Genomic DNA, 144,179 nt, shown 5'->3' with positions numbered 1-144,179 from the left:
ATTTTAAATTCTAGGCATCCTAAATAAAGGTTAAATACCAGCCAGAAAACTGAATTAGGTATTTACAAAACATGTAACTGCAGAATATAATATCCACTGTATATCAAGGATCCCTACAAATCAATGAGGTAAGATTTCAATAGAAAAAAATGGTTAAAGATTCTGACACAATATTCACAAAAGATGATAAAAAGGAATAGTGGGTTGTTATGGAAATATAATTTAAAACAGCAAGGTACAATTTAACAACTATAAGGCCGATCGTTGCCAGTTTGAAAATATAAAACCGTGGCAGGAACTCATATACTGATAAGAGGAATTTAAATCTGTCACTTTGGAAAGTAATTTGACAATATATGGTAACATTGAAAAAAAGTATATATATTATATATTGTTATATATATATATTTGTGTGTGTGTGTGTGTGTGTGTTTTTTTTTTGTCTGTATATATATATATATATATATATATATATATATATATTTACAAACAGAAATTCCACCAGGTAAATCTTCTTCCTAGAGAAATCTCCCTAGAGAAATCCATACACATGTACAAGTACTTGAGTACTGACCAAAATCCACAATGCTAGCCCTATCCCAGGACCCCCTTTTCAAACAAAGCTGTTAGGTAGATGGTTAGAAAAGTGACACTTTGTATGGCCCCTGGGACATGCTGGCATCAGTACAGCACTGTATGTCACGAATGACCATAACCCACCTTAGAAAGATTGTAAACACTGAGAGGCTGGAATGCTCCCTTCCCTAAAACTGATCACTATAAATACTTGTTAACTAAACAAAGGAATGTCGTTTCTATTATCATCATATAAATAAAGGAAAGTTATTTCTATCATCAAGTCGCAAATACTTTAACAGAGGGGAGAAAAGACCATTTTTAAAACAATCTCAAATTTTCCTCCAGATTCATCTTGCATTTTGTATGTCTAACTGCTGTATAACACCAGCTTGTTTTATTCACCGTTGGTACCATAACCCATTTAGAAATACGAAATGTCTTTATGACCACATGAGTAATTAACCAAATAAAAGGCAATATATGAGCCAATTATTCCAGGGCATAACCTTATCCTTGGAAGGAAATTTGATAATAAAAGGGTTTGAATTACTTTTTTTTTTCTATTTTAAGAGTATCAAACTGATTCCCAAATAAAATCTAATGCACTAAGATAATATGGTTCCATAAAAGCAACAGCAGCCTTATACCCTTTCTAATGAAGAAAATTAATTTCCTAGCCTATTTGAAATGTCAGAATTCACACTTAAGATTTCCATGAACTAAAATAAATAAACTAATAAGAAACAGTTAAGGGAAAAAACTGAAATAGTAGTGCTATCAAATGGGTTATATGATAACGATTTCCATTTAATAAAGATTTTTGTATATTTTCCTAAATATAAAGTCTTCAAGGAAAACAGAATGTTCTGTTAACACAGGAGAAACACTCAAATGGAATAAATGATTTTCCTTTCCTCTTTTGAATAAAATAAATGTCAATTACTTGGCCCATGACACACCAAGTTAGATTGACAGAAAAAAAGAATGTGGTTGAATAGCTTCTCATTTGGTGCACTGTTTATGTATTTGGTCTTGATGATAACGCGCTGAAACACAATCAATCACTGATTTTAATTTCCTTTATTGTGTTACAGACAGATGAGAAGGCAAGAGAATTGAATGAAGGAGTTGTTTAGCCAGGCTGTGCACCGTCTCTAGATCCGGATGGCACACATATCCTGCGTTCTTTGCAACCTGACTAAGCATGGCTAAGAACCTCCTCACGCAGTCCGTGCAGCTCACAAAGCACTTCCCTAAGAGACGGAGTTCAAAAAAGACTCACCACCTTCCTCTTTTTGTATGTGAGGGGATCATAAAACAAAGAACCTAATTTTCGTGAATCACAGAATAAAGACGTCTTATATTCTGTATGTATTATATGTTCTGAAAACAACAAGATTAGTAATAGTTGCCTTTGACACTACCAGGCACTCAATAATCAAGCGTGTAAAATAGCTAGTGGGAAGCAACCACATAGCACAGGGAGAGCAGCTCGGTGCTTTGTGACCACCTAGAGGGGTGGGATAGGGAGGGTGGGAGGGAGACGCAAGAGGGAGGAGATATGGGGATATATGTATACGTATAGCTGATTCACTTTGTTATAAAGCAGAAACTAACACACCATTGTAAAGCAATTATACTCTAATAAAGATGTAAAAAAAAAAGAGTGTATTTACTAATACTTTTCATTATAATATGTTGGCAATTCCTGGTTCTTTCTACCTCTTTCTCTTTTTAACCGGACAGACATTAATAAGAATTTATAATATAAAGTGAATGAAATTATTGTGTAGAGATGAGGATAATAATTTTTTCTTCATTAAGTTGAATATTTTCTATAGGAGTAGAGTCAAACCTAAAGAAATGGCCTATAATTAAAGACTTGAAATGTCTTAAGCTTTACGTCCAACAAGAATACAATTGACCCTTGAACAACATGAGGGTTAGGGACCCCGCGACCCTCCACAGAGTCAAAAATCCGAGTATAACTTATAATCAGCCGTCCACATCCTGAGGCTCCTCCTATCTCGAGGTTCCTCTATATCCTGGAATCCACATCTGTGGATTCAAACAACACGGGATCTTGTACTGCTGTAGTATTTACTACTGAAAAGTATCGCATGTTACTGGATCCATGCAGTTCAAACCCACGTTGTTCACAGGTCAACTGTACAGGATTTTTTAAGCCTTTTATTCAGCACTCAGGTTTACCACCCAAGCACCATCCGTTCTGAAATCCTTTAGTTTGAGAAATTGTTTCTTCAAGAAACTTCTTCAAAATGCTTGACTTTTCCTGGAAAGCCATACATATAGCCTCTTATCTTGGACATCTGTCAATATACATCATTACAATTGGTTAAAAAAAGTAACATATTTGGTGACTAGATAAGCATCCCTTCTTCCAGACAATCTTCTGTGATGCTCAAGGGGATGCAAACCCTCCCTTCTTGTCTCCCCTCCCCCAAGTTCTCCACCTCTCATGGGGCACCAAATACACAAAAGGCATTTATTTGTTTCTCTGTAACTTGTCCAGTTGACTGTGTGCTCCTTGAGAAACAGAGTCACAACTTCTCCATCCCTGTATTTCCCAGGGCCAAGGACAGTGCCTGGTATCTGAGTTTAATAAAGTGAAAAGGATAGTTGAAGAATCTTTCTATTAAAATAAAATCCACTTCTATGTCCCTTGCCACTGAATCTCTGGATATTTCTGAATAGCCGAGAGCACATTTAAAACATTCCATACTGTTCTGTGTTTTATTTTGTTTTTTCATGTAATGGCCAGTCAGGTGCAGCCACAAGAGGAAACACAGGAGAGATTTGGGAAAACAAGGTTTATTATACTCACAGGTCCCAGCACACGACGCAGGCCCACGTGGGGAAGCCTCGGGTGATGAGTAGGCAGAAAGCAGGAGTGAGGGGAAAGCCTGGGCTAGACCTTTCCGGGGGCTTCCTGGCAAAGGCAAGGCAGGTTAAGGTGAACAGTTAAGGACTGGCTAGTGTGAATACATTCAGCAGAGCCTAGCTATGGGATGGTCCCGAGTTGCCTGGTACCTGGCCCTGGGATAACTGAGGCAGGGACTCATTGCCTCTTGGGGTGCAGGGGCCCACAGAGGAGGGCAGGCTCTGAGTCGAACAAACTTCCTGCAGCTCATACTTCAAGGACAAATGGTGGGAAAACAAACAGCCAAGTCCAAGGTCGCAGGTACCTTCTCCACCCTCGCATGGACCCTGAATACCAGGATTAGAATGGGACTGAAACCTATTGCAATCAATAATAATAATCATAAAAGGTGCGTCCCTATAACTCCATGGATCTACTTTCCATAAATTTTCACTTAATGGAATTGAACTGAAAGTGCTTCCAAGGCATTTACAGCATTCTTATTGTCATGTGGGGACACAGTGCAAGAAGCCCCCTTAAATATCAGACCTCAAGGTCAGGGAGAGGAGAAAGACCGCCTTTGTGTTTCCTCCAGTCCTGAAACATGGCAGTGTGCTAAGTGGCCACACTGATGGAAGACAAGAAACAAAAATATAAAACAGCAGACATTGTGGCCAGGAAAAGCAGACAGAACATTCAATAGAACAAATAACAAATGTATCTAAAGGAAAAAAAGTTCTTTCCACTTGCTATAAATAAATAGAATAAAGTAGCCAGGAAAAGAAAAGTGTACACACAGTGGAAGACACTCTATAATGTGTAACATTATTCATGTATTTTCATCAGTGATACACTTCTCTTTGACTCCGTATGTCAGACAATTGTTACCCAATTAAAAATAAGAGAGTATATAAAAAGAAAGGTGAAAACAAATATTAGAAGAATGATCACACTGCTTTGGTGGAAGTAGAAGGGCCCCAATGATTGCTTTAAATCACCGTCTCAGACCTTATGAGAGATTAAGCCTTGAAGCTCCCATTTCCTTTTCTACCTCATAAACTGATTTGAGGAATAATGAACTACTGTTTGTGAAGCACTTCTATCTTCAAATAATGACTGTAATAAGAAGGCAGATGAGGGTCGAAGGAGGAAATATTCTTTTCAGAGTGGAACAGGTTTTATCCAGTGACATCATCTCTGAGACTTTGGCTGCTTAGGCTGGGATGCTATTCTGATACCTGGACCCCATCTCTTGAGAAGCAGCGAAGAGTTGTCCACCGTAACTGTCAGACACTGTGTACTTGATCTCTCTATCAGATCAAAGCCACCACTCAGGTCTCCTCTGGGAGACAAAGTCAAGGGTCATTTGTGCAGCCTCACACCAAAAATTGAACATGAGGTAACTCCATCACTCCACCTGGAAGAAGAAAACGCATGGGATTTAATTTGTAGCCATGGGATAGGATGTTGAAGAAATAACACCTATCTGGCTCCTTGGTTATCAGAAAGAAAAAACAGACAAAGTGCAACTCACTGATACAGGAGTGTCAGAGGTCTCAAAACCGCCAGGGTGTTTATATTTTCTTCAATGCTCTTAACGTTAAATTAGAAAAGATACTAAAGAGCATTGGAACTGATTGATAGAGTATAGAAAGTGATATCAACAAAACTGCTCAGAAATAGAAGGAAGTCTTAGCTTTAAACGTCAAGTCCAAATTGATCTGTAGACAGAGAAAGACTCCCTCCTGGAAAAAAAAATTGCAGCCAATGCTCATCAACAGAGACAAAAGATGAGCCTGGCAAAGTCATCACAGTGCCAGTGAGGCTGATAAACCACAGGCCAGAGACTGTTAAAAGCGCGGTCTGAGGCTCTCTACTCAACCTGCCAACTGCAGCTAACGTGAACATCTCTTAACAAGAAATGTGCAGGGGGTGGAAAAATGAAGGAGTGATTCACTGAATGAGACAGAAAGCTCCAGATCATTAAAGGCATTGCCTGAAACACCTGGAGCTGGTTATATGCCAAAGCCCAATGATGCAGCAAAAAACTCTGCAATCAACTGCTCAGAAGAGATCAACATTCAGCAGACCTAAAACTTAGCTAACTATTTATTTAAAATCCTACACATCTGGGGCAGGGCGAGAGTGACTGGGCTGAGGCAAATGTCATTCATGAGAGAGATAATGAGCGCTGAACAGATCAACCATCTCTTCCTGCCACACACGAAACGCCCTTGCAGATGAAGCCTCGTTCAGAGGATTTGGCATTTTGCAGGGGATCTAGATGTGTTGGCTTAACACGCTTAGCTCTGACTGAGTCCAAGTCTGCTGGTCTGGACAAATTTACTCCAAGCTCGAGAGAATCTGGGCCAGAAATCATATACGCCCGAAGATCCAACACAGGACAGTGCCGCTTGAGGAGAAAAACGTTTGTGAGAACCGTGGAGATGCTTCGCTAATACCTCTCATCAAGAGAACTTTCTGTGGAAGACTCACAGCCCCCAGCTGCTGCTTCCGAGTGCTCTCAGGTGCCCATGCTGAGGCCCCGCTTCCCCCTGCTGCCTCCCATCAATGACTGAGGATGGCGGGGCAGCTTGGGCTGAGTCTACATGTGCCAGACGTGGGGCTCCTCGCACAAGCCACCCTGGCTTGGGGACTTCCTGTCAGCTTGGTGAGCCCATCCCAGAACCACACAGTGGTCTGAGGCTCCTTTTTCTCAGTCCTTCCATTCCCCTCTGCTGTCACAGGAGCCACCACCCCTGCAGGACAGTCTAAGTCTAAAGACTCCTTTCTCCTACTCCTATCCCCTCCCTCTTTATCCTTCAGGGCACTTCCTCAGTAAATTGCCTGTGTGTCTAACCCTGCCTGGTCTGCATAGATTCCACTCATGGTAGAGACGAGAGTGATTTATCAAGATGTTTGTTTAGCATTAGAAAAGCACAGCATGGATTTCGTACAAGTCGTGTGAGATTTAAATGATTTTCTTTCTCAGTAGGGTTACTAGAGTGACACATGGTGGGAAGTACAGAAGACATTTGTATTTTCACAAGGCATCTGGCGATGGCTCACTTATGACTACATTTGGTCTATGAACGCCGTGCTATGACTGACCTCGACTGCACTCGTCCAGGACACTTCAGAGGGAAGGCCAGAGGGAAGGCTGTAAAAGGGGAGAGGTGCACTCAGGGAAGATGGAGAAGACCAGGCAAAGACCCAGCAGGCTAACAGCTGCCATGCACTGGGATACTTCCAGAACATTTACAGTGCATTTATACACATTTACAGTGTATAAAACAAAATGCATACTATGTATACAAACACATAAAACCCAAATGTCATCCTTTTGATGAGCCCACGAAAGAGATGATTTCCTCTTGTTAAGGATGAAGAGCACGGGAAGCTGGTTTAACTTGACAAAGAATGCACCATTGGTTAAGAAACAGGAATTAAACCTGGACTGTCACCCTCAAGCCCTGTGCTAACCACAACCCCTGCCTCCTGTCTCTGGGGAAGGATTTCAAGTTCAGTGTGGCCAGACTTTGATATGCACTGTGATAAACACTATGGTGGGAGAGAAGGGTCCCCTCTAAACAATGCAAAGTCACAGTTTGCAAAGAAAAAAACAAAAAACCTTCCAGGCCTTTTTTAACATGAAACGAGCATCGTCTGCAGGGCAGTAGGTGAAAGCGCAGGAGAGTGTGCTCTGGGTCTCTGGCTGCTCTCCAGGTACACATACAGATGCCTCTTTGATGGGGTGGAATCTGGGCAGAGTGGCCAACAGGACAAGGTTGGGCTTGGGGAGGGTGTGGGTTAGGTCAGGCGATGAGATTACTCCTTCGGAATGCCACATCGCAGCACACGTGTCACATGTTCCCTTCCCAGCAACTTGGCCCACTCCTGAATTGACTTTTAATTGTGGTGGACAGTTCCACTGAGGCTCAGCCTGCTTCTGTGCTGCCAGCACCCCGAAGAATCCAACACCTGCGTCTTTTGCCATTTATCTTGTGAGATCTTATCCGACTTAGCAGGCTCTCGTTTCAGCCTATGCTTGTACGCAGCCTAGAGATACAGAAAGTTAGCAGCTCCATTAGGGAAAGGGAGCCATTGGCTAATTCTGGGAGCATTCTCTCTGCTCTGAGCAGTCATGGCACAATTGAGCTACTGTTGATTACAGGAGCATCCTGGATAATGCATGCTTATATTGGCTTTTCACCTCTCCTTGTCTCAATAACCCTGCTTCCTCATTCCCCTATGATCACCTCTCAAAACATAGAGGTGCTCTAATCCTTGCCACAGGCTGTCCTGTCAGGGGAACTTAAGCCAAGACAGTTGGTATAAGAAGTGATTCTAGAAAGAACTCAGAATGAGATCCTGGAGCCGGATCTGTCACAGACCATCAGCCCACTTCTGACGATTAGAGGAGGGGGCAATCATCCCTGGCGTGTTTAGCAGCACAGTTACTGAGCCATCTGTGAGGTGACTGGGATGACGGAGAGGAGAGAAAGGTAAGCCAGCAATGGGTCCTCCAGTCGCTCTAGCAAAGGAACAGCACGGGGCAATGGTAAATATGGTGGTGATGGAGTGGGCTGGCTCTCCCTACCTGCCCGAGAAGGCTTGAGCAAAAAAGAGAATCGGGCTCAGCTTAGTCAGCTATCAACCCAGTGCAGGCAGCTGGCGACAGCCAAAAGGTCTCATGGCAACACTTAGATACCTCCTCCAGACATATAGTAAAATGTGCTAAACATGCAGCCCAGAATTAGCTTAAAAGGGTGAGAACTCAATGGAAACTGAATGTATCATCTGAAGAGGTATCCTCTGCTAAAATAAGGGCCTCATTGGAAATAACGGCATCTTGAGGCCTGGGTTGGGGACTGTTCTATGTCTGCATCAAACCAAGGTACAAGTGGAATTGCCTCACCCCCCATCACCTCCAGCAACACTCCTGCAGGATGTGTGCTGTACAAGTCGTATATCCCACAGAATTAGCAGTCCAGGGGAAAAAGAAACAGAAAACATTCCACCAACGGACAGTAAGGGACAGTTTACCCTGAAACTTATTGGGCATTTTAGACTCCTAGTTTCAGCACAGGAAGGCTTGTAGTTTTTAGCGTAATCCACTCTGCCATCAGGAGCTAAAGGGGGAATATGGCTGCGACCTGGGGACCCCCGGGGGTTCTCTGGCACTTCTATGCCTGATGCTTACTGAACAGACAATTGTAACAAACCCTGCCACAAAAGGCAAGGCAATCAAGAATGCAGACCCCTCTGGGATGAAGGTCTGCGGCTCTGTACCAGGTGAGCAACGTAGTTCTATCAGAGTGCCGGATGCGGGTGAGGGATACCTAGAAGGCATGGATGCAGAGGGAAATGATAGATTCCAACTGTCGTCTGGATACCACTTGCAGCAGGGAGGACCGTAGCTTGTTCTACTAAACCTGCCTGTATAAAACTTTTTGATAGAAATGGTAGCCAGTCCCCACCTTGAAAATGTGGTGGCAGAGCGGACTTAGTGAGGGACATGACACAATCTGAAGAGTGCAGCAGGCTGGACTGTAACACATGCCACGTGGCTCATCTCAGTTTTAGCCTCGCCTGCAGTGTGGCACCTGAGCTCTGACTCACCTGGCTGTACCTCAGATACGCACAGCCTGGATCAGTGCATCATATTCCAGGGCTTTCTGAGATGCCAACAGAGCTCTCCTGACCAGCCACAGGCACAGCCTGAAGCCAGTACCCTTGGCGGTGACCTTAAACCAATGGGTGATGAGTGTCAGTGGATAAGGACTGCAGCCTCCCGACTTTCGCAAGGACATTTCTGAAAATGTTCTGTTCATTTCCCAGAGGTTCTGAACGAATCGCCCAATCGCCTTTAGCAGTGGCAACAATAAGGCACGCTTATATTGGCTTTCCTCCTTCTGTGTCTTTCTGTCTCCCTCCCTTCCTTTCCTCTGCTTCTTGAGTTCATCTGTCAGACAAATTACCTGTCCTAAAACCCCCTTTCAAGCTCTACTTTTAGAGGAAACCAAACTAAAACACACAAACTGTCTCCAAAATCGTCACGTTTTCTGCTTTATGACAAATGTGTTCACTCCGGCTGGAGGTGTAGCTGCACTGAATATTGGACAAGGAGTATTTATTATTTAGAGCCCAACAGCAGTATGAGTCTGGGGTATGTGCCAGATTTCAGATTTCTACTGCTTTGCAGAATCTTCACCTTAAAACTTGGAGATGCTGAAAACTCACAGTCCAGCCAGATGAGTTATTGCTACTGGAAGTTTTAAGTTGCTCAGATAACATATTTTTAGAGAAAATCTACCGCAGAGCAAAATTGGAAGCATTGGAGGGAATATACGTTACAAGCCCATCAGTTTTCACCTTTCAGATTCCCTTATGCACCCAGTTCAAGCTATCATTGATATTGCTTTGGGTCATTCCAAGTCGTCCCCAGCGAGCAGTCAGCTACTAGCTCCAACCACTCTCTAAGAAACATGTAGTTCAAGCATAGTCTAAGAGCTTAGATCAATGAGTCATGAAGAAGCTAAACGGGGTGGCTCACCTTCAAGCTCCCAGACCCCGAGTGCAACACTGAGCAACGCTGATGCATACTCTCCAAGGCACAGCAGTTAAAATAATACTTAGCATTTAGTGGCTTCCAGTCACAAATTATTTACTGAAATCTGGGATATTCCATCGCCATGCCTTTGAAATATGTGATATTACCCTCCTTATTCTAAACAGAGGAAAATAGGTTAAAAGTGACTTATTTAATAGTATAGTGGGCAAAAATGCAAAAATTGTAATTCAGTAGTTCCTAAATTCAGAATTATCTCCTTTGGTTGTATAAGCTTGAAGAATTCAAACCAGACTGATACTCCATTTTTTTTTTCTATGTGCTATTTCCTACTGTGTTCCAGAAGCAAGTGATGTCAATAGCTCTTTGAATGGGAAGCTTAGGCTTCAAGCTCTTGAGAGTGAAGGATGTTTTGTTGCACTCAACAGGCCATGGAGGTTCCGGAGAATTCAAAAACCATTGTTGAAGACAGTGAAAGAATATTTACTAATCCTTACTTATCTCAAATAGACGAAAGCGGAGGTGTGGAGTAGAAGGTGCGGATCGATACGACTTGTTGTTTGCCCACGAGTATTCCAAAACTAGGGCGCCATTCCTTTACTCTGCTGAGTTGACTAGCTTTCCATTTAGAGTGCTCATTGCAGAATGTGAGCAAAAGGAATTCATTCGTTCTATATTACAAAATTGCCTTTGCAAGATGACTAAAATTGTATGGTTGTTAGCATACGTGACACCGTCTTGGGCCCACAGAGTTCTTCCTGTCCTTACGCTGACCCTGCCCAGGACTGTACTGAATGGCAAATCACTTCTCTGTCTTCAGGGGCTTTGTAATTAATGGATATTGTTTAATAATCATTAGGACCACATGGCCTCTGTGCTCTGTTAGTCCCCAAACAATGAAGAGGACCGTAGTCCCAGTGCCCACAAGACTAGGTTCCCATTCATAAATCTTGACTTAGGAATGCACACCCTGTTTCCAAGCACGCACCCCCATACCGTAGGTTAACTCTAAAATTTATCCCAATGGCCCCTCAGCAGTGCAGCTGTGAATGCTTCTGAATGGTTGTCCACCAGATCCGATCCCACCCTATGAGTAACTTACCCTATAATAAACTGATCCACTGATTATACGCAGCTGCCCGCCTCAGTTTTCAGTCTCAAGATAACTAACTTCTCAGTTTGGTGGGTACTTTTTGTTGCCTCCATCCTCCAACAAAAATGAATACATTAATTAAATTATTTTAATTTATCTTTTCACATAATTTCTGAAATTCTGGGCATAGCTACATCCCAGGAAAAGTAACCGTTTTTTCAACGTAGATAAATCTAGTGAGAACTGAAGAGTTTAGAAGGAAAGAATTACACTAATATAAATTATCATAATGTTCACAACTAAACACTGACATCTACATGCCATTTTCTTAAAAGTCTCTGGGATGCTTATTAAAAAGGCAGATTTCTGGACCTCATCCAGGACCACCAAATCAGAGTGTTCTAGGGTAGAGTTCAGGTACGTAAACTTCCAAACAAACTCCACTCCCACCTTCCCCTGCACCACACATGACTGAGTCCTAGGAAGTTTGGAGAAGCAGAAACCTGCACACTGTACTCTGGATCTCCATGTTTGGAAAGCAGCAAGTTACATGAAGTCTGATTTATAAAAGCATACTCACGTTGGGATTTTTCTCACATACCAACAAGTCCGCACATAGGTGCCTGCTGGCTTCATTCTAACAGTGCCGTGATGCCAGGGCCAGTGTCTGCAGACCCTCTGGGCCCCTTCCTCATAACTGTCCCCCAACACCAGGAACTACTGCTCAGCTCACATTTAAACCCGTGTTGTGGTTCCTCAGAGGCTGCAGCCTAGGGCACGCACACAGTCATCTGGGGATGACAGCTATCATCAGGGTCCTCTTTGGATGTCTCTATCTCTAATAAATCTGTTAAGCTGTCTGCCTCTCATTGTATCATCTGTAGCTTTTAGGCTGCGCTAATAGCTGACTAATCGCTCTATTGTTTTCAATAACGAACTGGAGCATAAATTTCTCCAAGGTCTGATATCCTTTGCAGGGATATTTCTTGAAGTCAGTATCTGAGTTTTGTTCTGACCTCAGGAGGACTTTTTTTCTTTCTCTGGTAGTGTAGCCGGCCTTCAAGTTAGCCTGCTGTTTTCATGGAGCTACCCATCTCCTCTTAACAGCTTTCCATAAAAATCTCCATTGGTGTTGAAAGCAATCTCAGGCTTGAACACACCCACATTCAGTTCTAAGTAAAGCCAGTGTGTGGGGCGAGGCGCCTCGGAGCTCTGACCCGCCTCTCTCTCTGAGCAAACTCTCCGAGCCACTCTTCTCCAGCTGGAGGTGGGGCAGTGACCCCCTTCTTTCTGAGTGACACTCCTGATTTATGACCAGGATGCTTGGCTGGGGGTGTCTCTCTCAGCTTTGAACCCCCAGGAATGAGTGATCCAGGGGGAAGGTGATTAGGACCTGCCATGCCTACAGTAGAGGTTCTGCCCTGTAAGTGGGGGCCAGGGGAGGAAGAGCCCAAACATCTTAGGCTCACTTGGAATTTAGCCTGTGCAACATGGAGCTGGGAGATAATTAGAAATCCTGGCAGCCTATGCCTCCCAGAAAGATACCACAGCCCTGGACTAGGGGCTGTGAGGAAAGGGAGCTCTATTTTCTTACCACATCCTTCTGGGGAGTGGAGCTTCCTTCCTGCAGAGTTGAGTGGGGAGGGAGGGAGCAGGTCATGGTCAAGTGATGCCAACTCTGTTCTAACCAACATTTAGTAGACTTTTTTTATAAAAAAATATTTCTTCATTTTTTTGGTATAACCTTAGCACAGTTTCCAGAGACTTTACCTCTTTTTAAAATTAATATTTGCCAGTTATGGTTGTGTTGCTGGGGAACCAGTCTGTGGAGTTTCTTACATTACTGTTCTGGAAGTCATTTCTTTTCTTGATTTCTTTAGACCTGTTAACACATTACAGAATTGACGTCTCTAACTGTGATATTAGTTGCAAGTATTTTATCCCAGTTTGTCATTTGCCTTTTTACATCACTTGGGGGTATACACACACACACACACACACACACACACACGATGGAATATTACCCAGCCATTAAAAAGAATGAAATAATGCCATTTGCAGCAACATGGATGGACCTAGAGATTATCGTACTAACGAAGTAAATTGGAAAGAGAAAGACAAACACCATCTGATATCACTTATATGTGGAATCTAAAATACAACACAAATGAACATATTTATGAAACAGACTCACAGACATAGAGAATAGACTTGTGGTTGCCAAAGGGGAGAGGGAGTTGGCGAGGGAGGTATTGGGAGTTTAGGGTTAGCAAATGCAAACTATTACATATAGGAAGGATAAAAAACAAGTTCCTACTATAGAGCACAGGAAACTTTATTCAACTTTATTCAATAACCTGTGATAAACTGTAATGGAAAAGAATATGAAAAAGTATATAAAAAGTATATATATATATATACTTCTAGTTTAATATAACATGATCGGAAAATATTATTTACATTATTCTTTTAAAATATTTATCCTATTTTTATATGTTGGAGCCTATGTATCTTTACCCTGTTAATTTTTCATTCCAATTACTTGTCTTAGCTTGCCAATATTTTGTTCAAATCTCTTATTACTGGTGGGATACTGTTTTTTAAGTTTATTTCATATAGTTTTATAAAAGTAATTTCTAAGTTATTTTTTCATTTCTATTCATAAATGCTTTATATATTCACTGCAAAATTATGGCCTTATTTATTATAAGCTACCATTATGCAACATTTCATACAATCTGAAACTACAGAGAAGAGTATAATTAACCCTCACATACCTATCACCTAAGTTTAATACTTCTCCAGTCAAGACCAGTTTTATCTGTATTTCTAACCACCCCCTTGCTTCCCTGCATTATTTTGAAGCAAATCATAAAATGAAATTGGAAAACTTCCTTTTTCTTTCTATGCTCTCAAATAGTTTAAGTAGCATTCAGATTATCAAATCTTTCAAAGTTTGTCAAAATTCCTCCTCAGAATCATCTGGATCAGGTGCTACTTTTGTAATCTACATCTTCTATCAGTATTTCTACTTTGGTAATTGTCCTGACCTCTACTGAGGTCGATTTTAGTGAACTGCATTTTTCCTAGAAGATCATGCATTTCATCTAGTATTTCAAAGGTATTCAGACAGCTTTATAAAACATTGTTTCATGTGATTTCAAAAGCTTTCTCTATTTTATAGTTAATTCCCTTTTTAGTATCTCAATATTATAAAGTTCTGCCCTTTAAAAAGCACTACTAAGAGATTCAAAACGCAAGCTTCAGACTAGGAGAAACATTTGTAAGTAACATATATGACAAGGGAACTTTTTCCAAATATAAAATGTCAAAATAATAAGAAAACAAGCAGTCCAGTAAAGGGGGAAAAAAAAAAAGGACAGTAATTTTGGACAGGTCCACAAAGAAGATACGTGAATGGCAAATAAGCACATGAAAAGAGGCTCAACATCAATTAGTCATCAAGAATTGCAAATTTAAATCACAGTGAGATACCACTTTACAGATACTAGAATAGACAGACAAAAAAAAAAACAAAACAAAAATTAAAAACTCTGGTAAGGACTTGAAGCAAGCTAAACTCAAATATTGCTCATAAATGCAAAATGTCACAGTCACTTTGTAAAGTAAACCATCACTTACTATATGACCCAGAATCTCACTCCCAGGTGAGATTCACACAAAACCTGTACACAGGGCTTCCCTGGTGGTGCAGTGGTTGAGAGTCCACCTGCCGATGCAAGGGACACGGGTTCGTGCCCCGGTCCAGGAAGATCCCACACGCCACAGAGCGGCTGGGCCCATGAGCCACGGCCGCTGATCCTGCGTGTCCAGAGCCTGTGCTCCGCAACGGGAGAGGCCCACAACAGTGAGAGGCCCGCGTACCGCAAAAAAAAAAAAAACAAAAAACACCTGTACATAAAAGTTTATAGCCACTTATTCATAACCATCCCAAACTAGAACTACCCCTCATGTCCTTCAACAAGTGAGTGGATTTTATAAAAGGTAGTACATTAATACAATAAAATACTTCTCAGCAATTCAAAACAAATGAACTATTGAGACACACAACAACATGGATGAATCCCAAAAAGACTTTGGTAAGCAAAAGAAGCCAGACTTAAAAGGTTATATACTATACGATTCCATTTGTATGATACTCTGGGAGAGATAAAACTATAAGAAAGGAGAGTGTTTCATTGGTGGCCAGGTTAGGAGACTGGAGAAGGGTTGACTGCATAGAGCTGAGTGAGGGTTCCTGGGGGGGGGGGCGGTGATGGAATGGCTTGTATCTTGATTGTGATAGGAGTTGCACAAGTCTATGTAAGCACTTGTCAAGACTCATAACACCACACACCAAAAAGTGTATTCATTGTATGTAAATATAAAAAATAAAAATAAAGTGGGTAGGAAGCAGGAAGGAGTAAAGGTAAAAACAAGCACAAGGAAAAGAAAATAAACATGTTGGATGTCTTCTGTTTTTGCAACCAAATCATTCTAACACCTTCTTCAAGGTTCTCTGTGTGCCAGCAGGCTGACCTTTTTAGGCTACACCAACATGTCCCCTCACCATCAGTGTTTTGGTGGGTGTGGCCACATGGAGCCCCCATCATGGGATCAGAGGCAGGAGGAAGGTGATGCTAGGGTATAGATACATCGATTCTCCTGGCTCCTTCCCTGTGGGATCCTCCACCAATCCTCAGGACTCCTCTAGTCATCCTGTCAACGTGAATCTCCCCTTGCACTTTCCAGCATTTACTTTTTCCTCTGATCCCTTTTTATCTAGAAATAATAAGAATTCCCACTCATACTAGCTCTAGGGAATCATGCTATCTTTGGTGGTTTCCATCCCTCTTGTGCATAGTTTTGTTAGTATTCCTATATTAAAGTCTCTCAAGTCATCCAGTGTTACTTTGCCATCCATTTCATGCAGAGACCCTAACGCAGTGACTAAAGACTCAGGAGAATGAGTCCAGCATGTACTTGGACAGTGAGCAGGGCAGCTGGACTGGAATAAGAAGCCTGAATAAGTGAGAAATAAGATAGAAAACGTAGAGTGAGGCCATGATCAGCAAGGTCACAATATCTAAAACTAGGTTAATCTTAATTATATCGGGAAAAATGAAACCATTGGAAACTTTTGAACAGAAACTGATATTATTAAAATATTACATAATAAAGATTGACTGTAGTATGCTAGATGGATTGTATCCGGAAATGGACTTTTGATGAACAATTAAAAGAATGATATATGACACACAAGGTGAGCTACACAATAATCATGCAGTGGAAATGACAAGCATAGAAAAATAGATCTTGGAAATGTAGTAGATACAAGACAGGAAAGAATAAGATGAGTCAAAGATGACTTTGAAATTTGGAGTCTAGGTGACTGGAAGAAGGATGATGTTATTAAAATGTGACATTTGGGGGAAGGGCAGAGTGATCTGTAAACAAAGATGGTGTTTGAAAGATAAGGAACTCACACCCTCACATTACCATTTCAGGAATTAGCTCTGGGGTGGGTATGATTTCAGCTTTAAAAAATAATTTTTCTCCCTATGTTAAAGCCAAGTCTAAAGTTAAAAATCCACATTAAAACCAGCAGATGGTTCAATGTGCCGTATTCAAGGAGTCTGATTCCAGGGATCATTGAGAACAGAAGCTACAATCCCAGGAACAAGATAAAATAATAATTTCTGTGACTCGACTCAGTGTAACAGGTCAGACAGATTGGTTGTTGAAGGTCAGGGGAATGTTACTTGCACTGGATATGGAAAATAGAGAAACCATCCAAACTGAAAGAAATATGGACAATGAGAGCTTTTCTAGCAGAAGCTGTACCACAAAGTGGTAAGGGCAAGGGGAATCATTATACAAGACAATTAATTTACTCAGTAGTTTACAGAACAGACTAAGGCTAATCACAGAGTGAAATTAGTTAGCCTGGGAAGGGGATGGCATCTAGATTCAAAGACCACAGAAGTGTGTGGTGTCACTGCTCCAATTCTTGCCTCTACTTAGTAGTGATCTATATTTGGTGTAGTGTGTGGGAACCCAGCCATTGTGGGCAGACTACTGAATCTGACCTTTGGGGTACATGGTTTAATAGTAAGCTTAGGTTACTTTTGTAGTTATTAATATTCTTGCTGCAAATGTGTAATTTGGCTTGAGATTGGGGCAGAAGAGAAGATGCAGAGGGAGGAGTTTTTTGAACTCAGGTGACTGAAAGGAAGCTGCAGAGGGAATATACCCCAAACTCAGACATGTGAGGATTCCTTGGTTTTTTCCTCTTTTTTGGTCTCATACAGACCCTACCACAATATTGGATTTAGAGAAGATGCTCACTAAATAAATGTTGAATTGAACAGGTACTAACCCAGAATAAAGGCAGTCCTACATCAAAAGGAGAATACTATTGCTTGAAAAAGGCAAAAAGTTGTAAGACTCAGGGACCCCAGAAAGATGTTTAAGTTCTAAAAAATCTGATACGCTTTAGGAAGCATGAAGTGGGATCCTCAAATATGTAAGGGCAAATAAGTGTCTTTTAGATAAGCGGAGCTGATACGACAAGAAGCGGAGCTGATACGACAAGACAATATATATATAGCTCAATAACCACTGAAGGAATAAGAAAGGGTAGGCAAACTGAAGTTACTTCCCTGCAGTTTTCAAAGAAATCCCAGTGGCAATGAAGATTAGAGTTAGAAAATACATAGCAGAGAAGGCTCAGCAAATCAGTGACTGCTTTAAGTTGAAACCGAAACAAGTACAGTGCAGTAGATCTGTTCATACACACACCTCGTAAGTTTCCTTTATCATAAAATATTAAGAGTAGATATTAAAGGGAGCATTTTAATGACTGACTTAAATTCCACCATCCACAATCACTTGTTAGTTTATTAGCAAATATATATACCTGTGATGCTGGATTTTTCAATTATAAAAGATATCACAGTTGTGATGTTGTGTCCTTAGGTTTTCTTCATTGTCTTTGTCCTGGAGGACTTAAGTAATAGTACATAGGGCAGTTTATTGGGGGTAACCCCTCCCCAAAAATTAATAAAATAATACTCTACTCTTTAAAATATATTTATTAATATATCACAAATGAATGCATAAGTATTCCTAACAATAGGTTTTATTATTGATGTTTTAACTGTGGTGGAAAAAATGAATTTGTCCAGAATACATGTTGTATACATGTTATTTGTTCTTAATTTTACTGATATAAAAACTGATGCCTAAGCCACTATGGAGGTTCCTTAAAAAACTCAAAATAGAGTTACCATATGACCCAGGAATTCCACTCTTGGGTATATATCCAGAAAAGAGAAAAACCCTAATTAGAAAAGATACATGCACCTCAATGTTCATAGCAGCACTATTTACAATAGCCAAGATATGGAAGCAACCTAGATGACCATTGACAGATGAATGGATAAAGAAGATGTGATATAGCTACACAATGGAATATTACTCAGCCATAAAAAGAATGAAATTCTGCCATTTGCAGCAACATGGATGGACCTAGATATTATCATACAAAGTGAAGGAAGTCAGACAAAGACAAATATCACTTATATGTGGAAACTAAAAAAATGGTACAAGTGAACTGATTTACAAAATAAAAATAGATTCTGATTTACAAAATAGAAATAGATTTACAAAGACATTCCCCTTTGATAAACTTATAGTTACCAAAGGGGAAAGGGGAGGAGGGATAAATTAGGAGTTTAAGATTAACAGATCAGACTACTATATATAAATAAAACTGAATCACTTTGCTATACACCTTAAACTAACACAACATTGTAAATTAACTATACTTCAATTAGAAAAAAATAAAAAAACCGATGCCTAGCTATAAAAAGAAGCTCCCAAGGTCACAGAACAAGGTAGTTTCCATACTACTGCAGGCAATAAACTCACCCAACAGTCAAATACTCAAACTCATTTTTGACAAAATATAGATCAAGAAATAATAGATTTTATTTTTATCCCATCAATAATAGTAAACAATTTAGCTATATTAATGTATTTATAAGCTAACTATAAAATGTAATGGAGCAACACCTCTCAGTATCAATATATTATAGCAGATAATAAGAGAAATTTTAAGTGGATGCATAGACAGATATATATTCAGTTCTCTATATTTCACTAAATTATCTGTCACAAAAGCTTTAATAAGTGCTTCCCCCCAGAGATGGAATAAACAAGGAAACCTAACTGAAGGGGTATTTCATTTAAAATATAATATACATTATATTATTTGAAGTTTATTGATAAAAATCTGAATTGGTTCTTTTCTTTAGCCTTAGAGTAGAAATTCCCTTGGGAAATTTTCTCAGCTTTCCTCAGGGCTGGAAAACTTGGTTTTATATAGATTAATAACCTTAGAATCTTATCCTCAAAGAAATGTTTAATAGCCTGATGGATTGTGGTATAGCGCAAGTGATTTCTATGAAGTATTATCTTTTACTTGTTTTCAGCACAGCAAAAAGGGACTTCAGATAATTGTAGTCTCCCTTCCTCAATGCAGCTTCCATTACTCTCTGAGTTTATCATGAAGAATAATGATGTTTTGATTAAAAAAGGAGTATCACTGCTGCTGCAGTCAGACCTCACCAAGGACAGGACTGCACATCTTCCTCTTCTTCTTTTCCCCATAAACATGACAGAGCAATGGTACAATACATCAGATTATGACCATTGTGCAAGGACTGCTATATGTCTTCAATTCCTCATGAAATATTCACAAAACGTTTCTAACCATTGCAATGCGTATACTCATTAATCTTCAGTTTCTCTCCTTTGTAAAAAGGTAGAAATATGCTAAAAGAGGCAAAGTCTATCAGCCTTTAGCCCATCGGCCCAGAGTTATTAACCCATTAGCATGACTCTAATACGTAAGTAGAAAAGGCAACATAAAAATTTATTATATTCTATATTTCCTTCTCATACTTCTCCATCCTCACTATAACTCTGGTTCACTTTCTTATGCCTACGCGGACTGATGTGCAATGGTCTTCCAGCCGATTTGCCTGCTTCTCATGTCTTGCATTTCAATCTATTCTCCACGTGCTCCAGGTAGCGCTTCAGGTCTGCAATCTGCTTTCTCATTGCCCAGGGTTCCAAGTCTTTTCGGTTGCTGACCGTCTCTACCCCACCATAGGGAATATCCTCTGCCCCCCATTCTGCTTTCAGTCCCCTTAGATTTTCAGGCCATCTGGGTTTGGCTTCTTTTGCCTTTCCCACTATTCTGGGCTTTATGTTGTTTATTGTCCAAATTATGTGATTGTGATTTGATGAGAGCCTTTCACTGATAAAACTTGATGAGTTTCCACTGGGTTCAAGCGAATTCATCTTGCAGAAATATTTATATGAATCTGTTTAAAAATACTGGGATTTCTCATCTCTCTTTCTTTAGTCTTTAATGGTATTTCTTTCACAGTATTCCAATGAGACAATTTCTGGTACTTTTAAAGGCTAGCATTTTATATATCTTTAATCACTTTAAGCATATAAAAGGCAATTTAACTATTCATAACATATTGCCAGAGTATTGTTGGGACACTGGAAACATTTCTGGGCAAAGTAAAGCCCATCGTTCCCTAAATTGATATTCATCTTCCTTTTAAGGTTATTAGTAATGTAAAGGGTTGTGAATATCTTCCATATGTGGGGTTCTACATACAACCACCACAAGTTATGTAAGTGCTGACTTAGTCATACAGTCCTGTTGTTGAGTATCTACATTTGTAAATCGTCCATATGTGATGGATCAGTCCTGCCCTTTGTGGAGAAAACAATGTGGTAATATAAATCCAATGATATAATTTTGGTTCTGACTTTACATAAACTAAGGGTACAAACCAAGTCTGAGCAGAAACTGGCTGTTCTACTCCCTTAACCCTTGTTTCTCATCAAGCATAATTTTGAAAGCCACATAGGCACATTCATCCAACAATGCAGAATCTGCTGTTGAAAGCTACTCTGTCCCAGAGTATATACCATGCTAGATGGTATCTGTACACAGCCGTTTTATTCAGACTCTTAGGACTAGATATGCTTCTGAATGAAGAATTTTTCAAGTTTTAGGAAAGTGAAACAGTTCATGCATCTTCTGTTACAAAATACTCCCAGAGGAACCCTAAATAGTATCCTATAATCAAACACATTAATGTGTCAGCAGTGCAAATCACGACTATTCACTTAGGAATAATGAAGTTTATAAAAGGTCTCACATCAAGGCAGACAAGGTTCTGCAGCCAGATGAGTTATAGAGACAATTTTTATCTTTTAGAGCTTTTTCGGATTTTAGAGTTGTAAAGGCTTGCGGACCTGTGGTGTTTAATGAAAACTAGAACATAGTTTCTGCCCTCAAGGAAGCCAACAAATGTTAATATTTAGCTAGTTCGTACTGGTAGGCTTATGCTGAAATTAAAATGTTGAAAAGTTTTTTCTAGTTATTAAGTGGCCATTGTCCCAAGCCATTCAAGGACTCTTCCCTCCAACCCATCCATCTCCTGGACCTGGTACCTTCCTTGCACCTACCACAACCCGATAACTGAAGGAGTAACCCCACAGCCAGCCTCGGTGGTTGGTAGGTGGAGTAACAACCCCACAGCCAGCCTCGGTGGTTGGTAGGTGGAGTAACAACCCCACAGCCAGCCTCGGTGGTTGGTAGGTGCCTGAGCCACACCTCTTGCTCACAATTTTGAATACCATTCCTGAAATCACAGGATAGTGAATTTCTTCCAGGATTTTGGCAGAATGAGGAGAGGTTGGGAGAACTACGGAGTTCCACTTCCTTTCATTTTTAACTTTAATAGATCAGAGTTTAGGTAAGCAGAAAGCCAATGAAATTATCTGTGACCCTAAGTCTCTACTGCTCCAAGAAAGATAACAGTCCACAAGAGGACAGCCAGGGAAGAGCGACCCTGGGAAAGAGTGTCCACCATGACCCCTTATCAGTGGCTTTTGTAGTTATATTCAATAGATTTACCTCAGATGTAGGAAATTCCATACACAATTTTTTTTTCAACAGTTGTTAATTTTCAACATGGCGTAATTGAAAGAGAACATGACTTGATGAAAGACCTGTTGTTGAGAACTTTTCCTTTTTAGAAATAATATCCCTGAGCAAATTCCAACCTCACTAGCTTGTATTTTTCACCTTAAAAACAAGTGTCATAATTCCTACTTGATGCCAGCCTGTGAAAACTGAGATGTCATATACTGCAAAACTAACACAAGACGTTATCATTTGTTTTTTGTAAGATTAAAAATGGCTCTTAGAGATTCCTTTTGTTATATATTTTCCACTGAATTTGATCAGCACTGACGGCTGGTACTTATAAATGAAATGCACTGATCTGTCACCACCCTGTCCAGCTGGCCAGAGGCCAGTGACTTGAGTGGATACTAATTGGGACTTTCATTAAAAAATTGCTCCCTATTCTAATTTAGTATGACAGGCAGTAAAACATAGTAGTTAAGGGAGTGGGTTCCGGCATATGACTGCCTCATTTTAAATCCCAGCTCTGACACTTACTAGCTGGAGCAAGTTTACTTAACCTCTTTATTCTTCAATTTCCTCACTGATAAAATAAGGATAGTAATTGTACCTATCTCATAATACTGTTATAATTATTAAAAGATTTAATGAATTCATAAGGCCTAGTACACTTCCTAGCAGAGATTAAGCTTCTCCAAGTGTTGACCATTACTGGAAGGATGCTTGCCAACAGGGAGGGCCCTTGTCCCAAGCTGCTACTTCTCCGTTTCTGCCATGGTCTTAACTGTGCTACTCAGTCTGCTGCCTTAGAAGCTGATATGCATTCGGTTTCTCCAGGGCCCTGCAATTAAGGCAGCTCAGCTTGTTATCAGGGCTTCCTTTTTGTTGTCACTGCCATTGCTGCTACCGCAGCTGTTCTTCTCTTTCTGCTTCTCCTTCCCTTTTTCCTCCTTCTCTTCCCCATTGTCCTACCCTCCTCCTCCTGAAATTCTTCTGAATGCATATCTGTTAGTACAAAAACATATGTAATCTGTTATTTTGTGCTCTTCCAACTCTAAATTCTCATGCCTATATTCTCCCAGTTTGTCTTGGTAATACGGAAATAGCTTATCGCACAAGAAAGGTAGGTCTCCATTCTCTTGTTATCACCTCTTCAGATTTTGACTTCTTCTCCTTTTCAGACATTTCTGTTCTTATCCCATCACGTGTCTTATACTGTGACTATTATACATCTTACTATAATTTCCACTACAATCTGAGCTACACTCCACCAAACAAATGTCTCCCTTCCCCCATTTCCCTACCTCCCACAAATTTAGTCACGTTTCTTAGTCTATGTCCCAGCTTGCCGACAAGCAGTCTTCAATTTGCTTTCCTATTTTCTAATGCCTATTTCGATATATACCATTTTGAAGAAATATTGTTAAGGCCACAATATTTAAATGGCCAAGCATGAACAATCTAAGTTTATGGAGTAAAGATACTGGTACTGTAATTTTTCATGTTAGAAAAGGTTAAGCTGGTAGGACATTCCCTACAGCGGTTTCTCCTATATCTATGTTTTAAGTCAAAACCTTAGATAATTAGCTGAATTTTAGGATAACACAAAATCAACAGCAATGTCAACTACCTTGCTAACTTGACTTTGCCTTAGAAACCTCGGCCTTTTTAACACCACTTCTTTGACGACCTGAAATTTGAGAGAAGAAGAATGATGAAACATACAAAGAAGAATAACTCAAGGTTTTTGTTTTCTTCTTCTTTTCTTATTTGTCCTGTAGCTTTCAAGTAACAGTGGTTGCTTTTTCTTAGGCTGCCCAGCAAAGAGAGATCAGGATAAAAGCATACAAATATATGCTAACATTGGACTGACTTCGCAATCATAAGGCAATGTGATGATGGTGGCAGAAACGAGTGTAAATCATCCAGGAGCCAAGAGATGCCACAGCTTTTGGAAGCTGGTAGAAGCGAGGAAGTGATTCTCCCCTAGAGCCTGCAGAAGGCACTATCTCCAACGATTCCTTGAGTTTAGCCCAGCGAAACTGATTTGATCCTCTGACTTCCACAAATGCAAAAGAATAAATATGTGCTAAGCCATTAAGTTTGTGGTAATTTGTTATGGCAGCAATAGGAAACTAATACATATTTTGGTACCAGAAGTGGGGTGCTGCTATAACAAATACTTAAAACGTCATAAACTGGGGCTTCCCTGGTGGCGCAGTGGTTGAGAGTCCGCCTGCCGATGCAAGGCACACGGGTTCGTGCCCCGGTCCGGGAAGATCCCACATGCCGCGGAGCGGCTGGACCCGTGAGCCATGGCCGCTGAGCCTATGCGTCCGGAGCCTGTGCTCCGCAACGGGAGAGGCCACAACAGTGAGAGGCCCGCGTACCGCAAAAAAAAAAAAACCAAAAAAAAAATCATAAACAGATTTTTGAGCATGGGTGAAAGGAATATACTTGAAAAGAAGAGTGAAACCCTCCTCATTAGAGATTGATGATTCTATAACTCATCTGTAGAGATGCTTAAACATAATACAGAGTAAGGCTTGGTGTCACTCTCCTTTAAGGTGGACAGCTGAACCAGCAAAAAGGATATTGAAAAGTGCTAAAAATATGTGATATTCAGAAGATAAATGAGGCAAATGGTATTTGTGCTAGTCCAAAAACCAGACAAAATTTCAATATTCCTTTTATCCTACCTTTTTCACCGTCATTATCTAAAAATTTTCTATTTCTCCCTTCTGCCCCCTAAACTATGTATATGACCCTTTATCTCTACTTTTCTCAATCTCTATATATGTTGCACGATAACGACTTAAAAAAAATTTTTTTTTGGTTTTTTTTTTTGCGGTACGCGGGCCTCTCACTGTTGTGGCCTCTCCCGTTGCGAAGCACAGGCTCCAGACACGCAGGCTCAGCGGCCATGGCTCACGGGCCTAGCTGCCCCGCGGCATGTCAGATCCTCCCGGACCGGGGCACGAACCCGTATCCCCTGCATCGGCAGGCGGACTCTCAACCACCGCGCCGCCAGGGAAGCCCCTTAAAATGTTTTGATAAATATTGATTGGAAAATATTTATTGAGTACCTACATTGTGCTCAACAGGCCTTACATCTCTTCTTAAAATGACTGAAATTGGGAACTTTCTCTAATTCACTCTTGAGTCCATCAAAGGGTCTGAACCAGGGTGTTTTACTCATGCAGATGATAGGCAGATGTTTGCTGAATTAAAAATAAGTGAAGTTATTTTAATGTTAGCTTGCTCACGCTTGTATTTATTAATTGACAGAGATAACAGCTAAAAGTACTAAGCTTTTCTCATGAATTATATCACTTAATCTTCATGCAAATGCGTGATGTATATACCGTTATTTTTATTTTACTGTTGAAAAAACCTTAGCTTTAAAAAAGTTAAATAATTTACTCAAAGTTACACAAATAAGAACTCGGATCCATACTCAGCCAACTCCAGTAGCTTATTTTTTAACCACCATCTTCTCCAATCCATAAACTATGCTGCTTGTTCACATAAACTCTTGACCTTCCACCATCAGAACCTATCAGAAATGCCAAGGTCAAACATTAAACAAAAACACCTAGAGGACAAGCAAAAAAAGCAAGGTCTCCACCTAGGAATACCCAAATTGTGTAATCACAGATAACACAGTGGTATTATGATTTTTAAAAAACCTCCTGAAAAGACAGTCTCTGTTGGTGATGCCCCCTTTTGTTCTTGGGACACCAACGCGCACAGGAACTTAGGCTCAACCTGTCATCATCTGCTCAGGCACAGCGTGTCTGCTGAGATCAGCTTGCGATGCCTGTCTGTGTACATAGCCTATCACCCATAAAGCCTGACCACAATTTGTCTGACTTCTTGTCATGGTTCATCTTTTGCTTTCAATTTTGGCCACGGTGCTTATACTACTCAAAAGTGTCCTGAAGGGCTTTGCCAACACTATTTGATGACGATCACCCAGCTTACTGAAGCAAAAGCATTTCGTGGAGTTGGGGACACTTGATTGAAAATCTCCTCTCCATCCCTGAGAAGTAATATTTTCAGTCTATTTTACTCAGACAACACTTTTTCAAATTCAGAGTGAAAGTCTGTTTCCATAGCACAGGTAATTTATTCCAGTTACTTAAGATTGAACTCTGAATCCATGTGCCATTGGTAATTTAGGATGGATATAAGGAAGAATTTCCTGAGAGTCTTATGGGTTATTAAACACTGACATGTGCTACAGAAGAAAAGTGAAGGACCCTCTTCCTTCAAAGGGCTTTAACAATGGAATCAATGAACATTATCCAGTGTGGGCTAGGGTGGACCCATACGAAAGCAAGGCTATGGAATAGACGGCTTCTCAAGGTAATTTACAGGGCTGGCATTCTATGATTCATGCTTTAAAATAAATGATCTGTGTTGAAGAAAATTATATCTTATCAGTATGTAAAGAAAGCAAACATACAATATTCTAGAGGGAATGATAAGCATTTATAGTGCACTAAACCAATACTGTTGCCTTACAAGATATTTACCAAGTCTGACTGATTGCAAACGTGGCAGTGATACTATAATCTTGGGAGGGAAACCTACAGTTTTTAATGTTGCACTTAAAACTCATGCAGTGAGAATGGAGAAACTCTTTCAAAAATACATTTATTTCCTGTCTACATTCAATAAATAGGAGAGAGGTTAGAAACCTTCCAAAATGCTGTCCCTGCATTCATATTATAAAAGAAACTAAAGAAATAAATGGCTCTCAAAGATTGTACCATGCTATTTTTTTTGTTACTCTTTTTTAAAAATAATTAATTTTTTGGCTGCATTGGGTCTTCATTGCTGTGTGCGGGCCTTCTCTACTTACGGTGAGCAGGGGCTACTCTTCGTTGTGGTGCACAGACTTCTCATTGCGGTGGCTTCTCTTGTTGCAGAGCAAAGGCTCTAGGTGCGTGGGCTTCAGTAGCTGTGGCTCGTGGGCTTTAGAGTGCAGGCTCACTAGTTGTGGCGCATGGGCTTAGTTGCTCCGCGGCATGTGGGATTTTCCCAGACCAAGGCTCAAACCCATGGCCCCTGCATTGGCAGGCTGATTCTTAACCACTGTGACACCAGGGAAATCCCTGTACCATGCTATTTTTAAATGGCATATAACCTATTTATTTTTCTATACTCATAGATTATTTAGGCAGTTCTCCATTTAGCTTGGCTGTGCTGCAAATTTTCATGCTTTGAGAAATGAGAAGGCATTTTACTTTTTTTCTTTTTTTAAACATCTTTATTGGAGTATAATTGCTTTACAATGATGTGCTAGTTTCTGCTTTATAACAAAGTTCATTTGCAAATATTTTCTCCCATTCTGAGGGTTGTCTTTACGTCTTGTTTATGGTTTCCTTTGCTGTGCAAAAGCCTTTAAGTTTCATTAGGTCCCATTTGTTTATTTTTGTTCTTAGTTCCATTCCTGTAGGAGGTGAGTCAAAAGGACCTTGCTGTGATGTATGTCATAGAGTGTTCTGCCTATGTTTTCCTCTAAGAGTTTGATAATGTCCGACCTTACATTTAGGTCTTTAATCCATTTTGAGTTTATTTTTGTGTATGGTGTTAGAGTGTGTTCTAATTTCATATTTTTACATGTACCTGTTCAGTTTTCCCAGCCACACATATTGAAGAGACTTTCTTTTCTCCACTGTATATTCTTGCCTCCTTTATCAAAGATAAGGTGACCATTTGTCTTGGATCGATCCCTTGATCATTATATAGTGTCCTTCTCTGTCTCTTGAGAATGCATTTTTCTTGATCAACAACATTGATTTATTTATTTGCCTGTTTAGCTTCCAGATGATATTTAGCCCAATGAATAATGGTAATGTTGCTTTAATCTTAATAAAAAATGAATGAATGGGAAATAGATGCTTTGCATTCCATTTAATCATCTTGAATATTTGAACTGAAGGAGGTAGAAGGACATTTATGTAGAAATACTGCAAGGAATTTCTGAGCGTTTTCAGAGGCTTTGGTACTTGGTATGACACTGAGTACCATTTGTAATTTCATTAACATTTTTTATTTTTTTTTAATTTCCTGTGGATAAGTATATCATTATTACTAATTTTTCATTTCACTTTGATGGTATTCCTATTTCCATTTATTTATTAAGCAAATATGTATCAGGCACTGTGCTGGTTACTGGCATATAACAGCGATAGAAAAGATGAGGTTCTGTCTTCATGCGTTTTACAATTCACTAGAAGAGATATAGTGACAAGAAAAAGGAAGCCTAGTTACTTAGTATCAGAAAGTTTGGCAACACTTAAGAGCTGCAGGAATGCAGAAGATAAGCGATGTAGCTAAGTAATGAACTAATTGATTTAGCTAAGGGGATTTCCAGGCAGAATGCTGAAACGCTGACTATCCTCACTATGATAAAATAGTCTAGTATATTGTAAAACATAAAAAGAGAAGTGGAAGTTGTTCAGTTTTTAATCAGAATTTAGAGAACATATAGAGTACCCAGGACAGTCTTTCTAGCCAGGAAAAGATTCTCAAAGTAAGAAATGGCCATAGGGCAAAAGTCAAATCCCAGACGGAAAGACTAGGTCTCTGAGAAAGACTGAAGTCAGGATGAGGCTGAAAGACTCCTTTCTTAATACTTCATAAAGATATAAGGGTGTGCCTTACAGATCCTCTTTGTTAAGAAATAGCATTTTTAAAAATTTTAAGAATTAAAAAATTTTTTTCCAAAACCTCACAGATTGCTGAAGGTGGTAAGTGGCTTTTGTCTAATGATGTGAAATATAAATCTGATGTATTAGACAACTACAAAACTTTAGGAGATATGTACTGGCTGAAAGACTGTTAATTAAAACATACACAGACAGTACAAAATGAAAAAGAAGAAAACTTTGGTATTTGGTCTCCTAACAATTTATAGACAGGAAGTTGGCTGAGAGGACTACACAGCTGCAAACCTGGTACGTTTTTATGGAAAAGGAACAGTGACTCAAATCCATGAAGGGTGCATCCAAATACCACTGAGAATGTGTTCCAGGAATTAGGACAGAGTCCTACCCAAGAAACCAGCAACATGTACCCGTCCCGTTGCAGAATTGTTATGAATCAGTTATGTGCCTAGAATTTTCCCACGTTTTGAAGACAGGTGTCTATTGTGGTTGCTCTAACCCTGTCTCGTATTGTATATTGAGTGTGTTGGTGTGCAGATTGCTTGTCTCTTTAGTTCACAGACCTTCAGATCAAAAGGAACCATATTCAAGGAACCGCTCTTGAGGAGCCTCAGCCAAGGCTGGTCCTGATATAAATTATAAGGTTCTGGACTTTGAGATGATGTTATAATGGGATGAGACTTTGGGCATCTTGCAAGAAGTGGATCTAGTTTGCATTTTGGAGAACCACAAATAAGGTTTTAGTTTGGGCTGTAGGAGAGATGGTAGCAGAGTCTTTGGCTTTTATCTCTTTGAGAGGTTGGATCTGTTTCCCTTCCCACTGAATCTACACTGGACTGAGATTCCCTTGAGCATTATGGCATGAAGGAGTGGAATGACACTATGCCTGTCCCAGGCCTACTGAGGACTGTAAGCTTCTGCTTTGATCTCTTAAAGTTCTGAGCTGCCATTCAAAAGTGATTTCTCAGGTAGAGATACCACATGGAGAAGACCTAAGGCTACATGGGCAAGGTGAGGAGCCCAGCTGAGGTCAGCTTTCCAGACATCCTCCTTCAACTGGCACAGGCATGTGAATGAAGCTATACGGACCTTCCAGAACATTTCAGCTGAATATCACTGTGGGATGCCACTCAATGTCAAATAGAGAAGAACTACCCAGCCAAGTCTGCCCAATCTCTGATCCATGAAACCATTAGTTACTATGAAATGTTTTTTGTTTCAAGCTACTGTATTCTGAAGTAGTTTTGCAGTACAACCCCCAAGAAACTGAGTTAGGAAGAACTGAGAAGTCTGAGTGGAGGGTATACATTTACAACAGTGGAAGCAGCAACTGAATTAAAGATAGAAGCTTTGGGAACTGAGAATAAGGATAGACCTTTGGTGAGAGGGCTCAATGACCCCAAGGCAACAAGGAATATTTATAGATTTATAATCCACATAAACAAATGGATGATGACTTAGGTCTCAAGTGGGCCATATGAGTAATGAATATTGTTGCATATAAATTATGAGTGTATCCATCCTTTTAAGAACTTTGAAGTGGCCATGTTCCTGGATGAATTTGAGGGTTGGACTAGGTGGGTCTTCGGAAGCTCAGATCCTAAAGGGTGACCTTTACCCTGAGATTCAGACTTCTCTCAGAGGTTTTCTGACACTTGCTAAAAGTTCTTACTTAATTAATTATACCCATTCATTCAGCAATATTTGTTATACTACCTTCCTGTGCAAGTTCAGTGCAAGGTTCTGTTAGGGATACAAAGAAGGAGGTTCTGTCCTTGTGCTTGAGGCACTAAGAATAGGGTAAAAAGGATCAGACAAGGATTGAAATAACTCTAATGCAGCAAAGAAAATAATGATTGCTAGCATAAGATAGGGTTGACTGACCAGAGAATTTGGGAACCTAGTCAAGGAGCTCCCTAAGTTTAAGAGGCAATATCTCAGTTCCTGAATAGACTAGGGTATTCTTGGATATTCAAGGGGACTAAATAATTCCAGCACTATTTCTGGAGCTGAAGGTGAGCCTCTAATCTAAGAATCTAGAGTATATAATCTTAATATGAATCTCTGGACTCCAGGTAAACCTGGAGCCCTGGCAGACACCTGACCTTTTAAATTAGCATTAGCGTGTGGACAAGGTATGCTGGACTCAAGGGCTACAAGTATGAGTGCATGGCGCTCAACCCTGTGCGACCAGTGGAAAGGAAAAGAGAACCCTATGTTCTGGAAAAAATCACATCTCAGCTAGGTTTTAGGTCTTAACTGTGCTGAAGCACTGCTGGGCTGGGAAAAAGTGGGGCAGGGAAAAATGTCCAGGTCAGACCTAGACTTGCAGGTGAGACGATAGATAGATGGAGGTAGATTTGAGGAGCCAGAGAAGCGAAGAAGTGCCTGTATAAAATGTCTTTTTGTTCTGCTTTTGGCTTCTATCCTAGCTTCCTCTTTCCTTGTTGTATACTAGGGAATTTGTTGCCTGATGCAATTATAGCCATCTCTGTCTGAAATTTAAAAATTTTCTCCATTCACGTTTCTTTGAACTCATTAAAAAGATGCTCTGCCTCTTTTCTCTGGTGGCACTACTGGTAAGTTCCTGAAGAGGTTGGTCATGGAGCATCTCTCAATCCAGTGAGGACTATGCAGAGTGCTGTGGGAAATGGGGGTAAATTCTATAAGACAAGGTCCCTCAAGGAGCTTAAATAGAGTCAAGTAGATGAAACATTGGCATGTGTAACTCTAGTACAAAGCAGAATGTAAAAACATTCCACAAAAACAAAAACATTTTAATTTCCCTTGAAAAAAGACTGGTTGCTCTTTGGCCATAGTAACAAGTAACTCTCAGACCTGGTATTAAAAAATCCCAATTGATCAAAGACAACTTTGAATCAGTAATCACACTTCTGGATGCCAGGCATTTTGGGACAGTCCCATACTCCTGAAAGTATCAGCAATAGCTACGCTCCAAGAACCAACTCTTCACATCTAGAGATTAATGCATCCCTAAAAGATTTTGCTTCTGTACATCATCACTCCTGAACCCCATGCTTCTCCAAATCCTATGTGAGATCAGCAATTGCTTTATTCAGAGAGATTGCATCTTGCAAGCACAATTTTTCTTTGTCTAATAAACAACAAATTCACCTTTCTGTTTTAGATTTTGAGTGATGATTTTCTTCTTTGACATCCCTGGTAAAACTCAATCATTATCTTTGGTTGGTGTGTTTTCCCTGGAGTCACAGGCTATCAGAAATTGAGCATCCCATGGAAACAACCTTCCCAGGCTAGACTCACTAATCATAAGTCTTTGATAATGCCATTACCAAGTATGGTGCTCTGATCTTGGGGAATAATTATGCCAGTCATCAGGATATAGATGGTACCATGGACAGAACTTTCTTTGTAAAAGCAAGATCACAGACAATTTTGGCAGGAGGGCTGTTAAGTGATAGGGCATGCCGTCTCTCACTACGGAATGTCAGAGTCAAAATGGGGAAAGTATAAAATGTTTACCTGAGCCTGTGAGGTGGGTGATAATCTGCCACACTCCCACCTGCCTGCCATTAATTAGAATCAGGATAGCTAGACCTCTTATCTCTACTATATATCTTTTTCCTGTACAGCCAGAGAAGAAAGAGTCAAAATTCCTAAAGAATGGGGATTCATGTTTTTAAAATCTAGGCATCTAAGGAACGAAGAATATTAAAGAGGAAAGTTAAAAGATATGAACTATTGTAATTACACTGTTAACCACTGGGAAGTATAGTCCGGGAATCTTTCTAGTATAAAAATAACGGGAATTCCCTGGCAATCCAGTGGTTAGAACTCCGTGCTTAAGATCCCACATGCGAAGCAGCATGGCCAAAAACACTCAACCAACCAACCAACCAACCAACAACAACAACGACAAAACCTATCCGTGCTCTAGAGATATCTGGAAAGAGAGAGTAGGGCTGGCCAAAAAGTTCGTTTGCGTTTTTCCGTAACATCTTATAGCAAAATCTGAACGAACTTTTTGGCCAGCCCAGCATGTAACTGTGACTTGACAGACATCACCACGCACTGGATACGGCCGGCCTAATACAGATTAAGATGTATCATGTTTAACCAATTCCCTAATCAGTTTAATTCGATCTCATGAGAACAAAACATTTTAATTTCCCTGGAAAAAGACTGATTGTTTTCTGGCCATAGTAACAAGTAACTCTCAGATCTGGTCTTAAGTTTCAGATCTGGAAAAGTCCTCCAGTTTCTAGATTCTATTTTATGTGGAGGTTCACGGCAAACTGAGAAGTCAGCTGAGAAGAATGACCATATACAGCTCTCACATTTGGGGAATGTGGATAATGAACAATGCAGGTAACTGTAAGGACCTATAGTGCTGCAGGAGAGGGGGTTTGGAGGGGCAGTTACACTGTGAGGGAGAGTGGAAAATACCACCCTGTAATGAGGAAGGAGGCTGGGTGGAATTGACTGAAGGAAAAGTGTTCCCTTAGAGCGGGACCCAGAGTCAGATGATAAAATGGTCAGTTATCCATGCTAGGTCACTTAGACCTGTGTCCTGCAAGCTTTCCACTTAGCTTTGCAAAGACAGAAAAGTCTTGTAAGAAAATAGTTCTTTCTAAAGTCACAAGCATATCTATTAAGAAGTATATTTTTCTTTTAAGACAGCTGAGGGTTAAAGTAAAAGATGAGGCAAGAATTCTTCTTGCTCTGAAATATCAAAGTCATGCTGACTGTGGGGGGGATACTTTTTGTCTGTTAGGTGATCCCACGAAGAAGAAACTGTCTTCATTCCGAAATTACATAAGGAAAATTCTTGGCCCTAGCCAACCTCTCCCTAATTGGCATATAGCAGTGTCAGAGAAATCCCCCAAATCTCATGAACACTTAGTGTTTGATGAAACTAACCCAGAAGGGAGGCACTTTCCTGGAATAGAACGATCAGCTGACTTCTCTCTTCTGTTAAACCTGTTGCACAACTTGTTGTATGACTCGTGATTGCACAAGCAAAGGCCATGGATTTTTATTACATATTTTGCTACAAAAAGGACTGCAAAGAGTCAAAAATCCATTGAAGACTGAATGAAGGAATAAAAGTGTTCAAACTAGGGTGGGAATTATTTAAATACCTGCTGCTAATATATTTTCTTTTTTTTAGCTCGCGTCCCCTGCATCGGCAGGCGGACTCTCAACCACTGCGCCACCAGGGAAGCCCTTTTTTTAGCTTTTTAAAAAAATTTTATTAGCGTTTAGTTGATTTATAATGTTGTGTTAGTTTCTGCCGTACAGCAAAGTGAATCAGTTATACATATACGTATATCCACTCTTTTTTAGAAAAGAATCTAAAAAAGAGTATTGAGTAGAGTTTCCCGTGCTATACAGTAGGTCCTTTTTAGTTATCTATTTTGTATTTTCTACTAGTCAAATTAAGAAAAGCTAAAAATAAATTTAGCAAAAATAAATATATGAAAGAAATTAAAGACAATAATAAAAATAAACAAGGTAAGAGAAATTTTAAAAATTCAGAAGAACCTAAAACTTGCTAAAATACACAATAAATAAAGTATAAAAAAACGAGAAACAAACCAAGACAATTTCAAGTGAGTAACTGAAAATATACATTAGAAGATTTAACAAAAGTGCTGTTTAAAAGAAGACAACAATATAATTAGATAAAAATAATGCAAAAGTAATATTATTCAAAAGACTAAAGAAGAAAAATAAATGGAACAAAAAAAGTTAAATGATGCAATAATAATATTCTAAGATTTAATACCATGACACAGCGGCATATGTCCTTATAACAGAAAGCCAGTTAACACAGCACAAAATACTTTACCTTTATATATGTGCAAAAAGCCTTTATTTTCTTATTTTTTTAATTAAGAGTTTCCATTTTTGGAAAGTGAAAACGATCCGATATAGAAATACAATTTTATTTAATTAAAATATTCATCACATTTATAATAAGAAAATAACAGAAACACTTAAGTAAAGGTTTAAGTTGCCTCCAATATAGTCACAATGGCCAGCTCCTCCCACTGGATGGGTCCTACCTTCTACTGCTCATGCAAGGGTTTCTCTCCTACATTTTTCCTTCTGTATCTTGAATCGATAAATAATTCCTATCAATATTCAAACACACTTTAACATTTTTCATATCTTAAAATAGCCTTCAACCAGTAAAGCACTCATATCCAGACTGTGGAAACAATACCTACAGATCAATGAGGAAAAGGGAGCTAACCAAAGAGAAAAAAAATGTGCAAAACTGTGTGAACTTCTGTGATACAGAGTGAAGTCAGTCGGAAAGAGAAAAACAAATACCGTATGCTAACGCATATATATGGAATCTAAGAAAAAAAAAAAGTTCATGAAGAACCTAGGGGCAAGATGGGAATAAAGACACAGATCTACTAGAGAATGGACTTGAGGATATGGGGAGGGGGAAGGGTAAGCTGTGACCAAGTGAGAGAGTGGCATGGATATACATACACTGCCAAATGTAAGGTAGATAGCTAGTGGGAAGCAGCCGCATAGCACAGGGAGATCAGCTCGGTGATTTGTGACCACCTAGAGGGGTGGGATAGGGAGTGTGGAAAGGAGGGAGATGCAAGAGGGAAGGGATGTGTGGACATATGTATATGTATAACTGATTCACTTTGTTATAAAGCAGAAACTAACACACCGTTGTAAAGCAATTATACTCCAGTAAAGATGTTGAAAAAAGAAAAGAATCAGCAGCCTCAGAAAGAGGGAGGGGATGTCTGCTTTGTTCTTAGCCCTTCACCTCCAAGCTCCATCTGTGAGGAGGCATCATTTTCTGTACACGAAAAGGCATCCTACCTATCTAGGCCTGAAAAGATGCCCTGGAGAAAACAAAACATTGATGTGGAATTTAAAGGGCAGTGGAAACAATAAAAAACATAAAAGGTCAACGGATCCACAGTCTAGCAGCCAGAGCTTGCTGACCCCTCCTCGTTGGCAGGGCGAGGAGACCCTTACAAAGCACACTGGGTCAGGGCACTGGCAGGAAAACGGTCCTTCTTCCTTGAGCACAATGATTTGTCTCAACCAAAGACCCTCACTTACGAAAAGCTTTCCTGCGCTCTGCACAGTGTCTTCACTTTTTTATCAAATCATTCTGCAGGTAAAAGCTGGCACATGGAGAATGTTTGATTCCATTGGTTCTTTGAAGAAAGAATAGTTTCTTGAAGCACATGCTGTTAGTGGATACAAATGTCTTTAAGATTCACAGGCACCATTTTACACTGGCTAAAACCAAAAGACAGTTGCTACTTTCCTGGCACAGAGGAGCTAAATGAATGAAAGTGATACGCACACACACACATACAGACACACACGAACCTTTTTTTTTTTCTTTCTGCAGAGTGGAGGTTCTTTTCATGGAATGCAATTTATCTGTTTATATTTTCTTAGAGACCACTTCTACTTGTACAGCCCATGAAGCCCTAGCTAATATTTGCCGACCTTCTCTTTTGAGCTCTAACCACATCTTCATTCCCTTCCTTGCTCTACTTTGGATTACCTACATGAGGTGAAATAATTCACTAATTCTATGTAAAATCACATTGCATCTATGTCTGCACTTGTGTGTGAGACCAGTTGTGTTTAAGGTGCATCTATACTCAGTAAGTTAAACATAAAAAACTAGAACCTTAAAAATGTCAAAATGATGTTAAAGTCCGTTAAAACTAACTTTAAAGTGGATGCTATTAATTTCCCATCTTTGTGATTGCAACTGTTTGATTTTCAATGTTACTCTGGGTCTGTGGCAAATTGTTGCTTTTGTCAAAGTACCTGTAATTCCACAGGGGAGAAAAAGAAAAGGAGAAAGAAATCGGGAGAGTTAGGGAAATGTACATAACAATGGTATATTTAGGAAAAGATGATGTAGATTGCTAACGGTTATGCACGTGCTTGTAAGATTTACTTTTGAAACACCTGTTAGATTTTGATTGTAATATTGGCATTGGAAACATTAGAAGCATACTTTTATTTCCTTAATTGTTTAGTTTGTAGGGAATATCTCTTATTTAGTTTATTATATTTATTGTTGAAGAAGTGTGAGTGAGTAATCTAACAATACATCATGGAAATTCAGAAGACATAACAAAAATCTAAATATCTTGGGTATCTATAATATCTGACATGGCTCATGATAGCATAGAAAACAGGACTATTCTTAGCCTGACCTCTAGTGTTAAGAGCAAATAAGTGTGGATTCCGACAATATTAAACAAAAGAATTTGTTTCAAAAGAAACACATACCCATAGTTTTTTTCATTATAAAATAGTTCATCCTTAGTGAGTAAATATCGAGCACAGAAGCATCAGTCCAGAAGAAGCTCAGAGATTAACACCTTCATTTGATAGAAGAGAAACCCGAGCCTGACAATTTTTTGGGTCACAGAATTAGTCTAAATCAGTTTATGCAGTTGCATTTCAATCTTTGCACCCACTCCACTGGCCATAAATCTATTTTACAACCATGGAAAAACAATCATTGGCTTTAATCCCTGTCTTCCCTACTTCCTGAGCCCTGCCATGGCTAAGATGCAGGTACACTCACTCCTTGCCTGACTGGAAGTTGGTAGGCAAGTTCAAGTTAGTCCAAGGGCACAGCAGGAAGGGTCAGAGAAAGAATTAATTCTTTATTAATCCAGTTCTGAGTTTAGAGTTGTATGACTTTTCTCCAGGCAACAGAGACAATCTTAGTAATTATCCACTTATTTACAAGACATTCCCAAATACAGCTCCTTAATTCACCCAATTCCCTCTTTTCTCTGGTAGGAAGAAATCTCTTCTTACAACAGAAGCCCTCTGAAGTTTTCATCCATGACTTCAGGTGATCATGTTCTTGGCAGATAAAGAAGAGGAGAATTGTGAATTGTGAAAATTGCTTATTTTCCTTAAGATCTGAACATCCAGCTCTTCTGATCTCCTTTGTGCTTTTATATACTGTATATACCCCCAAATCTGCATTTTAAAAAATTTATTAATTTTCCACTTCTTTGGATCCTGAATTCAGTCAAATTATAAAAGTTTCCCAATGATGACTGGTTAGCTTTCAATGTTGGATAAGTCAACTTTGTTTCCTATATCCAAACTAATGAAGACATTTGCTTCCTAAACCAGGAGATTGTCACCAGGGTATTCTAAGATACTTTTGACAAGATGTAACCTATCAAGTTAATTTTTCAGCACAAGTCTGAGCAGCTAATGTTCTAGTTAACACTCCATTTCCTACCCTGGGAATATTTATAAGATGATTAAAGAAAGTCATGCTTAGAGGTTGCTTAATTATTATTGGTCTTAAAATGACACAATTCTCATTGTCTAAACTGTTAATTCTCGTCTCTTAGGGTACTGATGGAAACATTTGAATAAAAAAAGCATTTTTGGAGATATTATTAAAATAAACTTGCAATAAAACTTTGCAAAATTTTTGATGGAGCAGTTGCCAATGATGAGTGCTGTGTATACATTTGAATGTTTGCAGTGTTTAGAAAGTCTGCCAAGATTAAAGAAGAAACGTACATGATAAAGATAATATTTGAGTGAATACTAACTCTCCGATGTAAACAATGGTGATTAGAATCCCCCTGTCCCTGAATCAGCTTAACTGCTATCCCTTTACCCACCCCTCCAGAGCTCCGTGATTCCTGTCTGATTTCCAAATATGGGGCCCAGCATCCTAACCATTCTATGAGCTCCTCCACTAGCATTCTGATAAATCTCCTTTGATTTCCAACATTGGTTTCTGTTGCTTGTATTCAAAATTAATCCAGGTTAGCAACATTACAGGTTAACAAGCAAAAGCTGAATTTAGTTCCAGGCAAAATAAGGCTGGTAGCAATGACAATTCCTATCCATAAACCCAGAGAGGAATGTAGCACTCTATGGAACGAAGTGGCTAGATTAGTTAATTGCATTGCCACTGTGCTCATCCAAACTCAAATTCATATGAATATATATATACGTATACATAAAATACCTCTGCTCATCCAGGATCTAATTCCTATCTATATTATAGCAAGACTACTTTGGGAGATTTGCACTGCTTCTGCCATGAAAAATAAGAGATATTGTAGACCCTACGGTCACAAATGCCAGGCCATAGCACTCTCTGAGGCAAACATGTTTATCATAAGCAGCAGCAGGACTGGTAAAATAAACCCATTCGATTCACAATGTTACCAAGGTCAACTGAACATGAATTTCCTGGAAGAAAATCAAAAATCAAAATAAAAATTGAGTTCTGGGACAAAAGTCTGTCTTGAGCCACTGTAATAAATAGAGCTGGTCCTCTCTTGATTCCCAGGCCTGAAAGAGTTCACAGACAACATGCATGAAAGAAGGCAGGAGGGACATGGGGCTTCCCTGGTGGCGCAGTGGTTGAGAGTCCGCCTGCCGATGCAGGGGACGCGGGTTCGTGCCCCGGTCTGGGAAGATCCCACATGCCGCGGAGCAGCTGGGCCCATGAGCCATGGCCGCTGAGCCTGCGCGTCTGGAGCCTGTGCTCCGCAACAGGAGAGGCTACAACAGTGAGAGGCCTGCATACCGCAAAAAAATAAATAAATAAATAAAAGAAGGCAGGAGGGACTTCAAAATGAACCTTGCAATGTATCCTTTATGTATACCCTGTGAAACTGGTCCTAACCATAATCAAAGGGTCCTAAAGCGACTTACCAGGGTAATTCTTTAATGGAATGGAAATACCGAATCTTTCAAGGCTTATCATGCACTGTCTCAGAGCTAATTCCTGGGAACTCAAAACACTGCTGATCTATTTTCAGTGTAGCTTTATTTTAAGGTGTAGACTTTCAGAGTTCTCGGCACTTGCCAGGCACCTTTATGGATCTTGAATTTCAACTTTTGTCCCAAGCAGTCTGTGAAATGACTGAAGAATTTTTTTCAACCTCTTAGGCTTTCAGGATCTAGGAGGAAATTGTTCCCTCCTAAAAGCCAGAATTACCTCTTGGGAGTATTTTTGTTTTCTTAGATATCACTCCCTTAGTTCTCCATAGACTTGATAGCTCTTAAATATCATTCAAAGGATTGAAAAAACTTTTGTTCATCTTCTATAGTTTCCTCTCATGTGTGTGTTGTCCGAAAGACTCTTCTGCTTTAATGTAAAACAAAACTTCTCAGGTACTATGTTGGAGTGAAAATCTTCAAGGATTTTGAGAAAAGACGGAGAAGAGGTATTTTTTTCTCAACTTTGTTTGTAAAATATGAAGAATATGAAGCAAGGTGACTATGAAGAGAAATATTTAAGGAAACTGGAGTTTATCGGGTCCTTTCTTAACTTCAGTTTAACATTTCTCATTCTTAATTTCCTGTGAAATTTTTAAGTGAATATAGTAAGTTTGTTTTCCCCTAAACTATTATTTTTGTCCTATTTGCTATGAGATAATTTATATTTCCACACACACAAACTGGCTGTACTTCAGAAAGAAAATACAGCCTCTATTATAATTAAATAATTTTAATGTAAATAATGTGAAGAAAGCCCCACATCATTCAGAGACCTGACCGATTCATCTGCAGGAGAATGAAATAGCAAATGGTGTTGTAAGGAACTGGTAAGAAAAAGTTGGATAGTAACACTGGAATCTCATTGCCCTGAACTTTGAAATGATTTAGCTTTTAATATTTTTCTCTTGTCCGGGATAGATCAGATGCCTCCAGGAACTTCTGATTATTTATGTAGTTTTAATTTTCAGTGTGATGACCCTGTGCTACCCATGTCTTCTAAGCATTGGATTAGGAGTCAGATTTCTCTGTAATTACTGTGATGCCACTGAAAATATGTTGATCTTTTGGACCAAGAAACTCAGTATTTGAATGACAGTGATTTTCATGGGGTAAGCAGTGTTTTCCTGAGCTGTTAAAAAATCAATGCTTGAAAAAAATAAAAAATAAAACAAACAAAACAATGTTTGATATGTCACACTGTACTTTCTTTTGAAACAGGATAAAAGAATTTGGATGACAGATCCCAAAGAAACATTAATTCCATCAGTATTTGAAATATTAATCAGGATATCTCTATAGATTAAAAGATGTGTTCAGAATGCAAAGAAAATATTGGCAGTTGATACATAAGTTGTTTACATTTAATTTAGCTTTCCTCCCCTACTTAAACTTACAGAGAATTGAGAATATAAAGGCAAAAGAAGCAGAACACCGAAAAGTGGACTTTTATCATTCCTAACTGACCAGCTAAATATTTATATGAAGTTATCAAACAACTGATTCAGAATAGCAATTTCTAAAAACAGCTTTTCTAGAAACTGAGATTCTTTACAGCAAATTAATAATACAGAAAAACTACTTTAATACTACAGGTTTAGAATGTAATAATCTGGTGAGTCAGATATCTTTTATTGATTTTTATATGGCTATCTCGACTTTTAACTGCTTAAAAATCACTCAGAAGGTCCAGGGGACATAGTAATATCAGAAACTGGTATATCCATGCTTTTAATCATCTATAAAGGTAAACTGGATTGAATCTGCATGCTACTGTCTCTCGAAAGTTGTGTATTTGGGGATAAAATTCAACCTAAATAGTACCTTTTGTTTTGTATTGGAGAAAAATGAAAAATCACAGGTCACTAATGTAATAAACATAACTTATTTCCTCTAATTCATAATTCTCTTCCAAACTATACTCAGTTTACATTCTATGTTTGAATTCTGCCAGCAAAGAAAGACCAGTAAAAATTATAGCATTTTAAGCAATATATCCTATCACAGAAAACATGGAATTTCTGCCAAAAGGGAACCGCAAGGAATTGTGAACTTCAGCAATGCAGGTGCCTTGATGCCTCAGGCACGTAACACAGCAGTCTGGGCTTCATGTGCATCACTTTAAACATACAGATTAGTGTCCAATGTCACCCTGAGAAAAATCCTTCATAAGCCAAGTTCAAAACCTACTGTCTAGGGCCTTCCCTGGCGGCGCAGCGGTTGAGAGTCCGCCTGCCGATGCAGGGGACGCGGGTTCGTGCCCCGGTCCGGGAAGATCCCACATGCCGCGGAGCGGCTGGGCCCGTGAGCCATGGCCGCTGAGCCTGCGCGTCCAGAGCCTGTGCTCCGCAACGGGAGAGGCCACAACGGTGAGAGGCCCGTGTACCACAGAAAAAACAAAAACAAAACAAAACAAAAAAACCCTACTGTCTAATGCAGGGGTCCCCAACCCCCGGACCATGGACCACTACCAATCTGCGGCCTGTTAGGAACAGGGCCTCACAGCAGGAGGTGAGTGGCGGGCGAGCGAGACAAGCTTCGAGACAAGCTTCACCTGCCGCTCCCCATGGCTCCCATTACTGCCTGACCATCCCCTCCACCTCGCTCGCGTCTGTGGAAAAATTGTCTTCCATGAAACTGGTCCCTGGTGCCAAAAAGTTGGGACCGCTGGTCTAAAGAGATGCAATCTGTACTGCAGGAGTGCTGACTCTCACTGCTAGGGAGATTGAAAGAGAGAATTCAGAAGACTTTCTTCAAGTACAGCTCCATTTCACATTCCTTAGTCAGCCGTTAAGTCCCCCCAAATAACACCTTAACCACATGTTAATGTTGTTCATGTAAGACTGTTAAGTATTAAAGTATTTTGTGAAAAAATGCTTGAAATATGGATAAATTCTATATTCTAAGTCTCAAAACACTATTGATTTAAAAGTTTTAGTTCATGAGATAAATAATCTGCATATTTTCTGGTCTAAAACTATGTTTAAAATGATTAAAGCCATAATAATTTAGAAGCCAACAGAAACCTAAAAAAAAAGATTAAGAATTAAGATATCTGAGTTATAATTCTGACTTGTCCATTAACTTTTAGCAAGACATTATCCAAGATACTTAATCCTTTTCAGTCTCAATTTTCTCATTTGTAGAATGAAAAGGGTTGAACTTGAATATTTTTTAGGTCCCTTACACCTCTATTAATGAATTTAAGCGAGAGACCATTGAAGGAATTCCCCATAGTCTGGAGAATTAAGGCAGTATTGAGTAGTGTCACAGTATCTGGAGTGGACCAGGGCACTGGGTCATGCCTACTTATACCTTTGTCATCAGAAGTAAAAACTGGGCTTACTTGTTTGGTGGTAGGTGTCTTCAAAAGTCTCAGTTTCATCAAGGAGGGTGCAACCAAAGCACACATGCTCCAAGAGCATTTCCTTCTCCCCCAGCTGGAATCGAGTGGCACGCTGGGACTAACAGCATGATACCCCTAGAGCTTTTACACTCTTATCAGGGGTGAAGAGAGAGCCCCAGGACCACTCCTCTCCATTGCCCACACTCAGCGCTTCCACCACCACCTACTTTGAAACAACAGAAACTAACTTCGTTCTGCTTGATTCTTCTGTCTTCAGTCACCGTAAGAAGTTCCAGACCGAGGACATCAGTCACTCTCCAGTCTCTGATGGCCTCTTTTCTCTCCCCTTTTTTCCACCTCTAACTTCTGAAAAACTTCCTGTGCCCTCTGTACCTCACCTTCGATCATCAGCACATCTCCCTGCATTCTTAACCTCTTCTCTAAATGCTCCTTTCATGTTTTGTTTTTTTAAGGAATTTATTAAATTTATTTATTTTTGGCTGCATTGGGTCTTTGTTGCTGTGCACGAGCTTTCTCTAGTTGTGGCGAGTGGGGGCTACCCTTGGTTGTGGTGCGCGGCCTTCTCATTGCCGTGGCTTCTCTTGTTGCGGAGCACAGGCTCTAGGCACGTGGGCTTCAGCAGGGCTTCAGCAGTTGTGGCATGTGGGCTCTAGAGCGCAGGCTCAGTAAATGTGGTGCACGGGCTTAGTTGCTCCGCGGCATGTGGCATCTTCCCGGACCAGGGCTCGAACCTGTGTCCCCTGCATTGGCAGGCGGATTCTTAACCACGGCGCCACCAGGGAAGTCTGTCCTTTCATGTTCTTGATATAACAAAACCTGACTCTCTCCTGAGAACCTTATCTCCTCTCAACCCTCTCAAATGGTGGCTGTACTTCCTTCTACCTTGTATGTTGTGCTAGAGGGTGGGGCAGGAAGTTGAATTGCTCTTCTTACTTGTTATTTTCAAACTATTCTCCTTCCCTTCCTTCTAAAGACCTCTCAAGCTTTGAATTTCATAAATCAGATAAATATTTTTATAACTTTTTTGGTTTTTATTTATTTATTCATTTGGTTGTACCAGGTCTTAGTTGCAACAGGCGTGCTCCTTAGCTGTGGCTCACCAGCTCCTTAGTTGCGGCATGCATGTGGGATCTAGTTCCCCAACCAGGGAATGAACCCAGGCCCCCTGCATTGGGAGCGCTGAGTTTCACCCACTGTACCACCAGAGACGTCCCGGTTTGCTTTCTTATTTCCATTCACTTCTATTGATTCTAGACCCTAGCTCCCATCATGGACTTTCTCCTGTTTTAATTCTTGGCAATTTGGGGATACATGTATTAATCCTTCCCACACTCTGGCCTCTCAGTTTCTTGATCTCCTTTCCACAATGACTTTATGTGTCTACTCTTCTCAGGCACTCTCATGGTCACACCCAAGATCTCATCATTACCAATAACAATACAACAAAATGGCAACCTCTGTTCAGATCCTAATCTGTGACACTAAATAAAAGGACAATCAGGTGCCCTGCTCAACAACAGACAGGGCTAATTGTCCTGAGACACTGAGGATTCAGACTGGCCCAAACTCCTCCCCCTGCTGAAACATAAAACACGGAGCTACTGGGCATCTCTTGTTCTTGATAGAGGGAACCAAACAAAGATGTGTATTAAGACTATTTGTACGATTTACACCTGTGCTGTTTTAACACTAAACTATAAAAGCCATAAATGTTCTAATACAATCTGCAAGCACTGAAAAAAAAAAAAAAAAAGAAAAGAGAAAAAGGGTGACGGAAGGAGTAGAAGACTCCTATGTCACTAAAAATTTTTTTAAAAATAAATAAAGCACACAAAATAATAGCTCTAAGTTAAATCCACTCATGGAAATAGTGATTTGAATTTACCCTTTGAAAGCAACTTAAATGAGATTGACCAGGTTAGTGTGTTCAGATTAGGGCTATGATTATCTAGGTTGTTCAAATTCAAATTTCAAATGCAAGTTATTGTCAAAATGCAAGGGATTTAGTTTACCCTAGCAAAACAGTTCTATTTTCTAATTACAGGCTTAATGTTAAATTAGGTCCTATTTCTCTGTAGCAGCAAAGTAATCAGAGGAGAATCCCATGCCTCTATTAAACATTTACATTAGAACTGCCTAATTACACCAGGATTTGTTTGGGTAGCAGTGGCAGATGTTCTGAAAGGCTGAGGAAAACATAGTCACTGTTTCATAGGAGTTGGGCATCAACTTATGACCATCTTGACATCAGAGCAGGATATGTGAGTGTATGAAATCAAGAAATGTACTGGATGCTTCTCAATATAACTCATTACAATAGATCATCTGAGCACCTGTAATGAAGGTATTTGTTGTCATCTGCCTCAGGAAAATATTGCAGTAATTCACAAAAACAAGCCCAGAAAACTTGAAGCATTTCAAAATTCAGTGTTGTAGAAACAGAAAGCTATTTAAATTATTGTAATCAGAATTTTAATGTTGAAAAAAAATCCACATAGGCTACTTTTGTGCCAACTGGCCACACATTTCCTAAGCCCTTTTTATCTTCACTTATACATGATATTTGTAATGCTATGAGATTTTACTGGTATAAGCCCTGGTGGTTCACAGTTGAATAGAAGGCACTAAGTCAGTCACTGCCCTCAAGAAGTGCAGCTGGCTCCATTTCCTCTATTTCATCTCATGATACAATGCTCGAAGGGCTAATCGTGGGTCAGAGAAGCCAAAGAGGAAAGAATCAGGACTGTGCAGGTGACATGGTTCATGCACAAAGAAATAAGCTCTGGATCCAGGTTTACTCCATGTCTTCTCCTGCCCCCCTGCTTGAGGCCCAAGATTCCTCTATAATAAGCTCCCTTCTCAGGTTGGGGACATTCCCTCAGGCTCTCTGAACTTCCTCTGCTCAGAATATGCTTGTTCTCATCCATTTTCCTAAGAGTTTGCTCAAACCTGGGTCTTCCCTCTCTGTCTAACTCTCTCTGACAAATTGGTTGGATGGTCTGCCTGATTTTCATTTGAAATTCTTCCCCATGAACCTACTCCCCATGAACCCCAGGTTCCACACAGTGCAGCTCACGGACCACTGACCCCCTCGACATGCCCCCACTTCCCATTGAATCTGGCCACATTCCTGGGACACACAGCGCACAGGGCCCTGCATTCTCAGGAAGGGGGTTCAGATAATATTTATTTGTAGAAATATTTTAATGTGGGACATGTGGAGGCAAAAAGTTGGTCGTCAATAAGTCGTTAGTTGGACTAACAGTACGCAGCATTGCTTTGAGCAGAAAGTTCCTTTTCTTCTCTAAGCCCCATTAGGGTCTTTCCTACAATCTGCAGAATTCATTCTTAGCCTTTCCACCTGAAAGTACTCAGAGAGGACATCAAGGAAAATCCTTACCATTGATTTTTGTTGTTGTTGTCCTAATTTATCATCCTATGAACGGCCTCCTGTGTTCGCTTGGTTCTGTCATCATCTTTATAATCAGAGAGCTCTTTGAGAGCTCCAAATGTTTTTCTGGATGGTATTTTTCTGCTCCCACTAATTTTCTAGATGGTGTGGAATTAACAACCACTTCAAGTTCTTTTTAGCAAGAAGAACAGTTTTCTGTTTGGGATCTAAGTCCCAGAGTCACCACAATCAACTCCCTCAGGGCAGCTGTAGCTGCAGTGGATTCCTGCCTGGTCCATTTCACAACTGTCTCATCTACAGATGCACACTGAGCTGTGACACCTGTGGCCACTCATTCCTTCCACCTGCCCTTCTCTGGTCATCTGCATTCCCTCTGAGCCATGGGTTCTCTCCTGAATGTTCAATCATAAAAGGAGATTTTAATGCAAGTTCTGACACCGCCCCCCCCCTCCCCGCCTCACATTTTCACGTGACCTCAGTGACTGACTGTTTCTCTACTAAAGGCTGAGATGCTTTCCTGGAGAAAATGAATGTGGCAACGATCTAACTGTCAAGAAACCACCCCTCCATGCCACTGACAGAGGAGAGACATGGAAGGGATGTGGCTTAATTTCCACTATGCACACGTATATCAGGCACTCTTAATTTTGTATTAATTTCCCATCCTTTTACCAATATATGCAATGATTCTCAGAAAGAAGCCAACAGACATATTCAGTAAAGATGGCTTAAATATAAACATTATATTTTCCTGACTCTGGAATTCAGTTGTATTCTATGAAGACAGTATTTCTTATCAAGTTCTAAACAAGGGTCATGACTATAGATTAAACTGAGTTTTAGGAAGTATGGAAGAGAAAAATAAGAGAAGCAAGTTTCTCTCTGTTACGAGTTGAATGATGTCCCATAAAAAATATGTTGACATCCTAACTCTCTTTACTTCGGCATGTGACCTTATTTGGAAATAGGATGATTGCAGATGTAATTAGGTAAGTTAACATGCAGTCATGCGGGAGCAGGGTGGGGCCCTAATCCCATATGACTGATGTTCTTATAGGAAGATGGCCATGTGAAGACAGAGACACAGGGAGAATGCCTTGTGATGATGAAGGAAGAGATTAGAGGGATGCAGCTGCAAGCCAAGGAATGCCAAAGTTGACAGCAAACCACTAGATGCCAGGAAGAGGCAAGGAAGGATTCCCCTGTAGGTTTCAGAAAACAATTTGATGTCAGGCTTCTAGCCTCCAGAACTGTGACACAATTTCCCTTGTTTTAAATGAACCAGTTTGAAGTACTTGTTATGGCAGTGCTGGGGAACTAATACACTTTCCTTCTCCCTAATCCCAAAGCTGGGCCACAGCAAATGCTGTAGCAATCTGTGGTCACTGATGCAGCCTCCCTGGACTGATCTCAGGGAGGCAGCGTTGGGGGACAGAGCACCACAGAAACTGCAGGAAATAGTCAGGAGTGTGACTGCCGCAAACACTGGAGCTCCTATCCAAGTGTGGTGTTCAGGATTCGCTGAGAACCCAATGTCAGGGGAGAATAAAAGAGCAGCATTTTAGAGGCAGACAGATCTGGGTTCTAATCTGAGCTCTGCTGACTTCTGACTTCGGATTTTGGAAATGCTCCCTAATCATTTTGGTCTTTTGTGTCTTAAAGTTTGAAATGTAGTTAATAACGTCTGCCTTAAAAGGTTTCTATATGGTTTGGGAAATAAATATATATAAATTACCCAGAAATTGCTATTATAATGACCATAGAGAGTTCAAAATATTTATAATGCACAAAAGAAAATGTATCAATTAACGCTGATCGACAGCTTTGTTGAAATGATTTTCTCTAGGCCTCTACGCAGGGGACCTGGTTTCGTGGCCAGGGAGATTAGTCTCTGCTCTGTGCTAAAGCCACATACGAGGGTTGTGATTAACTCTGGAAGACTGAGAACCATTCCAGCCCTTTCTGGATTTCCCTATTTATAAAAGACTAGTGAGAGTAACTATTGCCGCTGGGTGCAGACTATGTGTCAGGCATTAGCGTAAGTTTTAAGTTCATATCCTCTTTTGTTCTCATAAGAAGCTCATGAAATATCATTATCCCAATGTTTAGATGACTGATTTGAAGCTGAGTTAGATTAGGTTGCTCACGTACAGTCCAGTCGAAAGTGGTAGAGCCATGATTCTAATCCAGTTCACTCTAGCTTTTAATTACTACATTTGTTGCTCTGAAATGTTTTTTAGCCAGAACATCCCTTTTTATCAAAATACTATCCATGCTCTTTTTATCAAAATGTTTCCCAATTTCATTTCTCATAATATTACCTAGATCCCTAATAAATAGAACAGACAAATCTAGCTGGTGTGGTTCAAGCCCAGAACTCTAGGGCCTACAGAAAATGAAAAGCACTCACTTTAGTGCAAGCTGCTTCTCAGAAACTTCTTTGAGAAGTATAAACTACTTGAGAAATATAAACAGGCTACATACATGTGACATTTAACGTAAGGGAAACGGCAGTACTGCCCTGTCAGGGTGCCCAGTAGCCCGGACACTTTTCCCACTCTTGAGTTTAGACAGTTTAGACAAGATAATGGTGCCATTTCCAATGACAGCAGGCACCCTCTTCTCCCAGCTTCCACAGAAAAAGGCAACGGGGATCACTCATTATCCAACTTGATGGGCTAACAGCAAAGAGACTGGAAGAAGCAGAATGCAGAGGAGAGTTTTCAAAGCCTTCTTTAAAAATGTTAGGCTCTGTTCTCTTAATCACATCACTACACCCACATGCACTGAGAATTCCACAAATAATTTCAGGCAATGCAGACATTGCCCAGAAGGAGTTCCCCACCCAGGGCACCAATCAACAGATGGATCACTGCAGATTTCCAGTTGTCTGTACTAATGCACCCTAGGCAGCAAAGTCCTTAGACTGATGTTACTTAGCATGACCTACTTCGGTATTTCTCACTTTTTGTCCAGTTTTTCTCCTCACTGTGTTGTTTCTTAGAAATCTATTTCATTTTCATTTCACTTGATTTTCATTTTTCACTCGATTTCATTTCATTTCACTTGATTTTCATTTTCACTTCTTTTACTCAACTTCAGCTTTGCTAACATTTGATGAAACGGCCTTTTATTCAACGTGGAATTTACTGATTATCCTTTGAGGATTGGAAGCAGCTACATTCAAGGCATCCAGTCCTCTGATTCTTGGTGAAGGCCAAGATGATCCAGTACTGTTCCTTCGGTGATTACATAAAGAGGTCCTTCTTTGACATCTGATAATTATAGCTGTTTCGGTGATTACTTTCTAGAACTGTGTTGGTACTTGTAGTCAAAACTCTGAACTTCCATCCTGAATGTCACTCTTTGGCAGAGAATGTTAAATGATGTGAACAATTCACATGCAGATTCACTTCATCTTTTTCTCTGTAATTGGTTTAATTTAAAGTGATATAACTAGACCAGAGGTTAAAAAAAAACGTGCAAACGTGGCTGAGAATGTAACTAAGAAATGAGTCAAAATTATAATCCATATGAGACACAGCTTGGAACCCCTTCCTGGGATTCAGCTGTCCAAACATTGCTGATGGTGGTAACAGCCACATGAAGCACAGTTAAGATGTGTTAAAGCTGGAAGAAACAGAGGGCAATATCTGCCAACTGTGCATAGCGAAAACGTCTATGTTTTAACAGCTTTAGAGCTGCAGAGTTACTTGATTAATTTTAAACTTTTAACCTAAATCTCTTAGGAAATATCAGGAGTTGCTTAAATATCATTTTCATGTACCTTGAGTGGGAATTATTCCAAAATGTTCTGCTCTACTTATTTATAATCCACATCTGCTCTGTAAACAATCATGGCTGCTTTCTTGAAAAATAAGCACCAACATGGATTCTAAAGTAACTAAATGATTTTTTTTATGAGAAAATCTTACAACATGATGCAAAATGGCAAGGATGGTTTAAGTGTTCTTAGGCCTTTTTATAATTATTCTTTTACTCATGTGGAAATTTTTTTTAACTCAGAAGGTTATTTTAATGAAATTTAAATATACTTGCTTTTTATGAAAAAAGAATTATTAAACCCAAATTCCCAATGATTAATTCAGAAAGAATTATTAATATGTGAAAGTATAACAGCTTTACTTAAGGTTTATACTATATTTTATATAGCTTTTTATGATATAAAAAATACTTCTAGGTTATAAAAATTAAAGATCCACATTATTTTTCATGACTATACCTATTGTTTAAGCCATCTGTATTCAATATTGAAAATGAGACACGGTATTTATATCATTTTATTTGTATTTACAACTATATTTCTGTTATTGAATATTAGCATTCTCATACGATTCACCCTCACAGAATGGCCATCAGAATGACAATAATAATCAGGAAAATTGCAGTATCAGGACGCCAAAATTCCCCATGATGTAGGTCTTCTGTGGTGGATACACACCGATGTTTTAGATTTATGTTAGTCTAAATATATTTCTGCATATATTATGCAGAAAACAATCTATCTGCTTTGGAAGCAGGTCAACTGACATCGTTCTCTACTCCCTTAACACCTCGAGCTTTTAATTTAACTTAAAAAATATGTTTCTTTTCTTCCAAGAAAACCTTTGATTCCAAAACATTTGCCAGTAAAGGAGTTTCTTAACAGCACCCAAATGGAAGTATTTGTTAATTAGTCATTTTAAATTTGCTACTTGATAACATTTATGCCTACATATGTTCTCTTATTGTTATGACCCTGAGATTATTTAAACCCTCTGTCAACCTTTTCTCCACGCACAAGTAGAGTCCACTGAGCAAACAGTAAGTGAGATATTCAATTATAAATGGATTGCTTTCTGCCTTTACACCTTGGCATGCATTGGGCTTCAAAGTTTGATTCCTGTGATAATACAGTTGTCCCTTGGAGACTGGTTCCAGGCCCAAAGTCAGGGGATGCTCAAGTCCCTTATATAAAATGGCATAGTATCTGCATATAACCTACACACACCCTTCCATATATTTTAAATCATCTCTAGATTACTTATAATACCTAATACAATGTAAGTGCTATTTAAATAGTTGCTGGAGCATGGCAAATACGAGTTTTGCTTTTTGGAACTTTCTGAAAAAATTTTTCTCTGAATATTTTCAATCCTCAGTTGGTTGAATTCACAGATGAGGAAACTGTGGGTTCAGAGGGCTGACTGTATCTCAAATTATTTTCTTGGCTGTGTTATTAAATGTTTAAATAGCACTCTGAGGACACTTCTCCAACCACTAGGAATATAAACAACTATACGATTATTATTATTATTTTTTTTTTTTTTGCAGTACACGGGCCTCTCACTGTCGTGGCCTCTCCCGTTGCGGAGGACAGGCTCCGGACACGCAGGCTCAGCGGCCATGGCTCACGGACCCAGCCGCTCCGCGGCATGTGGGATCCTGGACCGGGGCATGAACCTGCGTCCCCTGCATCGGCAGGCGAACTCTCAACCACTGCGCCACCAGGGAAGCCCTATACGATTATTTTTAAAATATTTCCAGAGACTAGATATTTTGAGTGCATTTTAAGTATTCTTCCTTTTTGTTGGACACACAAAATTGTTCTCACTGGCTTTAGTTGAAATCTATGATTTTTTAAAGTACACAAATGAAAAGAAGTACTTTAAATTTAAACAGGCCTCTAGACAAGCTAATAAATGGCTGTAATTACTTCCATTTCCCAATGGGAAAGCAGGGTCCAGAAAACATACTGAGCAGGGAAATGTGGAACCTCTCATTCTGAACCCCAGTGCTTTCCTTCCTAACTTCTGCTTTCCCCAAGTATGTTCTATGCCTGGTAGCCTAGTCGATTCTTTTGGGAGGAGAGGTTGATTTTTGCTTTGGTTGCTTGTGCTGCTGGTGTCATATCCAAAAAATTGTAGCCAAACCTATGTCAAGGAGCTTTTTCCTTACGTTTTCTTCTGGGAATTTTATGGTTTCAGGTCTTATGTTTAAGTCTTTAATTTATCTTGAATTAATTTTTGTAACTGGCCTAAGATAGGGATTGAATTTCATTCTTTTACATATGATTATCTAGTTTTCCCAACACCATTTATTGAAGAGACTTGCCTTTCCCCAGAGTATTCTTGGCTCCCTTGTCATGTATTAATTCATTGTGTATGTGAAGGTTTATTTTTAGACTTTCAGTTCTGTTCCATTGGACTATATGTCTGTTTTCATGCCACTAAAATACTGTTTTGATTACTATAGCTTTGTAATATAATTTGATATAAAAAGGTGTGATATCTCCAGCTTTGTTCTTCTTTCTCAGAATTGCTTTGGCTATCTGGGGTCATCTGTGGTTCCACACAAATTTTAAGGTAGCTTTTCTATTTCTGTGAAAAGTGCTGTTATAATTTTGACAGGGATTGCATTGAGCCTATAGATAGCTTTGTGTAGTATGGACATTTTCAAAGTTTAAGTTCTTCCAATCTTTGCACATGATCGTTTCATATATTTGTGTCTTCTTCAGTTTCTTTCATCAAAGTCTTATAGTTTTAATGTAGAGATCTTTCACCTCCTTGGTTAAATTTATTGCTAAGTATTTTATTGCTTTTTCTCCCAATTTTATTGAGGTATAATTGACATAATAGTATTTCATTGTTTTCGATGCTATTGTAAATGGGATTTTTAAATTTCTTTTTCAGATCTTTTGTTATTAGCGTATAGAAACACACTGATTTCTGTATGCAGGTATTATATCCTGCAACTTTACTGAATTTGTTTACTAGTTCTAATTTGTTTTCTAGTTTTTTTTGTGGAGTTTTTGGAGTTTTCCCTATATATAAAATCATATCATATGCAAAAAGACAATTTTACTTCTATCTTTCCAATCTGGGTGCATTTTATTGCCTTTTTATTGCCTAACTGCTCCAGTAATTGTGTTCAGTATCTAGTATTGCTTTCAATAATATATTGTATAGGAGAAGTGAGAGTGGGTACCCTTGTCTCATTCCCAATCTTAGGGGAAAAACTTTCAACCTTTCACTGTTTAGTATGATGTTAGCTGTGGGCTTGTCATAATTGGCCTTTATTACATTGAGTTACATTCCTTTTATATAGCATTTGTTGAGAGTTTTTATCATGAAAGTACATTTAATTTTGTCAAACGCTTTTTTGCACCTATTGAGATGATTATGATTTTTATCTTTCATCCTATTACTGTGGTGTATCACTTTGATTGATTTGTGTATGTTGGACCATCCTTGCATCCCATGGATAAATCCCACTTGATTGTGGTGCATGATCCTTTCAAAGGGCTTTGAATTTTATTTGTTAATGTCTTGTTGAGAAATTTTTCCTTTCTATTCATCAGGGATGCTAGCTTGTAGTTTTCTTGCAGTGTCCTTATCTGGCTTTGGTATCAGGGTAATGCTGGAGTCATAAAATGGTGTCATTTTCAAATGACAAAATGAAATAAAAATAATATGAATATATTTACACAGATGATAAATTGAAATCATGATCAAACCATACTCACAATGATAACCCCAGGCTCAGATACTTTTGTCAGTGAATTCTATCAAATATTTAAGAAAGAAATAACCCAAACTGTGCTTAAAATTTATAAAGAAATGAAAATAACCTAAAATATTCTAAATAAATTTTTCTTTAGAAACAAAAATTGTGGGGGACCTACACTCTCAGATCTCAAGCCGACTATAAAAACAAAATAAAGATAAAGTAAAAATACCAGAATACCAGAATAAAGATAAAGAATAAAGAATAGATCAATGAAACATAATAGAGTTCTCAGAAATACACCCACACCTATACAGCTTGCCAATTTTCTATGACACCAAAACAATCTCATGAAGAAAGGAAAGAATTTTCAAAACAGGCTTTTTGAACAACTGGATGTACATTCAGAAAAGCAAATTATAAAATATTTTTTATTGAAAATGGAAACATAACACTTCAAAATTTATGAGATGCAACTAAATAAGCACTTACAGAGGGAAATGTCACAGTAAAGTTTATATTAGAAAAAACTAGAACATTAAGTCAATGATCTAAACTTTCATTTCAAATATCCTCATGAAAACCACCTGTGCAATCTTTTGGTCAAGAAGTTGAGGCCAGTCATTCAGTTGGCGTGGAAGGCAGTGTCCCAGTGACCCAAGGTCCTCAGTGAGGGAGACGGCACCTGTCCACGTGGCCAAGAATGGGGGCTCCAGAGACAGACTGATCTGGGTCTGCATCCTGGCTCTGCTGCATCAGCCCTGTCACCCTGGGCACATGAGCTCACCTCTCTAAGCTCCAAGTCTCTCGTCTATGCAATGGGGCAGCAATATAACCAAAATCCTAATGTGTATGTGAGGATTAAATACAATAAAATATGTGTTGATTTGCAATCTTGGGAGCTTCCCCAGGTGAAATTCAAAACTGGTCACTGTACACGGAGGGCAAGGAGAAACAGAAGAAAGAGACAGAGAACTCCAGATTTGTAGGAGGCAGTTATAATAAGTAAGGGAACTTACATACGAGGCTTGTCTACGACAGGTGGCCGCAAGGTTAGTAATCTCCATCCTTACCCCGCAGAATCTTGAGTTTATAGAGAGGCCTTAATGGGTCAGTCACATACACTGTCCACATGATCTCACAAAGCATTGCTATCTCAAGGCTGTATCTGCTGGGATACTGAGGATGCCTGGAATTCCAGGTGAGCCTGAGCCAGTGAGGGCTGCTTTCTGAACTCAACTGAAAATGTTTTTTGTGAAGAAAAACTAAATTGCTCTACTTAAGGTTTCTGTTGCGTAGGTAAGTAGATAGTGGAAACAATTTCTTTTATAAAAATGAAAATCACTTTTCAAAAATATTCCCAAAGGCTACACTGTTCATCATTGGTATATTTAACTCATGCATCCTATTATTTAACAGAGAAAATTATAACCTGTTAGCACAGAATTCTGAAATGTTAATTAGTTTTCCCTACGTATTTTCCAAGAACTATGTAGAGTTTTTGTACTGGCTTAGTTCTAGAAAAAAAAATGTGATGTCTATTTGCTACAACAATTTTTCCAAATGGAATGCTAAAATTTTTTCCTATGAGTTACTTTGGAACATTGAAAGTGACTTTTCAGAATAATACTTTTTATCTTTGATATATAGAAGCTGTAACTTTTTAAACCTTCATACTATCTCCATCTTTAATAGTTGGAGATTTCCTTTGGAACCAAGGTTTATTTCATGATTTGGACATTTTATTTTCTTTTTCCAAGCAAATTTTTGTTCTTAAGACTTCTTCCCTGGCTATTCAAGTCCTAATGAATATGGTAAATGATCACAAACAAGCCAAACTAGAAGACCAATTTTTTTCCCCCATATTTAACATATTATTATTTTATTCAGTCCCAACATCTTGGGATTGGAGTTCTCTTTAAAGATTTTTTGATGTGGACCATTGAAGAAGACTAATTTTTATTCACACCTAATCAGCTGCTCTTATCAAACCCTCAATCTATATATTGGTCATAAAATGTTACTCTAAGTACTTTAGACTTTATTATGAATAACTTTCAAACAACTGCTACAGTTAAGTTGCCCTAACTTAAAATTAAGAACCCAGGACTCAGTGAACTTAAATAAATTTCTCAGTTTCTCAGTTATGTAGTCTCTGAATTGGGATTCAACCCAGTTCTGTCTGTACCTGAAGTACATAAGCTTTATCTGCCATATGACTATACTGGACTTAACATGGCCCAGTCACTTACTAGCAAAGAACTCTGTGGCCAAGTGAGAAGCCAGCTTCTCAGTTTTACTAACAGGCCACAGAAATTCCCTAAACCCACAAAGTATATGGCTCTTTGATAAAGCCAGAAAAAAGGCTTCCGTAGACCTTCTAAGACAAGCATGAAGTGAACTGATCCACTTAGATGCTGGTGGAAAAGCTGTGGCATGGCTGACCTGTCCTCTGAGAGGGTCCCAGCTGGGGGAAGGGGGCTTTCTCCCTGGAGAGTGTAAACACAAAGTCACGGAACCTGAAGCCAGTTGGGGCCACAGGGAAACAAAACCACACTGTCACGACATGCCATGACATGACCGCCTTCATGCCTTAACTCCACTCATCAGAGAAACATGGCCCAGAGAATGCTTGATGCTCACAACTCTTAACAGTAAGTGTAAGATTGAACTGTCCTGTGAGAACGCATAAGAATAGAAAATAAAGATGGAAGTTTCCTCTATCTGAAACTAACTTTTGTCAGTTGGGTAGAAAATGAGAAAAGCAAGGCAATGGTTTCCCTACCCTTTCCAAGTTTACTCTCAAACAGCATCTTAATTTGGATAACCTCTGCCATACGCGTGAGAAATCACACATTATTCACTTTAGGATACAGGAAGGGCTCAATGTTGCTGAAAAAGTAACCCATCCCTTGACTTAATATTTCATGAATAAACATTTTTATTAAGAGGTAAATTAGAAATGCCTTTCTATATCTGCATTCCTTGAATGGACACAGGGATGCATAACAGAAGAAAATTATTCAATGTCTTTGCTCTTCCAAAGAGCAAAATACCTTGTTTATTAAGTTGTTTCCTGATACCATTTCATAACTGCATGGAATCCAATTAAGTTTTCAGGCCCGTTGGGGATCACTTAAAGCAACACAAAAGTGCACTATCTTGGAGAATTAATGTTATTTTTCAAATGCTTTTTCTATGAATAAAATGGATATTCAGTTCCATCTAAGAACAGCAATTGCCTTTATAACCCCTGTAGGGATAAACACCTAGGAGCAATAGTTATCTGCCCAGTTCCATATACCTTTTGCTTTTGGGAGCAGACAAGGAGAATCATTGCTGCCACCTCTAGGAAAGGCATTGAGAGCCCTGGCATCGTGATACTTTCCTGGAAAGTTATGGGGAGGCCATTTAGATGGATGTTCTTTACACTCTGACTGTTAAAGGTATATTAGCTGAAGATATTAGTGGACAAAGGGATCGTTCATTTACATAGTTCTTATGAAAGGAGTTAAATGAAATCACTAACTTGGTGATAGAAATAGGGATATAATCCAGGCTGTGAAATAAGAATCACAGAGAGAAGGTAAAATTAAGATGATACCTGGAATTGGAGAATAGGTGAAAATGAGAACAAAGAAATAAGCATAGGAAGAAGGAACTTCAATGTGAAGAAAATTTATTTGAACATAATGAAGGAGGAAGAAGAAACATTGACCATGGAGTAAAAGCAAAAGTTATGAAATCCTTTGGATAAGAAAGAAAAATACATGTGAAAGTAGGATTTCTAAAGAGACATGGAAAAATAATTTATAAAAAGAAAGAAACTACTAACTTTGAGGTGCAATTCCCCAACTTTAGTTCCCCTTTTCCCTTTATAAATGAAATTAAAAAAAATACAACAGGAGGGCTTCGCTGGTGGCACAGTGGTTGAGAGTCCGCCTGCTGATGCAGGGGACACGGGTTCATGCCCCGGTCCAGGAAGATCCCACATGCCGCGGAGCGGCTGGGTCCGTGAGCCATGGCTGCTGAGCCTGCGCGTCCGGAGCCTGTGCTCCGCAACGGGAGAGGCCACGGCAGTGAGAGGCCCGTGTACCGCCAAAAAAAAAAACAAAAAACAGGAATACTATTAAGGATCTAACATTTTACTACCAAATTAGAAAGAGCATCTAAAATTTTGAGATGTCACTACCTATGTGCATTTATATATATATAATGTTTATTCATGAAATATTAAGTCAATGTTTATTATATATATATAATGTTTATTCATGAAATATTAAGTCAAGGGATGGGTTACTTTATATATATATATAAATATATATATATATTTATTTTTTATGTTTTATTTTTGCTGCGACTATTTTATAGTCGCAGCAAAAGTTTTTTTATAAGCTATTAAAATCCTGACCTTATCATATGTTCAAGTTGAATCCTTGGAGAATGATATTTATATTTCCACATTCATTTGACAATGGAAGAACAGTTTGCATAAGAGCTTCATTAATGCAAAACAAACTTCTTAGTTTCACATTATTTTAATATTAATAATGATATGCCTTGAAGTGTCCATATTTCAGTAAATTTTAGTAAAATTGATAGGTGGAAGAAGATGTGAATGTATATTGTTCATGTACAAACAAATCATTCATGTTTTTACAGAAGCTAATCTTTGGGGAACCACAGGTATCCGTATGATAAAAATGACTGAAAAGGATACATATGCAAGGGGAAAAATGACAGTAAGCTTGATTTTGGAAGTACCAAATGTTGCCAGCTGAAGTGATGACATAATTAATTTTCAATATGAGATTTCACAGACAATTTGAAAAATTGCCCACTAGTCAGATTTAACAGCCAAATGATTTGCAGGGAAAAAAAAAAAAAAAGACAATTTTTCCCACGCTATTTTTTATGCAACAAAAAAATATTTTGCATCTACTCTGTGTCCACCTCTGTGCTAGATACAGAGACTGCAAAGGTAAGTAAGATTCAGTTTCTGATTACAAAGAAATTACAGTTACAGGAACTCATGGACTAAGTTTAAACCACTTTCTAAAACATGCACAAATAATTTTTCCTAAATTTTGGTCTACAAATTAAAAATAAGAATAAAATCATGTATAAATATTTTTGTGAAGGTGGTCATCCCTGATTGCACATTCCCCCCAAAATTCACATTGGGCCCTGAAATATTTTTCATAGACATCCAAATTACTGTTTAGCTTTGTGTTTTCTAAACAATCACAATGATCCTTCTGCTTCATGTGCCTAGAGCAACAGCACCTTACCCACAGTAGGACGTGTATCAATACTGTTAAACAAACGAAATACTTCATGACTACCGAATGTTGATATTTTAACATATTCCTCCTGAGACCTTGGGAAGTGATACAAAATAATTTCATTATGTAAATGTAAGGCAAATTAAAATTATCTCATATAAAAAGTAATTACTGAGAGCCCTGGCTGGTATGAATGGTCTGATTAAATCTGACCACTTTTCTTTCTGTGAAACATAATTTAGCAGATCTGCATAAGAATAGAAGAGGAAAATTAAATCAATTTATTTAAAATGGAAAATTCTGGAAGAGTTCACAACTGAAATAATCTCACTAGTCAAAAAACATGTCTTTTGTAATTTGTGAAATATTTAATATATTGCAGGAGAGGATGTCATTTGAACCAGGATTTGACTGGCACTGTGCCATTCTGTCATTCACCTGGCGTGAGTCCTGAGTGTTGGATTATAAACATTCTCAGGAACATTCACCACCAACTCTCCTATGTACCCAAATTCTGATCTTGGTGCTTATGCAAATGTAGTTTAGTTGAGGCCTTGATAAACTCAGGTCCTGTGCTCTGATTACTGTGTAATATGATACTATTATCTACTATTTTAAAAACCCTTCTAGGGCTTCTAAAAAAAAAAAAAAAAAAACCCTTCTATAGCCCTCCAGTGCCCCATGATAAAGTCCACACTCACAATGTCTATATGGCCCTTGTGATCTGCCTTCCTATCCTCCAGCCTCAGCTCTGCTTCCTCCGTGCCTGTCTCCAGAACAGCCATGCAGCTCCCCTTTCAGTTCCTTCACAGGCTCAGCCCCCCTCTTAGCTCTGCGCCTCAGTGTTTCATAGTCCATTTACAAGGAAAGCTCTTCTCATTCTCCACCTGGATAACACATTCCTGCTCTTTTCTTTTTGTTGTTAGAACAACTCAGCAAAATGAAATTCTGGTTTATTGTTGGACAAGATTGTTTCACACATACATCAAACAGGACAAATAAATAAATAAACAGCAACTTCATAGACAAAAAAAGAAAAAAGAAGAAACGTTTTATCTTTGGCCTTTTTAACCATCTCATACAAACCAACTGCTTTATCGTACAGCTAAGTACATACACAAAAAAAGTTACTGGAATGCTCAGAGTAAGATTGCTTTTTGGTTGTTTTTGCTTTTTTTACAAGTTTTTTTTCATCCTTTGAGATTATAATGAACATGGTCACACCACAAGTCAAGTCAGATGTAGGACTGAGAACGTTCCGAAGGCTGGTTTGGTCATCCGAGATCATTAAAAATGCCTGACCCCCTAACAATATGTGCAAAAATATAAAATGCAAATTAAAAATACAAACAAAATTTCCTCTTTAAAGTACTTTAAGAAAAAGAAGCAGGGCCTTGGAAGTTGTGGTTCTCTTTTCCCCCCCTGTTGCAAGTTTGCGTTGTGGTTCTGGCTGGGTGGCAGGGACCGCGTGTCACCTGCGGGTGGCGGTGCCCGCATGGGCGGGCGGGCAGGCGGGACCCTCCTCGGAGGGGGCCACGTTTAGATCCTGAGATGGGAAGTGGAGGGTGACTAGGTCACGGTGGCCTCTAAGTTTAACTTTTCCTTTTTGCTGTCCAGTCCTCCTCATCGGTCTCCTGCTTCTTGGTGTCAACATCGTCATCCGCCTCATCGTCACGTCCATCCTCCTCCGCACCGTCACCCTCCCCCTGCCATCTACCTCGTCGTCGGCCTCCTGCTCCCCATGTCCCTCACTAGCATTCCTACGAGCAGGTGCCTCTCCCCACTCTCCGCCTCCTCCACAACTTCCTTCTTAAGTCTTTAGTGGTGATTTCGGAGCCGGTGTCTGCGGCTGCATCTGACATGATGGGGCAGGCCGGTGATCCGACGCAGCGGGTTAAGAAGAAAGCAGGAGTGAAGTAAGTCAGAAAGAGAAAAACAAATGCCGTATGCTAACACATATATGTGGAATCTACAAAAAAAAAGGTCATGAAGAACCTAGGGGCAGGATGGGAATGAAGACACAGACCTACTAGAGCATGGACTTGAGGATATGGGGAGGGGAGAGGGTAAGCTGTGACAAAGCGAGAGAGAGGCATGGACACATATACACTACCAAACGTAAGGTAGATAGCTAGTGGGAAGCAGCCGCATAGCACAGGGAGATCAGCTCGGTGCTTTGTGACCACCTAGAGGGGTGGGATAGGGAGGGTGGGAGGGAGACGCAAGAGGGAGGAGATATGGGAACATATGTATATGTGTAACTGAGTCACTTTGCTATAAAGCAGAAACTAACACACCACTGTAAAGCAATTATACTCCAATAAAGATGTTAAAAAAAAAAAAGAGAGAAAGCAGGAGTTCGACGACGCTGGCGGTAAAGCTGCTGGCGTTCGGCGGAGGTGACTGCGGCATGCGGGTAGCCAGACGCGGGAACAATGCAAAGATGGCTCTTCAGAGCAGCCAGTCCATTCCTGACCTTGGAGTGGCATCTTACACTTTACTTCCCTCAGGAGAAAATGACCTTATCCTAAGATTAGAGAATACATACTGTTTCTACCTTGTTGAATCCACAGCATTAAGCAAATTCCTAGCCTTTAGATTTCATTCATCCTTTCAATCATTCACTCATTATTCGATGAATATTTACTGATCATATGATACATGGCAGGCATTGTTCTAGACATGAGGGATGCAGTAGCAATGTAGGACCAAGCAACCGAGGACCAAGTCCCTTCTTCCTGAGGCTCAGGTTCTTGTCATTAATATAGACAACTGAGACATGAAAACAGAAGAACATTTCAGAAAATCATAAGTACTACGAGGAAAATCAATCATGGGTCAGGGATAGGGTCTCTTGCAGAAAGTTTCATTTGAGCGGGGTCTTAAATTTTAAAAAAGAAAAGCCACATCAAACTCAGGAAAAAGAACATTCTAGTCAGAGGAAATGTAAGTGCAGAGCCCTGAGAGGGGATGAGCTTGGCATATTTGTGGGGAATGGGAAGAGCAGTGCCTGGAATGAGTGGAAAATGAAGCATCACGGGTAACAAGCACCTTAGACAGCCTCCAAGTCCTGTGGCACACCGCAGGTCCTGGTGTGCAGATTGGACTTGATTTTAAATCATAAAGGAAGCCACTGGAGGCTGTGGAGCAGAGGAGGGCCATGTTCTCACAGGCTTTAGAAAAATTACACTGCTACTAATGAAATGTAGGAGGAACAAGAATGGAAGCAGAAGTGATGATGGCTTGACCTCAGGTTTAGAGGAATAATTGGCAAGATTCAGGATCTAATTTGGGAAATAGAGTTTTGAAGCACCTGATAATTTAAACGCCGAAGGTAGAAGAAAGAGAGAAATCAGTTAAATACTTATTGAAATTAATCCTCTTATTTCATTTTAAGAATAATGCAGAAAGAAGAGTTTTAGAGCACATCATGTTTTTTCAACCTCAGCACTACTGATATTTTGACCTGGATAATTCTTTGCTGTGGGGAACTTTCCAGCACTTTGTAGGATGTTTAGCAACATCCCAGAAGACAGTAGCAACCCTTGATTTTGATAACCAACAAAGTCTCCAGACATTGCCAGCATGATGTGTGCATCTCTTCCCAACTCTGTGTTCAGTGGCACCACATTTGAGGATCGATATTGGGCATGGTGGGAATATTTACACCTAGGAAACTGACCATGACGACAGATAATTTTTTTTGAGAATCAGTTATTTACCAGCCCAGTACTAATTCCATGTCACTGTTTCTGTAGTCAACATTACTGTAAAAGGATCAAACAGTACATCTGTCCACTATGATCCCAATACTTTATCTTGTCTTGTTCCATTTTCCTTGCCAGACTCCACTGCCCTTCACCAGCCTCAGGTAAATTAGGATATGTCCATACATTTCAAGTCACATTTTCAAGTCCTCCATGATTTATGAGCTACCCAGTGTTAATACCGGTTAAAGTGCAAATTTAAGTGCACTTATATTCATATTTAATATAATTAAACTCTGATTTAATTAAACCATTTCCTCAACTACTCTAAATATCCATCTTGTTGCCTTGCGCATATGGTAATCTCCACCTTCAAACCATTGTTCTTACATGCTCTTCCTTAGGAGAACCCTTCACCCTCTCCTTTGTACCAAACACAGTTTTGCTCATGTTGAAGGCTCATTTCAAGTGTTTCCACTGAAGACTTCCTATTTTTATAATTCACAGTAATTCCTCTAGTCTAACAAATGAAGCATTAATAATTTATAGCACTATACAAGATGTCACTTGACTGAAAATTATGATGTACTAATTACTAATTGTTTTTACTTTGTAAGCCTCATTTCCTCAATAAGATTGTGAGATCTTCAATCAATGGAGCCTGCTAGAGTATAACTAAAGAAAGTTTATCTTAATTATCACAGATGATAAAGAAAATGCCTTTTTGCTGTCTTTTTTAGGAAAGATATAGTTATCCTTACTCTGTCCCTTAGTGCCTAAGACTTGAATGGGTACATACAAGGTATCCAATAAATACTTGTTGATTTGATATGGCAAATATGTAAATAACTTCATTACTTATATTTTTATAACATAAAAGAATGATACCCTTCACTAAAGATTGCATTCGCCTGTAATATATAAAATGTGTATGTTATGTGAGTTCTTAGGAAGAAGAGCTCTGTATAACTTTTTTAAAAAACGTAACATTGAATTGATGCTAAATATTTTCCCCCCAATCTAGGAAATAAAGATATAAGTTGCTCAAGGCCGAGTTTAAGCAGTGGTTCTCAAACTTTAGCAGAACCAGCATCTCCTAGAGAGGATGTTAAACACGAAACAAGCTGCTGAGCCTCAGGGTCCCACACTTTCCCATTGACAATCCTCAATTTCACATGAAAAACTTGACGAGACTGTGAATCCATTCTATGTTGTAGTTCTGCAAACTTCACAACTAAAGCCTTTGTTGGTATTTCAGAAAATTTTTTCCGATGGCTTCATAAGTAAGAGGTTCTTCTAGGGCCACTATAGAAGCTTTTGGTTCTCTGATCATGACTTGACCTGAGAGTTTACAGAAATGAGTTTGTAAGTGTTTTTGTAAGAACCCCAGTGCAGTCAGAAAAATCCATCCCATGCCAACACATGCTGGAAATGGCTTATATCAGCTAGCATGATGTGTGCATCTCTTCCCAGCTCTGTGTTCAGTGGCACCACATTTGAGGATCGATATTGGTCATGGTGGGAATATTTACACCTAGGAAACTGACCATGACTACAGATAATTTTTTTTTTGAATCAGTTATTAAACATTTACCAGCCCAGTACTAATTCCATGTCACTGTTGCTGTAGTCAACATTACTGTAAAATTCAGTGCAGAAACCTCATGGCCCCCAAGACAATTTCTTGAGAAGGCACTTCATCAAAATCAACCAAAGGTGATTACTCATAATTCTGCAGTATCCTAGGACTAATTAGCATGTCATTTCCCATTGGCAAGGAGCCTGGGATTGTGTTCAAGCTCCGAGACATAAGCCAGCCAACTCCCAAATCCCGACTTTCAGGTACTATTTCCTGGTACGACTCCTGATAAAAACTTCTATGTCAGTCTATTGCCTACTCAGGAGACAAATTGCGGTAGTTATTTTAACAGAGAATTTAATACGAAGAATTGTTAACTTGTATAGAATTGTAAACTAGGTAACAACAAAAAAAAAAATCCACATTAAGGTATCATGGCAATATATTTTATATTAGGTATATTGTATACCTAAACCTATATATATAGAGGAAATATCTACAATATTATCATGGGGAAAGGTAAGCTGGGGGAGAAGTTGAGATTATTAACATTCAGAAGCTTGGAAAATGAGCTCCATCAAGCTGAAACGCAGACCCCAGAGAAGGGATTTGATTCTCTTTGGCTAGTTCTGGTGTTTTTGAGCTTGGAGGAGGGAACCTGTGTTCTGGGACTCTAATGACCGAGGAGAGGATCATGTGGGCTGAAGCTGGTGTCCATGTCAGGATGTCTCAGGAGAACAGAAAAACAGGTAACACAACAATGGCATTGCAAACACATAGATAACTATGCCTGGGAGTTGATTCTAGGGTACTAGTCAAAGGAGAATACAATATAACATGGGGTCAGACCAAAATGATTGATGTGGGTGCACTTACTAGAACTTTCGGATTTTCTGTGTTAGTGAGTGAATTTGAAAGCTTAGGTGATTATATGACTAAAACTTGGACTCAAGCATGGTCTACCTCTAAAGATGTTGAGATTCAAAACTTTCCTAGCATAATAGAGAGAAAGAAATGCAAAGGTTTAGACAATAGGAATATTAGAAACAATAAACCTGTTTCTCCAAATGTTGGAAAAACTGAACACCGTAATCAAAGAACAGGCTTTGTATATGAGTAGAATTGAATCTTTAATATTGGCAGATTGAATTCTTACACAGTGAATAATTAGAAAAGTGTCATCAACTCCCAGTGTGAATCTCAATTTATAATTGGGTCCAAAGCTATGACTTCTATTTCCTAAATGAGTGTTTTTCTATAAAAGTGTAATTTTAATAGCCAAGTTCCAGAATTTTACTTAATTTTGTCAAAATGAGTATTTTGTAACATTGCTCTGCTTTTCCCTGTAGAATGGGTATAATACCCGACTTTCAATTATCATATGCTGTATTCTTTACTTGGAAGGTGTCTCTGTCCCTCATCACTACTTCATCTAGCATCCTGTCATTCCCAGTTTTAATATCACTCCTTCAGCAAAGTCCTCCCATGTCACTTGAATTTATCCTTTATGGTTTTGACCACAATGGAAATTGATTAATGGTGATGAGTGCTTAATGTCTGTCCTCTTTTTAGTCTGGTTATGAGAGCAGTGGTCATTTTTGTACTGTTAATGGCATCCCCTCAGAAGATGCTCAATATATACCTGTAGAATGGATGAATGTATATCATATAAAGCACCTGACACAAGTAGACAGGCAATAAATGATAGTTAATGCTATATTCATCATTTGTATTTTTATATTATAATTTTTATAATTTACTGTGAAGTCTTTAATAAAAATATGCCATGGTGTTATTTTGAGTGACCTTTTTTTTGTCCTACAGAGATTAGAGACTATAGCATAAAAATCAAAGGGCAAATTTTATCACTTCGTTAGATGAATATGTTGGGTCTTATTTATCTGCAGAATTTTATAGATGTGAAACTTTTCAGAATAGGAAGTTTTCCCTTTGTCCCGATGCTAGAAAAAAAATGCTGATATTCTCTTTAGTTTATACTCACAGTTAAATATTTTTTTAAACAATTCACTTTTGACTGTGGGCCAAAGCATTAAAACATAGTGAATGATCCACTGAGCATGTTCAGACATACTCGCTGTCTATATGGCTAGCAAACTTACCACGGAGAGTCAGAGGTCATAACTCAAAGCATACAGGTAGCCAAGAATCATCTTTCCTCTAAACAGGAAATTTGCTACCAGCTCCCTGATCCCAGGCAGGCCATTGTCAATTTGTTTGTGCCTATGGAAATTCATCTGGTATCTACCTGGCCAGATCAGTATTTGCAAAAGGTGAGGTAATTCTTGTAGGGATAACTCCCTTAGAATCTTTGACTCCTACTCCAAAGGACTCATACAAAGGTGCCATGAAAGAAACTGATAGCCCATGACTTTGCTCTTTGGAAAAGTAAAGGCATTTGGGGAACATTGCCCCATATACTCTGAGGCAGAGTTAATTTTCTGGAGCAAATAAAAGAGCTCCCAAAAGGTTTTCTCTCCATGGGTGCCTTTTCCTCTCTCTAAATTTGCCTGTGGATATGGATATGCAGAATTTCTTTACTTAATAGCTAATGTGTATTGAATGCATACACTGTGCTTTATTCTTATATAAAACTTAATGTCTACAGTTACCTTATAACATAACTACTATATCCCCAATTTCCAAAATAGCTACTATTATCCCCAATTTCTAAATGAGAAAACTGAGGCACAGCAAAGTTAAATAAATTATAACTCATATGTTCTGCAACTAGTAACTGATGAAACTGAGATTTAAATGAAGCTGGTCCAACCCAGAACGTCCACTCTTCACTGATATGTAACGTGGCTGGAGAAAAGAGTGGTGATGAGTGGGAATTTACCTTTCCTCTGACGTGTATATTTATATAAATAGAAAATATATGAATTTATTTGACTAGTCAAAGACATATGCCATGCTCTCACCATGCAGATCAAACAACAACAACAATAGAATGGCCTGAGATGAGGGATGCTCAGGGAGGACTACTTAATGAATGAGGTGAGCTTGAACAGTGAATGTGCTTACGAGGCAGAGGTGATGTGGTGCAGAGAGACTGACCAAGACCCGCCAAGTGGAGGAACAGTTGGGCAAAGGCATGAAGGTGTGAAGCAGCATGTGCTCCCACCAAACAGCCAGTACCAGGACGCTGACTGTGAACAGTTCTCTAGCTGTCGGCTTCACTTCTCTTCTTCAGGCGCACCTTCTGCTTCCCGTGCCTAGATTTTAAAGGCTGGGGCACAGGCATCATCCACCATGTGTCACTTTTTTTAATCAAAATTTCCCGGTGAGGGACAGATTACTCTAGACAAGTGACAAGTGTCTGTTGGATAAACGGTTGCATTCAAGTGTAGGGATTGCCAGGTTAAATAAGAAAGAAGAAAAATGGGGAATTAAAAAGTCTGTTCTTGATCTGGTTTAGAGACAGCTAAAGAGACATTTCTACTTTGTTTAAATGTTTTCGTATTCCCGATTATAAAAATTTCTTCTAAATATGCTGACATTTTTATTCAATCAGCTAGAATGCTCACTAGAAATAAGATCATGAATTAATATAAATGCATCAAATAGTCCACTCCTGTAGTTAAATGCAGCTTGTACATAATTCAAAATAAAAATATTAATAAACACTTTTTTTCTGTGGCAACCATATTCTTTTCTATGTCTGGAGCTCGGGCCAAACTAATTTGTGCTGAATTTATTGAGACATAAAATTTACATTAATCAATATTTTGTTTAAACTCGTACGTGAAACACTCTTGATTTCATGTATGTAAGCTGATTGACAGACTTAGAACAAATTAAAACAAGTGGCATCTTTGTGTTTGCTCTAATTCCAGCTTGTGTCTGAAAGCATTCTTGCTACAGTAATTGATTTTTTCATACTCAAAAATAACAGATTTTCAAAAATATTCTATTAACCTGAAAAGATTAAACTACTTTCTGCTGTCTTATTAGCAATCAGTGGTAATAAGGACTGTGAAAGTGCCTTAGAGAATGCTTAATTATCTTTTTTGAGATCCTCTGAGAACAAATGAAAGAGAGGCATATAAAAACAAAAGTTAATTAACTTGTCCTAAGGACTATACACATCCAATTAAAGTATAAATATTGTTAACTTACCATAGGTTGTTTATGATAGATAGTTTATGCAAGAATAAGCAATAAAAAACATTTTAGAACCAGTTATCTTACTCAACCTGGTTCCCTTAAAAGGTATGTCTTCTAGTTTGATAATTTCTCTTTATTTTCCCCTTAAATTATTCCTCCTTAGAAGATGGCCAAAGGACCCAAAATAATCCACAGGAATGCACAGAAATGGTCTCTGACCTTGCAAAGATGTTCAGGGAAAACAGAATCATTATGAAAGTTATTTGCAAGTCTGAAATCTTCACAAACTGCTGGATATGTATCCCTCTAGACATTTTATTTCATTTCCCAACTCAGTCTTACCTTCTGGGTAGAAGAAGAACTCAGCCAAGGTCCTCTTCAATCATTTTGAGGTCCTTAAACAAGAAATTTGGGAGTATTTTAAAAAATTATCCATTACTATAGAATTATTTTAGTGAACTACTACGTAAGATGAAAGGGTTGTCACCCAAAATACTCTCCATGACACTGATGTGAATTAAGGAAGGGCCTATACTTCAAAGTAACCTGGAAAAGACACCATACATTAGCAAACATTTTATGCCTTATTACAGTATATTTTGTCCTGTTGTCTCTGATCTTTTCATGGGGAATAGCCTAACTGAAGTGTATTGCATTTTTAAAATTACCTGCTTTTCCTAGACCATGTGATTTGAATACGGAGTTTATATCATCACCAAAGATTAGATTACATCTCAACATCAGCATGCAGCAATGAATCTAAGAAATGGTGTATTTATGGCCCTTGATGTTGCTATCTAGAAGACTACACTGCATTTTAAACTTCCTCAGCACTCATATGCCCACCATGCTTTCATACTTCATCAGGGCTCAGTACTAACCACTACTCTAGGCCTTAAGTCTCATTTGATGACTTGGTCCATGTTGAACTGGGGAATTAAATCCCTCTCACTCAAAGACATGCAAGAGACCACTTACCACTCTTACAGCAGAGTGGTACAACCCCAAGTGGAATAATACTTAATTTACAATTCCATAGAACCTTTTATATTTGCAAGAGTTTAACAAATATTGTAGTCCTGATTTCCACATCTAGCTAGAAGGCAAAAAACACTCACAAGTTCTGATTGTAATAATGAGAACAAGCCAGAGAAGCTGTAAAATCACAGGAAGCCGTGTTGGAGGAACCAGTATCAGAATTTGCCTCCTGACGTAAACAACCAGGAAAACAATTCGACACAATACATGAAACAGTTGACTGTACACATTGGACAACAGGCAGTGCAGGGCTGTGATCCTTGGAAAATTAAAATTAACAAAGAAGCTTATGTGTTGCATCAAGGTTCTTCATGGAGGCACCTTCAAAATCAGCTTATAAGGGCAGACCATGGAGATTCTGATGAATTAAGAGACAGACATCGCATTTTGATGAGGCCCTAGCAGCCAAAATTTTAAGGACAGAGTACTGGAGAGGAGGGAGACAAGACTGAACTCAAGTGAACAAAAGCTTCAGCCCATAACAGATCCATTTACAATAAGAGCTTAGATCAGGTCTCACAGAGGAAGGGGTATCTCCTGTTCTGAAATTAAGTACTATTGATTTCCTGACTACTATTTTATTTTATATAGAAGATTCAATATACAATAAGACATTATATGATGTGTGAAAATAAATCAAAATTCAAAAAACTATGACCAAAAAAAAAGGAAAAAATTGTTACAAAGAATAGAAAGCACTGGTTTTAACAAGAAAGAACACTGAAATAACTACAGTATGTTAAAGAAACTAAGAAAAATATTGTACTAATAACAAAAAATTAATAAAAATTTCAGAAGAATTATCTAAAACATAATGGCCAAGAATTATGCAAGATGTTTAAGTTTTGTAGATTTATTGTACAACATACAGCTTATAGCTAATAATACTGTACTGTACACTTAAAAATTTGCTAAGAGGATAGCTCTTATGTTAAGTGCTCCTGTGACACCCAAAAAGAAATACTAAAAATACAAATCAACAAAAAGAGCAGAAGGAAATTTTGCAATTGAAGGATAAGTTTGTGACTAATGATTGTGGTGATAGTTTAATGGGTGTATACCCATCTTCAAACTCATCAGGTTGTATACATTATTAAATATGTTCAACCTTTTTGATGTCAAAAACCCACAAATAAACAAAAATCAATTTTACTCTTACATACCAAACATAAAAAATGGTTCTTTATTTAAAAAACAATACCGTATAAACTGGTACCAAAACATAATGTGGCACTTCTGTATTATTATAACAAAATATAGCAAGATCTGTATGCTCAAAAGTACAAAACATTTATAAAAGAATTCAAAAACTTAAATAATTGGAGAGATATTCCATGTTCATGAACTGGAAGACTCAATATTGTTAGGATGTCAGTTTTCCACAATTTGATCTATATTCCTACCACAATCTCAGTAAAAATTCCCACAAAATTTTTGGAGATATTTTCAATCTAAAATTATGTGGAAAGGCAAAGAAACTAGAATAGCTGAGATAAATATGAAAAGCAAGAATAAAATTAGAGTACCTACACTACACAGTTTCAAAACTTACCATAAATCTACAGTAATCGAGATAGTGTGATACTGGCAAAAAAACAGGCATGTAAATCAATGGAACAGAATGGAAAATCCCAAAACAGACCAACACAGATACTGACAAAGATGTAAAGACAATTCAATGAAGAAATTATAGTCACTTCAAAAAATGGTGTTGGAACCACTGGATATCCACGTGCAAAAGTATAAACATTGACATGTATCTCACACCTTGTACAAAAATTCACTCAAAACTGATCACAGGCCTAAATGCAAAACATAAAACTACAAAATTTCTTGAAGATGGCATAGGAGAAACATCTGCCTGACTTGGAGTTTGGCAATGAGTTCTTGGATACGATAAAAGTTCTACCGATAAAAGAAAAGACTGCTAAATTGCACTTTATCCAAATTAAGAGCTTTTGCTTTTTGAAAGACATTGTTAAATTTTTTAAAAAACAAGCCACAGAATAGGAGAAAATACATGTACATCACATGTCTGTGATGATGGATCTGTACATAGAATACATAAAGAACTCTTTAACATTCAAAAATATTAAATGAACAAAGTACAAACTATATAAACAGACACGTCACTAAATAAATAAGTTAATACATTTATTAGTTAATATTAAATTTGTTAATAAACTAATCAAATAAGTTAATAAATACTCAACATCATTTATCATTAGGGAAATGCAAATTAAAACTTCAATGAAATATCATCATGGGCCTATGAGGACTGATAGAAGTAATAAGAAAATAAAAAACAGTGCAAACTACTGGGGAGGTTGTAAGGCAACAGGAACTCTCACTCATTGCTGGTGGGAATACAAAATAGTACAGCTCTTTTGGGAGACACTTTGATAGTTTCTGAAAAAAAGTAAACATCATCTTATCATATAATCTAACAATTCTACTCCTACATATTTACCCAAGTTAATTGAAAATTTCGGTTCACACAAAAGCCTGTACTCCAATATTTGTATAGCACCTTTATTTATAGTCAGCAAAAAAAAGGAAATAATCCTATTACTTCCTTCAGTAGGTGAATGGATAAACAAATTGTGGCATATCCATTCAATGGAACATTATTCAGCAATAAAAAGAAGTAGACTGTTGATTCATGCAACAATATAGATTAATCTTAAATGCATTTTGCTAAGTGAAAAAAGTCAGGCCTAGAAGGCTACATGTTATATAATTCCATTTATACGATATTCTGGAAAAGGCAGAACTATAGGTATAGATAACAGATAGTTTCCAGGGTTGGAAATACATCGTATTCCAACTATATAATGTTCTGGAAAAGGCAAAACCGTGGAGGATAAAAATATCAGTGGTTGTTAAGGGTTAGGAAGGAGGGAGAGATGAACAGGGGATTTTTTAGGGCAGTGAATCTATTCTGTAAGATACTTCTGTGGTGGGTATATGTCATACATTTGTAGAAATCCATAGAAAGTACAACACCAAGAGTGAACCCTAATGTAAAGTATGGACTCTGGGTGATAGTAATGTGTCAATGTAGGTTCATGGATGGAAACAAATGTACTATCGGGTGGAGGCTGATGATGGGAGAGGCTGTGCATGTGTGAGGCTGGGAGGACATAGGAACTCTCTGTACTTTCTGCTGAATTTTCTGTGAACCTAAAACTGCTCTAAAAAATAAAGTCTATTTTCACACAAATTATATATATGTATACATATATACACTAATTTATTTATATGTGTATACATATTTACTTATGCTTATATTTGTATTAGTATATGCCTATAAAAAGTCTATAACACTACACACCAAACTGTTAACAACTGTTTTTCTGGTTGGCAGAGAGGGGTGGATAATCAAAGGGATCTTACACTTTCCACCTTATGTATTTTATATTTCTATGAGGATAGATTTTGAATAAAACAATAAAGGCACCAACATTTTTTAAATAGATGAATAAAAACCAAGGCTAGAGGGACTTCCCTGGTGGCACGGTGGTTAAGCAGGGTACATGGGTTTGTTCAATCCCATGGTCCGGGAAGATCCCACGTCATGAAGCAACTAAGCACGTGCGCCACAACTACTGAAGCCCACGTGCCACAACTACTGAGCCCGGATGCCACAACTACTGAAGCCTGCATGCCTACAGCCCATGCTCCACAACAAGAGAAGCCACCGCAATGAGAAGCCACCGCAATGAGAAGCCTGCACACTGCAACAAAGAGTAGCCCCTGCTCGCCGCAGCTAGAGAAAGCCCGCGCGCAGCAATGAAGACCCAATGTGGCCAAAAATTTTTTTTAAAAGACTCTATAAAAAACCAAGGCTAGATACTAAGCTTGCTTTACCCACAGTCCATTAAATACAGGCCTGATTTCCTGAACTACTGTTCCAGGCAACCTGCTATATTCCAATTGTGTCTGTGTTTGACTGGAAACATTCACAGGTAGGGAAGGTATAAAATATTTAAAGCTCATGGAGCACTTAGGACAGTCAGAATGATATGTTTTGCACAAACAGACCTATGCTATGGCTTTTAGGTCAGAACTGCCCATTTATGTTAGCTGTAGCTACAGCTTATATTCATTTGGTTATATCATAAAAGTAACAATAAACTTTTATACATATTAAAGTTCCTTTTATTTCCTATCCTTCAGGTCACGTGCAAGTGATTTATAGTGGCAGATTATGTTCTCTGCAGGAGTAATTTTTTTTTTTTTCACACCCTTTAAGCACCAGCTGCCTGGGTTTTCTTCCCCACCTTTCTTTTTGGATGGTAAGCTGTCTAGAGGTCCTGACTGCAGGAGTAATTTTTAAGTATTAAAAACACCTAAAAAGTACATTTCTATTGAAGTAGAAAATTTCCTTCACACTACCTCCCCACCTCCAAGCCCATTTAATTCTTGCTGATGCTGTGTCTTGCTGTGAGATCAGAGTGAACTAAACTTGTGTTGATTCACGTTTCTAATGAGCCACATTAAGGTTAGTCAGTTTCTGCATGGACCACAAGTAAAATTATCATCACTATCCATACGGTCCTTGCACGCTGGGGCTGCCCCATGTCAACGATGCATTCACATGACTCTGGCTAAGTGCATCTGAAAAAGGAAATGAATGGGTATGAGTCTCTTAAAACAGGATCTCTGAGAGATCCAAGTTAATGTAATTTTTACTTCAATATTCTTTGAGCTTAGATTTCTGGTGAGTTTTTGTCTATGTGGTTTTTCATGTGGCAATTATATCCTACTTTGGGGATCTATATTTTTCAGTCCTTCGTTTACAGTTACATATCACCATCACCACACTTCTGCCCCAGAGCCCCAGTACAATTTGGTAATTCGTAGAGAACGTCATGGTCTTTCAAATCAAAAACTAAAGCTATAAAATGATATGAGGATAATGTAGTAATTTGTACCTTACAATTTTATTTACTCTGTAAAATCTCTTTCTTAATGAATCACAGAAACCAGGAAAGTTTCGTATTTTTATGCATTACTGTCCTCAGTTTGAAGAGTTCTTTTGTTGATGTTACTGTGATTACTTTGACCCACTGATGGTTTTGGTGCTCATGGAAAGACCTAGATAGTTTTCACACCTTATGAAGAGTAATGCATAGATTAGGAGAAGCATGAGAAAAATGATGTGAGAAAGACAAATTGTCTGGATAACTTCAATAAGTCACCAGAAGTGTCACTTAAAGTTAGGGACAAACTTAATCCGTATCCCAAGGCTCCATACTCCTCCCCACCACAATGACATACTTTAAAGACGTTTATTAATGTAAATTTACTTTTGAAAACTGCTTAAGGATTTGAGAAACTTCTTGTGGTACCTAGATTCAACCAGAGGTATTTCAATCTAAGGATAAGAATTTCTGAAGATTTTTACTTTCATTTTTGGGTTTGACTTCCTTTGTTCTAAAATAGGGATATGCGAACTTGTTTTTTTTTGTAAAAAGCCAGAAAGTAAATATTTGAGGCTTTGTAGTGCTAAGATTTCTGTCTCAACCACTCATCCCTGCCACTGCAGTGCAAGAGCAGTCATAGACTATATATAAACTGACGTGTGCCTGTGTGCCAATAAAACTTTACTGACCAAAAGAGAAAGCAGCCTGGATCTAGCCCACAGAATACCACTTTGTATCAATATATTAATGCGTTCTTGATAAAGGACAGTTAAATCAAATTTGTGATAAACAGAACAAAAGTTTTATTTTTATGGACACTCATGGAAAATCATATAAATTGAAAATCTATTTGCAAATGGAAAAAAACTTATGTGCATTTTTAAAAAAAAGTCCTCGAAGTCATATAAAATTCAAACTGGCTGATGTAGTACTGAAAGAATTAGGGTATTCTATAACTTGTAACTAGAAACGATCTGCTCTGACACATGTACTTTATATACAAGTAGTTGGCATCTCAGGGAAATGCTGTAACCTGCACAGATTCTAACAGCTATAGGTGCCAAGCTAAAATCCAAATATGATGTCCTCTGCTTTTGTCCTCTTCGTATATTACGTTACCATTTAAATATTAAACTAAAGCTTTCTGGTATTTATAATATCTATAATTTCTGGCCTTTAGAAGTTAATATCCAGGAAAGTGTAAATTACATCGGAAGGTACGCACAAGTGAATTACCAAAGGCTTTCTGTGGCTTAAGTAATGCTGGTGCTTTCCCGTTCACGTCTTTCCTCCAAGTACATGAAAAGTACTCTCTGAAGACTAAGTGTCATTATTAAAGAGGACTGTCATTGAAGGTTAAGTATAGTGATTAAAGAGAAATGATAAGCCTAAGGCAGGAAAGAATCATGCCTTTCAGGTAATGTTTGTGTCCAAAGGCAAAGTATACAGTAGAAAATCTAATCCTCTTGAATAAAGTAGGGCCAACTTCTTGATTAAAAAAATGAACGTCATAGAAATGAATGATTATAAAATAAGGAAAAGCCAGCTGAGGCGGTACTGGGGTTAGTGGCAACGTTGGCTTCTCACAGTTTCATTTTGAAACACAGGAGTTTGATTTATGCAGCTGCTGGAAAGTGAGCAGAGAAAGGCCAGCCCTTGTCAATTTAGATGAAGCTGCGTTGCCTCTCACACAAGTCGAGGGGGTACTGTCAGCCCCACTCACAAGGGGCAGCCTGGAGCACGGAAAGAAATTCCACTCCTTCTACTATTTTCTGTGTCTCTCAATGAACTCTATGGGTGAAATCAGTGTCCCCAATACAGCAAATGTTTATTAAGTGTTCTTCGATTTTTATGTAAAATTTCCTGGGGAACCAGACCTAAGACAAAATGCTTAGTCCCTTTCCATGTAATTTCTAATACTATGGCAAATTGTATTTTCCATAAGGCTACAACGAGTTCCCCATCTCACAAGCTTTTCCTACAATGTGCCGTTAACATTTTCCTCACCAGGTAGCGGGTCCTCGGTTCCTTCTCCCAGGATCTGGGTGGGCCTCTGACTGTGGCAGAAATGACACAAGTGACTCCCACGCTAGGTCATAAAAAGGATACAACTCTCCCCTCCCCAACCCTAATGCCTACATTACAGCCTCCTGGGCAGCCCTAAACTTCAATCTCTGTCCCATCAGCTCCACCATTTTTCTCAAGAGTTTTTATCCATCTACACTGGAATTTATATACAGCACTCCCAGGCAGAAAGCCAAGGCAGATGTCGCACTCACCTCATGGGTTTCCCTTCTCTCACAATTCATAGTCCTGTACTGCCTGCTGTCCAACGATGAGGTAAGTCTGATCCCAGTTACCTCGTCATGGCCAAAGTGGAAGTTGGCTTTCCTGTTGTATATACAAAATATTTTTATGTTGTATCCCCTGTTAAAAAGTAGAGTTCGTTTCCTTAATGTTGGTGAACTTATTGTTAAGTTAGCAATTACGTTTTTGTAGAAACTGACCAATTCATACCTCTACTTAATGTTACATCACTTATATCTGTCAGGATTTCATGCATATCAGGATGAAGAGAAAAATAAATCCCTCCTTCTGAGGCTCAACTCATTTCTCTCTTGAATGTAAAAGGGAAAGAAGTTGGGTTCAACTGACTCCATCCTTGGAAAGTTAGCTGGTCTTTGAGAGTCTCAGCCTCACCTATTATCAGAGGGCGATGCTTCAGGAAACCAGTGGCTCAACCCAGTCCTGGAGGCTGCATTGACTCTGGTTCTTCAGACTAGGCAGACTGCGATTTCATGAAACCCCAGGTGGAATTTTTCCCCTCCAGGAATAATTTCACTGATTCAACAAATATGTACTGACTACCTGCCGTGTACCAGGGATTTGGCATTGAAAAGCAGATTACATTTTTTTGGAGGGAGCCAAATATTAAACGAATATATAATTGATTAAATATGTAATCTGTAAGGTAATCATAAATGCTATGTGGAGGAAATAACTCAAAGTAAGAGAGTAGATTCCAAGGTTGAGCATTCCAAAAAGCAGGAAGTAGCAATTACCAGGCTAGAAAAGGCCAATGCCCTTTCCTGATGCACAGCAACACTTGCACCATATTCTTATTGGTTCAAGCATCACAGGCCTGCCCAGGTTCAAGGAGAAAGAGGAATAGCTTCCACCTCTTGATGGGGAGTGGCCAGGCCACATGCAGAAGAGCACATGGGGTGAAGCCACCTTTGGAAAATGCACTCAACTACAGTTTACACGCCTAAATATACAAATTAATCATTGCCACATGGTAATAGAGATAAATTTGTGAATTATCTATCACAACACTACTGAACAGTGAAAATCAAAATTTGCATAAATATCTGAGGCAATCATTCTCATTTGAAAATGCAACGAGAATATTTTAGCATACTGATTTCATCATTTAAAGGGAATTTTTGGCTTCTATTTTAATTTTTAAAATTACACTGTACCCATTTGAAAAACAAAAAAATATAGTATATTCAGAGTTAAGTGAGAAATTATTGCTCTACAGCTTTTATTTTTGAGAACAGTTGAGCTCAAATCAACAGTACTTAACATTCCAAACTTATAATACCTTATTAAATTGTCACTATCCCATCTATTGTTACACATTTAACATCATCATATTTATCTTATAATTGTATGTTACAAACATGTAATTAAAATAATTTAACCTCTCTATAAAGATGTAATTTAATAAATTGTCCTTGCAATTTAAATGCATGCTAATCAGCAAGAGATTACTTAAGTTTAATAAGAAAATTAACACCAAGAAATAGAGAATGAACAAACTTCTGGAGAAGGATAATTTCAGGGACTAATTACATTTTCAACAATAAATCATAAATGCATATTAATGTGAAGACTTATTCCTTTCCATTCAGATTTTAGATGTGGCCAGAATTGGTCCAATATGTGTCTTTAATCCTATCCATATTAATACTTCTTTTCTCATGTTCGATTATTTATTCAGGAATGCATTCCTTTTTCATTCTTTTGTGTATTCGACAAACATTCACTCCTGGTCATAATTCTATTATGAGTAGTGTATTAGCGTTCTCCAGAGAAACAGAACCAATAGAATATGGGTGTGTGTGTATATATTATTGGCTCATTGGATTATGGTGGCTGAGAAGTCCACACCTAGAAGAGCCAATGGTAAAGTTTCAGTTCTAGTCCGAGTCCAAGGCAGGAGAAAATTAATGTCTCAGCTCAAAGACAGTTAGAGAGCCTAGTCCATTCTGGCCTTCAATGGATTGAATGAGGCCCACACCTGTTGGGAAGAAAATCTGCATTAGCAGTTCACTAATTCATATGTTAATCTCATCCAGAAACACCCTCACAAACACACCTAGAAATAATGTTTAGGCAAATATCTGGGCACCCTATAGCCAAGTCAAGTTGACACATAAAATTAACAAGTAGTTATGAGTGGAAGAGAAGGCAATTAATCAAAACCTGTTCCCGTCATTTGCTTTTAGTTTACTTTTTTCATAGTTGCTCCATTGTGTTTTTGTTTGTCAGGCAGAGATTGCCGTCCCAGTATCTTTGCCATGCTACCAGTTCAAGATATCCACATCCTGTCAAAGGATTCTTTTTATACTTGCCTTTCCAGTTTTATATTTGATCTCAAAAGCAGCTGTGTGTTATTTGTGTTAACCCACTTAATCAACTGTAGACATATTTTTACATATGTCAACTGTAGACACAGGTTTGATAATTGCTATCAAATGACTTATCAAACATCTTTATGTTTAAAACACAGTTAGTTGTCAGATACTATGCAAAAATCAGAGAGAAAGACAGAGAGAGAGAGAGAGAGAGAGATCCTGTCCTTGTCCTGGAGAAATGAGATTAGGAAAAGATAAGAGACACAACCAAAGTAAGTTTATACCCAAAATATATAAGGAGCTCACATAACTCATTATCAAAAAAAACAAAAAAATCCAACTAAAAAAATGGGCAGAGGACCTGAATAGGCATCTTTCCAAAGAAGATATACAGACAGGAATAGGCACATGAAAGGCACTCAATGTTGCTAATCATCAGGGAATGTAAATCAAAACCAGAATGAGATATCACCTCCCACCTGTTGGAATGACTATTGCCAAAATGACAAGAAATAACAAGTGTTGGCAAAGATGTGAAGAAAAAGGGAGCCCTCATGCACTATTGGGGAAAATGTAAATTGGTAGAGCCACTATAGAAAACAGTATGGAGGTGCCTCAAAAAAATTAAAAATAGAAATACCATATGATCCAGCAATTCCACTCCTGGGTATTACTGAAGAAAACACTAATTCAAAAAGATATATGCACTCCAATGTTCACAGTAGCCAAGATATGGAAGCATTATTCACAGTAGCCAAGATATGGAAGCACCCCAAGTGTCCATCAACAGGTGAATGGATAAGAAAATTTTAGTATAGATACAATGGAATATTACTCAGCCACAAAGAATGAAATTTTGCCACTTGTGACAACATGGATGGACCTGGAGGGTATTATGCTTAGTAAAATAAGTCAGGCAAAGGAAGACAAATACTGTATATTTTCACTTGTAGGTGGAATCTAAAAAATAAAGCAAATGATCACATATAACAAAGCAGAAAAGGACTCACAGATACAGAGAACAAACTAGTGGCTACCAGCATGGGGAGGGAAAATCAAGTGAAGGGATTAAGTGGTACAAACTACTAGGTATAAAATAAATAAGTTACAAGAATGTAATATGGAACACAGGGAATATAGTCAGTATTTTATAATAACTTTGTATGGAGTGTAATCTATAAAAATACAGAATGACTTATGTTGTGCACTTAAAACCAATATAATATTGCACTTCAATTAAAAAAAAACCTGCTCCTAACCTTGAGCTGCTTACTGGCCAGTTTGCAAGGAAGTTATTGACCAAAATAGCAGTAATTCAAAGTTAAAAGGGAGATGATCATTTTAAAAGATGTCAGGTTATGTCACTTCAGCACTTAAAACTTAACCATGGCTTCCCAACGTATTTATATTAAAATCCTAATTCCTAGCCTTGGCCTGGACAACCTTCTGTAGCTCTCTGACTGTACCAACTTTCCTCGTCCTCTGCTACTGCCAGGGTAAAATTGTTCATTCCAAAAGATGTCAAGCTCTCTCTTGCCTCAGGACCTTTGCCCTTGCTTTCTTCCCTCTGCCTGGAAGGCTGCCTCTTGCTCCTCCATTCCCGAGCCCCACTCAGGTCAGAGACATAGACAACACTTTCTCTGTACAACTTCCATATACACCTAGACGCCACATCACAAATAGATATTTTTTCACAGGAAAATAACTGAGGCAGTTATGACCAACAATTTCATAGCAAATAAATCAATTATGAATAAAAAGTTTAGCAAGGATATATCTACCATAAACCCCTATAAGCATTTAAATGTATAATGAAACAATACAAAGTTGCAACTCCTTGTTGAATCAATGTATTAATTAAGTACCTGATATAAAAATACATTTTCTCGGGCTTCCCTGGTGGCGCAGTGATTGAGAGTCCGCCTGCCGATGTAGGGGACACGGGTTCCTGCCCCGGTCCGGGAGGATCCCACATGCCGCGGAGCGGCTGGTTCCGTGAGCCAGGGCCGCTGAGCCTGTGCGTCCGGAGCCTGTGCTCCACAACGGGAGAGGCCACAGCAGTGAGGCCCGCGTACCGCAAAAAAAAAAAATTCATTTTCTCCATAATATATCTGATCCAAATTCAAGCAGGAAGCTAAAATCAGCACTTAATGTTAATTGTCTTATTATTTTGTTGCTTCAGATTCACAAGAGTTTGGCAAAAATGATTTGGAATGTCCATATCTCTCTAAAAAGCTGCTAATGATGGCTTCTACTTGTCTATTTTTCAGTAACTTTCTTGCATCAACAAAAGATAATGAAGTTCCTCAAATGTTGTGCTTCTTCCACTGAGAAGCATTTTTGAAAACAAAACTAACCCCAAAATTTCTTTTTCATACTTGCTTATATAGGTAAGTAATTCAAAATCACAAGTACAGCTACTTAGTGTTTGACTAGGGTCTTGACTTACTAATAACTAGTTATGTGACTTCAGGAAAATTGTTATTTTTTTCCACTGTTTTACACTATTATTTTTCTTACTGACATTTGAGATAGCTTCTAACAACAAAGTTAATTGAGTAAGCATAGAAACACAGATGAGATTCACAAAAAGAGAAGGGGAATATACTAACCGGGAGAAGTACGAGAGTGGACTCTGAGATTTTAGGGGGAAAGAGGTTTTGCTTGTTGAAGTCTTGTTTTTCTTGTGTAAACACAGAGTGGTTGATTTAGATCAGGAATGGAAGTGGTCCTTTCTTACATGCCAAACCCGATTGGTTGGACGAGGCTGCTGCAGAGTGATGAAGATCTTCCTGAGGGCATCTCATCTACGTGCTCACCAAGGCAGAATGCCCGGCTCACTCGGCGAGGTCTGCCAAAGTCGCAGCACTGGGAAGTAGCAGCAGTTCTGCCATGCATTGGTCATTTCTGGACAAGATTATGGTTGTCAGTGACTCAAGCGTCTTCACTGTTTTTGCATAATTTCTCACTGTGCAGTGCAAACTCTTTGCAAATCATGAAAAAAATTGATCTGTTGTGCATACTGATTGACAACACCGGTGTGAATTATTTTAGTAAATGTATTCCTCTCCTTTCCTTTTCTGGTATCTTGGAAATCCCGAGCATGATCCCTGACCCCATCCAGCTGAGTGTCCAGTAGGTGAGAAAAGAACCTTAATTGTATAAATTATTTAAACTACACAATTGCTATTGTGATCAGCTCTATCAAGCAAGAGTACAGCGCACAGTGAGGCAGACCTGGCCTGTGCCAGCAGGTCTGAGAATGGCTGCTGTGCTCACACAGGCATTTGCTTCCCATGTGAGGTTTATCTGAATATCTATTCATTAACATACGTCAAGCTACCATTACCTTATCAGATCTCTGCTCTGTTGAAATACTGAGCAATATTGTTTTACTGAGTGTGTAGCATATGGGAAATGTTCTTGGAAATTAAAAAAAAAAAGTTCTTTTTTTTTAAAGTATATTTTTAAAACTGAGGTATAGTTGATTTAGTGTTGTGTTAATTACTGCTGTACAGCAAAGTGACTCAGTTATATACATATATACATTCTTTTTTCATCTCCTTTTCCATTATGGTTTATCACAGGACATTGAGTACAGTTCCCTGTGCTGTACGTTAGGACCTTGTTTATCCATTCCAAACGTAATAGTTTGCATCTACCAACCCCCAAAAGTTCTTTTATCTTTACTTTTCTTGGTAACGTCAATGACAAGAGCTGAATGAGGTCTGGCTAATATGTTGACCTATTAAAATGTCCAAATCCGGCACTCTTCAGCTGACTTTAACACAAGATTCAACACATAAACTACAGGATGTGCATATATTCAGAAAGAGAAAATAGTGATAACACCAAGAGTGTTTTTGAATAAAGTTATTCAAATTTTATATTATCAAGGAAGTGATATTTTAAAAAGAGAGAATTTTAAGATACCATTTTATATACATCACCCTTTTGGTTTAAGTTTTCTTTTTCAACCCTAAATTCGGAACATCTTATCCATCTATTTTAGCTGCTAGGCAGTACTCCATCTAACTGATAAAACACTTTTCATTTATATTAACCCCACCGTGGGATGATTAGCTTGTTTACAAATTTTTCCACTCTTACAGACAGGACTGTGGTATAAATTCTTATACAGATATTATGCACAACTAATTTCTCTAGGGTGGACACCAAGGAAGAATCAGGAAAAAATATTGCAAAAGAATGGGCATGGTAGGGCACAAGTGACATAAATTTTTTAACACTAATTTTTTTATAGTTACAGTTTTTATTAAAGAAAGGCACAAAAGTTCACGGGAATAATTTATTCTCATTTCAGGATAGTAGTTTCCTTTGAGGAATGAAGGTTAAAAGGGATGGAAGCTAGGTGTAGTTGTATCTTTACATTTTCTTCCTTAAAACTAAACAAAAACAAGAAAAAGTGATAACGTTGATTAGTCAAGGTGACAGTTATGTAAGTGTCTGTTTATTGTTTCCCATACTTTTCTCTATGCCTGAAATATTTCATAATCTACAAAATTATGAACCATTATGAAATCATAAATGAGCCAGGGATGAGACACAAAGAAAATCAGAGCAGATCTGGCAAGAAACACAGTTCTAGGAAGCTGTGTCATGAGGTGGAATGCCGATGCAGTTGTGTTGGAGCCAGGGATGAGACACAAAGAAAATCAGAGCAGATCTGGCAAGAAACACAGTTCTAGGAAGCTGTGCCATGAGGTGGAACGCCGATGCAGTTGTGTTGGAGTTGCCTGACCTGGCTTTGAAGTTTTCTTGGGACACAGAGTCTTTATCTCAAATATACTCTCATGAGAGTTCAATGAAATAACATGTAAAGATCTTGGCACCACAATAAAATCTATGTTCCTCCTCAGCTAGAAAAGACAATAAAATTGCAGATGAGATGGACCTGTCCCAAGCCATTATCTGAAGCTCTCTCTCAGAAGATACTGTGGACAAAAAAATGTTGCCTGACATTTCAATAAACAGAGGACGTGCCCGCCATCAAGTTATCAGCCACTGCAGCCACCCCAGACAGATGCAGTGCACCCTGAAGGGAATTCAGGATGGAGGGAAAAGGGATACTGGCCCTAGATAGTTACGATGCATATCTAAGGAATAATTTCAATGAGCCCAGACGCTTACATCTTCCCACACACAGAAAAGCACTAAAAGTATTAACTTGAGATGTCTGTTTTTTGTGATTAGCAGTAATCTTTTGATGTCCCACTACTTTTTTGTTTGTTGGTTGGTTGTTTTTTTCAGCAGAAACTCCTAAGTAGCCTGGTGCCTCCCTTGCCTCTTTGGGACAGTTCCTCAGAGCTATCTAAGAGGCTGTCTCCCTAGCTATAGTTCTCAGTAAGGGCCCCGGATAAAACATAACTGGCAACTTGCAGTTTGTGCTTTTTTTTCAGTCAACAGTTTTATGGTTAATTCTGTGTGTCAACTTGGCTAGGCCACAATACTCAGATATTTGGTCAAACATACTCTATATATTTCTAAAGGTATTTTTAAGAGGAGACTGACATACAAATCAGTAGACTTCAAATAAAGCATGTTGTGGATAGACCTCATCCAGTCGGCTGAAGGCCCTAAAAAAGAAAAGATTGCTATCCCTTGAAAAAGAAGGAATTCTGCCTACACCTGGGCTTCAGACCCGAACTGTAAAATTAACCCTTTCTTGGGTCTCCATCCTGCTGGACTTTCCTGCTGAAAATTCTGGACTTGCTAGCCTCTACAATTTCATAAGCCAATTCCTTAAAATAAATCTCTCTGTATGTCCTCTCTCTCTGTACGTCTCTATCTCTAAGGAAGGCCTATAGCCTAAAATTTATTCTTACTGCTACTTATACCTGCAAAGTGGTCAAATTTGAAGAATTTACTGAAAAAGCCTTCTTATTGTCTTTTGACAGTAAAATAAAGTTCATTATTTTAATATTTATACTGACAGTCAAGAGCTTCAATAGTTTCTGAACTTGGCAGGTGGATTTCTCTGATAATTTTCCCCCTACTTTCCTATGTTTGCATTAAATGACCATGAAATAGGATATTCAGTTTTTTTCCATATTATTTTCATCCTTTACAGCTCAACTCAATTTTTGTCTCCTTTCTGACCCTTTCTGGACTTACCACTGTTTTTTTAAAATCCTCTGAAGTCCTTTGATGCATAGCGTCTCTACTTGTCACTTGTCACCTCTTATTTTCAAGCAAGTTTAGTGTTATATCCTCAGGAGCCTTAACAGCATATTCTGGGACTAGAAATCATGTCTTCTTGTCTTCAGAACATGATGTTTTATTTTCACGAATAAGAAAACAACCCTGTTGTTCCAAAAACCATCTTTCTCTGTAAAGTCAGAAGACCTTTTCTAAAAAACAGTGTCTTTAATATCTTCTTGGACTTTCCATCTAACCGTAGGTAGTCCAACTCAATTTTCCATAGAAAAATGTGACAAATTGGAATCGAAAATAAAATCATATTTTAGTTCTCTGTGTCGTCTAAGCGTCTTCTAGTCACATTGGGAAGCAGAGATACTAACTCTGAGTATGGCCACCTTCCAGAGAAGCCAGGTCAAGGCACAGTGATCAGAGGGAGAGCTGGTGTCCAGAGAGTTAGTGGGCCTGACATACTGGGTGAAGGATCGAAGCAAGAGAATCAACAGGAACTGTCCTGGTCAGGGAGGCCTCCTGCAACAGATGCGGAGGAGGGTATCAGGAAACAAGAACCTCAGCTACATCAGCCACTGGTCAGGGTACCGTGTAGGCTGGAATTCAAGTCATAGCCCAAAAGTAGTAAGAGCCGAATAATCTAAAAAATGCTGGCTAAGAGGAGATTAACACCATAGCCCAGTCCTGGGATGTGACTCAAGCCAAAACATCAAGGAAACTATAATCTGTGGAGCCCACCTGAGCTACAAATATGGAGGCTGGTTGGCAGCGAAGTTGCTGGAGATGAAGCTGTTGATTTACTTTCTGCTGGTAATGCAGCACCAGTGACTGTGGGAGAGCAAGTGTGGAAAACAGGAAACAGAGCACATCCTTAAGGTTGATAGCGATGGAGCAGACAGAGGAGAGGGAAATAACAGCACTTTCCTCTCCTGTTCCCTCCCTGACAAACCACAGCATTGCTTGTCCGTTCAGGGGACTGCCTGTGTCAATAGTACCGTAAATCCTTGTTAACCTTCCCACCAACCGTGAACACTGCGTGTTGCCCTCAGCAACCTGCATGTTTGACTAGAGTTGGAGAAGCATTGCATTAATTCTTCTCTTCTGACCAGAATTTAATTTCCTTTTACTTGTTTATTAGACTAGCCGTTCAGAAGTATGATGACAAGAACAGTTCCATGGAAATTTCATGACGTGCTGAAGATCCTACTGCCATCCACCTCCTAGGCCCATCATTCACATGGCATTGAGGTGTGGTGTCCTCTAGTTTGGTACAATGCGTTTGCCCCGTGTAAACTCAGGTTGATTCAGACAGAAAATGTCAACAGATGGTGCAGTTTATTAAAGAGCTGCATAAAAGTGTGGTCAAGAGCAATAGCTCTGTGGTTCGAGTCCCTGCAGGTAAATCACGGTTCTGTCAAGTGTCTTACTGAAGACCTCGGACAAATTGCTCAGACTCTCTGTGCCTCAGTTCGCTCAAGTGTAATAAGACATACAAAGCTGAAAGAAGACTTGAGGGGAACAAAGCAAGCGATGTGTTTAGAAGTGTGCCTGAAACATGGTACGCCCTCCATAAACATTTGTTATTATTATCACTGTAGGTTACAGCTATGAATTTGCCAATTAGATTCACCCTAGTATCAGCTTAAAGCATTCTGCTGCTCTGTTCCAGGATCAAATGAGAAGGCTTAACTTATTAGAACCAGTACAATGATACTTATTTCGTATGACTATTGGGCCCCTGAGAAATATATGTATGAAAACATAAGGAAACATAAGAGAGTATCTTACTTTTTCTTTCAGATGGGATTTAGGCCAGAGAAGTCTGCACATCTGAAGACTTACGTGGTGGGAGAAGTGAATGACTCCTGTATTTTTCTTGTGCAAACACTGTTACGTGTGTGCACATTTTCATAGTAGGTGGATGTTTCTCTAGTGGCTCTAAAAGGACATGAAATACTTCTCTCATGTCCCCCATTTTTTCTTTTTGGTAATTTGTATGTTACTTTCCTCTCTTTGTCCCTGTCTCCTTTCACCTCTTTCAAAAATAATACACAGCTTTTTTCTGTCATTCTAAAGGGGTCATGGGGACTTTAAACTAAATTGATATAGCTCTAAGGGAGAAAACGAGAGGCAAGGGAATACCCTGTGACTTTAGGATGGACAGATATGTGGTTTGACTGCAAATGTAGAGGCAGCTTTGATTGAGGTGAAACATGGGAAAGGTCCAAGAACAATCAGAGAAAACTTACAGACCTCCTGGGCAGAGGGAAAAGTCAGTGGGAGAAATGTGCCTTCAGAGAGGTGGGGAGGAAACAACTGGTTAAAAAGTTAGAGTGTCCATCATGTGGGGAAGTACACAGGAGCTGAGCCACGCTCCTTGCCAGGGCTGGAATGAAGGCAACGATGCACAGAGATTTACAGACTCACATCCACCCACCCAGGCAAGCAGGCACACATGCACAAGAACACACACACTTTTTAAGTGTCCTCTGACAGGGACAGGGCCAACTGCACACCTATGCTCCCCTGGCAGTGAACAAATGTGAACTTGGTGAATGGGAAAAATGATCTGTCTCTGTGCAGATCACCGCAGAGGCAACTGAGGGAAAGAGCAGCAGAAGCTGTTGTTTTCAAGGTTCCCGTAAGTCAGGCTCTGATGGATTTGCCCTGAGCCCTCTTTTTGCCCCATCGCGTCACGTACTGTGACTTTCCTGCTCATGGCCTCTGAAGGTGAGGAAACTCAGCCTGGGTCCTGCTATCAGCACTTGGACTGATTTCTTTGTTCGCTGTTGCTCAGATACTGGCCGTGAACCAAGGAAGCAATTTCCATGTGGATGGTAATTTAAGGCTATCGTTTTCACACTCCCAAAACTCTAGTATGTTGGGTATTAGAAACAGCATTACACACAGAGAGGGGTGTAGGCTTCACAGGTAACCATGAGAGCTGCAGAAGGGCATCTTGGAGGTGTTCTTGCAGGTTTCAGGAAGCACCACGGAGAAGCAGAAGGTGCTGGGAAGTTGGAGATGAGTGAATGCAACGCAAGAACTTAGTGGAGAAGCAAGAAGAATAGTTGTGACACCTGATACGGGGGGAAAGTTATAAAACCAGTTGTCGGTAATTCGAAAATGGGGGAATAAGAGAAATGGCTTATGGGAACTGGGGAAGGAGAATCTCTCTCTAGTAAATCAGGGATTGAGCAACCACTAAAGGAAAGCTGTTTGTTTTAGTCATTGAACATGAATCCAATCTAGGGGGATGAACTAGCATTTATGAACTAAAAAGAAAAACATGATTCATTTTTATTTTAATAGAAAGGTCTAAAGAGGAACACTATAAAATACCAGTGGTATGCACTGTGCCACACTGACGGAATAGGAACACTAACAAGAATAAAGGGTAAAAGGCGGGAGTCTATGTTTCACTGTAGCTTATGTGTAACATAATATGACAAAAGATGGAGAATAATCTGGCTTTAGTGGATATAAAATATTATTATATCTGAGATTCTCCTGTGACCTGCAAGAAAAATTGCTGCACAGGAAACAAGATTTGGGAAGGAATAGCTTACAAAATGTGTGTACATGCTACATCTTTTGGGGGAAAATTAAGCAAACATGAACTCACGTTAGAGGTAGTAAGTAAAAGGGCAGTCTAAGACCAGAATAATAAATGATACTAATTTAAAAATTCATAGAATAGACATTTCTCCAAGGAAGGTATAAAAAGGGCAATAAACACATGGAAATATTATCAGTGTCGTAAGTCTTCAGGGAAATATAAATCAAAATCACAATGAGATACTACTTGACACCCACTAGGATGGCTAGAATCAAATAGTCAGATAATAGCAAGTGTTGATGAGGGTGTGGAAAATTGGAACCCTTGTACATTGCTGATAGAATATAAAATGGTGCAGTCATTTAAGAAAAAAGTTTGGCCATTTTTCAAAAGAATAAACATAGAGTTACCATTTGATCCAATTATTCCATTCCTAGGTATATACCCAAGAGAAATGAAAACATACGTCCACATGAAACCTTGTATACAAATATTTATAGAACAACACTATTCATTATAGTCAAAGGTAGAAACAACCCAACTGTTGTCACAAGTATGGGGTGATGGCAGAAACCTTAGAGAAAGGTGTTGGTGACAGTGGTAGTGAGGTCCCAATAATTAACTCTAAACCACAATGTTTTAAAGTTTATTTTTTAGGAGGTACTGGAAAACTGCATGGAGTCTATAGAAAGGATTTAATGTCAAATGGGTTAAGTTCTTGTACTTCGCTTTTACCATAGAAGAGATAAATATTAGGTGTGTATATTAGTCTCAAATTTTTAAGGACTTCATATTGCACCAAAAATTTCGACTTTATTCTGAGACTAGGGAGCCAATATCTCAGGGGACAGACACAGTAATATCTTATATCATAAAGATGATCCTGGAAGCAGCATTTAGGATGGGTAGGAAAGAGATGGGAGTCAGTGAGATCAGTATATGCCTTAGCTTTTGGCTTTTAGAATAAACTCAGGGTGAAGAAACCAAAACCTAAGCTAGGGCAATGATCACTGGAAAGCAAGACAGGGAATGGGGTTTGAAATACATTTTGGAGGACAATCAGACAAGACTTAGTAACAAATCAATTTTGATGTATATGGAAATGTTTTCTAAATTGAATGACCAGGTGATTATAATGCATTAATTGATTTATGAAATATAAGGAGGAATGAAGGGCTGAGGGCGGCAATAACCCCATATCTATGCTATTTAGCTAAAGTATGTGATTGCGTTTGGGACTCTCGCTACAGTGAGAGGTCAGAAATGGAGATCAAATTAGATTTGAGAACTTTCTGATGCATAACCGAAGCTATATGAAAGGAGTATGTCACACAAGTTGAGAGCAGAAGAGAAACAGAAAAGAGCTGAGGACAAAGTCGTAGGGACAAACGCTATTTAAGAGGCAAGATAAAGAAAACGAGTAAGCAAAGGAGGTTGAGAAAGCCAGACAGGTGGACAAGCAGGTGAGAGGTGCAATGGAGGCTAGTGGAGGGGTCTCAGGAAATGGAGGTGGTGGACAGGGTCAAAAGGAAAGCAGGCTTCCCTAAGCTGGCACCTGGCTAATGATGCAGTCACGTAAGGAAGGTGAGTCATTGCACTCTTAACTCAGGGCCAAAATGTTTCTTAAACTACATTAAAAAACTCGTGTAGATAATTTAATGTAAAAATGATGCTCAAACAGTATATCAAGTATTTGGAACAGGGTACCAGGGCCACCTGAAATATTTTCAAAGTAAACTCGGGAGCAAGTTTTACTTCTTCCACTACTAACCAGAATGGGGCATCTTGATGACTTTCATTAGATTTCTGACATGGTATCCCTGACCTATACCAGTGAGGAAAAGAAATATTCTTTATTACAGCTTGACAGACGCACAAAGAGAAAGCGTCCCGGACCACATAAACGGAAAAGCAAGAGAGACGCTGTCCACCTTCACGGGCGATTCCGCGGCTCTTCCTGCCCCTGCTCCCCTTGCTGTCAAGGCTCGGAACACGGGGATGGGCCGCAACTCCATCCCACAGCCTTCCCTGAGGAAAGGCTGTGCGCTGGAAGAGGGAAAGAACTGGGGGGAGCATTTACCCAGAGTTGGTAATTCTGAAAGTTATTCTGCTGTTATTTAGGTATCTGAGGGTGCGCAGTGATACTCTTCTTAGATGACAGGACATGCTGGAAAAAGCCAGTCCCCTCGCACAGACCCAGACTGAGTCTCAGGAGCACCAACGTCTTCTGTTTCCCCTTCCAGTTGAACCACTAACCAGGATACTCCATTCCCCAGCCCTGCCACGTAAGAGAATTCTCTGTAACGAATTAAAATAAGAGCCTAACTATTTAAAATATCTTAAAAGGTAACAATTATCTTCGTTACACTGAGGACCCACCTGCATTTCTGACAAGCACTCGGCATTGGGTGCTCTACTTGGGGCAGGGCTGTAGCATTTGATGAGCTTGAGATGGGAGAGTGGGATTTCTGATACACACATTTGGTTTCCAAGGTGACACAGGATGTGCTAAGGAATTGAAAAGGCCTAGGCCTTCTTTTTTAAACAGCACGAACTCAGAACTATGGGGGTCAGTCCAGGAAATAAAGGACAGTATTGGGTCACTTAGAGATGACAGGGTGGAGAAGGCTTGATGAGGTGTTGCACACTGAGGCAACATATCTGATGTACAGTTGTTCCATCCATTTCTTTAAGGGACATTTCTATAGGCAAATTCATCTTTTAAAAAATGTTTAAGATGGTATATACTTCCAAAGGATACAACAGTATTTTCTGTTTTGTGAAAAATAGTGTCGCAAATATGAACAATCATGGGAAAATTTCCACATGGCTTAACGACTACATTATTACTTTAAGGTTTTGCTGTTAACCTCATTAAAGTTGACTTTTTCCCAAGAAGATGAGATATCTGCATTTTCAAAGGCGATGACAAACAAATACATTTACAACTCACTGACTGACAAAGAGCTAGCGAGATGTGGCTTATTCTAAAGCTGTTAATGTGTATATCATTCTCAATCTTATTATTACCGTATGTCTCATAGAACAATCACTTTCTCTTGATACGTACAGCACATCACTCTCTATAAAAGTTGCACTTAACCCATATGTAGTTCTTGATCACCAGCCATAGACTACCCATGAGAGTAGAACTGGGGGGTCAACCAGGAGAATGACAAAGTAACCTAATAGCAATAAATCTCTTAGGGTCTTGGTAATGTCAAAAAATGTGAGAAATTAACTTTTGTAACTTATTACGTTTCTAGGAAGACAGCTGGCTCACTGAGGGATTTGTCGGTCCATTCCATTCTTAGCAATGTTTTATGATCATTTTCATTTCTGTTTTTGTGACAGAGCATTGTATCTTTAAATTGGGACTTTATAAAATTTAAAACATTTTAGCTGCACTAGAATACAGTGATGTCATTATTTGGCAATAACCCATCCAGGTGTAAGTCCAAACTCTCCAGAGTCAGACATCATCTCTAAGTCATCCAAAAACGTCATCACGTACTGCTGTCTTTCTTTCATTAATATATAGAGAGCATCTACTGGTCAGAACACATACTTTTTGATGTGCTTTGAAGTTATACCTTTATTATTCTGTCTAATTCTATTCCATCCTTCACAAATAAGCTCAACTAACACCCACCCAGGAAAGACGCCTTTCTAGATTCCCTCCAGCATTATTATTCTGTAGCACCTGCCTCTAATCTCCCATATCATGTATGTATGCCTTTATTACAACACTTGTTTATTGGTTTACATAATCGTCTGCTCCCCAGCACACTAACCAGACATCAAGCTCTTTGAGAGTAGAGATTCCTTATAATCCATCTTCGTGTCCCCAGCATCTGCGTGAGTGTGGCACGTTAAGTCAATAATGAATATGCGAGTTAATGACTTAAGAATGCTATTTACTGGGAGTTCTGTTCTTTTTGAAATTTCATGGAGAGTCTTTGGGAGAAGTTCTTAGAATATAGACCTATCTTAACATGAAGGAAGTTGAGTAGATAAAAAGTGCATGAAGAGCAGCAAGGATTGCTAGTAGTAGCAATGCAAGAATATTGGGCTACCACGAGCAAAAGAGAATCTTTGTACAACTTGAGTTTTTAAAAGAAGTATATGTAAGGAAAATTAGTCAAAGAGGGAGTATGGCCAGTAAAGCTAAGAACATTCGTCCTGGAGTCAACTGAATTCTTTGTTTAAACTGTGGCTTTGCCACTTAGCAGCAGAGTGAGGTTCTAACCTATGTCTCAGTTTCTTCTCCTGCAAAACTATCTGAGGGCTGTCTTAGTCCATTTGGGCTGCTGTAATAAGATATCACAGATTCGGTGGCTTATGAACAACACAAATTTATTTCTCACAGGTCTGGAGGCAGGAAGACTGAGACCAGGATGCTGTCATGGCTGGGTGATGACTCTCTTCCAGGCCACAGACTTCATGTATCCTCATGTCAGAAAGGGCTAGGGAGCTCTTTGGGGTCACTTTTTTAAGAACACTAATCCCATTCATGAGGACTCCATCCTCACGACCAATCACTTCCCAAAGGCCCCACCTTCTAACACCATCACATTAGGTGTTAGGATTCCAGCATGTGAATTTGGTGGGGGAAGAGGGACAGAGGACAGAAACATTCAGACCACAGCAGGGGGTGGTTAATAAGGTAAATATCATACGAAGTGCTTGTCTAAGTGCCTGGCACATGCTACATGCTAAATTGTAGCTATTATTATTATTCCTTTTGTGTATAATTTTATTTTCCATCCTATTTGAATATATAAAACAATGTAAAGGTGAACATTTTAGCAATATTCATCAATCTGCAAGAGCATCAATCATTTTTCTAAAGATAAGTACCAAATAAAAATAATATTAAGTGGAATCCAAAACCAATTATTTGAATGCTCTCGGGCATTGGTGAACAAAGAATATTTTATACTTATCTTTATGTTTGTTGAAATTAGCAATAATAGCACCAATCAACATACTCAGAGGAAGAAATAATCCAACGATAAAAAAGTCAATTAAGTAGCAATACATGTAGATGTTATCTTCAAAATTAGGTTGCGGGACTTCGCTGGTGGCGCAGTGGTTAAGAATCCACCTGCCAATGCAGGGGACACGGGTTCGAGCCCTGGTCCGGGAAGATCCCGCATGCCGCGGAGCAAATAACCCGTGCGCCACAACTACTGAACCTGCGCTCTAGAGCCCGTGGTCCGCAACAACAGAAGCCACCGCAGTGAGAAGCCCACACACCATGACAAAGAGTAGCCTCCTCTCACAGCAACTAGAGAAAGCCCATGCACAGCAACGAAGATGCAACACAGCCAACAATAAATAAATAAGTAAAACAAAAACAAAATTCGGTTGCTTATCTACCTAAACGTTAAGTTAAAAAATAAGCAAGATAAGGCAGAGCACAGAGGTATCTTAGGGCAGTGAAAATACTCTGTATGATATTATAACAAAGAGTATATGTTATTATACATTTGTCCAAACCCAGAGAATGCACAACGCTGAGTGAACCCTACGGTGAACTATGGACTTTGGGTGATCATGATGTGTCAATGTAGGTTCATCTTTGGTAAAAAATGCAGCACTGTGGTGAGCGACGTCAATAAGGGGGATGCATGCAGGGGTATACGGGAAATCTCTGTACCTCCCTTTCAATTTTGCTGTAGATCTAAACTTGCTTGAAAAAGTTGATTTTAAAAATAAAATAAATTAAAAAGTGAGAAAATAAGCAAACTATTTATACTGACTTTTTAAAACATAAGATTTAGAAAACAATTTATGACAAGAAAATATAACAGTGCTACTTGAGGCAATATTTCCTCTTTGTTCTTTGGTGAATAGATATCATTGCATTTATTTGAATTTTGAGGTTTATTGCATTGGTTTACTCATCGTTGTGATAATCTTTCAAATGGGCCTATTGGGCCTTAACCATTGTATATAATCCTAGAAGGACTCCATTGTTCATGAAATAGTCAATTTGAAATGTATTTAATTTCTGTCTAGCATAAGCATTTGCTTTTACCATGTTAATTACCCAATTACTGCTTGTGTCCTGTACTTGAATTGCAAAAACGATTTTGTGTGAACCTTAACAGTGGCTCTAGGATTATACTGTACTTACACCAACAGAATCAACTGCTGAATTCATAATAGTGATCCATCCATTAAATGATGCCTGTAAAAATGGCGTGTATTTAATTCTTATGGAAATCTTATGCTTTGTGGCAAATAAAAATTAAAACTCAATCTGCTATTAAAAATAAAATTGAAAAGACTAATAACAGAATTGAACACATCTGTCTTCTTTGTAGAGAAAGCAATGATGGAAAAACCCAGATGCAAACAGGATGAGATAAAGGGTTATGAATAGCTAACTGAAACTCCCTGAGAAGTTACAGTGAGAGGGATGTAATAGAAGCTAATAAACATGAGCAACATTCCATAGTTTAGTCACGTGGTGCTGGGCCTAATCACTAAAGAAGAGACACTCATAAATGTTTATGAAATGACCCTAGAAGCTGGAGGAAGGCTCCGTCTGCCAACCAAGTCACAAGGCTGGTGTCATTGTCCAGGCATGGAAAGAGCAAGCACTTGAAGGCAGGCAGGGCTGGCTAGGAATCCTGCTTTGGTGAATCACTATCAATACTATCCGTCTGTCCTTGCTAATTCTCAATATCTTTTTAAGTAAATTGAGGATAATAATATTTATCTTATGGGAGGCTGTGAGAACCAAAGGAGACAATGCATGTTTAGTGATTAACCTATACTAAGCACTCTCTAAATAAAGCTAGTGGTTAATCCCTTGGAAGTGGGTATTCTCCACACCCTATCCTTTTCCTCACGGTTTGTACTTCTTACAGGAAACTGTACAGATCACCAAGCTTCTTTAGCAGAGCTCTGCATTTTCATTTATTATCAGTCACATATTCCCTGTCTATTTTGTCACAAAAAAAGGAGATATGTTAAATGTCTGAGAATTTAAGAGGATTAACTTCTTCAAATTGGTAGGACAATGTATTATAAATCTATTGACCGGGCTTCCCTGGTGGCGCAGTGGTTGAGAGTCCGCCTGCCGATGCAGGGGACACGGGTTCATGCCCCGGTCCGGGAAGATCCCACATGCCGCAGAGCTGCTGGGCCCGTGGGCCATGGCTGCTGAGCCTGCGCATCCGGAGCCTGTGCTCCGCAACGGGAGAGGCCACAGCAGTGAGAGGCCCACGTACCGCAAAAAATAAAAATAAAAATAAAATAAATAAATAAAATATAAATCTATTGACCTAATCCCTGACCATGTAGACATCATCATTATTGCTTGTATCTTTCACCACTTTTCAGTTACTATCTCCTATTAGCAAAGTGTTTTGAAAATAATGGAAGAAAGGGAGCCTTCCCTGCCTTTTTCTCTCAAACTAGCCACTTCAAATCTGAAAACTCTGCTGTTCTATATTCTTAGCAGGGTACATTGTGGGCTTACTTTCTTGGCATGTACTGGAATGTATTTATGATAATATTAGGAATACCATTAAAAAAACACCATCCTTTAACTTGAATGGCAGAGTTCTACTTAATTTATATAACTTGTGAAAAACACTCATATTTTCAAATTGTGATTTGTGAAAAAATAATCACGTATGTTTAAAAAAATCTAGAAAGAACCTAAGTAATTTTCAGGGTTTACTATTTTGTATACATAAAGTCTTGGCATAAAAATGTGATTTTTATTTAATTTAAAATTATATTTATGAGGGCTAATGAAGAATACTTAGTTTATCTAAAGCTATAACTTGGGGACAAAGTCGAATTTCCTCTTCCTATAGCAAGCACTTAATTTTGTGACTACTAAGCATCTTTACTCCTGTCTTGTGCTAAAGCATCTCCATTGCCATTTTCCTTTTGAAGAATTATTTTTCGTAAAGACTGAAAAAGTAATGCAGTGTGGTGGGCGTGTCAGTTGAGCTGGCCTGCCTTTCACAAGCCTAGGCATGAACATGAAGCCTAAAGCAAACCAAGTGAACTCTGTCTCTTGTGATCTGGAAGCATGAGTAAAATAACGCTAATACAGGAAAAAGAAAACAATTGGAGCCAATTCATCTAACTGTCAGTACCCGGGTTCGGTAAATCCAGTGACTCAGTTATGCCACTAAAGACCCACAATCTTTCTGATTTATCTCTGCTTTCACCGATTCATCTTTTTTAGCGTAGTCCTTCCTTGGTCTCAAGATGCCTGCTTCGCCCCAGGTCTCACAAGACATTGCGATTCTGTAGAATGGCAATTTGATCAGGGCTCAGCTGGACAGCTCACCTCTGTAGCAACGGTGCCAGCTAAGCTTGGTCATGTGGCGCAATAAATAAATACACACCAACTATAACTATATTGCTCTAGATTTGCAAATATTGATTTATTTTACAAATCTCTGAAAATATCCTAAATACAATATTCTACCAATTTGTATTATGTCTTTTGAAGTTGTACTTCAAAAGAATACTTTTCAGTGACTTTTCTGTTAGCAGTTTTGGAGGTAAGAGAAAAACATCTTTTCTCGTCTCCATTGCTCAGAAATCCCACACTCTATCTTATTTTATGTTTATCTCTGTACAGAATCCCCTCCAGCAAGAGCAGCTGTAACTAAAATTGTCTGCTTGATGCTGCACTGGGATTTTGCTTTTTAACTGGTGCCCACTTATGTCTAAGATATGGGGATCTTCATTTAGTGTTTTTTGAATTAATAATTAAAAACAGATTAAATGAGGAAAGGCAATTACTACAATATGAGCACCAGAGAGTGCTTACTATAAACAACAACAACGTGGACACGATTCCCACAAAAGTGAAGGACGTCTATAGCTGAGATTTAGAAAAACGAGCAACAGCAGAGTAAGAGCTACATTAAAAATACCGCTACCTTGGAATTCATAAGATTTGGTTCTGAGACTTGTGAGAGTCACTCAGGCACACATTCCTGACAGGGAACAACTGACATTCTTGGTTGTATATTTTTGCTTGTTACAAAGTCATTCGGTCAACACCATCCCTGGTAAGAATACAAAGGCAGAAACTGTCTCTACTCTTGGTGTACAATATAGTAGGCAATATAGCAAATTTATAGACTCGTAGGATTAGAAGGACCTAAATTTATTTTTCAGTCTAACGTGTTCATTTTATAAATGAAAAGACTGAAGTATGCAAAGATACTATTTTAACCCATACTATTTTAATAGCATGTTAACCACTTATTCTGTGTTGTCTTAAATTATTTACACACATTATCTTATTTAATGGACCCAACAATTCTATGAAATAAGAGCCCCAATTTAAGGATCAGGGAACTGAAATTCAGCAAAGTTATGTAACTTGTCCCAGGTCACACAGCTGTGCTTCTCATTAGCTATGGGACTGACCTCTGTTGACTCCCAGCCGGGTGCTCACTCCACAGCACCAGCGGCCAATGCCTGGGCTTGTGGAACAGCCTAAGTGGGGAATCAACGCAGGTATTGGGCAGAGAAGTTTAGGTGGCTTTTATGTGCAGGCTGTGATGTCTGATTATCATCACGCCCGATTCATTTAACAGCTTTTACAAGTATGCTTCCTGTTTACAAACGTAAACTTAAATGAAAAGGCCGAAAATCATGAAACTGTACCTGATGAAATAAACTATTTTAAGCTAGACCACTAAGTTCATTCTAATCAGAATGAAAAACAGCCGACATTCCTAATGTAGCATCACCAGGTTGTCTAGGGAGGAAGCAGGTGACATCATGGTTAGTAACTCCAATGATACCATTTTTTCTTTCTATCCAAATGATGCTGAGAGCACAGCTTGTCCTTCTGAGGTCATGAGAGACACACAGGGCTCCTGCAAAAGAGCCAGAACTGTGCAGGAAAGAATGCCAGCCGTTAGCTGTCATCTTACCCACGGATTCTGGTTAATACATTAAATATCGCATTGAGTTCAGCAGGAAGCCTCTCTAGCGTTCCATGTTCAAAGCGAGGACAATTCATTAATTCACTGATGCATGCATTTATTCAATGTGTCATCACGATTGAGCTCATATGATTGGTAGGTTGCAATTATGGCAGGAAATATGGCAAGAGTTCTAAAGATCCCCTTTCAAAGAAGCAGAGTTAAAATACGCTGGATAATATAATCAGAGTAGATTAGACTAATTTGAGCTCCTCCTCTTTCTAGAGGTAGAAGCTTCATTTTTCTGTATCACTTTATGTAATTAGTTTCCTAGCCAGAAATGTTTTATGTTTGTTCAACAGTCTCTCACGTACCTGCCTCTTTTCTCAGGAGAGCGTTTCCTAGAATCTTAGTAACTACAATGGAGTGGCCATGCTCTGCTTAATGGGCGTGAGCTTTAGAGAATAATGTTATTTCTGGACACTTAACAAGTTACACAATTAAGAAGGTACTGAAGTTCAAAGTCTTATTTTTAAAAAGTCATTTTTCTAATTATAACATAGCCATCTGATTTAGTAATCCAAGTAGTCTTTTATTCTAATTTAGGGCATTAATTTATCCCTATTTCTTCCTGACCTTGAGATAATACAAAATGTGAAATGCTATTTGATAACCATCACAGAAAACTACTATATGTGTGTGTATGCGTGTGCATGTGTGTGTATATACGTAGATAAAATAAATACAGCATAACATAAAACATATGATACAGATACAGTAATCTATATCTATACACACACATACATATATGGTGGTTTGTCTGGGTTGTCAAATAGCCGTTTCACGTATTGAATTTTGCCACTTATAAGCTACCTATATGTACTATTCTATATATAGTATACTATCTATATCTATATCTACTATGATATGTGGTATACATTATATTGTATATAGGTATGTGTTAATATATATAATCATCTTTTTAATTATTAATAAAATATGAGAAAGAAAAAAGTCACAATTTTTAAAGAATGAACAAATACACATAGGAATTGTTTTCAGTATATGCTAGAAGATTAGTAATCATGAAAAAGCTTATTATATATATTTTCTGTTTGAGAAATAAAGAGAATTGAAGCAATCATTTTAAAATTCTCAGTGGGATGCTTGGTACTTGGACAATTTCCATGAGTGTACTCTGAGTTTTCTTCTCAAGCACCTCACAGAGATTGCTGAGGTCTGTCTCCAAGCGGCCCGATTAGAATAGACTCTCACTATGGGAAAAATCTGTTCTGCTAATCCTAAACTCACTTCTTGCCTCCAAGACCCTGTGTAGTACTGGACCTGTTTCAATGGAGAGTCCTGTCTCCAGGAATTGTCTTTCTATTCTATTCTAAGAGAACTTTTCTAATTTGTAGAGGATCCTAAATATCTAGTCCAGGCCAAATGTCATTCCTATCAAAATATCTGAGAGATGCATTTGAATATGAGCTAAAGTCTAGCTGTTCTCCACAGTAAACTTGGGACTTATGTCCCTTATGTCCTTGGACTTCTGTCCAGGTTCTCAGCCCACGGGGGCTTATTATCTACAAAAGGCTTAATATTAACCTTGCTAACTCTTTGGCACACACTTCTTGAAGCAGTTGGTTGTGTGATTAACATGATAAATGGCTAGTGCCTTTTACTTGGTGCAGTCAGTTCAAATTCTCTATTGTTGTTTGGTTACTTTTATTTAGTTTTTAGAATGGTGCGAGACACTCACTGTGCTACTTAACAAATACATATTGATGATGATTGTAACTATCATCACTATTAAGGGATGCTGGGCTGTCATTAGATGTCATTAGACTTGTGGATTCAATTGAATGAGAGTAACATTTAGCCAGGGTCATTTGTGGGATAATACAGGGAATACATGCCATAATATAGGACTGCTGGGTTTTGCCAAAGAGAGATAGTGAGTTACAGCCCTTCTTCTCAAGTACTGCAGTATTCTTTAAAAAATGTTTTACTTCTGCAGCCTCTAGCTTCTGACCTCATCTTACACAGCTCCATTTTAAACACAATGTTTCTGTCATTTCATTCTTTTCTCCACAGACCTCCCCAATGAAATATAAACTTTGCAGCCTTGTATTCTCAGTTGCTCTGCTCTTGCCCCACCCCTTACTCTCCAACACACACATGCACACACACGCAGTGTCAAAGTGCTTCAACTTCGTTATATTCCTTCTCTTAAATATCTCATCAGTTTTCACAGTTAATCTATTCCTTATTACGTACACGTGGAATCTGTCAGTTCCTGCCACGTAACAAATAACCTAGAAATTTCCGTAGCATACAACAATGAGCATTGGTGTTTCCCTCCTGAGGTAGTGGGTTGGCAGCAGGGACTGAACTTCAAGCTGCAGTCACTGGAGTGGGTCATTTCCACTTGGCTCTTATCCTGGCCCTGGGGCCATCAGGCCAGCTGACATAGTTTGCTCATAAAAATTGCCAAAGTATAAGAGGGCAAGCCCCACTGTGTGAGCTCATTTCAAGTTCCTGCTTATCACAACTGCAATCAACACATTGCCCAAAGAAAGTCACATGGCCACGCCGAAGTTGAAGAGATGGGAAAGTATTCTCTGATATTTATGGACAGAACTGCAAAGTTACACGGTAAAGGGTGGATACAGGAAGGGATGAAGAATGTGGTCCAAAACTCAATCTACCACAGTGATGAGACAATTCATGCCTTTTCATGTTCCCAGCCTGTATTTTTTGTCCTCTGTCATCTCCTAGTACTTAGAGTTGCAGTTATAAACAAAAATGAGTTCAGAGAATATAACGTGCAGAATGTGCATCCCGGATTTGACTCATATGTGATCACGAGGGAGGAATTACGGTTTGCTACGCCTAAACTAATGATGCAGTAAAGGCGAAGGTGAGCACTGCAATAAATTTTGAGAAAAATCAAGAATGAACAGTAACCTAAATAAAAATCAGTTGTTCTTTTATGTTACTAATTAATACAAATGAACAAATGCCATGGGTTTTCTTTGAAAAACTGGATTATAATTGTGAGATTGTACAGAGTCAATCATTTCTGCTTTATCTTTCATTATCTCTAAATCACCCAGTGTTGTGTTGTAAATACAATATTAAAAACACTGAATTAGGGGATTCCCTGGTGGCGCAGTGGTTGAGACCCCCCCTGCCGATGCAGGGGACGTGGGTTCGTGCCCTGGTCCGGGAGGATCCCGCGTGCCGCGGAGCGGCTGGGCCCGTGAGCCATGGCCGCTGAGCCTGCAGGTCCGGAGCCGGTGCTCCGCAACGGGAGAGGCCACAGCAGTGAGAGGCCCGCGTACCAAAAAAACAAAAACAAAAACAAAAAAACCCACTGAATCCACTTAACACGTATTAGAATGGCTAAATTTTATAAATCCTAAATATTCCAAAACTGGTGAGGATGCAGAGTAAATGGAACTCTCCTGCATTGCTGGTGGGAATACAAAAGCGGTCAGCCACTTTGGAAAACAGTTTTTGATTTCTTATGAAGTAAAACACGTACCATAAGAAACAGCAATCCCATTTCTAGGAATCCTTTGCATCTTTTGTCTAGGATGCAACGGTGTTTTTTTTTCCTTTGGGGCTTCTCTTTAGGGACGCCATGTTTGTTTTGCTATCTTTTACTTTCTTTTCAATTCCCCCCAAATTACTAGGCTTTCTATTTACTCACTTCTTTTTCTGTTCTCCTCATTTCTCATGATTTCAAAGATGCCGATTACAAAGCTGTCCTTATAGATCTTCCAAAGTCAAACTATATTCTATTCTCTCTGTTCTCTCTGTCACTATGCAAAATGTGAGTTACTCTTGTGTGTATTACTTGCCATCAACTAGACAAAAAGCCTGTGACCCTTACAGACAGTCTTCTTATGATCATGGTCCTTAATTCTTTTATCACCCTAATACATTTGCACTTATTTAAAAGGTGAAATATAGAGATTTCTGTAGCAAACATAAGCTATGGGTCTCCACTCACTGATACCCAAATAAGTGCTGTTATATGTGTGCATAATAGAATCCTCTGCTTGAGGAAACATCTTTAATATCTCCTCATGATATAAATATGCTAAATGGTGAGTTATGTCTGAGATACATCATTTCTCACAGTGGATGCATTTCACATGCCAGGAAACTTAATTAGATGTGATGTTTAAGTAAAAGAGGGTTAACGTTGTCTCAATTTGCTGGGTTCGCTGTCGAGATGCCACACAGTTCTGCCAGCAGCCCACCATGTCAGAGACCACAGCTAGAGCACAGGGTAACACGTCTTCCCTCACTTCCTCTCTTTCTCCTGTTTTTGATGTCTTTCTCACCACTGCCTCCTTGCACTGTAATAAGTCTTCATTATAGTCAATAAAAAGGGAAAACAAAAACCAAAACAATCAATAGCAATGAAAAAACCTCCTTCGGTTGTGCCTTACCCCCAGTCCTTTTTCCATCTCTGTTCTTTGATCACTGCCAAAAATTACAAGTAAAAAGGCTTCAGTTACTTATCATCTTCATCCCTCAATACTCTGAAGACCTATATTTCAGTTTAACAATCTATGATACCTAAATGATGCTGCTCTTCCAGAGTCTCTGATGAATCCCCACTTGCAAAATCCAGGTGCCTCTTCTAGACTTCACCCTCATGTAATTTTCTGCAGTACTTGACATTACTGATCACTGATTCCTCCTTGTTGGGCTCCTTCTTGGCTTCTTTTTAATCTCCTCATTCTCGTTCTACTACTGGACAGCTTCTTCTTTGGTCTTTGGACTCAGACTAATCTGGCTTAAACTTTTGTCTTGGTCACTTATCCACTGTGTGCCTATAGAAAAGATACTTTAATGGTATATACAGTTATACTTTGGGGAAAAACACCCAACTTTACAGTTACTGTGAGGATTAAAGATCTAACACACTGCCTGAAATATGGTGGACTCACTACCCGGGAGATGTTCTGTGTTATTATCTTCTCTTCAATGTCTCTTTCTCTTATTGGAACTCTATCCTTTAATAGCATCATTTCAACCCATAGCAATTTCTTCTCACTCTCTATCTTCATATCCCATTAGTGGCCAAGTCTTGTTGATTTTGTTTTTCTTTTCACTTTTCCTTGCATCTGTACCTAACTTTCTCTGTATAGGCTCTTATTATCTATAACTTAGATCATTGCAAAACTTTCCAATTGTTTTGCTGCTTTCAGTATCTTATTCCTCCAAATCATCCTTCATACTGCCATCTAAGTTGTTTTCCTAAGGAACAGTAATAATGCCTTTACATTTTCCCTCAGATTGCTTCAGTGGCTCCTAATTGCCTGGAGTATAATGAGAAAACTTCTTAACTAAGCATTCACAGTCCTTCTCAGTCTGATTTTTAGTTGTCTTTTCAGTTTTATCTCCTCCTACTACTCTTTATGAGCTCTTTGCTCTAGCCAGATTGAATAACTAACTGTTCTTCAAGGAAGCGCAATAAAGCATGCTCAATACATTTCCAATCTTTGCAAGGTCTCTCTTTCCTTAATAAATTCCAGTTAGACACAGCAGCTTCTGCCTCAGGCTTCATGTAGTACGTTGCTTGTATCTCTGTTAAGTGTTTTATTTCTTCCTTTCTCTCTTATATTGGTATTAGGTATGTGGGTGTCTTTCTTCACCACAAGTTGAGCCCATTGGAAGGAGAAATGACAACACAATAAAGCCAGTAAAATAGAAATGAAAGTAGAAAAACAGGACTGAAAAAAATAAACAGACCAACATTACAGCCCAAGACAACTGCTGTGATTATTGCCAAGCTGTGCTCTGAATTTCTGAGTACACTGAACTTCTGAATTCAATAATTCATTTCCCAAATATAATTTGAATGTCTTCCTTACGTCTTGCGCTGTGCTAAATTCTTGGGATAGAAATGCAAACTTCACAGGGAACTTTAAATGGCAAGTTACATATCTCAAATTTTCCAAGAAAAAGAGACAACATTCTTTGCAAGAAGCAAAATTTCTTTTAGTACTAATGTTTGAGAAATGTTTGGGATCTTATGAGGAAGTCATTGAAAAAATAATGAACAGGAGCCTCAACTATTCTCTCACAAAGATATAGAAGCGAATATCCATATGACCGTTAAAAAGCAATTTGTATCACTACATTATATGTAATATCCAAAAGTACTAGTGCCTCTGTTCATCAAAGTATTTTTGGTATTTTCATTAAACATAGCCAATTCATTGATAACAGCATCTTTGACACATTAGTTAAATTCGTTCTATGCATTTATTTTACGTTTAGCAGTAAGTAATCCTTAACTGACAGTCCTTATTACTGGCATTTCCCAATTTATTGTGTGAATTGTGACTACAGCCACTAATTAACTATTCAAATAAGCAAACCGTATGAAATAAATCTGCACCCACCTCTTGAAACAAATAAATCTTACTTTCCCTTAAGTTCATAAATAATTGCATGTGTATGTATGTGTGTGTGTATCTTTAATGTAGGTCCTGCAATTTTCTCTGACTTGCGATGTCAGTCTTTGGAATCAGAACACAGTAAGCTGGTATGAGCTTGCAGGTTTCTCCCCTGCCTGTCAAGGTTCTGTTTCCTTCTCAGGGATTATCTCCACTCCCTTCACCACGCTTTCTAGTTTTCTGCATTTCCTCACCTAATACATAATGAACAATGGGTTGAAACCATCTATTCTATTTCTTCAACTGAAGCAAAATGAAACAATAAAATAATATCTACAGACAGTGGTTAGCTCTTAAACAACTGATTTTTTATTCTTATGGTAAGATGTTTTTAGCTGTGAACATGCTGCTTACGTGATCTGCCAAAAAAAGATGATTTTGCACTGTGTGAATAATTTTCCATTGTTTACCAAGGCATAAGAGTGGTTAGAAGACACATTCCTACTATGAGTCTACCGGTTTCACTTTACAAAATTTTAACAACCTTGGATAGTGTGGATAAAAATCCAGATGCATGAAGATTTTTGATTTGAGTCTTGAATGTGATCAAAGCATAATATGCTTCTTCTAGATTATGAGTTACTCACTGGGACTTATTTAAAACCCAGGCAAGCACCCTCTAGGTTTGGGCACACAGCAGGAATTCAATAAATGCTGAATATATCAGTAATAGAAGCATTTTTCACTCTTCTTTTCCCTAGTAATCTTTATATTCTTGCCAAGTCACGTGGAACTTAAGATCAGATAGAAATAATTGATGCTGATGATAACATGTGTCACTAGTCATAAAATGCCATCTCTGGAGGTATAATGCTCACACTAAAACATCATTTATTGTTCTACAGAATATAGCATACTAGATATTTTTCTGAATGAGAAATATGTATATATATATACACATATATATTTAATAGTATGGCTTATGTAATTGGCATATATAATGCATACATTATATTTATTTTTATATGTAATATATAATATTTGCACGGCATATCATTTTCACTCTTTCAATTACCTACACTATTGAGTTTGCAATGAGTTTTTGTAAACAATGTAGAGTCAGGTTGTGTTTGTATCCACTCTTTCAATCTCAGTCTTTTTACAGGTGTACATCCATCAATCATACTTAAGATAATTATTGATATGTCTAAATTTAAGTCTTCCATTTCATTATTTTTGTGTTGCTTTCTTCTTGTTCTTACTCCTGTTTCCTTTTTTTCTTTTTTGACTTCCTGTGAATTACTTGAAAGTATTTTTAGGATTCTATTTTGATTTATTTACAATGTTTTGAGTGTGTCTCTTTTAAATTGGTTACACTGATATTATAGTATTATATGTGATATCACATCATACTAGTACCAATATTTTACCATTTACAGTTCAATGTGGAAACCTTATTTTCATTTAGGTCCCTTTACTGTCCTCACATTTAAATATAAGTATGTAAATATAATTATCTTAATAACAGATGAAGTTAGAATTTTTGTTTCAATTATAAGATTTATAAAACTCATGAGTTAAAGGATAGTCTATTATATGTACTCAATCTGCTCCTTCCACTGTTCTACATTCCTTATGCTCCAAGATTCTTTCCTTTGGAAGATTCCTTCTGTTTTAATAATTTCTGTGGCCAGTATTGAGAGTAGGTCTGTAGTGACTAAACCTTAATCTTTCTTGGTCTGAGAAAGTCTTTATTACCCTTTCATTCCCTGAGGATAGTTTCCTGTGTATAGAATTCACTGTTGATTGTTTTTTTCTCAGTGATTGAAAAATACGTCACTTCCATCTGGCCTCCACGGTTTCATAAAAGAAATCCACTATCATTGAACCGTTTCATTGGCGTTCCCCTATGGGTAGTGTGCCATTTCACTCTGGCGACATTCAGGATTTTTTTCTTTGTCTTTTGTTTTCAAAAGTTTAATTACACTGTCTCTTGGCATAGATTTCTTTGGGCTTATCTGTTTTGGGGATCACTCAATTTCTTGAATCTGTAGGTTTGTGTCTTTTGCCAAGTTTGGACGTTTTCAGTGATTATTTCTTTGAATACTCTTCCAGCCTCACCAGTTCACTTTTTCCTCTTTCATGGGATAGCGATAATAAGAATGTTAGATCTTTAGTTAACATTAGGGGAGAGGGCTGGTTTTTAGGTGTGTGCTTTTCAGACTGAGTAAATTCTATTAATTCAATCTAAAATTCACTGGTTCTATCCTCTGTCATCTCCACTCTTCTAATGAGTCCACCCCACAAGTTTGTTTTGATTTCAGTTGTTTTATTTTTTAATTCTATAATTTCCATCTGGCTCTTTTCATGACTTTTATTTCTTTGCCAAGATTTTCCATTTCTTTCAAGAAAATTTGTAATTGATTGTTGAAGCATTTTGATGATGGTTTGCTTTAAAACTCATGTCAGACAATTCCAACATATGATTCCTCTAGGTGTTGGTGTCAGCTGTCTTTTCTCATTCAAATTTAATTTTCCTGATTCTTAGTATGATGTATGCTTTTCTATTTTATCTTGGGCATTTTGTCTGTTATGCCAGGAGATTCAGAGTTTTATTTTCATCTCTTATTTTAGCTAGAAGTCACCGGTTTAGACTTTATATGTGGGTCTAGAACTACTTTTGTGGATTGCAGTTCCAATGGCAATTTAAATTTTCGAAGCTTTGTGATGTTATTTTGGGCTACTTGAATTATCTGGTGTTGCTGGGGATACTACTGGTCCTGCCGATACTGCCTCGTGGGACAGGAGGGGATTTTCTGGGCCAGACAGCCTAGTATCTCTCAGTGGGGTAGAGGAGTCTCCAGCCTCAGGCTTGGCCCACAGGAACCAAGAAGCTTCCCCGGTCTGAGCCCTTGTTGGGGTGAAATCCTCTTGACACTGTTGCCTGCCCCATTCCCATCTCTCTCCTTGGGGAGGGGAGTGGAGTACATTTCCTGATGCTTATTATTAACAGGGCTCCAATGGCCCCCCTTTCTGGTGATGCTGGGCTCTTCTGATGTTGTAGGAGAGACTTCTGCTCAATCTGAGGTAAGAGTGAGCCTACCTGGACTGCCTTCTGTTGCTAGGCTGGAGTGCGAAAATGCTGTGCCTGAGTCATGTTTTTCTGATGGGTGGGCCATCAAAAGATGCCCTACTGCTGCTTCTTCCTTCAGTCCCATGATCCCAGACCAGTTCTTCCTCTTATCACCTTTCAGGGTCTCCTTTTTTTGTCTCTTGTACTCTTTCCAGTGTTTGTAGCTGTACTTACCAAGGAAGATCAAGAAGAAATAAGTCTATGCCACCTTGTTGGGTCAAGATGGTCCCATCAAGACCATATTATGTCAGAGTTGAATCAGGTAATCAAATAAGATTTTTGAAAAGGATGTCTTTATAATTCATTCAATTTATCACTCAAAACCCTTGTACTGTTTACTGATAGTACGCAGAGTCTATATTAAGTTTTAAAAGAATGGGACTTTCTACACAATGATGAAGTTCCTACCCCTAGTTGGCCTGAAATCTTAATGATAAGGATAATTAAAACAAGAAACAAGTAAAGAAAACAAGTAAAAGGCAACTACAGGGAATAAATATATGTGTGTAAGATCGTTCTGCACATGACAAACCATGTATGTAGGGAATAAAACTTTGATCAAAGACAATAGGAGGAGCTTCCCTGGTGGCGCAGTGGTTGAGAGTCTGCCTGCCAATGCTAGGGGACACGGGTTCATGCCCCAGTCCGGGAAGATCCCACATGCTGCGGAGCCGCTGGGCCCGTGAGCCATGGCCACTAAGCCTGCGCATCCGGAGCCTGTGCTCCGCAACGTGAGAGGCCACAACAGTGAGAGGCCTGCGTACCGCAAAAAAAAAAAAAAAAAAAGACAATAGGAGATGGAATGGAATGGGAAGATTTAAGGAGGTTTGGCCATAACATTGAAATTAGAAGAAAGACATCTATTGAGAGTTTTCATAAGTACATTGTCGCTTATGCCTCAAGTTCTGCTTCACTTCACTAAGGTAACCTTGAGTATGTATCACACCATCTGTCCAGGAGAATGTTTCCATTCAGTGAGATTTGTGGCCCTTATTCTTCTGGTCCTTTTATCTGTCACTTTGACTATTGCTGTGTTCCATATGCTCTCTTCCTTTATGGTCTATACTGTGTGTCCCTGACCGCACATAAATAGTTGTGTGTTTGGTATTTTTGATCTATGGGCTCTTAGTGAAATGCAGCAATCGTTGCAGTTTCATACCGAAGCAGTTTAAGCATCCAAGGAACAGAGACGTAATATAATCACCAGGCTGCCATGAGGCACAGGCCACAATTGCAAAGACATGTCATGTACCTTGACCTGGGCCTTCTGATTTGGGTTTCTTTTATAGTAATTTCTTCCTTATTGTAATTTTCCTAAATATCATATTATCTATTTTTCCTCTATTACTAGCCTTTTCATATAGAGACATTTCGAGCCATATCATCTTGGGCATTTTAGTCATTCGCTAACTAAATCAGTATTTATGGAGCAACTGCAATGGAGAAAGCAGTATGTTAGACACTGGAAATATGCACATAATTTATACATGGATTCTGCCTTCATTTGTCTTACTGTCTAACAATAGGAGTCAGGACATTTACATAAATGCCTTTGTTTTAAGTATGCAAAAGATTTACGAAGAAGAGATACGGATATTCAGAAAAGGAATAGATTCTTTTGGATTGGATGAAGGAAAAACTTCATAATGGGACTGACATTTAAAATAGGCGTTCTAATGTTGCTTTGAACTTGGATACTGAAGTTTAAGGAAAAGAACACTTTGGGCACACAAAACAGTACGAATAAAGGGAAAGATGGACTTACAATGGAGTTCGTAGAGGGAACAGTAAATAGATTACAAGATAGAAATACTTTTAGCTATAAGAAACAGGAAACCTTTCTAAACAGTGATTTAAACATAAGAATATGTGTAGAATACTTATAGAGAGCCTTAAGACAGAACAGCTCAAGATAAGTTTCTTGATTCAGGCATATCCTGAAAGACCCAGACCATTTCCATCCTTCCATTCTTGCATCATTACCATGTCAGCCTTTATCCTTGAACTTCCCCCTTTATCTCATTTTTTAGAATTAAACTGCACGCCCATGTCTAGACCATGGGGAGGAAGGAGGAGAAATGACAAATGCCATTCTGATTCCTTCTCTGAAAAAGACAGAGTTGGAAAAAAAAAAGAGGCCATGGTGGTGGACGGGTAATCTGATAGGCAGCTGGCAGTGTCTGCCAGACTTCCTTTGGCTTCGCTTTGGGTTTTCAATGTTTACAGGGATACATTGGGTGAAAACTTAGGAATTGTGTTTTGAGACCAATCCATATTGTTCAATCCAGTGGTCACAGTTCAGCCCTCCACTCACCTGACCTCTTTTGACATTTGACCCTTTTAACTCTCCTTCCTTCTTAAGCTCTCGTGTCACCCCTTTTTCCCATGTTTTCCTTCTTCCTCTTTAGTTGCTCCTTCTCAATGTACTTTGCTGGTGCTCTTCTGCTCCTCACAAAAATGTCAAGGTTCCTGGTTTCTCTCCCAGGTCCTCGCCTCTTCTCACTATTCCAAATGAAATTCATATGCCATCTTATATATGTTTGCTGCTATATTGCTTCTAAATCTCTAGCACAAGCCTCAAACTGTTCTTCCAGCTTTTATACTTATTTTTTTTTAAGAGAGAGATTGTTAACTTTGTTTATTTATTTATTTGGCTGCGCCAGGTCTTAGTTGCCGCATGCGAGATCTTCATTGCGGCATGCGGGATCTTTTCATTGCATCCTGCAGGCTCTTAGCTGCGGCATGCGGCATCTAGTTCCCCGACCAGGGATGAAATCTGGGCCCCCCTTGCTTGGAGTTCCAACTGCTGGACCACCAGGGAAGTCCCTGTATTTATTTTTGACTTTGGGGTCCCTCCAATCCGTTTTACACCTTCTGCTTTCACTCACATTGCCTCTACCTGGAATACTATGTCCCTTCGCATTTTTGTGTGGTAAATTAATTCTCATTCAGGCTATAGTTCAAGTGACATTCCTTTCAAGATGTTCTCTTATATTCTCATGTTGATTCTCCTCCTCTGTGCTATCTGATACTTATTTTTTCGCTGTAGCCATTCTTTTAGAGACAACTTATCTTTCTCCTCAAGAGAAAAATAGGTAATTTATTGCAACCAATTGTATTCCAGATTTCTTTAACACTTCTACAAAATTACATTCTATCACATCAGCTCACATAGCATCAAACTTACCAGAGGAAGGAAACAACTATATTTACATTTAAAATGAATTATTTTTAGTGCACTTGCGGGTGTAAGATGTGCTGTACATCCATTTGAACTTCTCTATTCTGTATTTTTAAGATACTGCCTTTTCTCTATTAGAATTTAGCTAAAGGTACACATAGTTTGCTCCAGAGATTACTCAATTTATTTGTATAATGAGACTGGGTAGAGCCACGTCATCCAATTAAACTAATAACTTACGTTCTATCCTGTCTCATAGATCCACCTGTATTAACAGATTAAATTGTTTGCATAGTACATCCATTAAAATACGAGCTCTTGAAGGGCGAGTATCTGTGTATCTTATATGCCTAGGCACCAAATAGGGATTTAATAAATTTTTAATTAATTAAAATGCTTAGTATTGATTGACTGGTAAATTTTAATTCACTGAGAACAATAACTTGAGTGATCTTTAATTGTGCACTAATATTTGTATTGAGTGTATTAAGGTAAAATAGAAACAGGGGGTCTGGCAGTATTAGTGATTATCATTTGTACTACTCTTATGCTAACATACTGATCAATTGTGTTGTTTATCGCTTTCTGCTAATTATTTATTGACCGTACTACCAGCCTTTTTTCTCTGAGATATTCCACTTTATGTGTTTGAAACATTGTACATTGTCTGAGCCTTGTCCTCCTGCAAAACAGATGGCTAAGAAATCTCTCTACCTCTTTATGTTCCTTGAAAAAACTAACCACAAAGAAGCACTCTGCTCTCCTTTACTCAGAGGTAACACCCATCTCCAACCTGCCTCGTGACTCCCATAAGACTCACTGGCCAGCCTTCTTCATGAACACCTTGTTTAGTTGCCTCTGTAAGACCCCAAGTTTTCTCCTTCCTCAAGGCATTCTACATTAAGAAATATATTTCCTAATGCAATAGCCTGAATAAAATTTTCCCCTTAATTGTGTAACACAGTCTGTCTTTCATGTGAGAGATGCCTTGGGATAGAAATACATGATTAGAATAAAATAAACAAGATAAGTAAAATAAAAATATTTACTACTGGGCTTCCCTGGTGGTGTAGTGGTTGAGAGTCCCCCTGCCGATGCAGGGGACACGGGTTCGTGTCCCGGTCCGGGAAGATCCCACATGCCACGGAGCGGCTGGGCCCGTGAGCCATGGCCACTGAGCCTGCGCGTCCGGAGCCTGTGCTCCGCAACGGGAGAGGCCACAGCAGTGAGAGGTCCGCGTACCGCAAAAAAAAAAATATATATATATATATTTACTACTGTATTAATAGATAGAATTCTATTTTAAATTACACACACACACACACACACACACACACACACACACACACAATGCAGGTATTCGGTAAAATATCTTAGAGAGAAAAGTGAAATTCAGCAAGTTATTGGGTGAAAATAATCTCTGTAATAGAATATTGTTTTCTGTGTTTTTACATAGTTCATTATTGCAATGAGGATGAATACAATAACAACCAGTTATTTAAATGTAGGGAAATACTTTAAACTGGGTAGTGTTTTCGTTTCCTAGTGCTGCTCTAACAAAGTATCGCAAAATTAGTGGTTAAAAACCCACAAATTTTCTAACAGTTCTATACATCAGAAGTCCAAAATGGGTCTTACTGAACTAAAATGAAGGAGTCAGTAGGGGTGTGTTTCTTAATCTGTCTTCTCGCCCTTTCCAACTTCTAGGGGATGCCTCCTCTCCTTGGCTTATGACCCCCTTCTGCCATTTTTAAAATCAGCAACATTGCAGCACTATTTACAGTAGCCAGGACATGGAAGCAACCTAAATGTCCATCAACAGAAGAATGGATAAAGAAGGTGTACATATGTACAATGGAATATTACTCAGCCATAAAAAATAACAAAATAATGCCATTTACAGCAACATGGATGGACACAGAGATTGTCATACTGAGTGAAGTATGTCAGACAGAGAAAGACAAATATCATATATTACGGCTTATATGTGGAATCTTAAAAAATGGTACAAATGAACCTATTTACAAAAAATAAATTGAGTCACAGTTGTAGAAAACAACCTTAAGGTTACCAAGGGGAAAGGCGGGGGATGGATAAATTGGGAGACTGGGACTGACATATACACACTACTATATATAAAATAGATAACTAATAAGAACCTACTGTCTAGCACAGGGAACTCTATTCAATACTCTGTAATGACCTATACGGGAATAGAACCTAAAAAAGAGTGGATATATGTATAAGTGATTCACTTTGCTGTACAGCAGAAACTAACACAACATTGTAAATCAACTATACTCCAATTTAAAAAATTAATTAAAAAAAAGAAAATAAAAACACTAATTCAAAAATAAAATAAATCAGCAACAGTGAGTTGAGTTCTTATCACGTCACACCACTCTGACCTCCTCCTCCACTTTCTTTTTTCACTTTAAAAGATCCCTGTGATTATACTGGGCCGAACTGTACAATCAAAGATAATATCTCCTTCTTAAGGTCAGCTCATGAACAACCTTAATCCCCCTTCCTCATACATTACACATTCGCAGGGTGTAGAGATTAGCACTTGAACATCTTCAGGCAGCTATTATTCAGCCAACCACAGATAATATGTTCGTTTTACCCTAAGTAGAAATAAACTCTTCTGGCAGAAGCAGTCTTAGGAAAATTGTGCTGTAGATGAGGTTTCTCTGCTCGCGTCTGAGATCTTTTTCTTTCCTTTACCCAGGCTTGCTCCTGCCCCATCTATGCCTTTTGCCCAGCCACTATCTCTTTGCCCCATTATTCCTCTGCACAAACCTGCTCTCAGGAAAGGTTCTCGTGAATTCAGTCCTAGGACAGGACTGAAGCCATTAGTCCAATTCATTATAGATCTTCATATTTTTATAGTTTAACAGACGCTAACATGTCTAATTTCAGAGGAAGCATTTTGCTGGTGGAGGTGCATTTCAGAACTGTGAGACTGTGCTGGGTACAAAGCCATCCAATCACAAGGATTGTGCTCCTGTTAAAGTTCCACTAGGAAAGAGAGATTTCAATTTTGGAACTCAGTAACAGCATAAACAAATGATTGTCTTAGATGCTTACCTTAATCTAGTCCCCAAGTCTCCACGAGGCACAGAAAACAAAATAAAATACAACAAAAACTCTTTAAAAATGCACAGGCAATGAAGTCACTCCTCCTCACATAGGTCTTCTTAAAATTAGGTCACCTAGAAAGAAGATAAAAATTATTAACCACAGAAATAAAAGAGAGAACATTATTATGGATCCTAAATATCAAAAGGCTAATAAATGAGTACTATGAACTAAATGATATTTTAATAAATTCAACAACTTAAATGAAATACATTTTACAAAGATACAAGTTTTCAAGGTAACTGATGAGGAAATAAAGAAATATGAGTAGCCAAATGTCTACTAAATAATGAATTCATAATTGTAAACAGTCCCATACAGAAAATTTCTAGACCAGAGATGTTTCTTGGTGAACGTTCCCAAGAAAGAAGAAAGAATACCAATAATACATAAAACCTTTCAAAAAAAGTAGAAAAACTCTTTCCTACTCATTTTAAGAGAGTAGCATTATCCTGATATCAAAGCATTGAGGCATTACAAGAAAAAAACAACTATAGACAGTATCTTTCAAGAATGTAGATGCAAAATTCCATAATGAAATGTTAGCAAATCGTATCTATTACTATTATAGATGATAATGATGCCGAAATGATGGATATCCACATGTAAAATAATGAAATTGGACCCTTATCTCACAACATATACAAAAATTAACTTCAAATTGATTAAATATCTAAATGCAATGGATAAAACTATAAAACTCTCAGAAGAAAGCAAAGGACTAAATCTGCATAACATCAGATTTAGCAACAGATTCTTAGCCACGATGCTAAAGCATAAACAACAAAGAAAAAATAGACAAATTAGACTTCATCAAAATTTAAAACTTTTGTGCTTCAAAGGACATGATCCAACGAATGAAATGCCAACCAATAATAAAAAATACTTGCAAATCATTATATATCTAATGAGGAATTTATTTCTTGAATATATAAAGAACTCTTACAAATGTAAATCAAAATTACAACGAGGTATGACATCCCAACCACTAAAATGGCTATAATCCAAAAGAGATAATTACAGATTTTGGTGAGGATGTGGAGAAATCAGAACTGTCATACACTGCTGGTCAGAATATAAAGCCATTTTGAAAAAGAGCCTGGCCATTTTTCAAATTGCAAACATGGAATTAAATATGATCCAGCAATTCCACTCCTAGCAATATAACTAGAGTAATGAAAACATATGTCCACACAAGAACTTGTGCATGAATATTTATAGCAGCATTATTATTCATGATAGCCAAAAGGTGGAATAATCCAAATGTCCATCAACTGATTAATGAATAAACAAAATGTGGTATATATTAATATCATGGAACATTCTTTGCTTATATGGATGAATCCTGAAATCATCTCGCTTGGTGAAGGAAGCCAGTCACAAAACATGAAAATTTTATAATATATTTATATAAAATATTCAGAATAGGCAAATCTATAGAAACAAAAAGTAGATTAGTGGTTGCTTAGGTATGGGAAGATAGAAGGATAGGAGAGTAACAGCTAAAGGTTGCAGGTTTCTTTTTGAGATGATAGAAATGCACTGATGTGGTGATTGTTGCACACTTCTGTGACTATAAAAAAATTGACCTGTATACTTTAAAACAGATGATTTGTATGATATGTGAATTATATCTAAATAAAGCTGGTGACTGCATGCTTTCCCAGCTGCCGTCTGAGGATCCAGCTTATAATCAGCCTGCAATTTAAAGCTGACTGGATCAGCCTGCAATTTAAAGCTGACTGGGATCCTGCCTGGAGCCCAGAAGAGCCAGTGGGCACTTCCTCAACTGTCTCCCTCTCGCTTGCTCCAACAATAAGACCAAGTCTCCAGCTTCTCCCTAGAAAGAGCTTGTCCACACATCTAGCACCCTAAGTATAATGGCTGCCAGCTGAGCAACTGTCACCGAGCTCTTGGTTCTGACAGGGCTCAGCACTGATGTGTCCCCTGAGACCACATGAGAAAAAAGGCAATTCTAGTTGGATGTAAAAGTGGTCCCAGCAACTATACCTCTGGATCAGCACAGATTAAGTGGGCAGAAATACCCAGCACCTAGGTTTCTCCCTGATAGGGGCTAGACTGCTTAGCTAACCTCCTGACTTTGCCAGCTGTTACTTGAAGATTGGAGTTTAAATTAGTCTGCACTGGGGAGCTGAAGGGGAAGGCAAGTATTAATCTTTCTGGAGCCAGAAGAGGCATATGGACAATGTACCACTGGAACACCTATGGGTTCTGGCACACTCTCAATTATTGGGGGCCACTAGAAACAAAGATAGCTGCTTTCAAAACCACCGAGGTTTGAGAGGCAACCAGGAGTTTGGGCCAGGCTGATTGACAAGGTTCATCTCATACAGGAGGCCAGTCTGTCCATACTGAGAGAGGTAACTCTTTGATCTAATGCAGATAAACCAACCCAAAGAGTCAAGGAATATGAATAAACATGGGGAATACGTTCCAAAGAAAAGAACAAGATAAATCTTCGGAAACTGACAATAATGAAGTGGAGATGTGATTTACCTGATAGAGAATTTAAAATAATGGTCATAAAGATGCTTGCTAAGGTCAGGATAGCAAGGCATGAACAAAGTGAGAATACACCAGTCAGAATGGCCATCATCAAAAAATCTACAAACAATAAATGCTGGAGAGGGAGTGGACAAAAGGAAACACTCTTGCACTGTTGGTGGGAATGTAAATTGATACAGCCACTGTGGAGAACAGTATGGAGGTTCCTTAAAAAGCTAAAATAGATTTACCATATGACTCAGCAATCCCACTACTGGTCATATACCCAGAGAAAACCATAACTCAAAAAGACACATGCACCCCAATGTTCACTGCAGCACTATTTACAATAGTCAGGTCATGGAAGCAACCTAGATGCCCACTGACAGATGTATGGTTAAAGAAGATGTGGCACATATATACAATGGAATATTACTCAGCCATAAAAAGGAACAAAATTGGGTTATTTGTAGAGACATGGATGGACCTAGAGACTGTCATACAGAGTGAAGTAAGTCAGAAAAACAAATAGCACACATTAGCGTATATATGTGGAATCTAGAAAAATGGTACAGATGAACCTGTTTGCAAGGCAGAAATAGAGACACAGACGTAGAGAACAAATGTATGGACACCAAGGGGGGAAAAGGGTGGGATGAATTGGGAAACTGGGACTGACATATAAACAGTAACTAATATGTATAAAATAGATAGCAAATAAAAACCTGCTGTATAGTACAGGGAACTCTACTTCACTTCACCGTACAGTAGAAACTAACACAACATTGTAAAACAACTATATCCCAATTTTAAAAAAAGTCCCAAGTAGAAATTATAGAGCTGAAAAATAAAATTAAAAATTCAATAGAGATATTCAACAGTAGACTAGAACAGCAGAAGAAAGGATCAGTGAACTTGAATACAGGGCAGTAGAAATCATCTAATCAGATGAGGAAAAAAGAAAGGAAGGAAGGAAGAAAAGAAAGAAAGAAAGAAAGAAAGGAAGGAAGGAAGAAAAGAAAGAAAGAAAGAAGAGAAAGAAAAGAAAAAGAAAGAAAGAAAGAAGAGAAAGAAAGAAGAGAAAGAAAGAAAGAAGAGAAAGAAAGAAAAGAGAAAGAAAGAAAAACAGTGAAGATAGTTTAAGGGACTTATGGGACCCCATTGAATGGAACAATAAACATATTTTAGGTGTCCCAAAAAGAGAAGAGAAAGAGATAGGAACAGAAAGATTTTTCAAAGAAATAATGGCTGAAAACTTCCTTAACCTGGGGAAACAAACAGCCATCAGATCCAGGAAGTCCAAAAAGTATCAAGAGGAATCCAAAGAAACCCACACCAAGATTGCTCTCTTCATTTAGCTTATTGTTTTGTCTTTTATTATGCATGAATTATTTTAGGTGACCTTTTATTTTTGTTTTTATTTCAATTCACATCAAATGTATCTTTGAGGTATTTATGGAATAGATTTTTGGATGATAGATGAGAGAGAGAGAGAAATTTCCTCGGTAAAGAATACAGATCTCCTAATAGGTTTCATTATTTAGAGTCTTTTTCACTATGTACTTTTGGTCTAATATTCTAAAATGGAATATTACCCACACATTTTCTAACAGAACAGGAAATTGTTCTTACTTGTTTGAAAATTTTACCTTGACTGTTTTGTCCTCCATGACAGCTTTAAAATAATGTTGCTTTCAGACTTTAAAATAATGTTGCTTTCATACTGTATTACCTGTAACTGCCCTTCTGGGATCTATTTTTCTGAGCACAGCACTTGTGTTAGTACCTTCAGGCTACACATGTATCAAGAAGTAAATGGCCGCATTTTTAGTGGGCTGTTCATGGCAACTAATTAGGGTCAGAGATAAATAGGGAAACGGAAGGCTGCCCATTTATTTATATTACTCTGATCATTTTGCTTTTTGGCCATTCTATGTATCTTTCAATAAGTGGATGCAGGAGACTGTGACAAGTCACTTAATAATTACGAGAGATACCCATGAAATGAATGTGGTTCTGCTGTAGTTGTCTTCAGGCACTTGTTCTTTTCTTTTCTCCTCCACAGCTTACTGAAGGTGCATCTTAACCAAGAGAGATTCGGCTTCCTGGATGGACATTTCTTTTTGTCAGTGGAGATTAAAGCTAACCAATCCAAACAGCTGCCATGAATATCTGATGATATCCTTCAGGTGCCATTTTTATTTCTAATCTGTTGCTTCTACTGTTATCAGTATAACTAATCATTGCCTTACTTTGTTGGAATTATTATTTCATCAGTGGAAATCTAGGAAGGGGGGAAATGCCTGAAATATATCAGATAGTATCCTAATATAGCAGGTGGCACTATAAAAAACTATAAAAATTATACAGATAAAGAATATAAAACTTATACATAATAATGATCCTGGTAGTCACTGAAATTCAGCTGCATCATAGTAAATTATATAAATGCATATTTTAGTACATCTTAAAATTACTTAACAATGTTATATATATAGCAAAAATGGACTAATACTGACAATACAGCCAAAACTCTCATGGCTCCGTAATTTGCATTTGACTATTCCAAAATAGTTTTTTACTTTTTAAGAGAAATGAGGACCTACTGAATAGAACACGGAACTCTACTCAACACTCTGGAATGCCCTATATGGGAAAAGAATCTTAAAGAAGAGTGGAGATATGTACATGTATAACTGATTCACTTTGCTGTGCACCTGAAACTACACAATATTGTAAATCAACTACACTCCACACATTTTTTTTTAAAAAAGAGAGAAAGTACCTTGTAAAGGTTAGGTTTCCACAAAATGTATTTCAAAGGGACTACTTTCCTCCAGTTTGAACCATAGTTTGAGGACACAGTAAGTAATAAGGAAGCTTTGTAGTTTTGTTTTGTTTCTTTTCACATGCACACACTGTATTTTATTTTTACAAGAGATAAATAAACTGACACCAAGCATTGTAAATGGATGACCACAACAAAAGCAAAAATGACTGCAATTACCAAACACGAAACACACTCACACTATGTCATAATACTGACATTCAGTCTGGTAATCTTCCACGGCAACAGGAAGCTTTGTTTTTAACAAGTGGTTAGCTCTCATCAAAACTGCCATTCTTTTGAGAAAAAAAGAAATGTGTATTTGCACACAGGGAGATGATAACGTGCAATAATTTCCGCCACATAGCCTCAGGTCTGTTACTGTAAGCCTGAAATTATTGTGCAGAAAGTATAATAAGCCAATCATTTTATGAAGCATGGTAGGAAATTTATATCGTAAGTCTTCCCAGATTCTGCTAGTGTGGACAACTTACATATATATTTCTCCACATAGCTCTAACATCTATTTAACGCTTGAAATCATAATCCTCACAAGATCCTCGGCACATCCTGAGAGAAGGTGCATAAAACTGTTTATGAATTTGGTAACAAACATCTATTAATATGGTGCCATAATACGAAACTGACCATTCAGACCTCACTAGCTGTTCCAGTTATTATGATTGTGAAATTTAGGGGCTTAAGCAACCATTTATTATGCTCACGAATTTGGCTGTAAGACATTCAGTCAGGGCCCTGTGGAGACGGCTCTCCTCTCTGCTCTGTGATGTCTGGGGTCTCAGCTGGAAGACGCAAAGGATGGAAAACAGGGCTTCCGAAGGCTCACTTACACATACATCTGTCAGCTAATACAGGCTGCTGGCCGAGACCTTAGCTGGTGCTGTCAATCAGAACTCGTGTTAAGTCCCCCTGTGTGGCCTGGTTTCTTCACAACATTGTGGTGGGTCCATGGGAAAACATCCGCCGACCAGCAGAAGCCAGGTGGAAGTTATGTGACCAGCTGTGACCTAGCCTCTAGTTCCTGAATTCTGTCATTTTCTCCTTGTCGAGGCAGCCATAGCTCTAATTTCAAGGGGAGGGGAATTTGAAGCCACCTCTTGATGGGGGGTGGCAAGGTTCTGGAAAAAGATAAGGGACAAGAAATACTCTGTGATCATTTTTGGAAACTGTAATCTGCCAATTTTAACCATGAAAGAAATATCAAAATAGTGTGAGTGTACATAAATTAAACACTACTACATTGTTGTGGGTTTTTTTTTTTTAATTGAAACTTTCAGCCTCTTTAAGGGGCATATCTTTGATTTCCTTGACTTCCACTGGGCTCCTATTACTGGTAATTTTCTACATATAATAGTCACTGCATGGCTTTGTTTAGAATAATCAGAATAGTTCTTAACACATTGTGACTGGAAGTGTCTTAGATTTACCATGTCTTTTCATAAAAACACTGCTAAATTGTTACAGGAAGATGAAAGGAAAAAACTGTTATTCACTTTGATATCTTAAGATTACTGTTCTAGAACTCAAGTATTAAATTATATTGAGAAAGGACTGTCTGCAAGGAGGATAACAAGGGCTTGCACACATTGAATAATTCACAGTGAGAACAAAACACAGAACACCAAGCATATAATGGCACAGTTGATCTCACACCACACCTGAGTTCAAGGTTTGCCCAGGGAATTTAAAATGGAGTCTGGCCAGAATCAGAAGACAGATTTTGGCCATGCAAGAAGAAATGAACATGGTGATTATGAGAATGTAAATTATAAGTGTGAAAACCCTAAAAACCTATTTAAAATCATTCCTGTTTGAAGATTGAAAAGAACAATGTAATTCAAATTATAATTAATTTAGTAAATTACAAATATGTATATTGAATTTATTTTTGATACATCCAGAAAAAATTTCATCCTATACATTACTGGATATTTCTCCAAATCATTAAGTTAATTTGGGGAGAAAAAAAGAAAACACAAAAACTCTGTATTCTAACTCTTCCAAATATGATTGATATATTACCCTACTCTGGGCCAATATAAAGGCCGTGTACTATAAACCACAATCTAATAAGTTATTTACTGTACTTAATTTCATTTTCTATAAAGACAGTTTTTATAATCACTTGCGCAAAAAAAATGTACAAAATAGCAAGTGCTATAGGTAAATGTAAATAAATTCTCAATGAACTATTTAACCATACGGTATTCAGTTTGGTTACGGAATTACTGAGTGTTCGCTCTTCTTTCTCTGGTTTCCTAAGGGGAAAGATTAGATGATTGGTTTTAGATCTTTCTTCTTTTCCAATATATGCATTTAATGCTATAAATTTCTTTCTAAGCACTGCTTTTCCTGTACCCCACAAATTTTGATGTTTTAAAAAAATTTTTCGTGCGTTTAAAATGTTTAAATTTTTTCTTGAGACTTTGTCTCAGCCTATGTGTTATTTAGAAGTGTGTTGTGTTCATTAAACGAGTAGGCCATTAGACCAAGGTGGCTCTCATGCCTTGGTAGCTACATAAGCCACAGTCAGTGCACTAGAATCTGAGAAAATGAAACTTAAGAACAATCATAAACAGCCAACCAGGCTTTCCCAAATAAAGAAATGTCTTATGCTACAGCCAATCAAAATTTTCCTTGCTTTGCTTCCTTGTCTTCTCTATAAAAATCTCTCCTCTAGTTCTGTGGGTGGAGGGCTCCTAACAACTTTGGGCTTGACACTGCCCAACTGCAATCAATGTATGCTCAAATAAACTCTTGGAAATTTTAATGTGCCTCAGATTATCTTTTAAGAGTTGCTTAATTTCCAAATATTGGTGGGGGGTTGGTTAATAGCTACCTTTCTATTACTGATTTCTAGAGTAATTCCATTGTGGTTTAAAAATACACTAAGTATGATTTTTTGTTCATTTAAATTTGTTAAGTGTGTTTCATGGTCCAGAATATCGACTATTTTGGTGAATGTTCTATGCAAGCTTGGGGAAAATGTATATTCTCCTACTACTGGACAGAGTATTCTAGAAATGTTCATTAGATCAAGTTGATTTGAGAATACTGTTCAGGTCATCTATATCTTTACACATTTTCAGCCTTCTTGATATATCAATTACTGACAGGTATTAAAATATTCACAATAAAATATAATTGTCCATTTCTCCCTTCAGTTCTATCAGTTTTTGCCTTATGAATTTTGGGGCTCTTCTGTTGTTTGCATACACATTTAGCATTGTAATGTGTTCCTGGAGAATTTTTACCCCCTTGTCCTTATATAGTGGCCATCTTTAATCCCGATGATATCCTTGTTTTGTTATTTATTTATTTATTTATTGGTGGTACGCGGGCCTCTCACTGCTGTGGCCTCTCCCGTTGCGGAGCACAGGCTCCGGACGCGCAGGCTCAGCGGCCATGGCTCACGGGCCCAGTCGCTCCACGGCATGTGGTATCTTCCCAGACCAGGGCACGAACCCGCGTCCCCTGCATCGGTAGGTGGACTCTCAACCACTGTGCCCCCAGGGAAGCCCAATCTCCTTGTTTTGAAGTCTGCTTTGTCTGAAATTAATAGTTACTCCAGCTTTCTTCTGATTAGTATTACCACGGTATATATTTCTCAATCCTTTCACATGAAACCTATGTGTCTTTATATTCAAAATGAGTTCCTTTTAGAAAACATTGTTGGGTCTTATTATCCACTCTGAAAATCTTTGTCTTTTAATTGTTATTTAAACCATTCAGATTTAAAATAGTTATTGATACAGCTAGATTAATAGCTACCCTGTTTGTAACTGCTTTCTATTTATTGCATTTGTCTTTTTGTTATGTCTCCCTTTCTCTTCTTTTTAAATTTTTACTTTATATTGGAGTATAGTTGATTTACAATATTGTATTAATTTCAGCAAAGTGATTCAGTTATACATATACCTATTCTTTTTCAAATTTTTTTCCCATTTAGGTTATTACAGAATATTGAGTAGAGTTTCCTGTGATACACAGTAGGTCCTTGTTGATTATCTATTTTAAATATAGTAGTGTGTATATATTAATCCCAAAATTGTTTTTTTCTTTTTTCTCCTTATTTACTGCCTTTCATTGTTTTAACTGATCATTTTTAATGATGCCATTTTATCTTCTGTTAGCATATCAACTATATTTATTTTTAAAATATTTTATTGGTTTCCCTAGTTTAAAATATACATTTTTAATGAGTATAATTCCACCCTGAACTACAACTATACACCTTCACATTTCACTTAATAACAAAATCTTCCCAATTTCTCCTTCCTGTCCCTTGTGATAGTGCTGATATTCATTTTACTTCTCCGTATACTAATTACTTTGTTGTTATTATTGCTTTAAACAGTGAGATATTCTTACCTTCATGTATTTTTTTCTCTTTATGTAAATCTTTCCTTTCTTTATGTAAATCCAGGTTTCTGACCCATATATTCCCCTCCTGCCTGAAGAAGTTTAGCATTTCTGGTGGGCCATATCTGTCACCAGTGATTTCCCTCTGTTTTTCTTTATCTGAGAAAGTATGTATCCTTCATTTTCCAAAGATAATTTTGCTGGCTATAGAATTCAAATTTAGTGCTTTCTCCTTCAACACTTTAAATATTTCGTGTCTCTCTCCTTTCCTTCCATGTGTTCTGATGAGAAACATTTGTTTTCTATAGGAAACATTATTTTCTTTTTTTTTTTCCTTCTCTGGCTTCTTTCAAGATTTTGTCTTTAATTTTCTGCAGTTTGAATGTGATATGAGTAGGTATTTGTGTGTTTGTGTGTCTGTGTGCGTGTGTGTATGTATTTTTATCCTATTGGTGTTCTCTGAGTTTCCTGGGTTTGTGATTTTCTGTCTGTCTTTAATTTGGGAAATTCTTAGCCATTTTTATTTCAAATATATCTTATGCTCTGCTCTCTTCTCCACTTATTCCAGTCACATTTATGCTACACCTTTCCATAGTGTCCCCCAGTTTCTGGATATTCTGTTCTTATTTTTGGTTGTGTTTTAGTTTTCCATTTTCTTTTCTCTTTGAATTTCATTATAGAAGTTTCTATTGACCTAGATTGATTCTTTTCTCAGCTGTTTCAAGCTTCCTGATGAATTCATTGAAGGCATTCTTCATTTCTGTCACAGTGTTGCTTTTTCTAGCATTTCGTTTTGATTCCGTCTTTAAGTTTGCATCTTTCTGTCAACATTACACATCTGTTCTTGTATGCTGCTTTTACTGTTGTAGCCCTGAACACATTACCTACGCTATTTTAAATCATCTGTCGCCAATGCCTGCGTCTATGTCATATCTGAGTCTGATGCTGATGCTTGCTGCATCTCTTTAGTGGGTACTTTTTCTTGGCTGTTGCATGCCTTGTGATTTTTTTTTTTTTTTTTTTTTTTGGAAGCCAGACATGGTGCTATCAGCTAATAGAAATTAAGGTAAATAAACCTCTCATTTGAAGATTTATATTAATCTGGCTAGCAGTTGAGCTGTGTTTAACACTTGTTGCAGCTTATGGTTACCAAAGACTTCAAATTCCTTCAGTATGCTTGTGTCTCCTCTCTCAACTTCAGGTCCGCTTTATAATTCTTGTCTGAGAGCCTGTGTCTTGCAGCTCATTCGGCTGTAATCCACTGTTAATCTCCTGGAGAGCTAACGGTGTGATGGTAAGGTGGGAAGTGGGGGGGAGGGGCTTGTACAGTTGTCCAACTGAGCCTCAGTCTTTCAGTGAGCCTGTGTCTCAGGACTGGGACCTCACAAAGTATCTGTCCAGTTGTATAGCTCCCACACCATCTCCCCCTATTGCCCACTCCCTTCTCTGATTTCCAGTTTGTTTTTGTGAAGCCCTGACCCCTGCTGACTATGTTTCCCCCCTCTGTTGAGATCTGAAGTCTGGAGAGGAGGAATCCTCCTCCCTAAGCAGGGATAAGGCTCTGGTGAAGTCCTTTTCCCCAGAGCAGGCTTTGTTACAGAGAAGACCGAAGGCATAGTTCACAGTGCTTCCTCTTCCCCACTCCCTACTCCCTGATGAAACCCTAAGGGGACCATTCTCAGATCTTCACAGGAAAACCTGGTGGGGTTCCTGGGGGAAAAGTCCATGCAAGTGTGGAAGCCCACCGAAACTGTGGCATTGTGGAGTTTCTCTAGGTCATGCTGGTCCATGTTCAGCCTCCAACAGTTCATCAAAATCACCATTTAAGTGCTGCTGCCAGTTTATGGTGCCAGCATCTGCTGCTCCAGGCGGATCTCAGCTCTCTCTCTCTGGATGTGCCTGTCCCCCCAAATTTCAGGGGAGCAGTTTTCCCTGAAATCTCAGTTCTCTGATGGCACCAATGAAAGTCTTAATATTCAATTTGTTCAGCTTTTTCTGTTGTACTGTGAAAGCTTAACTGGGAATTTTCCTCAACTTATTTTTAACTATTTACATTATCCAACTTCTCCAAATCTCCAGAGTCAAGAGTCTAGGTCATCTTTACAGTTTTATGGTCCTTTAAAAATAAGTTATACTAGGAAAACCTCCACCTCAAAGACAAAATGAGTGATAGGATATCAAACTTAACCAATTGGGGAAATACAACACTTCTTTAAAAAAATCAAAAACAAAAAGCAGAGAGAATGTAAATTAAATTTTGTGGCTATGATGAGCCTCTGAGAAGACTTAACTATTAATTGACACTGCTGAAAATGCATAGTTCTAATAAGGGATGGAGTATAAAATAACAAGAAATAAATATAATAAAACAAATATTCTTTATAATTTTAGATCACTTAAGTCATTCATTATCTTAACTGATAGAAAACTATCACTAGTTGCCTATATAATGAAAATTAAGGAAAGGAACTATTCGTGGGCTTTTCTGATAAAGTAAAATGAATGGGAAAACTATTGTTTTTGGTGCGTGGTGACTTTTTCCCACGGAAATCATCATTCTTATTCACTCAAGCTGTTCTATGATGAAGTTCTCTAGGGCATAGTTTCTTCATCTGAATCTAGAAGTGGCTGGTTAGATCTCCATCTCGCACTAGCCAGTTAAGTTAAAGATAACCAATGCTCTCTAGTAATTAAGATATTCTCTAATATAAAAAGAACCATTAATAAAAACCAATTAATGGGTCACAACAGATTTACAGGTTTGATTGGAAGGCTTTCCTTCATTATGGAAATCTGTCATTCATTTATTCATTCTCATCCTATTCATTAAAGTTTCATGGCATTGTTTTAGTTAATATTTTCACCATATGATCCACAGAAAGTATATTGTCTACTTTCATAAAAATGGATTGAGAAAATAACCTTTACTTACTTAAGTCTGAATATCTGTTTTTAGAACTAGCTTTCTATCAGGACTCTGAAAGTGCTGTCACTGTCTCTAGTCCTGACAATTTATTAGTGTAATTTATTGTAATATTATGGGTGGCCTCGCAAAAAATTTGCATGTTATTTGTTACGAAATGAGAATACTTAGAAAACAGTAATGAAGTCAGCATTAAGGATAACATTATATTTTCAGGCCAGCAAGACAATTTAAAAATTAATTTTACTGGCAGGTACTGAAAGTGGCAGAAACTACTGGACTCTGAAATTTGAAATATCTTAGTGGACCTTTAAAGACCACGGTTTTCTGAGTGTTCCTTGTCTTTCTTCCCAGAAGATTTAAACTTACTGACACTTTTGTTATTGACCTATTTTGTATATATGCCTTCCATCCCCACATTTTTCTTCTCTCTTTTAATTTTACTTTTGTCTTGTGTACAGTCACCAGGAATGTTATTATCTATTTTGATTGGGAAGTATGTGGTCTCTCTACGGCAAGTTTATTATGCTGTTTATCATACTACTGGTATGAAAAAGTACACTTACAAATTATTATGACACACATTATTGTTAATGTAACAATCAAGATAATATTTTAAAGGAAATGCTGATTTAAATAGTAAATAATGACTTTGGAAATATGTAAACGTAACAAAACTTCAAAACAACAGCCTTCTGTTTTTGTTTTTCACGCTGAAGTGGGACTTGGCTTCCAGTGTATCTTCACGTACATTTTAGATAAGTAACATCGGCATGAACACAACTCCAAATGATTAAGTGAAACACTGTTTTAAACATTCTTGTTGTAAAAGCAGAAAAGGGGTTGACTAAGCATGTTAATGCAACAACATACAGAGCAAATCGGTTTCACAGTTTGAATAAATCCTGAAAAGTATATGTATCACAAAGGATGGCATCTCTGCATGTCTAAGTGGAAGACTTATTTATAAATAACTGAATGTTTTATTGTGGTGATTCATATTTTGAATTCCTGATCAGATAGCAGACAGTCGCCCAGAGTCTGACCCTTATGTCACTGGTAAAGCCCATTAACAATTCCTGGGAAATAAAAACAGAATCTAATAAAATAAAGTCTAAGCTTTCCTTTTTTCTCCTTTGTGCTTAGTCTAGTTTCACTTGCTCATAGGGTGCCACATGCATGGCCCTGCACCTGGTGCTTAGGGCCAGAGTTCCTCGTATGAAATGGCTGCACCCAACACCTCAACTAGGAGGACCACGTGCAAAGATGCTGCACCCAACACTTGGATCCGGAGTGCTGTGAGCAGCACATCTGTACTGGACCCGCAAGAACTCTGTCCCCCTCCCCACTGACAAGAGCCGTAGAAAGTAACCCTCACCCCAAAGGCCTTTTGGGGAGTGCTACCTACCTAGGCTTCATTCTCACAGAAGGTCAGAAAAGGCTACCCCGGGAAAGGAAAGAAGCCATCTGCAGCCTTGCCCCTCCTCAAACGAGAAGACGGCTTAGGTGTTTCCTGGGGAGGGCCGGGTTTTGCCACATCTGGGTGCATAACTAAATACTCAGACCTCCGTCTGAGAAGTTGAAAGGAAAGGATGATAGCACTTTTGAATGGAATTCCGAATGCAAAGGAGCCTTCCAAGAATGAAAGAGTTACTTCAGGCTCCTGCCCTTGCCCTCCCAGATTTAGCTAAACTCTTTGATCTTCACATTCATGAAAGAAGGGGAATGGCCCTTGGGGTATTAGCTCAAAAACTAGGGCCCCTTACTGGGGCGGCTGCTTATTTCTCTAAATAATTCGATCAAACAGCTAGGGGGTGGCCTCCTTGCCTGTGGGCAGTAGCAGCTACCCGCCCCCCCCCACCCGCTAAAAGAGCCTGAAAAGTTAACATCTGGTCAGCCAGTCCCTACATGGACCCCACACAGGGTTTAGGCTTTAGTACATTCCAAGGGAAGAGAATGGTTATCCCCCGAAGGGCAGTTCAATTTCAGGCTAAGCTTTTAGACAACACAATGGCTACTATAAAAACCTAATGCTAAAAAGCATGCTAAATCCTGCCACCCTGCTACACACAGAAACGGGGCGCCCGGAGCATGACTGTATAGAAACCATACACACCATCTATTCCAGTTGCCCAAACCTAGGAAGTGAGCCTCTCCCAAACACCGAAGAGGAAGGTTCACGGACAGGAGCAGTTTTATGAGACAGGGAAAAGGGCTGGTGGGATAAGCAGTAACCTCCCAGACCCAACTCACAGAAGCAAGAAGCTTCCCCCCAGGGACTTCTGCCCAGAAGTCCCAGCCCATAGCCCTCATCCAAGCCTTAGAGCTCAGGACAGGGAAGATCTTAAATGTTTACACAGACTCTGGTGTGCATACGCTGTCCTAGAGGTACACACGGCTATCTGGAAGGAAAGAGGGATGCTTACTGCGGAGAACAAACACACGAAGCACGGCTAAGCATACTGAAGCCCTTAGAAGCAGGCAACCGCCAAAAGGGCCAGCCCTAGAACCAGTAACTTGGTAACCACCCCTCAAACCTTGACCGCCAGAACCCTGCAATCATTCCCCAATCTATACAAAGGAAGCATTAGGCAGAGCCTGAAAACTGGGCTTCAACAGAGATTTAGGAAGCCATGGGTGACTAGTTAATGAACGTGGGCGATACTTCTTTTCCCAAACTGCAGCTTGTCCAGCCATCAGGGAGGCTCATCAAGGAACTCACTACGGAAGGGAAACCCTATGTAGTTGGTCAGTTGAGGTCACGGCAACTCCTGGCATGAAAAGTACAATCAGTTGTGGACAGTTGAGGGATGATGCCCCATCTGCACATGAACCACCGCAACACCAGACCCTCCAGGGGTCCCCAGATATAAGGTCTGTTCAAACCAGGGGGACATATCCCGGGGAAGTCTGGCAGACTGATTTCACTGTCATGCAGAGCAGTACACATTTTCTGGGTGGACAGAAGCATTTCCTGCTAGATCTGAAATGGCAGCTGAAGTGGCTAAGGCATTACTAAAAGAAACAACCCCCAGGTTTGGGCTCCCAGGATCCCTACAGAGCGATAATCGTCCAGCATTTGTGTCTCAAGTGGTAAGGGAGATAATGAGCGAGTGCCCCGGGCATAAAATGGAACTTGCACTCCACCTGGAGACCCCAATCATTGGGGAAAGTAGAGAGGTCCAATCAGACCCTGAAATGGGCCTTAGCTGAGCTACGTCAGAAAACTCAAGACAACTGGATTAAGTTAGCTCTGAATGCCCTGCTCTGCGTGCGGTTAGCCCCAAGGGATAAGTTAAAGTGAAGTGCATTTGAACTCCTGTATGGTAGGCCCACTCCCCAAGCCTGAGCGAAGGGACATCTTAACCCCTTTGAGATGGAGCAACTCAAGTCGCCCTCCAGGTAGGAGAAATCACGAAAGCCCTCACTGCATAGGGTAACCTGGTCTGCCCACACCCATCAACCTGGCCCTGAGCCCCTCCAGCCAGGAGACTGGGTGCACCTAACCGCCTGGAAAACCCACAGCCCGCAGGCCCCACTCCCTCCTAAGCGGCGCGGACCCCACTCAGCGATCCTAACCACCCGTTCCGCTCTGAAGTCGCAGGGGTCACTCCATGGGTGCTTCACACTCGAGGGAAGAGGCGCCCCCCGAGCCCCAACCTCCGGTGAGACAACTTGGGGCCAACAGCCCCCATGTCTGCTCCCTCTGACCTGAAGCTTCTCTTCTGAAAAACAACCAGAGCGTGAGCAGGGCACACTCAGACCACATCAGGGAACACTCGCCTACAGGCCGAAGGCCTAGAGCCCTGCATTTTTAGGAAAAGTCTGACACGTGACCACTATTGTCTTGTTGATATTTGGGCCATGCATCCTACATTGTCCCGGGTCCCTTGTCTCCAAAAGTTAGACAAGTAACTGGTGGTTGCTCAGGGAGATGAAGAGTCAGGGCCGAGCCCTGGTGACAACCAGACACCCCTAAAGGCGGCTGGGAGAAGTTCTGCACCTCCACTCAGGGTTCCAACGATGCCTGAAATCAGCAAGAAGCAGTCACAGAAGACGGACCTGTGCCCTCACTGCCCCTCAGGAATGAAGAGCAGGCCAAAAGCCAGAGAAGCCACACGTCACCAGCCTAACCCATGAACAATTCCCAGGAAATAAAAACAGAAAGTGGGCAATAAAATCAAGTCTAACCTTTTTCTTTCTCCTTTGTGCTTTGTCTACTTTCCCTTGCTCAGAGGGTGCCGCGTGCAGAGGCCTCACACCCGGCCCTTCAGACCAGAGTTCCTGGTATAAAACGGTAACCCCGACACCTCAGCTCCGCGGGCACCCGCAAAAGCGCTGAAGAAACGCCACGATTCAAGATGGCGGCGGCCAGAGCAACTAAGCCCGCGAGGCACAGCTAGTGAGCCTGCGCACGGAAAGCCCGCGAGGCACAGCTACTGAGCCTGCGCACGGAAAGCCCGCGAGCCACAGCTACTGAGCCTGCGCACGGAAAGCCCGCGAGCCACAGCTAGTGAGCCTGCGCACGGAAAGCCCGCGAGCCACAGCTAGTGAGCCTGCGCACGGAAAGCCCGCGAGCCACAGCTACTGAGCCTGCGCGCCTAGAGCCCGTGCTCCGCAGCAAGAGAAGCCACCGCAATGAGAGGCACGCACACCGCAATGAAAAGTAGCCCCCGCTCGCCGCAACTAGAGAAAGGCGGTGCGCAGTAACGAAGACCCAACACAGCCAAAAATAAATAAATAAATTTATTTATTTATTTTAAAAAAAGATGGCGGCGGCAGGCCGTGTCCGGAGAGGCTGCATCCCATGAGAACTCCCCCCACCATGAGATTCTTATAAAGCAGCACCTTCCCAGCCTGGGGGAGGGGCAGGGGGACGCTCTAGAGCCGAGCTGGCACCTCTCCATTCTCTGATCAAAGAATAAAACTTTGCTTCAGAACACAATTCGGTCTTGTTCTATTGGCCCAAACGCTACTGGGCAGACGGAGCGACTCGGGAGGGTCAGTAATCCTTTCACAACTGTTATGTCAGCCTATCCAGCTCAAATGTCAGCGAAGTACAAGCTTCTCATGACTCCTGCAGAAGCAGGGTTTGATTGCCTTCCAGATATAAGAGCAGCTTGTGCTGAATTTTGATTTAAGTGATTTAAGTATTTTCTTGTACACAGTATAATTTGTCATTGTAACGAACCTAAACAGTATGATTAAATAAAAAGCCATATCTATGTTTTAAATTTACTTCCAACTGTAGTCTTCAAATGCATGCTGTTGCTTTAAGTCACTCTCGAAGATTTATGAATACCTTATGGTTTAGATCTTAGAAAATCTGCCTTGACCAGCACAGATTCTTACAGAATAACTCTAACAAAAACTCCAGTGAGGCCCATTTTGTAAAAAAGGCGTTGATTCAGTTAAGCAGTAAGATATCCCCAGAGGATTTCCTCTAAAACCCTCAGAGGTGGTTTCTGTTTGTTCTACATTATAATCACTGTATAGTTAGAACCTGTCACCACATCTCCCATCAATGGATATATCTATGGACCATACAGTGCATTTCCTACACTAAGTTCAATACCTGTAAACTAAATTTCTCTTTTATAATGTGTTGTTATTTTATTAATTGCCCCAGTCTTCTATCATATGCATATCATAAAATAATTTGAACTTTACAAATAAAATCATTATGTACACTGTTTTCTGCTTATTTCAATCCATTTTGCATCTTGTAATTTGAATTTGCTTTATCTCCTTCTACGTAACCTAATTTGAGATAGATTGTAACTTAGACTAGAGAAGGTACATCCTGTGGAATTGGCAGCATGCAGCCTGTTTTTCTGCTAGGATTAAGTTCCTCATGGTCACTCCCATTTCCCTGAGATGTTGTCCCTCTTCCAGTCACTTCCTTTGTTGTATCAGACACCACAAACACAGGACCATTGGGCATAGCAGACACTTACTGAAGACTTGAGATAAAAGAGGGCAGGATAGCGCATTATGAATGAGAATTTGACCCAAACATTAGACATCGTGATCTTTGACCTTGATCATGGAAATTTATCATTGGTCATTTTTTCCTCTGTCACCATTTTAGTTGCCCTCTTTCAGCATCTCTCTGATTTCATATTTATAATTGAACTGTACTGAACAGGTCTTTACAAATATAATTGGATAGCTACACTAAAATAAATTTTCTCTGCCATTTTTATGTCATACTACATTCTCCCTCCAATCAACATTTTGGAATAAACAATTTTTTAAATAAAATGCTTTATCTGTGTAATTAGTTTGCTGCATAGTTTCAATTCAGGAGTATAAATATGAAGTGATTATATTTTCTCTGATATCTCCTTTCCTAACTCTTCTGTGTTAGATTCCCTGTTTCAGTTTCTTAGTACATCATGCATATTCTGTACCAACTTTAGCCGTTAAAACTTGGTGGTTAAATATTTGTCTCATGTCCGCTCCCTGGCCAAGCAAACCACACTTGTGGCTTGTGGCTTGAGGGTTTCCTCGCCTACCCATACTTCCTCCCCCAGACTCTGCCAGCTGGGCAGGGGACAGGATGGAGCAGTGGGTGCTCATCTGAGCTAGACTGAAGTTGGAGGGAGCTTGGGAGGTGATCCTGCTAGCACTCAGGTTCTCTGGTGTCCCTGGGGCTCTTCTGATGTGATGGTCTCCAAATTTATGCACCTTGCTCACATGCATCAATAAAAACAACATTTCTTTCTTAATAAACCTCGAATTATTTCAATCTATGACAGTTAGGTCACTGTTTGCAGAAGTTAAACCATTGAAAGTAGGCTATGGCTGCTAAACATCAAGTGAAGGCTGTGCTGTGCTCCAGAGAAAACCACTTTCCTAGTGTCCAGTGCGATGTGTTCCTGTGCCTTTCGAAAGGCAATTCATACAGGTGGAATTCTTGATGGAGCTTACATAATATAAGGTCATTCTAAAAGAACAATGTGTAGAACAAATAGAACACCAGTAAATGCCTTTAAGATTGTGGATTCTCTTGCTGTGATGTTAATTCATGTATTTAATGGATACACTCCTACTCTTATAGTTGAGACATTTCAATTAAAAGGAAAATCCAAATGAAGAATTTTAGGCGACATCTGCAATGTCTCATAAGATTACAAAAGGGAACATAATAAACATGTTGATTTGCATGCCACATTGTTTTCCTTAACACAAGGCTATTTATGCCTTCAAGTAGTTTGATACAATAGTAAAGAATACCACTACAAAATTAAATGATAACTGATGAAGAGTTAGCCAAAGAGCCTTGAAGGAACAGAGCTTACAATGCCATTATGCAACTCTACTTTCTGAAATATTACAAAGGAAAAAGGAGAGTCATTGAATTGCTATACAAATTTGCCTCTGTAACTCATTTGACAAGAATCACACACTTATAGGCAGACCTAAAAAATTTCTCTTTGCACAGAGACAGTTTGCTATTGATACATGAGAAATTGTGGGTAAAGGCTTTAGAGTGGCCTTGACCAGGAGAGGCACCAGGGTACCTGTGCATTTGATTTGTGGTTTGACTGGTGTGGCAGTCTCAGAACACCCACAAGAGACTAGGTCTCCCACACTGAAGGAGAAAGGCTGAGAATGAAGGGGAAGCAGAATGATGAGGAAATCAAACCAATTATGTTGGGGAGGATGGAAAAAAGGATTGGCTGAAGCCTGAGCAGCCAGCTTGGACCATAAAATAACCTGGAGCAGACAAGTCATTGGTTAGGATAACAGAACAGAAAGATAGCAGGAGAGCCTGGGACCTTCTGTCTCTGTGAAGCTGTGACATCGTATCCAGACTGACGCGCTATTGGATTTCTTGTATATGAGAGAATGTCTTGTAAGCCATGGTTTTGGGGCTTTTCTGTGGTGCACAGTCCAACCTAACACAAACCAATACATCCAAATTTTAATTTAGAACTTATGAGCATGACAATCAGAACATTAGAATACACCAGATAGTCTGCTTCTGTCGTCATGAAATTTTCTATATAATGGAAAGCATAGACAATTTAGTAAATAATAATGATAGAATGTGAAAGTGTTATAATAAGGGAATTCTCTTGGAATTCTGAGTACATAAAGCAGGAGTGTTAAAACCAAAGATGAGCAAAGGTCTCCCAGAGGAAAACATGATAAGTTTATAAGTTACTGTGTTTAAGACCCAAGAGAGGGCTTCCCTGGTGGCACAGTGGTTAAGAATCCTCCTGCCAACACAGGGGACATGGGTTTGAGCCCTGGTCCGGCATGATCCCACATGCCGCGGAGCAACTAAGTCCATGTGCCACAACTACTGAACCTGCGCTCTAGAGCCTGTGAGCCACAACTACTGAGCCCACGCGCCTAGAGCCCGTGTTCCGCAAGAAGAGAAGCCACCGCAATGAGAAACCCACGCACATCCGCAGTCTCGGCAACTAGAGAAGGCCTGGGCGCAGCAACGAAGACCCAATGCAGCAAAAAATAAATAAATAAATTTATTTTAAAAAAAGAACCAAGAGAATACAGCCTTAATAATTCATATTTAATGCTGATATTCACATATGAGGACAACGTTTATGACCAACCACATGTAGGAAAAGCAGTTTTTTCCTATCCCTTGTGATGGATTTGTGTTGATCTGTCCATCTCCATCCTCCACTCTTTTTCCAGATTCTTCTTTTACCTGTAGTTATACTTGTGACTGCATACGATCATGAATCAGAATGCGGATCACTGTCCTTCCAAGGTGGTCTTGAAGAGAAATGCTCTAAACAAAACTGCAGAGCTACAATGTTATAGACCAGAGCAACTGTGACATGCTTCTTGCTGGGGATCCCTCTAAGGTGCCCTGCAGTTAATCTTGTTGAGCAAATATAGATAAATGTGCTTCTCAAATATAAGACTCCTTTATAGCCCCTCTGTATTATTTAGCTTAGAGCCAGTATTGATCCAAAGCACGTTTCAAGGAAGGGTAAATATGCTTCTGGAAAAATCCCCTTAAAAAAGTATACTGCTAGAAAAAATAGTGTTAAGACATCTTTTCAGAACAAAGTACTGCATCCCTAAACTTATTTTAGGAACAAAATTCTATTTGAGCTGTTTGAGATAATCTAGCCCTGTTCCTAGAACAATGTACAATGGTATAATAGCACAATTTCCTAATGGGCCATCTGATGTTTTAGGTTGTACATATAATTAATCATTTTATTTTTGCGCTGTAATGATACAATTAATGGAGAACAAACTCCTCTGTGTTTGAAACATTAGGAGACACTGTTAGTCTGAGAAAACAGCCTGCTCTACTTCGGAGCAGCATAGGACAGCAAAAGCCCTGAGTAGTGACTTGTGCTCAACATGAACTGAGATACTGAACCAGGAGATGTAGTTATTTTTCCTGCTTATGGTTTTAATTTTACATTTGAAGACAATAGAAACAATTGGGTGGAAAATTTCACCTCAGTATAAAAGATAGAATTCCAGGTCCCTAAAATCAATGACTGTCAATCAGAACACAGACACTGGGTGATCTGATGAATAATTTAAGACTGATTTGTTAACTGTGCAGAAGTGAAGTTAGCCGTGCAGGGAGACACATTGTCAATTGCCAGCAATTTACTACGTTTTTGAAAACCGCAAGCAGCAATTTACAGAAAAGATTAGGCCAGTTACTGTACATGTATGACATTTTCTTGATTTAAGCTGTCAATCTGGAAAGCTGTTCACTGACAACTGGAGTTGGAATGAGGTTATAACGTTTACGAAGCACTGCTTTTACCTGAGAGTGTCTATATTTCTGCCCTGGGGGACCCCTGAATGCACACCTCCTGCAAATGAGCGCTGTCAGAGAGGGTGAGTCACCTGCTCTGGGACCATTAAGCACCTTCGCATCACTCAGCGCTCTAATGCACTTGTCCCCTAGAAAGCATGGTGATGGGTTTGTTTCTTAGAGCTGATATTGTTTCAAAGAAAACACTATAAATGCATTTTATTTAGCTTAAGCCATCTCAATAGATATAATTACTTTAATCCTGCGCCAGAATTCTTTTTTTTTTTTTTAGTTGTTTTCAACAGAATATGGTATGAGCAAAGTAGAAAATTACCCCCTGGACACCACAGTAATAATTGCTGCAGGTAAGACCCACTGATGTATGATAAAATTAATGGGCAAACCTTTAAGGAGAAACAGGTTACCTGCATAGCCTCAAAGTGTCTACCCCCAAACATTTACTAATTACTTTGTAGGTTTTAACCTATGTCCACAAATTTCTTTATATTCCCCTCCACTCCAGGAGGTGAAAGTCAATTTTCCTTCCTATCAGTATGGACTGGATTTAATGACGTGTTTCCACAGAACAGAACATGAAAAGGGGGAAATGGTAACTTTACAGTGGAGAAATCTTATCAGACAGAACCTTAACCAAATGACTCAGGTTAGTGTCACCAAAGACAAGCCATGTTGGTATAATGTACCTCCTGATATGATGTGATGAGCAGGGCACTTCACCTCTGTGATATCCTTCCCCCAAATTCATAATCCTAGTCTAATTACGAGGAAACATCAGAAAAACCCAAATGAAGGACATTCTACAAAATATCCAATGTTCTTCAAAAGTGTCTATGCCACATTCATAAAATATCAAGTAAAGATTAAAAAAACTGTCCCAGATTGGAGGTGCAACTAAGTTAACTAAATAAAACTTGGTATCTTAGGTTGGATCCTGGAACCAAAAAAATTTAAACAGGTATTAGTGGAAAAATCGGTTCAATACAAATAAAGTCTCTACCTTTGTTAATAGAATTTTACCAATATTATTTTAGCTTGATAAAGGTATCATAGTTATGAAAGTTGTTAACATCAGTAGAAACTGAGTGAAGGTATATGAGAATCCTCTGTAAAACCTTTGAAACTTGCTCTGTATCTAAAACTATTTCAGTACAAAAAGTGAAAATAAAAAGAAGAAAATGGTCAATGGACTTTATATGAGGCACTAAGTTCCCCCAAAAGATAAGTCCTAACACTCAATGCCTCAGAATGTGACCTTATTGGAAATAGGATCCTTACATATGTAATCAGTTAAGATGGGGTTATAGTGAAGTAGGGTGGGGCCTTATTTAATGGGACTAGTGTCCTTTTAAGAAGGCACACAGACATACACACGCAAGGGACAAGGGGCAGAGATGAGAGTGCTGCAGTTTCAAGCCAAGGGACATGAGGACTACTGACCTCCACAGGAAGCTAGGAAGCTGCAAAGAAGTTTCTTTTCCCTCACAGGTTTCAGCGGGAACATAGCTCTGCAGACACCTTGATTTTGGACTTTCCAGCCTCCAGAATTGTGAGACTTTTTTATTGTTTTAAAGCATCCAGTTTGTGGTACTCTGTTTCATTAGGAAACCAATACAGTTGCAAACTAGAGTAGACTTCTGATCTCGTTTTTTATTAGCATGAACTATTCTGATCTGTTTCTTATTGATATTAAAGTTTTCCTTGAATTTTAAAGAAGCTACATTGCCAGTAGAAACTGTAAACTACAAGATGTCCTGAAGGTGCTGGCTACTCAAAGAGCATTTATGGGACAAAGATTTCATAATTCAAATGCAATTGGGAGTACAACCTGGTTTTGATCATTTCTCTGTGCTTTAGAATAAAATAAATTTAGTATACATTGCTAAATTTATTCTCAGGGTTTACATTAATTTATTAAATTCTTCAATATTTCCCAGGAAGTTTAAACCTTGAAAACCAGGGTGCTTATTATAATTCCTACGCTGAAATTGCATACGCCGATTCACATTTCAAATACAAGCTGAAGTTTTCTTTTCCACATGAGAGACAAGCCAACATGTCCTTCTTGTTTAGCAGCAAACTGTATCTGAACATTGACACTTACAACTTCTGCTGTATTATACCTTTTATCATTCAACTCTGATACTTGGCTTCCATCCTTCTTTTCCTCTGAATTTTTTCTCCAAAGGGAAAAGAAGACTGTTTAAAAAATTACTTTTTTATCTTTGATCTCAATTTTCAGAGTTAAATGTAAAATGGTTAGATTTGATGGTAGAAGTTAAACACTGAAGTAATTTGTGAATAGAAATTATTATTCAGCAATTATCCTGAGTCTAGTCAGGTTTTCTTTTTTTTTAATTTGTGATTGCAAAAGACAGTTATTTGTTTAAAACAAATCAGCAGAGTTGACATTACACTGTACAAGGTAAGTGGACAGACAACACGACTATGAATGGACTGGGGATTTTTGGTCCACTTTTAAAATACTATTTTGAAGACTGACAAATTCAGCTCTAAACTACCTCAGCTGTCATTTTTGTTTTGTCCTGTAAGGCTTATCATGACAGAATTCAGCTTTTACATTACTGACATACTCTTACATTAGGTAAGAACTCACCATGATTTTGGAATGGCGATTGGCAATTTCATTCAATTTTTCCCTTTAACTTAATAATATAATAGCAAGCATCTACAATGATAGCTAACAAAGCTTATATTTCCATTTCCTTAAACTTTTTTAGTCCCTTAAAATAGCAAATATATTCAAAACTATTACAAATAGAAAAGTATTCTAAAATTCTGTATACATACCTTATTTTGGAGACTAACTGGTTAAATCATATACTTTTATTGTGTATACTTTCCTTAAAAATTTAGAGTAGCCATAATGTAAAAAAAAAAAAAAAGTTATTTCAGAGGGGTAGTGTTGGCTTATTTAGAGACAACCTGAGCCTCTTCCATGCCTGATTTCTTAACCTTCCAAATCCTACTTAGGCATCACTTTACCTGTGCCTACCTGTATGTTGAATCTGATTATGTTACGCTCTGGCAAAGGTTGGCTCACTGCCTCTGACCAGCTGCTCTGCCTCTGCAGGTAGATTCAATGTCCTATTGGTCTTTATAATCTTGGGACATATCAAGTGGTTGGCACAGAGAGGACACCTAATAAAGTCAGAGTCACATCTTAAAGTTATATGCCAAATGTATAACATGGTTATACAATCATGGGTATAGAAGCATAGAACACGAAAAAGACAAGCACAGTGTCATTCTTGGAACATACTGGGAAAGCTACTTATATTTCGCGCCCAGGGGACTGAGGTTCTTCATCAGATGGTCTTTCAGATAATGCTCCTTTTCTCAGACGCAATACCCTTCATCCTAAAAACAAGCCATCATATAAATTTTTAAATGGACATTTTAGAACATTTAGTCTTCACATTTTATATATATGTATGTTTGTGCACGTGTGTGTACAGTTTAATATATTATTAGCCTTTTTTTTCTAATGAAATTCCTATTACTGATGAACTTTTAGGAAACACGTGTGTTCCCCCAAAATCCATTGTAAAGTGCTGAGCCAGGGCCTAAAATGACACCCAGCTTCCTTTTGAGTACACTAAAGTGAATTTTAAAGTGCTTTATTCTTTTCAGTTCTGTAAGTCTGAAAATATATTCTATTAGATTGAAACAGAATTTGAAGAGGCAAGTACGCACGAATACAGTTTTGGTGAGAAATTCTTAATTAGGAAATAGGATTTAAATGGCCCGGAAGGATTATGACAGAGAGAATAAATTCACACCCTTATTGGGATGTAAATTCTACTAAAATTTAATTAAAACACAACCTCATCAGTTTCTTCCTATGCGAGGGGAAATGTTTCATTTCTTTCTCATCCTGCAGTGGGAGGCCCAGGACCTGAGGCAGAATGGCCCTCAGTCACAGGAGCAGAGCAGGGCAGCTCCTGAAGGATTCTTAGATGGTATGCACCAAGGCTGCAAAATGTAGGGTAGGAGCGCGGCTTGTGAGCCTTCCTCTCCTAATTTCAAATTCTCATTCTGCCACCTAATAGCTGGGTGTCTGAGCAAGTTGCCTAACTTCCCTGAGCTTCAGTTTCTGCTTCTGTAAAAATTAGTTCAAACCTCACAGGATTGCTGTGGGCACCACTCTTCGAGGGATAAAGTTTATTATATAGCAAATCTTTGTTGTTCTTGTTTTACAATATTTGAGAAATTAAAAATAAAATCATTTCTGAGTATATACATTCCTACTCTTCCTATTCGCCATGTAATTGTCTCTTTGATTATTTATTCTTTGTTGCTACGACCACTTTCATTTCTCATCATTCCAGGGAAATGAATGCCCTAATCAATGCTAGACTTCTATTTTGGAAACCTCACATTTTTGGATGGGGGTTCCAAGTGTAAAAAAATCGAATCTACATCCATAGTCCTGACTTTTCTGTGAAGTCCCATATTTCTTGCAATGGGAAAAACAGCAATGCTTGAATTCCTTGTCATCAATGAAAATTAAGTGGCCACTTGCATCATCTCTAGCTTTGCTCTTTTCCATCTGCCCTCTGCCTTTGAACAATTCGAACCACCTGTGAGTTCTTTGGGAACAGGGACTGCTGCTTTCATCTCTGTCCATACAACCTGAGCTCAGTGGTAGGGGTCAATAAATAGTTGTCAAATAAGAGAGTGAATGAATGATTGAAGAATGAAGAGTTTTTCTGGTCAAAAAGGGTAAAGAAGGGAAATAAAACTAATAATCAAAGGTATCACTAATTGTTTTCCTCTTTAGATAAAAATAAAATTGTTTGGGGCTGGGGAATTGTGATTGGGAATGCCAAGTTTTCAATTCTATTAATAATTAACTTATCTCTAGTACCCATTTCTCAATCTGTGACATAGCTATCCCCCAAATACTTTATATCATCACAAGGGTTTCTTGAGATGACCTCAAGAAATAGAAATATAGGGTTTACCTATTTCAAAAATTCCAGACTCAAATAAGTCAGCATCTAAAGGGACATAAGAATACACATGCTCATGCACTGACTCAAACACAAACACACATGAGCCACCATCTTACCCATTGTGATGCTATCCTTCCTTGCCAACCAGTACTAGAGTAAATATCTTCCTGCCTATGAAAGATGAAATATGCAGTAGGTAAGATCAGCTTTTAAAATATAAATCGCTCAGAAATGTTGAAGTCATGTCCTTATAAGTTCTAAGAAAAAAATCTTAGCCTAAATACAAAGTGCTCTCTTTAAGACCAAGTTTAAGTATATGTAGATCATAACTTCACAGTACACTCCACCCAGCTACTTTCTTTTCAAGTTCATGTAGAATATTCACTGAGAGATTCTATTCTGGACATTCAAAGAAGTCTCAGCAAGTTTAAGAAGATAAAAGTCAGGGCTTCCCTGGTGGCGCAGTGGTTGAGAGTCTGCCTGCCGATGCAGGGGACATGGGTTTGTGCCCCGGTCCGGGAAGATCCCACATGCCGCGGAGCGGCTGGGCCCGTGAACCATGGCCGCTGAGCCTGCGCGTCCGGAGCCTGCGCGTCCGGAGCCTGTGCTCCGCAACGGGAGAGGCCATAACAGTGAGAGGCCCACGTACTGCGAGAAAAAAAAAAAAAAATCATGCCAAGTATGTCTTCTACACAAAAGAGAAATAAACTAGAAATCAGTAACAGAAGTTTATCTGAAAAATCCTAAGTATTTGGAAATTCGACAATATCCTAAATATTATGATTCATGAGTCAAAGAAGAAATCAGAAGAGAAATAAATATTTTTTAATTAATGAAAATGAAAACACAACATACCACAATTTGTGAAAAGTAGGTAAAGCAATGCTTGAAGGAAATTGACAGTATTCAGTGCCTATATTGGAATAGAAGAAGTACCTCAAGTCAATAGTCCACTTTAAGAAGCTGGAGGAAAAAAGAAGTAAATTATACCTAACATAAACAGAAGGAAGAAATCATGAAGATAAGCATGACAATAATTATTCAGTAAAATGTAAGGATGTACCATTTTGCTGTAACTTTTACTGTGACTCTCAGTTTATATGACATGATATGCTACCTGTTGTCTGGGGATATTTTTTCTTCATGTTATTCTTTAGTGTCTTAAATTATTTGATCAATGAAGCAAAATTAAAAACACTTATTGGATAGTTGTGGTCCTTAATATATAAGGAAGATCTTTGTAAACTGAAAAGCACAATAAGATGTGAAGTGATTTTTTTTGGCTATCTGTAACAATAGCCTAAGGGTCACCACTAGTAATTGAAATTCTGTGCATTATTCAGAATTCTTCATTCTTTTTAATTATCAATAAATCAATATTTCCATATCAATGTGATGGACGTTATGGAATGTTTGTGTCCCCCCAAAATTCGTACATTGAAGCCCTAACCCCCAGTGTAGCTATATTTGGACATGGGGGTCTCTAAAGAAGTGATTAAGATTAAATGAGGTTTTATATATACATGTATATATCCATTCTTTTTCAGATTCTTTTCCATGTAGGTTATCAGAGAATATTGAGTAGAGCTCCCTGTGCTCTACAGTAAGTCCTTATTAGTTATCTATTTTATAGATAGTCGTGTGTATATGTTAATCCCAGTCTCCTAATTTATCACCTCCCCCCAGGCTGATTCACTTTGCTGTACATGCGAAACCAACACAACACTGTAAAGCAACTATACTCCAACAGAAATTAAAAAAAAAAAAAGATTAAATGAGGCCATAAGGATGGGGCACTAATTCAGAAGAGTCCTTATAAGAAGAAACAATGAAAAGCTCTGTGTGTGTGTGTGTGTGTGTGTGTGTGTGTGTGTGTGTGTGTCTTGCCAGGAAGAGCAGCCTTACCAGAAGCCAACCCTGCCAGAACCTTGATCTTAGACTTTCCAGCCTCCAGACTTTGAGAAAGTAAATTTCCATTGTTTTAAGCCACCCAGTGCATGATGTTTTGCTATGCCAAACCAAGCTAACTAGTACAAATATTAACAACTAAGTTGA

General features: G+C 38.7%; 1 long non-coding RNA gene across 2 annotated transcripts in view; it reads left to right on the top strand.

Moving 5' to 3' along the window:
• Positions 1–2,087, top strand: part of LOC112398187 (uncharacterized) — a 5,747-nt gene extending 3,660 nt beyond the window's left edge. For both annotated transcript variants that reach the window (XR_003002950.1, XR_003002949.1), the window contains exon 3: positions 1,674–2,087. This is a non-coding gene — a long non-coding RNA (uncharacterized LOC112398187). The remainder of the gene's footprint in view (positions 1–1,673) is intronic.
• The last annotated feature ends 142,092 nt before the right edge of the window (positions 2,088–144,179 follow it).

This window comes from Neophocaena asiaeorientalis, unplaced genomic scaffold (genome assembly GCF_003031525.2).
Source record: "Neophocaena asiaeorientalis asiaeorientalis breed wild unplaced genomic scaffold, Neophocaena_asiaeorientalis_V1.1 scaffold226, whole genome shotgun sequence".
NCBI classification, from domain to species: domain Eukaryota; kingdom Metazoa; phylum Chordata; class Mammalia; order Artiodactyla; family Phocoenidae; genus Neophocaena; species Neophocaena asiaeorientalis.
The sequence above is the reverse complement of the archived record's forward strand: the minus strand, read 5'-3'. Positions and strand labels throughout refer to the sequence as shown.